Source organism: Rhincodon typus, chromosome 13 (genome assembly GCF_021869965.1).
Source record: "Rhincodon typus isolate 14 chromosome 13, sRhiTyp1.1, whole genome shotgun sequence".
In the NCBI taxonomy this organism is placed as follows: Eukaryota; Metazoa; Chordata; class Chondrichthyes; order Orectolobiformes; family Rhincodontidae; genus Rhincodon; species Rhincodon typus.
The window spans coordinates 36427666-36558328 of NC_063344.1; the positions used below are offsets into that span (position 1 = coordinate 36427666).

General features: G+C 38.8%; 1 protein-coding gene across 4 annotated transcripts; it reads right to left on the reverse strand.

Annotated features, from left to right (window-relative positions):
* Nucleotides 1–32765: 32765 nt before the first annotated feature.
* On the reverse strand, nucleotides 32766–120813 carry LOC109934363 (ephrin type-B receptor 3). 4 transcript variants are annotated; one of them, XM_020533169.2, is made up of 16 exons: nucleotides 120671–120813; nucleotides 97232–97296; nucleotides 91586–92258; nucleotides 59549–59704; nucleotides 55477–55812; nucleotides 50680–50804; nucleotides 49305–49467; nucleotides 48777–48885; nucleotides 48589–48653; nucleotides 47726–47848; nucleotides 47370–47617; nucleotides 46618–46833; nucleotides 44549–44698; nucleotides 41813–42006; nucleotides 35710–35865; nucleotides 32766–34800 (listed from the first exon to the last, which is right to left on the reverse strand). In XM_020533169.2, the coding sequence occupies exons 1-16, from the start codon at nucleotides 120723–120725 to the stop codon at nucleotides 34692–34694; spliced, it is 2943 nt and encodes a 980-aa protein (XP_020388758.1). In that variant the 5' UTR covers nucleotides 120726–120813; the 3' UTR covers nucleotides 32766–34691. The 4 variants fall into 4 exon arrangements, with proteins under 4 accessions (XP_020388758.1, XP_048460232.1, XP_020388759.1 ...); XM_048604275.1 differs by having other exon boundaries at nucleotides 47714–47848; XM_020533170.2 differs by lacking the exon at nucleotides 35710–35865.
* Nucleotides 120814–130663: the final 9850 nt, after the last annotated feature.

Sequence of the window (130663 nt, forward strand, 5' to 3'; positions counted from 1 at the left end):
TTTACTTAGCTCTCGTTATTCATTAAATTTATGAACATTTGGATATTCATGACCCACTCTTACCTGTTTTGATTGTCAGATCTTATATACTTATTTCTATTTGCATTGTTAAGAACATAAGAACTAGGAACAGGAGTAGGCCATCCAGCCCCTCGAGCCTGCCCCGCCATTTAATAAGATCATGGCTGATCTTTTTGAGACTTAGCTCCACTTACCCGCCCACTCACAATAACCCTTAATTCCTTTACTGTTCAAAAATTTATCTAGCCTTGCCTTAAAAACATTCAGCAAGATAGCTTCAATCGCTTCACTTGGCAGGGAATTCCACAGATTCACAACCCTTTGGGTGAAGAAGTTTCTCCTGACCTCAGTCCTACATCTGCTTCCCTTTATTTTGAGGCAATGCCCTCCAATCCCAGTTTCACTTGCTAGCGGAAACAACCTCCCTGCCTCCACCTTGTCTATTGCCTTCGTAATCTTATATGTTTCTATAAGACCTCCCCTCATTCTTCTGATTTCCAATGAGTATAATCCCAGTCTACTCAGTCTCTCCTCATAATCCAACCCTCTCAACTCTGGAACCAACCGAATGAATCTCCTCTGCACCCCTCCAGTGCTAGTATATCTCTTCTCAAGTAAGGAGACCAAAACTGCACACAGTACTCCAGGTGTGGCCTCACCAGGACCCTATACAGCTGCAGCATAGCCTCCCTGTTTTTCAACTCCATCCCTCTAGCAATGGTAGACAAAATTCCATTTGCCTTTTTAATTACCTGCTGCACCTGCAATCCTACTTTTAGCGATTCATGCACAAGGACACCCAAGTCTCTCTGCACAGCAGCGGGCTACAAGTTTTCACCATTTAAAACATAGTCCATTTTGCTGTTATTCCTACCAAAATGGATGACCTCACACTTATCAACATTGTACTCCATCTGCCAGACCTTTGCCCACTCACTCAGACTATCTATATCCCTCTGCAGACTTTCAGTGTCTTCTGCACACTTTGCTCTACCACTCATCTTAGTGTCATCTGCAAATTTTGACACACCACACTTGGTTCCCAACTCCAAATCATCTATGTAAATTGTAAACAATTTCGGTCCCAACACTGATCCCTGAGGCACACCACTAGCCACTGACCGCCAACCAGAAAAACACACATTTATCCCTACTCTTTGCTTTCTACTGGTCAACCAATCCTCTATCCATACCAATACATTACCTGTAATACCGTGCAACTTTATCTTATGTAGCAGCCTTTGGTGTGGCACCTTGTCAAATGCCTTCTGGAAATCCAGATACACCACATCCACAGGTTCCCCATTGTCTACCATGCAAGTAATGTCCTCAAAGAATAATTCATCTGTTTTTGTGATTCATGATGCATACATTCAAATACAGAGCCTATAGTTATGTCTTTTCACTATTTTCTTGATCCATAACTTGATCTACTATTGCATGCCTAAGTTTGGACATTCTATTTTTTCCTATCATGTTTTGTTCATCATTTTCCATTTTGCTACATTGCTCTCTTACCTAAATCTTCTCTACTTAATCTACTGAAACTGCCCAAACTTGATCGTTCTGCATCTCTATTTTGATTAAAGCCCAATCTATCACTGTAGTTATACAATAACTAGAATCCTGTTTCCAGCGTGATTCAGGTAAAGACCATTCTAACAGTACGAACTGAAAACAACCAATGCTAGAGATCACAACCACTTGTTTGCCCTCAGCATGCTGCAGTGTTCCAGCAATCACAGTGCAAACTGGAGGAACAACATCTTATCTTCAGACTAGGCACTTTACAGCCTTCTGGACTTAATATTGAGTTCAACACCTTCAGATTGTAAACTATTTCTTCTCTTTCTTTTAGCTTATTACATTCTGTTATCATGTATTCTCTTCCTTCCCCCCTCCCCAGTGGGACAGACTGTCCTTTCCAGTCTAGCAGGAGACACACCATTGTTCTGCCATTCTCACATTCCAATCACTTAATCCGAACTATCAATATCTTTTCTCCACCAGCACCCTACCCCCACACATTCCACCCCCCAAACTAAAGCATAAATGCTGTCCTTTCTGCACTTCGCTTCAGCACAGTCAAAATGTTACCTGGATTCAAAATGTTAGCTTACTCTCTCTCCATGGATGCTCTCTGATCCACTGTAATCTCCAGCATTGCTTGTTTTCAGTGTAGATTCCAGCATCTGCCGTAGCTTTCTCCTGCCAAGTGTACAAATATCACTTTGTCAGAACTGGTGCCAGTGATCCAGGAATCAAACCTATTCCTTCCCCATCCATCTTTAAGCCATGCATTTGTCGCTTTAATTTTATATACCTGATGTAAAATTGCATGTGATTCAGGTAAAAATGCAAATATTCTTACCTCTGAGGTTCGGCTTTTTTAGTTTAGCCCCTGGCTATTTATACTCCCTCTGAGGAATCTTTTTCCTAGTTCTAAGTGTGTTGTTGGTAGCTCCTTGGACTATGACCAATTGAACATCATCCTCCCACTGAACAATCCTTTTTAGACAGCACAGGCAGATGATCTGGCACAAACCAAGTAACACGGTTATCTGAACTCTTGTACTTAGATGCAGAGAACCATGTCTACCCTACTGAATATGTTGTCCTGTATTGCCTTGGCATTCCTTCTAACTCCTCTTGCCTGTTTCCTGGACCAAGTACCGTTATCAGTTCATCCATCCACTCAGTAGCCCCTCTTTCATGCATGCAGGCTGAAGAACCTCAAATCTATTGGACAATTGCAAAAGCTAAGACTCCTCCACTCCCACCTTCTCAATCATCTTGCCTGCCTCACTGGTAGTCACACAAACCTGTCCCTGATCACTGACCAAATCAAAAGACCCTGTTCTAAGGGTTATTCCTGCTTTTTGGAATAAAATGTCCAGGTAACATTACCCATCACTGATATGTTGCTGTGTCTGCAACTTGATGCCTGGATTACAAACTCATGAACTGAAGTTCCTGCAGTTGCTGCCATGCTGTAGATGTGTTTGCTCTGGATCAGCTTGCTGTCAAGAAGCTCCCATATTCACTAGACATGGCATATTACCTGCCTTGCCATCTGTACTTAGTGGTATTTCAATAATTTGCTGCCATGGCAATCTATTCACAGACATTTCCAGACCCCAGCCACCAGCCCCAGTTCCTGTCCCTGGACCACAGAGTTTGGTCCTTGGACCCTAGACCCTAGTCCCAGACCTAGCTCCAAACCTCAGGACCCTGCCCTAGCCCTCAGAGCTCAATCACCAGACTACAGGCCCCAACCACGGTTACTCTCTTGCATTCTCTATGGAAGCTGCTTCTCTTGTTCTCTCAATGATGTAAGTCCCTGTTCCTGTGAGAAGAGGACAACACAGAAGCCAAGTCTGAAATGGAAAGGTAAACATGAAAGGAGACCATGACCAAAATTAGAACTAGAAACAATTAGACGTGTTGTTTTATGCGATTATGTAACTGTGAAATACTTGACTATAAGTTGTGTTAATGAAAGTTAATTATTGCATTTAATAAAACATTTAAAGACTACTATAAAAGGTAATGAGAACAAAGCTAAGAATCTTGTGAGATCAGCTCCTCAAATGGATTTTATGCAGCCTTGGTCCAATCTTGGACACTCAATCTGCATTCTAGATATGAGTCATAAGTGGTTAATCTTGACATCAAGGCAGTGTTTGACAAAGTATGACATCTCAGGGTCCTAGGAAAATTGAACTAAATATGGAAAGACCTCCAGTGACCAAAGGCTTACCTGACACATTAAGAAGATGGTTTTTAGTATTGAAGGTCAATTATCTCTGCCCAATGACATCACTGTAGGCATTCCTTATGCAGCATCTTAGCCCCATCTTCAGCAGCACTGATCTTCAACATGCCATTTCTGCATTTCATTTAGGCACCTCTAAAATGCTGACTTCAGGCAGAATTTTTGATAAGTGAGCACCACTTCATTACTCTTCTTCTACTATGTTGCTAGAGATTAAGGCTGGGCTTATAGAAAAAGCCTAAAGAAATTGACCAGATTGGATTTGTTCTTTTTTCGTGGATAAGAATCTGAACAGTTTTGCATACTGTTAGGTAAATGCCAGTGTTGCAGCTAGGCCAGAGCAGCTTAACTGAGGCTCCACTTAGAACAGCTTCTAATTGTTTCTCGTTCTCAATTTGGTCATGGTCTTCTGTCTTCAATTTACACACTAGTGAGGGCCCTGTGAGACATAAACTAGTATTTATTTTTACCTTTCCATTTCAGACTTGGCTTCCTGTTCTCACAGGAACAGGGACTCACATCATTGAGAGAACGAGAGAGGCAGCGTCCATAAAGAATGCAAGACAGTAACTGGGGCTGGGGAATCCACTTGGAACAACCACAATGTTACCAGAATTAATAGCTTTTGCAGTATCCAGTATTTTGTGACGTCATACAGATTGAACTAAACTGGCCCAAGACTATCATCTGTGAAGGTCAAGAGAAGACAAGAAGCATCATCTATTGGCATTTTTTTGTCAAAGATGAGAGAGGGCTTTCCAACATTGTCTTGGTGTTCACATTCTGTGTTCTGTCACATTAGGAATGGAAAATTTCATGGACCCTTCTCCTCTTCTGAATATTTGCTTTTTCAGCCACCATTATTTCAGTGGTGTTGATAATCAGATTTGGGGATGACTTGATCTACCCAGGACAATGTACAATTTGAATATAATGTCTTGAACAGTGTACTACCGTTCTGGCTGCACCATTTCAAAAAGAAACTAATGCTGTAGTATTTTGTAGACAAAAGTCAATGTATTGCAAGGGTGCTAAAGAATTCTGGAAAACAAAAATGAATTAAGATTAAAGAGCTAGAAACAACCAAAATGAAAGAGCAGGCTTAAATACTGACTATATTTTTTCCCAAGATTCTTTGAAGCAGCCACGAAGCTCAAAGAATAGAGATAATAGAATATACAGGGATAAAAGCAAACTAATGAGGATGCTAGAAATCCCAAAAAAACAGCAAGAAATCTAAAGAACCTCAACAGGTCTGGTAGCATCTGTGGAGAAAAAGGCAGTTAACTTTTCATGTCATGTGTAACTCTTCGTTGGAACTGCAGAGTAAGATTTTATTTTTTGAAGTGCAATCTACATAGCAGATAAATTAAGTTCCTCAAAACCAAGCACAGTGAGTTAATTGACTTTGTTTGAATTCATGCAATGGTTTTTGTAAATTAATTTTGATGAAAGTCAATATTTAAACAAAGGGAGGCTACATTTTGTAAAATCCAGTTTACATAATGGTCCAGATTTCCCAATAATAAAATAATAGTTGCAGCAGTGTAAACTGAAATTGCTGTTAGGATTGTGTAGAAATCTTGAAGCAGCTGACTGTGGGAATTTTGTGGGAAGTTGGAATTTTCCTGGGGGCTAATATCCAGCACTTGGAAGCCTTCACAAAAGTCCCCAGCTTTGAGTTAGAGTCAGAGACTTCAGAGGGTTCCAACTGACTTAGACTGAATAGGAAACATTAGAGGACTAAACCTGTTCCAGTTCCTACCTAACCAACCACCTAACACAACTGACTCCTGTCTCCCAGCAACTATACCTCCTGACCTTTGATACCAGTGTCCCAGCAGCTTTTGTCTTGGCACCTCCCCCATCTACACCCTGCAAAACCCGAGAGATCCCTTTCAACTTCCAGCCAACTACCACAAACCCTACTCCACCAGACCTGGTACTCCTCTAACACAACACCCAGGCCCTATGCCCCTGACCCAAATACCTACACCACCAGGCCAGACTACCACCCTTTCAATCCAGCACATCTAAACCCCCGCAAACTGAATGACTGCCGATCATTTAGTAATTTGCTGATGACACCATTTGGTGGGTCAGATCTCAAACAACGATGAGACAGAGTACAGGAAGGAGACAGACAACTTAGTGGCATAGTGTAAAGACAACAATCTCTTCCTCAATTTCAGCAAAATGAAGGAGCTGGTCATCGACTTCAGGAAGAGGAGTGGAGGACATGCCCCTGTGTGTATCAATGGTGCTGAGGTGGAGGTAGTCGAGAGCTTCAAGTTCCTAAGAGTAAATATCATCAATGATCTGTCTTGTTCCAATCACATCAACAATACAGTCAACAAAGCACACCAACGCCATTACTTCCTCAGAAGGTTATGGAAATTCAGCATGTCCACAATGATTCTTGCCAATTTTTATAGATGTATAATAGAAAGCATCCTATCCAGATGCAACACAGCTTGATAAGGCAACTTCTCTGCCCAAGACCGCAATAAATTACAAAGAGTTGTGAACACAGCCCAGTCCATCACAAAAACCAACCTTCCATCCATTGACTCTGTCTACATTTCCCAATGCTTCAGGAAAGCAGCCAACGTAATCAAAGACCTGTCCCTGGTTATAATCTCTTCCACTTGTACTAACAGATTTGAGAATATCTTCTTCCCCATTATCAGACTTATGAACGGACCTCTCATACGTTAGAGTTCATCTTTCTTGTCACCTTCTCTGTCGCTATAACACTATAATCTGCATTCTGTTCTATTACCTTAACATACTTGTGTAAGGCATGATTTGTCTTGTCAGCACACAAAACAATACTTTTCACTGTATCTTGGTATATGTGACAATAATAAATCAAATCAAATCAAATTCAAATCCAACCCAAAATTACACTTCAATCCAAACAACTCCAGATCTGACCCCCACACCTGGACATGACCCACGCTGATCAGCCATGCCTCAATAGTCCTCAACTCCCCCTCTATTCCTAACCTGGTACCTTGACCTACACAAGCTCTTATTCACTTACCTGGCACGTATGCCCGTCACCCATCAGATGCCTTACCTCATCATCTATCTGGCACCTTTAGTCCTCATCCACCTGCCACCCATCCCCTCACCTATCTTCCAGTTCCTCTCATACTGAGTTCGCTATCTACTATCAGGCTCAGTTTAGCTCAATTGGCTGGGTGGTTGGCTTGTAAAGCCAATGTGATACCAACAGGATGGGTTCAATCTTGACACCAGCTAAGCTTACCATGAAGGACTCTCCTTCTCAACCTCTCCCCTCACCTGAGGTGTGGTGGCCTTCAGGTAAAATCATTACCAGTTGTTTCTCTCTATTGAGAAAGCAGCCTGTGGTCAGGTAAGACTAAGTTGACTTGACCCTACCCTCTCACCAACCTGGCACCCTATCTCCACCCTACTTAGTTACCACCTATGCCCTAAGCTTCCTTACACACTGCCTGCTTTGAATAGCTTTAAAAGTGGCTCCACAAATCTTAAATCACAGAATATGGCACTTACAGCCAATAAAGGGAGTGTGGCTTCCATTGTTGAACCTCTGCTCTCTGCCTTCATGGATTCTTGGATTTGTCTACACTGCTTCAGGTGAAAGGACTCCTGGTCAGGAAATTCATGAGGAGAACTCCTCTAAAAAGAAAGTACATAATTTTGTCTCCTATTGGATTGGAAAATCTAGGCCGTATACCTTGAACAGAAAAGAATGCTAAAAAATGCATTGTACTATTTCAATCTAGTTTTCAGTGAGATCAAAAACAAATTAAGTAAGTCAGTTAGGGGTTTATTTATAGAAGGAATAAAAAGGTAAAAAAAATAAAGGTGGGAAGAGTAATGATAAAATTCTTACAGGTGCATGTTTGCTTGGGACAAAGACTGTTATGGCTTCTACTTAAACAACAGAAATACAAAATGAAACAAATCATAAATATTTTAACCCATTTGTGTTCTAATCAGTTTTAAAAAAGAGATTATGGTTCCAACAATGTAAGAAACTGTTCTAAATATCTCCAAAAGTAACATACTTTGCACAAAGATTTTTAGGAATGAATGTTTTGTTTTGTTTGATCCCTTTGCTTTGCATTATCTTTGTTAATGTGAACATTTGGTAAAATGCATTTTTAAAAGTCTCATGGGATTGAAGTTAGCATTCATTTCTACAGCAAACAGATGCTACCATATTCAGAATTCATCCTGTTATATCCGAAATGAGAGCAACTGAATAGAATTCATCCAACAACCCAACAATGACTAGCTATGTGATATCGTGGGATTGCAATTAATTTCCTAAATAACTATGCAGTATTCAAAGCTGAGACTATTTTTAATTTTCTAGACTCATAACTACTGTATCAAGTTCATAGGCTCTATTGTGACATCTGTTTCATGGCTCAGAGATTCTTGTAGATGTTTTTGCTTAATTCTCTTTTGCAGTTTCCTTAAAGAAATGCAACAAGGAAGCTATTAAGCTCAAGGTCAATGTATGTTGGAATTTACTGAGAGCAGGTGAGGCCTTAAATTTACTTCTTGTCAAAGTCAATAGTAGAAATAAACTTGCAACTTAATTCAGACTTTAAACTTCTATCTGTGAAACAAAGACTGAGATTTTCCTAATTGAGATGAGCAAGTTGCATTATGTCATTTCTGCCCTGGCTCAGAAATGACATATTTCTCACCTCATTATTTAGGCACACAAGATGTTGGGTGCAACGCTTGGACAATGAAATGCTGAGTGCGACTGAAGTGCTCATCTCTGTCAGGACTTCCAGCTTCTAAGGCTCTGGTGCCATATTAATATGTAGCTGGACACCAGTTCAAATGCTGCAAGCTAGGAAATACCCATTTCTCAGTGGAGCTCATCTCTAAAGTCTCACACATAACTTTTTCTTCAGCATTATCTCCCTGCTTCATGCAGAAAGATCTCAAAGAACTGATGGATAGGTGACAGAGAAGAGTTCAGTCCCCTTCCTGGCAACAAGAAGCCACCCCTCCCCCCTTCCAGTGTGGGCAGAGATAGCAGCTGAAGTCAATGCTGTTTTATCAGCAAGATGGTTGGCAAGTCAACCTGCAAGAAATTTCATAACCTCCTGCATTCCACAAGGGTGTGTGGCACCATCTCTCTCTGCTACCTTACACCAAAGGCCCAGTACTCACTCTAACTTTGCCACTGCACATGCATCTCCACAAGACTGATGGACTATAAGTCTCTTCATCACATGTATAAAGTTTCCCCAAGGGCTCACAACCACCTTATCCTCTACAGTAAGGAAACTTTACTGACCTCTGTACTTCTTACTCACCGGGGACAATTCGCTACCTCCTGTGCTAATGGATGATCTCTAATTGCTTTTGCATCCACTTCCATCATACTCAATCCTTGTCTTCCTCTCATTACAGGAAAGCCTGGTCCATAACAGTGCCCAGATGTCCAAGACAGACAGGAGATTGGCAAACACTAGGCTGCTCATTCTCTATAACAGAAAGGTAGTTAAGTAGCTGCAGAAGACCAAAACCACTATGTTGACTCAACAATGAGCATCCAATCCAGTAAGCTTCATTGTGCTATGCTCCTCTCCTATTAATCCCAGTTCTAGCCTGCACACATCTTATCCTTCATCAAATAATTCCCTCTCTTCTTTTCAACAGACATGAACAGCAACAAGGGAATACCACAAGGAACAACCTGAATCTTTCAGCAACAATTCCACCTCTAGGGAGGAAGCTCTGAAAGCTCCAAGTATAGACAAGCAAGATGTTTCCTATACTCTCTATGAGGACAGTGGTTTCACCTTGGTACGTACTATATTTTGATTATACTCAGTGCATGATCTGGTGAGCACATGACTGACTTGTGTCTACAGCTGATGGAGGAAGAAACTTCCAAAGTCTTTGTCACTCTGAGAACTGCAAAAGACCAGGCATCTGCTCAGCCCCATGTAAAAGATGTCCTGTTCTCAGCCGTAAATAATGATGAAAAGAATTCTGAATCCAGCTCAGGCATCCTGAAAGCAGCTGACTGTGAGTTTGTCTCTGACCTCTCAAGCTGTCAGACATTGCTCTGTCCTCCTCTCAGGAACGGCCCTTCTGGTCTTGATCCTGAATCTCATCTTTGTTCTCAGAGAATTGATCCCACTTCCCCATTTTGTCTGCATCCAGGACATTCCCTGCTTTGATTTTGTAAATTATAAAGAGCACAGCTTACAATAATGATGTGAGACACCCTGTCTGTGCTATACTGCAAAACAGTGCCAGAGCAGTCCAGGCATTGAAAAGTCATGATCAGGAGGCCTATTGCCTGTTCCACTACTGCATGGCTCGAGGAGCCAAATGGGCTACCACTACTCAAATTTCAGATGTTTGTCGGAGATCTGCAGAGGTGGAGGAGGGGACAGTGCAGTGACCTGAGAATGAACTCCTGGCAGTGAACCAGAGGACCAGTACACAAGGCAGGTATTGAGGCTCTGCCTGCCCACCTGAGCTCTGCTTAAACTGCATTTATGGTCCGGCTATTTGGTCTGTCCATTTTCAGATGCCTCTCACTTACTTCGCTGCCATTGCATCTTGCTGCTCCTTCCACTCTGGGTGTGAATGGAGACAGGGGCTGGTTGTCCTTGGAGAAGCCCTTGAACTTCGAGAGACAAGTCACTTTGCTTAAATGGATGACAAGTCCACAATCTGGCCATTAATTGAACAACTCTGAGAGAATCAGAGGTGAGTGACTGTTCCCCACATAATGAAGACTAACAAGCCTGTGGCAGGGAAAAGGCAATAGTAAAAATCTTTCCCCAAACTTTCATTAATCTGTGTAATTGGGCAAGAAGTAATTGTTATTCAGTTTCCTTCTATTAAAACAAAAATCCTGATGTATTTAAGAGTTGTAACCTATTGCAGTTTTATTAATACATCTGAAAATGAGTTTATCACAAAATATGAACACATTATTGAGTGTCTAATCCACTACATCTGATTTTAAATAATTAAAAATGACTTAAACAGTTAAACAGAACACACTGCAGGTTGCACTGGTACACAGTAGTCTGTTTCTTCATAAATTAAACTTATTTTAATAGTTGGAAACTTTCAAAACAATGCCTATGTCTTTGCACATAATCCCATCTTACATAATATTAAAATATCAAGGAGCTGCAAATTGGCACAATTAGAAACTTGCCATTGTGATAAAATCCTCTTGTACTGAGCTAACTAGCCATCAATGACTGGTAATCTTCATGGAACAGGAAGTTCCAAAATTTGCAAGCTGGCAACCTTCGATTCTGCTCAGCAATAGCGGAGGGGCTTATGGCATGTTTTTCAATATGTCACTCAAAACAAATCAATAGTCACTGAAAGAGAGTTTAAAAGAGACAGACAGAGTGTAAAACATCAATAATATATGAAGGAGACAGAGAATACTCTCCCTGTATTACTCGTGCTGATCTGTAGCTGTATTGCAGAGAAGACTATTGACCTACTCAGCCTCTGTGTAGAGGAAACAATGAGTTAAATCCGAAGGCCAGTTGAATATCGCTGAATTGTTAGAACTCAGGCCAAGTTGCAGAAGTTATCAGGTACCTGAATCTTGCAGTCAGTGTTTCAGAAAAGTCCTGGAAGTTGTGCTGGATCATAAGCAGCCAAGTACCACTAATATATCAGGACAACTGAGAAAGCCACAAGCGGTGCCTACTTGACACAGCAAAGCAAGTTGATGGATCAGGAAATAATGCTAGGAAATAGGTATCTTGGCAAAGCTAGTAGTTAGTGAAAGAGTGGTGCTTGTAAGCCAGTGCAGTTTTTGAGAGTTTCTGAGAAGTCTGTGGGATCCGTCTTGATCACATGTGTGATTTGATGTGTGCTGTAAACTGTTCAATCAGAATATATTACCCATGTTTACCACATGTTAATTCGGGGTGTTATAAATAAATTGTACATGGATTATATATTGTACCACTATGATAACTTCTGAAGTAAAATCTTGTTTTGCTTAAAAACTTGGAAATTGGTGGCTGCATTCTCTTTGTAATTTCCTGGATCTCACATGTTGCTTACTTTAAAATAAATGGCTATTGGTCTGTAACTAGATCAAAATATGATTTGATGATCTCACCTGCAACCACAAAATAATTTGAGGACTTGTCCAGGATCTTACGTGATCAGGTGATCCATGACCTCCAGGCTTGTTACAGAAATTGACATTATTTTGTGAGCATGGATAAAAACTCGAAACATGAAAGCCAAGTTTAATCTTAGCTGGACTCTGCAATTTACAAACTGCACAGTTGAAACAAACATTATTCTTGCAGCTAGGCCTTGGACAATCAACTTCCCGTCAAAACCAAACTGCCTGGAACTGCCTGGCCAGTGTTAAGCGGCCACACTGTTTTAGAACAGTGTTTCCACCTCCAGCCTCCAACTGCTTTGTTAGAAGAATGCTACACAGACTCAGTGGCACCTAGGTCTGTAGGAGACTAGCGGCATAGTGTTAGAAGGGCAGCACTTCACAACAGAAGGTTCAAAAACCATGTTCTGTGACCATCATATATTGAAAGTAATCTCCTCATTGGATCTTCCTAGTCCTGTCCATTACTAGACTTGAACGCATGCCACAGAAACTTCCAGAAGGACATAAAGAAGAGAATAAAAGGGACAACCTGGAGACCCAGTTCACTTTGCTTTCATACCTTCCTCAACAATGTCTCCAGACAGTGCCTTCGACTGGCAACCAAGCTGCACAGCAGCTCCAGCTACTTGTACTTCATGGTGAGCATGATCAGACTGACCAGCCCCAGAGAGACCATGTCAGTGAAACGACCCAAAGACCAGAACCAGCCCTAGATGTAGGGGAAGGCCAAATCGATGACTGCAGATCCTGAAACATCAGTCAAACCTCAAAGACCAAGGAACTGTCTTGGATCGCGGAATGTATCAGATTCGCTTCAATGTAATTAAGAGAAGGCTTGGCAACAACAATTTGCTTAAAAATGAACATTTATTGAGTAATAAGAAAAGACAAAAAAGAAATAAACATTTATTAAGTAAACAAAAAAATGAAAAAGAAATCAAAAAAAAACAATGAGTCTCACACCCTTCTGCCCATCAGGGACCACTCAATCGATGGCTGGTCTGGATGCTGAGTTTGTTTCTGGCACCGTTCCTAGCCCCGGCCTGAGGTAAAGTCCAGTGACTTGGAACAAAACTGTTTCTCTTATACATTGTAACAAACAGCAAGCCGCAGAAAAAAAACAACTACCGGAAAAACATGTTGATTGTGCCATCTTTGGCATGGACAGGAATGTTCACAGGATTCATTCAAGATCATGCAGCTGTCGAATACCATCAACAAGTTCAGCCATTCAGCCCATTTTATACAGGAACAGCCTGTGCCAAACTTGCTGAACTGGTATTACCAGTTCTTTCAGACAAATAGATCAAATGCAGCGGTAGGAACCTATGGCTAGCATGTAGTGAATCTACAAATGTGCGTGTCAGAAATAGGCAGCTAGTGTAGATTTGAGACTGTTTGCTGAAAGATTTAAGACTGTATACTGATGAGTCCTGTGAAGAGATAGATTGAGTTTGATAGAGTTTAATGGAAGTACAGTAGTACAGTCTGATAAATATTGATTTTCCTTGATAAGGTGTTCAATAATGTTATGTTGGACCTTCCCCTGACTTTTATCCCCTCTGTTTATCTCACCACATAATGTGCCTGAATTAAAAGGGCTGCTGCAAACTGGTCAAGGTTAGTCGGGGTACATTTGTCCACCCTTCAATTTGCAACACAACAAAATTTGGTGGTCTGGTCTGGATCATAACACAATGCTGACTAATTTAATCTGGGGGCATGAACAGTTCTGTACACAAGGCTATCTCCCAACACTGTTTCTAAACAAAGACTTGTGCAAAGTACCATTCAGCCTAATTTCCATTGGATGTAACTTGTGCTTTAATTCTTCAATCATTTGTGCTGATTTAACTCATTTGAACAGATTGCACTGAAAAACTCAGAACAGGAGATAGTAAGAACTGCAGATGCTGGAGTCAGAGATAACACAGTGTGGAGCTGGAGGAACACAGCAGGCCAGACAGCATCAGAGGAACAGCAAAGTTGACGTTTCCAGTCGGGACACTTCTTCAGAAATGGGGAGGGGGAAGGGAGCTCAGAAATAAATAGGTTGGGGGGGGGGGTCAGGTTGGAGAAGGTAGGTGGGATGATGATAGGTGAATGCAGGTAGGGAGTGGTGGGGATTGGTCAATGAGGTTGGAGGAGCGGATAGGTGGGGGAGAAGATGGACAGGTTGTGCAGGTCAAGGAGGCGAGGATGAGAGGGAGGGTTGGTCATGGGATGAAGATTTGGGGGTTGAGAGATTTTGAAACTGGGAAAATCCATGTTTAGACCATTGGGTTGTAGGCTCCCAAGGCAGAATATGAGGTGCTGCTCCTCCAGTTTCCAGGTGGTGTCATTGTGACACTGGTGGAGGCCCAGGATGGGCATGTCACCCAGGGAGCGGGAGGGGGAGTTGAAATGGTTCGCGACCAGAAGGTGTTGTCGTTTGTCGTGAACAGAGCGCAGGTGCTGTACAAAGCGGTCTCCGAGCTTCCGTTTGGTCTCACTGATGTCAAGGAGGCCATATCGGGAGCTGTGGACGCAGTAGACCAATTTGATGGATGTGCAGGTGAACCTCTGTCTGATGTGAAAGGTTTGTTTGGTGCCTTGGATGGGGGTGAAGTGGGAGGTGTAGGGGTGGGTGTAGCACTTCCTGCAGTTGCGGGGAAAGGTGCCAGGGGTGGTGGGGCTAGTGGGGAGTGTGGAGCGGACAAGGGAGTCACGGAAAGAGCGGTTCCTATGGAAGGCAGATAGGGGTGGTGAGGGAAATATATCTTTGGTTGTGGGGTCGGATTGTAGGTGGTGGAAGTGGCAGAGAATGATACATTGGATGCAGAGGTTGGTGGGATGATGTGTGAGGACAAGGGGGATTCTGTCTTTATTTTTGTTGGGGGGAGGTAATGTGAGGGTAGAGTTGTGGGAAATGCAAGACATGCGGTTGAGGGCATTTTCGACCACCAAATGGGGGGAAGTTGCGATCCTTGAAATAGGAGGACATCTGGGATGTTCGGCAGTGGAAAGCCCCATCTTGGGAGCATACGTGGCAGAGGCGAAGGATTTGGGACTAGGGGATCACATTCTTGCAGAAAGATGGGTGAGAGAAGGTGTAGTCCAGGTAGCTGTGGAAGTCAGTGGGCTTGAAATAGATGTTGGTTTCGAGTCGGTCACCAGAGATGGAGACAGAGAGGTCCAGGAAGGAGAGGGAGGTATTGGAGATGGCCCAGGTGAATTTGAGGTTGGGGTGAAAGGTGTTAGTAAAGTTGATGAACTGTTGAAGCTTCTCATGGGAGCATGCGGCTCGCCGATACAGTCATCAATATAGCGGATGAAGAGGTGGCGGATAGTGCCAATGTAACAGCAGAACAGGGACTGTTCCATGTATCCTATGAAGAGGCATAGCTTGGGCCCATGCAGGTTCCCATGGCCACCCCCTTAGTCTGTAGGAAGTGGGAGGAGTTAAATATTTGCCCCAATGTTTAGGACCATGAAGATAGAACAATCTTTCATTGCAGCACAATAATGAGCTTTATGTATTTAAAGACAGATCCTGCAATTTGCAAACAAAAGAAAAATCAACCAAAGAAAATACTTTTGAAGAGTAAATTCAATTCAAGCTGGTCTCTCCTGCTAACTATTAAACCTTCAGAAAATTCTATCTGGTTTTTGCACATTTTAACCTATGAGTAAAAACCACTAAACAAGAGTAACCTCTATTTTATTTTAGTTAAATCCATTTTTTTTCTGCAGTATGAGTAATTTACGCTTATAAGGCACAACGAGTAACAAACTAGCATTTATGAGATGGAATAGTTGTCACGATCATCTGATGGAAGGAATTAACACAGTTTCTGACACAGAAGGATCTATAGATTTTGAATGCAGGTTTCTGGAGCTCTGAACGCTTTTTAAGCTGTTGATTTTGCCTTTCTTCCTTCAGACATCTAATAGTAGATTTGTAATTTACTGTTTGGGTTTAAAATGTCACTGCACATCAGATATCCATTATTGAAACTGTCTACTCTTTTTCATTCGAAGGCCATCTTTATCAGTATAAATATATTTCCTGCTCTCCTATTTTCAATAAATGGTGCATTCGCTCAATAAATTAGATGTATTAGCACAGGACAACACATCAAGTGCCGACTGCTATGATTACATGTTTATTGTGGCTATGATCGTGGAAGTTCATTGAGAAAAATAGGTAATGATTAGATTACTAAAATGATTATAGATAAGGTCAGTAAAGGATCAAAGTCAGACCATTGGTAGAAAAGAATATGCGTTGAGAAGAACTATGCAAACAGAGGAGCAGTACAATAGACTTTCACTCCTATTTGATAATGACGTGAACTGGATTTTAGTGGAACTCACCAAACACGGAATTCTAAAGCAAAATGATTAAAGGATGACCCAATCGTGATAAAACAGAAAATGAAATAGAAAGGATGAATTTGAAAAGCTACTTCAAACCAAATTGTAACAACAGAACCATGACTATAGACGCAAACTACTAAAACACAAACGTAGCTATGGATTTTTGGGTAAATTTATGGAGTAAAACATCCAGAATCATTTAAGAATCAGTTGAATGCCATGTTGTGAGATTGTAGAATCTTTCAGAATAACAAATTGATTCAGGCCAAATTGAAATGTGTATATCTTGTGACATCCCTTATGATATTATGTCCTGACTGACCTCAAGAGCATTTTGAATGTTCTCTGACTTTGTTGAATGTATGATCCTGAGCTTTGCATGCCTACCATTTGTCATGTTTACAGCCACCCACAGGCTTTACTTGGGCTCTTCTGCAACAATTTATTGTCATTGGAAGATGGATAGAAGGGATCTGGGAAATTAATTTGCACATTAAAAATTCACTTAAACCTAAATGATTATGTCATAAATTTATCTGGCTTGTTCAGTGAGCACCTAATGGATGCGTAGGGGAACTTCATGCTCTTCATTTTTTTCAATGCTGATTTGCTTAACAAGATTTTTCTTTTAGCAAAGCTTGAGGTGGAGCAGAGCATGCCAAGGCAGCAATTTCCCAAATTCTGTATTTCAGTGAGAGGATGCCAGAGTTTCTGTCTAATTTACATGATAGTGGTAATGATGAAGCTAATAATGCTGAACACAGTCTATTTCTACTTTAAAATTCAGGCAATTTTAACCTAAAAACTGGCAACAACTTAGAAAAGATTCTTACCCCCTCAATAATAGTCCTGTGAATAACACCTGACTGGGATTGCTTTCAACTGCTCAAGAATCAATAGCTCAATTAGCTGAATAAAAAATGTAAGTGATTAGTCATCCCTCATTTTTAAGGACCTTAATTACTGAACAATTGAAAAATCCTCCTCTGGACCTCCCCACCCAGTATTTAATCAGTGAGATAACAAATGGGGTAAGTCCGTCTCCAGGATCCCTTCTCACCACCTCTAGGGAGGGGAGAATTGCATTCTACATATGTAAGAAGCAGAGTAAAATTTAGTTTTCAGGAGTTTGGTGATATGGCAGATGAAAACCCTGCCATAGCAGCCCAGAGCTATAGGGGATGTTCTTCTAAAACTTGGATACAGCTTTATAGGCCAGCTCCAGGGAGCTATATTTGACATTTCTCTTGTGCCAGAGCATATAGTTACAATAATGAAATTAGCTGCATCAGTGAAATGAATTCCCTTTCATAACACTGATCTGCCTAACATTTGAGTTTGCAAAATTAATCAACATGACTTTATGAAATGAACGTGTAATTACCTGCCTCAAGATTTCTCTATATTGGGTATTTTCTTCACCTCCCATGGTGTTGTAACCACGATGAAACATCTGTTCCTGTTCTATTTGTCTTCACCTGCTCTTTGTTTATGTGTCACCTAAGATATTAAAAAAATCTTGGTACACATGTAAAGAAAATTACACTAGCAAAAGAAAAGCCTGGGAAAGCGTACGCAAATAATAACAAACAGATCACAAATGTTTTTGAATTGCTTCTCTGGATTTAAAATCACAATATTTCAGCAACCACTATGTGTCTGCCAGAATGTTTCCTAAATTGCACAATAATCCATGGTCATTAGTCCTCTGCAAAATGTACTGTTCTAGAAATCATCCTGGAATATGGAAGGAAAAAACAATGGAATCCATAAAAGCATTGGATAAACAGAGAGCATAACTTGATTTACCTCAAACCCAATAAGAAAATCAAGATTACAATAATAGTGAAATTGTAAATTTAATAGAAAACTAGACTCTTTACAGACAGTGATAGAAATTTCCTTTGAATGTTTCTGTCTGCAGCTATAGCTGTCTAGCAACTTTGCAAATAATGTTAGACCACACCTCCTTTCACTATTTGTCTGAAAATATATGACTTCTTGAGGCTATGTTTCAAATAGCAAAATGACCCATCATAAAAGCTCAAAGCTGCTGACATGAGGCCTGGCAGTTTTAGATGTATGCCTCATTTTTAAGTATTTATGTTCAGGTCAGACATACTATGACACACTTCCAAGGAAGATAAGACTTGAACCTAGACCTTCTGATTTAAAGGTAGGGATGGTACCACTGCACCATCAAATCCCTCTTGGAAGGCCTCATTTTCATCATGATAAAGATGAGCTGTAAGTTCTAACTGTGCTTTTATTTAGCAGCTCACCAATTGGAGGGTGGGAAGTTGGTCAGAGTTCCCATGATTGTAAGACAGCCTGCGTCTCCAAGAGGGGAGGTGACATTAGTCAATGATCAATGTCAGCTTTGCTTTGCTGACAGCCATCCCACTTTTTACAGCATGCAGCCTTCCCCCAATTCCCCTCCACCAGAAATACCATGAAAATTTAAGTGGAGGAAATGTCTAGGATGAAGGAGAAATATTTTCCTGTAAATAAAAGCCTAGTGCTCTGCCAGATAATGTTACAACAGTAAGCATATGTATCAGTACATAAGGCTCTCTGGAATCTGATACCACTGACAGAGAAATAATTTAGAAAGAGTTCAACAACTTGACTGGGTTTTTGGAGATAAAGCCCTCATTCACATCTTGCTTACAATCTGAGCAGCAATATACCAATCCATGTCGCCTCTTTACTAACAAATCTTAACCCTCTGTTGCTTTTTTTTCGGAGTACTGAAAGTCAAGCATGTTTCTCTTTCTGCTTGATTTTGTGCACTCTGTTCCAGTTGACAAGAGGAATAGACAGTGGGCTGAATGGCCTTATTCTAATCTTATGATCATAACAACACACTTTGGGTAATTTCTTTTATACCTTTTATCAAATGAATTATGTAAACAAAAGTGATTTCAACATGGATTGATGAAACATAGAAACATAGAAGATAGGAGCAGGAGGAGGCCATTCGTCCCTTCAAGCCTGCTCCGCTATTCTTCATGATCATGGCTGATCATCCAACTCAATAGCCTAGTCCTGATTTCCCTACATTAACTTTGATCCCATTCGCCCCAAGTGCCATATCTAATATAGAAACATAGAGGCATGCTACAACCTTGTTTAATTTAAAATTAAAATTAATTCTTCCTGAGTTTCTCAATCTTACAGTTATTAGTCCCTGCTCTCTACGTTTAGTAGATCAAATTCTCCCATACGTAGTCATTATTTTGTCAATGCCTTCAATTGCATAATTCTACTAAATTATATTTCAGGATCCTTTTGCCTGTGTAAACAGTATGTTCCATATTTCTATAAAAGCTTTTTTTTTAAAATGGAGATGAAGCACTTTTAGTGGCAGGTGAAACATGACAGTTGTGCCACAATGAAAATCATTTGGCATTGATTTGATATTTTAAGAGCCAGAGTAATTTTCTTTTGCTGCTTATATAAAATAATTCCAGGGCTGGTTCTCATTATAAACTTTCTTTTACATCAAATAAACATCAATTTATTAAAAAGTTCCTCATAGTGACTTTGTACCTTGGGATATAAAAAAAACTGGCCATTCTTCTTACTTTGGCATAAAATTAGATTATTTCCAAAACAGGCATTTGGATTTTTTTTAATGCAGCTCTTTGTAAAGGAAAAGCAGACTTTGTAAACCTTAATGAACAACCTTGTTTTCACACACTAAAACCTCACACAGATGGTATTCATAAACCATTTCCTCTGGGTTTACCTGTAAATGTCTGCACTGGACTGTATCCCAGTGCTCCATTGGAGACCAGCCCAGAAGAAAGCACAGTAAATTGTGAATAAACTGTCAATGTAATTTGTGATTAAACTTCAACATCACTGTCTGTGATCAAATGGAGTAGATCTCAAGAGATGGAAGCCTAGGATGAATCACAGTTTACCATGTTCAGTATTTGTCTCTTTTAAATATCATACTATAATCAAAGTATAAGGCACCTGGTGACTGTTAGTCTTTCATTTCACTCATTTTATTATGTAAAATGTTATTTCAATGATAAGTTTAAGCTTGTCAGTTGTGCACCAGACAATAAAACAAACTCTACACAGATTGAATGCTGAGAACATAACCAGAGACATTTAATTAAAGTACAAGAACTGTTTATTGCTGAGGCACTCCAGACAAACTGAAATCAGCAGCATTATGCTAGTTTTAGTAAACATGTAAGATTCTTTTTAAAATTGTATATCATGAACAGTTTGTTGTTCTTCGCAGCAGTTCAGAGATCTTTTCAAATATAAACAGAATTTGAAATGAAATACTAATGTGCATTTTTTTTATTCTTTGAAAAGCCTTCTTCTTGTTTAAGTTTAATTTCAGATGTCATTATCAACAAATATTGAGGAACCATTGGATGTGTAGGCCATGATTTTGAATTTTGAAGTATGGCTTTGAGTGAGTAGGATGGCATCACATCTACCAATACCCAGCACCTTTTACTTGATCCAATTAAGTGTTTTTCAGCTTATTATTTATACAACTGAAAAAAAAAGGATTAATCACTTGGCAGATCAAGTGGAAAGCAAATTGGAAATCAAGGTGCTCCAGATAAATCTCTGGGACACTGAGAGTAATAAAGTATGGGGGAGAAGCAACAAATGCCCTGTGTTCCTTTTGTAAGAATCATGCTGGCTTGCTGGATATCTTATACAGTCCTGCATTCTGTCTGTTGTGGTCACAATGATTTTAACATTACACATGAAAGAAATGTCACAGAGGCCCCCAGTAGCTATGTGAATTGATCCACTGGCATACATATTTTAGGTAGTTGTTGCCATTGGGGCCACTGGACTGAGATAGCGTCCCAGTCTTCGTGACTGCAGGCCCTCAACCAACCGTTGGCATCACTGTGATACAGTATGGAAGCAGGACACTCAGCCCATACTGACCCTATAAATAGTAACCCCCACCCCACACCCCACACCCCACACCATCACCCTCATTTCCCATGGCTAATCCACCTAGCTTCCACATCCCTGGACAATAGTACATATCTCCAAGCTCCTGTAAATTGGATGGCATGGAGCTGTTCTCTTAGCAAAAACATCAATACAGAAAATAATGGGACACACACTCTGCTTGGGGCCTTGACCATGTGTGACAGTGCCTGTAGTGCCCAGAGGTGTATGGCTTATAGGAGGAGGATGGGTCTGGGTGGGATGCTCCAAAGGTCAGTGAAATAGCAGCTGCGCTTTATCACACAGTATGCACATGGAACAGTGATTCTTTGAGGCTGCAGTTGACAATCTGCTTAACTGTGAATTGAAAGCTGGTGCATAACATTATGTAATCATTGGAAGTATGATTACTTTAGGAGGTCACATGTTCCAGCCCTGGTCTCTGACCCCTTTCTAAACGGTTACATACTACTCCCACTTGTATATGGCATTGTCAATATCATAATTTTATTGTACAATTGATCTTTGGATCAATATGACACGCTTCAAACATTGCTATTGCTGCAGTGACTAGCAGGGTCTGCCTATGACTTGCAACATTACCTCGTCTATTCTTCCTGTCACTTGTTGTTGCACTCCTTGTGCCCCCGATAACCCTCTTTCCCTCAGCTTGGTTAAGCCCCTTTACCTGACCATTTAATGACATTCCGAGCTCCTATTGAGGTGCCTGTGCCTTTGCTGGCCCTGCACAATTATCATATCAAGGCCAGAGTGACCATGACTTACCTTATAACCCGCAACAGTTTTGGGACCAAGTGGTATTTCCATTTCCTACCAGATCATACCCTATCATCTCCAACTGCCCCCGTACTGGGACCATTCCTAAGTCACTGAGTACAATCAGGACAATCCCAAGATTTGAGCTGACCACAGCCTTTATGATCACATGAACTGACCCTAAAATCTCCCTGAATTTATGTATGATCTACCCTGCTCTAACAGACCACAGCCCATTCCACAGACTAAATTCACAAGAAACTGAATGATCAACAAGACCCAGGCATAATCTGCTTGACAGCTGAGATTGACTTTGCCAAAATTTTCAGAAAGTTATAGCACTGATCCTTAGACTTGCACAGGACCAACAACCTGACTGACTGTGGAGCTTGTTGGTCTATGGTTATGCTTTGCACGATATTGTAGTGGTTTGCTATTGCTTCTGCAGATTGACCAGGATACTCTCCCATTCTTACTGCCTGCCACTGGCATATGTTGAAAGGATTTGTAATTTGATGCTGAACTTGCTTAGCTATATAATATATGTGCATTCCATCGTCATTGAAACCCAAAGTGGGATTTGAATCTGGAAGTTCTGGCTCAGAGGCAGAGTTGCTTCCTCCGGCACCACAAGACTGTTTCATATCGAATAACCACAATCTTTAAAATATCAGTGATCAGAAAATGTAGTCTTCCAAATCCAGAACACTGGAAACAAGTCCCTACCACTATGAAAAGATCAGTTCTGCTCAGCATTGATTCTCCTAAGGGTAGATGGGTTAGATTTTCTGATGCAGTTGTATTCTCAACAACTACAAGTTTTGAGTTGAACCTAAATTGAGGTTCATTGCTAACATTCAATTTCCTGACATCATCTCAGTAGCATAGTTCTAGGTACAGATATGGATGGGAAGCACACTTATAGCGGAATTGCCAAACTGTATGCATGTATAATTTAAAGGGATGAGTGTATTTAAACAGAAACGGCAAAATGACAAAAGTAGAGAGGCCTTTTGTAAAAACTCCAAGGCAATCCTATCCGACAATAACTGTGAAGCCTGAAAAGAAAGGACACGAAGAGCAAGCAAGGCTGCAAGCAATGAAAATCCATGTATAGGCCTTTTTCTGCAGAAAAGCAGTGTTGTATGTTCGAAACTGATCTTCTGCTGGATGCCTTGCTGAGGCAAAGATAGAGCTCCTTGAGTTAAACAGCGGGCATCATGGCAGCATTACCACCGGTTGATATTACAACATGCCTACTAAAGGTGATGAAAACCAAAGGTAACCAACAGTCTGCAGGGAAATGGGATTATCAATGGCTGCCAGAGCTATACTTGTAGTCGTCATAGATGTCCCAGCTGGAGATAGCAGATAGTCACAGCATTACAATGTTATAGAAAAAATAAAATAGAGATCACGGGTGGAATTTTCCATTCCCTGGGTGTTGAGAATAATAGCAAGCATGATGACTTATTTGGGTGAGACTTCAAAGTTCATAGACTCCCCCACAGTGTGGAAAAAGGCCATTTGGTCCAACAAGTCCACACTGACCCTCCAAAGAGCATCCCAGCCAGACCCATCCCCGTCCCCCTGCCCTATCCCTGTAACACTGCATTTCCTGTGGCTAATGCACCTAACCTACACATCCCTGAACACTCTGGGCAATTTAGCATGACCAACCCATCTAATTTGCACAAGAAGAATGTGCAAACTCCACACAGACAGTTGCCTGAATTTGGGATCAAACCAGTGTCCCTGTTGCTGTGAAGCAGTAGTGCTAACCACTGAGCCACCACGCCACCCCAGTTCAGATTCCCACTGTCAAGCTTTTGCAATTAAGTCCTCCCAATTCAGATGACAAGATCACACTCTCACCATCAGGTGGCAAGAAGCCTATATACATGTATTTGCTCCATCCAACTGGGCAACAGTATCTGCATCATCAGGTGACATTTGAACAGATACAGATAGGAACTCTTTCAGATGGCACTGCCTGCCTTGACTTTTGTGCTAGAGAGGGAAGTTTTAGCGCAAAATGCAAAGCAGTTGCATGTGGTTGTTGGAAATGATAAATCTAGGTTGTCCGAACCTCTTTCAGTTGTCCTTTTGTAATCAATTTGAATATTGCCGAACAACTCCTGTTTTTGCTGAAACAACAAGCTGTGACAATGAAGCCACAGGAGAGCAACTCAAATTAGAGTCCGTTAGACTCTATGTAAACGGTGTAAAGCCAAATTGTTGGATTGACTCCATCCTAGTGAGACTGGAATCATTCACTGTGTCTGAAGAATTAAGCAGCCAAATTTAGCAACAAAAAGCTGTATAAACAGCATGTAATTGATTATTAAAATGATCTTGAAAGTAAACAGGAGATTGACTTTCATAATTTAGAAGTTTTTATTAGCACTACTAAATAAACTGTGAGTAATACAAAGTTGAAAAAATGTTGAGTGGGTGTAGTGCACCAAAAATAAACTTGTTTTGCAATTACATTTTTGAATAATTTTTGAGAAACAGACCAAGTTCTATGAACAGAAATGAGATGACAGTTTACATTCTGTATAAGAAATTTCCTTGTATGACTGTAGTTATAATGGAACTAACCATTTATGGAGAATCAAAGGCACACAAGAACATCCAGTAGACAATACTGGATTTCATCAAGGGATGATTATATTTTAATACTAAAAGAAATCCCCACCTACTGTTGCGTTTGACAACATTCTATACATGCTCCAGACAGAATGTGCCTTCACAATAACATGATTGTGCCTTTCAGCTGTCAGCATTTTGTTATAAATCTGATGCGAAGGCTGGTGTTTCTGTTGAGATTTTCTATTCATCTGATTTAAGAATCTTCACTGATACCAAACAAGTCATCAAGAACAAAAAGCACATTACAGAAAATATAATTGCAGGAAAACCAGAAATTGAGTATTGTCTGCTCTATCCCTTGCATAAGGACAATATCTTCTTTAATTTCTCTGCAGTAGCACAAATGGCCTATTCTAACTGAGAAATTTCAAACATTAGTTCAGTATCTCTTGCTGGAATTTATACTGGAACAAAGCTTAATGTGCAAACCAGATTAAATGTCATTCTATTTGATCTAGGTTCCAAATATGCTGCAAATCTGGAAGAATTGCTTTATACAATACAAAAGCAAAATTCTGTGGTTCTATAAAACTGGGAGAATGCTGGAAATACTCAATAGGTCATGCAGCATCCATGGAGAGATTGTTAATAGATGGGATTTAATGAATTCAACAAGAACAGTTTGAAGGCAACTCATTTAATTTGGTTGGTGAGTGGCAGATGGTGAACTCTGCTGTCTTCCCATTCCTGTGCTGATCATATTCAAGGTGGAAAGTTGTATGGTTGGTGCCCATCTCAACCCAACTGATGCCCTTGACAATTAATGCCTGCTTAAGGGCCACATCCCACCAGCAGCTGTATTCATCCAGCAGTAGAAGTAGAATTTGTCATGTGGGAAGCTGGAAAATTAAACCTACTGGAGCTGATTGCAGGCTTGTTGTGAGGGTGCGGAAGGTGGGGGGAAGGTGGTGCAGGAAATGGTGATTCTTGTTCACAGGCACACAGATTGATTGTGGGTCCCCACATTGGGAGAGAGTCTCTGTAGTGCTGACAGCCCTCCTCCTTCCATTTTACACAGCTCCCCACAATCCCAAGCCTTCATTCTCTATCTGATATCACTCATCTCCCTTGACAGACCTAAATGTCTGGTGCCTGTACTACCCCCAGCAACTACCACTGATCCCTCAGTGGGTTGCTCAGCAATACACGACTGCCAGCCTCTCATTAGTCAGCAAGGCTTGGGTGGGATCTTCTCCCTCCAGGGTCTTTTTAAATTAGTTTCTAATCAACCTGTTCTGGGATGTTATGGTGCACACTTGAAGCAGGTGCTTAAACATAGGTCTCCTAGTCCAGAAGTCGGGACACTACCACTGTGCCATAAAAACCCTTTCCAGGGTCTGTGTGTCCTGGAGACACCCATTGTGCAGTTAAGTATCTGATTAACGTTTAATTTGGGAGGCCTTCCCAAAGTGGCAACACAGATCATCTCTATTAAATACCAGTACATTTCAGAACAGTTGAATCTGAATAAGTCCTTTATATATAAAATCTTTAGCTTTCTCACTAAATGCTGCCTGACTTAATGAGTATTTCCAGAATTTCTTGTCATTCTTGTTTACTTGGAACAGAAATGGAAGGGTGACAGATGGTCCTCCACTTCCCACCAACACCAAGCCTTTCCCCCACCCAACTAGCCTGATTTAATGATCCAACATCAAAATTCACCTTTTTCCAACAATTCTTATTTTACCATAAATGCTGTCCAAACTGTTGAGTATTTCCTATATCTTCTGGGCTTTTTTCACAGCTGGACGGTAAAGTAATAGAAATGGAAAACCAACAGTCCTGGGACTGAGTAATTGGACTGTGACATGCAACAAAGTGGTGAACTTGGAGTGTAAGCATTCAATTCATTAGGACCAAGCAAAAGCAAGAAGGAAAAATTGGTTAGAGCTGGTAGTTGGTTGGGAACCGAGGAGGTTTGGCCAATCCTATGTTACATGACCCATACTGGCACTCGTTTCTCATTTTATTATTGATCTGTTGCCATTCTTTTCACTGTATTCAACGGCAGCTTGTCTAATGGTAACATTTAAAGGGAGCCTGCACCTTTCAAAGGGGAAATGGACTTTGGCTGCATTCAATTGCTTTGCAATTGGGCTAGAAGCATTGGTGAAGGATGAAGATGCTGTATCCACTCAGGAGCAGTAGCGCCTTCAAACAAACTTCCAGGCACTAACTGTGAGAAGTATGAGAGGAGACCTAATCTATAAATGTGATACTCAGAACTGTCCGCAAAAGTGAATACAATTAATAATCTGACAAAGGTTCTGAAGCTGAGAGTGCATAAAACAACTTTCTCGCTGCTGTCTCCTTTGACTTGCACCACCTCTATCCCCAGCATTTACAACCCTGCTTCAGAGGGTTCACCACGTCAAACACCCACGTAGATTATCAGAAGCCATCCACCTCACTTGCCATTATCACGGGGGAACCGCATCGTAGAAACAGTGTAAGATCAGCACAGGCAATAGATGTTTTCACAAATGTGATTTTTACTTCTCATTTTTCAATACCGTATATCTGTTAAACGATGTTGTGATAACTTGGTATTAGCATTCTATGACTTACTGTTGCTTTGGAATTCCTGACAAAGTGCACAGGATAAAATCAGTAAATGCCCTAATGGTGTGACTCAAATTTTGTCTCTTTTTAAAGGAAAACAGCCTTTTACATTAATCTAGTGTTTCTGCCGAAAGTGGCTTCTTCGTGCAATAAATCACCAAGTTAAATTGCAGGGAGCCTGCACACATACGCGAATGAAACAGTGCTTCAAGATAGTTGAGGAAGCTTTTATGTGGCCCAATTTGCCTATAAACATGTTATAGAGTCATAGAGTCATACAGCTTGGAAACAGGCCTTTCAGCCCAAACCCGTCCATGCTGACCACGGTGACCACATAGCTAGTTCCAATTGCCCGCATTTGGTCCCTATCCCTCTAAACCCTTCCCATCCATGTACCTATCCAAATGTTTTTAAAATGTTGCTAGTGTACCTGCCTCAATCACTTTCTTTGGCAGCCCATTCCATTTACGCACCACTCTCTGCGTTAAGAAGTTGCCCCTCAGGTCTTTCTTAAATCTATCCCCTCTCACCTTAAACCTATGCCCTCTAGTTTTCAATTCCCCATCCCTGGGAAAAAGACAATATGCATTCATCCTATCTATGCCCCTCATGGTTTTATACACTTCAATGAGGTCATCCCTCATTCTCCTATGTTCCAAGGAATAAAATCCTATCCTGGCCAACCTCTCCCTATAACTCAAGCTGACTGGTCCTGGCAACATCCTTGTAAATTTTCTTTGCATACTTTCCAGTTTAACTATGTCTTTCCTATAATGCAGTGGCTAAAACTGTACACAATACTCCAAGTACGGCCTCACCAATGACTTATGCAACTGTAACATAACATCCCAACTCCTGTACTAAATGCCTCGACTGATAAAGGCCAGCATGCCAAATGCCTTCTTCACTACCCTAGCTACCTGTGACGCCACTTTCAATAAAATTTGTACTTGTACTCCTAGGTCCCTCTGTTCCATTCATCAGGACATTACACTTTACTGTGGTTAGACTTTCCAAAATGCAACACCTCACACTTATCTGCATTGAATTGCATTTGCTGATCCTCAGCCCACTCCCCCATCTGATCAAGATCCCTCTGTAATTTTTGATAACCTTCTTCACTATCAACGATACGTCCTAAATCAGTATCATCTGCAAACTTACTAATTATGCCTTGTACATTCACATCCAGATCATTATGTAAATAACAAAGGTCCCAGCACTGACCCCTGTGGCACACCACTAGTCACAGGCCTCCAATACGAGAAACAACCTTCAACCATCACCCTCTGCTTCCGACCATCAAGCCAATTTTGAATCTAATTAGCTACATCTCCCTAGATCCCTTGCGACCTAACTTTCATGACCAGCTTGCCACATGGGACCATGTCAAAGTCCTTACTAAAGATCATATAGACAACATCCACTGCCCTACCCTCATCCATCCTCTTTTTGCTCTTCTGATTTCCTTCTTGAGTGTGCTCCTACACTTTTTATTATCATCTGGGGATTCACTTGAGCCTAATGTCTTAAACTCAAAGTATGCCTTTTTCTTTCTCCTGACCAGGGCCTCAAAGATCCCTAAACTTGCCAGCTTTTCGCTTCATCCTAATGTTCTGTCAAAAAAGTGAACATGATGACACAGTAAATGTGAACAAAGCTTTTTTTTCTATTTGTTTACATTTGTAAAGGCCTGACCTTGTATAGAAAAAAGCAAAAGTGTTGAGAGTTAGCTCTGGAAAAAAGCCTCAGCAATCTTTTTTTCTGCTTAGCACACCATGTCATTAATGCAGTCAAACATCTTTTCGGGCTGAAGGGCAAAATCCCAGCATCTCTCTTCGATATTTTGTAGTTTCAACCATGGAAACAGGCGAGTGAGCGGTCAGGAATTTATCAGACTCTTCAGGTCCATCAGAGTGATTATTTTCCTTTTCTTCCATTGATACATTTTGTCCACTTTTCTGATCCACTGTTCAAATGCTGGAGATCACCCTGGGGGTTTTGTTAGCCTCATAGTGTAGGGGCACCGTGTTGACATTAGCAAAGTAACATGGCTTCTCAGACCTTACTATCATAAGCAACAGCAATTCTTCGGTGCCATCCATGTTACATTAGATTACATCAATGACACGTTCTTCACTTCACTTTTCACCATGACACATTTCATCATTAAATAGAGTGATCTCCTAAAAGACAATAAAACAATCTAGTTTCATCCACATTATAATGTCTCCTGGTGCATACGCATTCTGAAAAACTTATTCAAGACCATTTTTGCCACAGGCTTTCACATTATTTCATACTTTGGCACGTCTAACCCTGCTGCAGTTGGCACAGTCATATGATAAACATGCATAAATCCAGCCGATCAGAGTTACCAGTCCAAACTTTCAACCTAACGTGGGCATCCTTTATTGGATTTCCTATTCTGTCAATGTCAATGGAGTTTAAAAGCAAGGTCTGTCTATTTTGAAGTTATGAAATATGTAAATACTAATTCATCAACACTTCATCAACAATTCAACATTGGCTCTCCTGTAGTGTAGGAGGTATTTAAGCAACATTAACACTTTTTTCAAGACAACAAGTCTGCAGTGTCGTGTATTTTTGTGGGTCTTTATAAGTTTGTCCAATTTTCAAGTGGTGCTCACTTTAAAGAAGTTGAGTCAGAAACAGGTCTTCAATGGTTTCTAGGTAAGCACACTGCTTGGTGTATGAATTTAAGTATTTCCAAATTTGTGGAGTTGGATATCTTTATATTGTATGATGTTGTATAAAGGTATGAGCATAATCAGTTGCTTTTTACATGCTGAAAAAAGCAGTAATTTGAATTGACAATTTTGGGTAAATTGCACCATCTTCTTCCCATGTTCAAAGTAGGTAGCTTTGACCATTCCTAGACAGTATGACCACGTATTTATTGGTCCAAGTCCAATATCTTATGTGGGTCTTTACAAGGATCCAGATGTATAAATGCTCAGTCCAATTGTTGTTGGCTTAGCTGATCACACATTTGCCTCTGAATCAGGCTTACTTTGGATGAATAGCACATAACCTAGGCTGGTCCCTGAAGAACAGGTCAGGGACGAAGTTATTTGTCAGAAGCCTGTTTCCTTCAGATGCAATGTTAAATGAAAACTCTGCTTCCCTAACCCTAAAAAGCGCTCCAGTCAAAAATGTTACACCAAGACTTCTATGCCCAATCTTGTTAATGAAATTGAGCAATGTTAACTAACCGTTTACTGATTCATTTAGAATTCAGCTCTGTAACAAGGACTTAGGATCAATACTAAAGTGTAAAAGAAACCAGCTTCCATAAAAGTACAGAAGTAATGAAGATGAAATACATACTATGGTATTAAGTCATAAAAATTTATGGACTACAGCTGCCTCTAAATTTCCTTGAGCATAAGAATATTAACTGTCTTCACCTCACTCAACATATTTGCAGGGTCAGAACTCTAAATGCAACATCGAACATTCCAGAGTATTAAATTCAGTTTCTTGTCAGCAAGGTTGAAAAGAAACGAATGAAATCCATTTTCACTTTAAGACAAAGACCAGAACTTGCCTAAATATTTGAGTACTTTGGGGTAACTTCAGCCAAAACATAACTACAAGCAGCTTAAATCAGTGTCTATTTGTTAGATGTAAGTAGAGGATTCTGTGTGAAATGAGCAGACCTGCATGCCCCTTACTAGTACATATCACCCTTTGAAATATTATTTCAAGTGTACTGGTAGTCACTTTCGTTGGATCTGAGTTTGAAAACTACAGCATTAAATTAGTACCAGAGTCTGTCGCATTGAAAAATAGGCCAAATGAATAAAGTCACTTCACACTGAATACAGAAATAAACCCCTTGGAAAAAAAACATCAAACCAATACAGACTGAAATTTAATCTTGCTATTCTGTCCCATTGTGAGAATATTTGGAGTCAACTAATCTCCAAATATGCAGGTATAATCCAAATTGCTTTCATCAAGTGAAAAGAAATAATAAATAGAGGATGACATGAAGGCCAATGTACAAATAAGAGTAATTCCACCAAAATAAGAACCAGAGACTCAACAAGGTACTCATAAGAAAGGAGTTTCACAATATTAAGGTCACACATTGAATCCACGGATTGCAGGATACTTGAACCAGTCAACTTCAATTGTGGTGAATTTTACCAGTTACAGGCTGAACCTGCAAGAGTTCCTTATAATATTGGAGCATTTGCTTTCTTTGGAGGTGGTTGATACTTCCTATTGGCTAACAGCAACGGCAACTCATAGACCAGTTATTGGACCATGTGTTAGTAATGAAATATCCAACTGGACTAAACTATCTTAAACAATAGAGGAAGCTTCAAGGAAGAAAGCAGCTATTTGAGGTTAATCATGTTTTACTTGAAGAGTTCAGAGATTTAGATATTCTGTAGAAATACTGCAAGATTTGTTGAATTGGATTTTCCAGGCCCAGGAGAGGCATTAAAAATGAAGCAGGTTGTCATGCCGATATGATACCCAATGCTTTCCCTTCTCCATGTAACCGAGTGCTGTGTTCATGGTACCTTCCGACCCCACTTCCATTTAATTGACTACTTAAGGGTTTTAACAAAAACAATCACTTAAGGTTCTCATCCTGACAGCTGCAATTTTCCCACCTCCGGCTAGGCATGGTGTGGGGTATGATGGCTATTCGGAGCTAACCTCTCGCACTTGCTTCTGGAACCCTGGTACTTCCCCGCCCCCCCCAACTCCTGCAACAACACCCAAAGTTTATCCTGTGTTAGTCCTTGATCTTGGGATTTCAGCGGATGTTGTAACAGCTGAAACCATAGTCCTCTCCATGGTGCTGCTGAATGCTGCTGCTGGTACTGCTGTGGGCAGGTGGAACGTCTTATCCTCTTGTTTCAAGTTGAGAAGAAGGCATGCCACTGTCCTCTTAAGATCTTATTGGGCAGAAGATCCTGCAGACCTTCTTTCTAAGAAAGAGAGTGCATATGTACGTGTGCGTGTGTGTGTATGTATGTACGTGTGTGTGGCTGTGTCTCTTGGCTCTCTCAGGCTACGCACAAGACCCCTGCCAAAACAGAGAGATTCAGCCATTGTTAGTGTTCATGGTATTAAAACTTTGTGAAAAATGTCCCCAAATTCAGTGACATCCTTGAATCCACAACTGATCGACAAATGACAATATTAAAGTAGTACATACAGATTCTTTGTTGATTTTGTAGCCAATAGAAGAATTTGAGATTTTAATTTTAATAATAAACTTTATTTTTTTTTTCATTAGACTTTGTCATTTTACTCTATTACAGTATTGCTTCAGGCCACTGATTCATTTTTATATACTTACTTAAAATCACCTGCATTGTAAAACAAATTCTACTCTCAACTCGAGATGTCTCCAACAGAATGACACTACCCTAAAACATTATACGTACTAATTGCCAAATTTGAATACTAGGAATGGCACTGAATTTGATGCACAAAACAAAAGAAACAAGCTCAAGAAATACCATAAACTTCTTAAATAATTTAATTGCAAAAGGTTTTTTAAAAATATTTCTACAAATGCAAGAATGCATCTTTTTCACCATTAAATACATCTCAATATTTTAAAAAGTTTGCAAAATACTATACAGGTATGTTTTCCAAAGTGACTGGAAGACAGCCATTAGGTTTTTCTACAAAAGATTAGCCACTGTATGGCTCTTACAGAAGTACTATGTAGAAAGATTACTTGGAAGGAAATGGTGGGCCACATTATTAAAGCTTGCACCAAATTCACAGCAACATAACCAAATGTATTTTGTTAGTCACAGATGTCAAGCAGGCGCTGTGAACTACTACTGAATAACCTACCACAACAAATAGTTTAAAATTATTTTTTACAACATTGTTATTTTACAGAACAACTTAGAATTAAGGGTCTATTTTTGTGAATGAGGATTGCAGAACATCAAAATGTAACTGTTGCATTTCTCACATTTTGCCTTGTTTATATACAATATAGGCACATGCCATTTACAGTGGCAAAATATACATGGTCTGTATTTATTGGTTAAAGCCCATACATTAACAAAGGAAAATATCTAAAAGTATGTACAAATGTACAGTCTCCTCTGCCAATGTCTTCTTGGAATATTGAGTAAGGGGAAGTTTGAAGATGAGCTAAAAATGATTTACTGTAATACAACCTAAATTAAAAACACTTATTGCCTTTTCCATATTTTGTGTAACAATTACTCTTTGCACTCTATTGTTTACAATGGTTTTATATGTTCTTTAGAAAAAATAAAATTTCCTGTCTTTTGGCAATGACAACAAAATTTAACAGCACTTGATTAAACAGATGGCCAAGAAGTTTCTTCAGTCACATAAAGTTATTCTTTTCCTTGACAGCTCTCACAGTTAAAGGTTTTATATCATTTTGGTGTTTAGTCTCTGCTTTTGCAATTCAGAAAGTTCCACACAACTGTGCTCCCACGGGTGACAACTTCACAAATTTTAGCTGGAAACTAAAGGAATTCCAATAATAAAGTCCAGAATAAAGACTCTATCTTGCATTACAGCAGTTTTGAATCAGAATCAATTCATTGATGAAACTCTTGTCATCCATCTTTTTCCAGGTGTTATTTGGCTGAAGACTATAAGAACTGTTACCATTCTTGCGCAGCATTTCCTTCTCTTGCCAGTGTGCAGGGATAGCCAATACATCCAGCAATCCATTTACTAGAGTAACCATAAAATTACAAGAACACCTGGGAACTTCAAATGAAATCTTATATTCACTTCCATCGCACGATATAATTATGCTGATGCCTGTATTCAATGCTCAAGTGCCAAGTTGTGAAAAAAAGTCATTCTGGACCAAAAGGTGCAAGCACACCTTAACGGCATTCCTGTTTGGCTATTCCAATCTGGTTTTATTGCAAGAAATAGAACTAACTCAGAGACTAGGTTATCACTCTATATACAGAACTGTTCAACTTCTTTGTTTCTTTTCATTGATGGTGCTCTGAAGGAATGCAACAGGAGTAGAATATCAAATCTATGATCCAATATCTCATGTGGTATCTCGACACATAGATTTTAAATAATACGTCTTCAATATGAAGACTTAATAATATGCTGGCTTCTGGGCAGAACCTGCCTCCTGTGGCAGCTTTTGAAAGTCTTTGATATCGTCACAGGTTTGGTGCAAAAGAAGTAAAAATCCCATGACAGAAACCAATTGCCCAAAAGCCATGATAACTATTTTCAGATTGCATTCCTTTTTGGAGCCCTTTCAGACATTTTTCAATTCATGCTACAATTATCCTTGAACTGAGAGTTGACTTGAAACAATAGTTCTAGGTGCTCCACACAGGAAAAACTGGAAGCCAGGCACTGCACGCAATTATCCTACTTGACTTCAATCTTAATTAAATCCAGAGTGTCTCACTGTCAGACCTGCACTGGAAGCGTTTGGTTCATCTGTAACCTCATGTCCTGAATGCTGCCGAGAATCTTCTTCTGGTGCCCAGCCAATGTGACTCCTATCCTCAGCAAGTCTCTGCAAAGGAATGTACATTTGTTACATTTTCTTTGGCAATTTATTTTGACTTGGTTCCAATTTTAAAAAAAAGTGTTTAATAATTCAATACTGATGTCTTCAGCATTTTTCCTTTTTTTTGCCACCAAAGCCATGAAAAGTGCACTTTCTCGAATTTAAAAGCAACATTTCACAAACTTCTTAGTTGCTGACTTTGGTTAATAATATTGTTTACCATCTACGATTCCTCCATTTAAACATTAAATTTTGTAATATTTATTATTTAATAAGTAAATTATAAAGATTACAGAATGAAGCCTTTAAATGCATCCCATTCATTTGATTGGTACATGTCTAAAGACACTGGCGACTAAAAAACTTTTTGGAAGGAGGAAAGTTCAACTTGATAGTTCACAAATTTAACTTCCCACTCATTAATCTTTTATGTAGTATTGCTGTCCGTTAACTAATTCTGTGGTCCCAATGATGAAAAAAATATATGTAATTATTTGGTCCCAGTGAGTTAAGATTACTTATTACACTAAAACCCAAGCATGAAGCCAGTTCCCTTTCAAGTCATACACTATCGTTACTTGGAACTTTATCCACTGTCACTGGGCCAAAAACCTGGAGTCCTCTTCTTAACAGCACTGTGGGTGTAACTATACCACATGATCTGCAGCATTCAAGAAGGCAGCTCACCACCACCTTCTTAAGGGCAATTAAGGATGAGCAATAACTGATAGTCTTGCTTGCAATGCCAACATCCCATGAGAAAAATGATTTCCAATTCATATTCTAAGGACACTTTAGCTGTTAGACAAATCATGACTGAAATGTTTGATCCAATTGTACATGTTTTTGTCTCAGCCTTAGTTCATAACAAATTTCATGAACAGGCTAGAGAAAGTGATAAGGTTCAATACTTACTCTGCTGTCATCTGTGCAACCAAGTCGAAAGAGGTGAACCCAGCATTAATAAAATTCTCCTTGTATCGACCCATTTTAATTGCATCTAGCCAGTCTCCCACTGTGGTGAATGTGGTGTAGTCAGGAACAGTACGATCCAAAAGAGGCTGGGAAGGGCTGTGGAGAAGATAAGACAAAATCAGTCCACACCTTAAGCCCTGCTTACATCAGTATCCAGAGTGAGCCTGAAACAAGTCACTTCAGGTACTGAGGACGTTAAGGATCACAGCTGCCCTGTGTGCACTACTCATAGTGGCTCAATTCTAATCATTAATAATTGACTAAGCATGTCCACACTATTTTAAGCTGTAATGTGGCACACAAGAGGTTACACTATATGCCAATGTTTCCTGCTAATATCTGCATTGTTTTGTAACCTGTTAAGTCGTACATGAAGTACAATTACAAGTTATTTGCCCCTTGACTAAAATGTCTTATCCATATGTATGTGTTCTGTTCATCTTGAACTGTGTGTTGAACCTCATGGTTAAAATACCTAGAGGGAACTTCAGCATCAATCATAGGGAAATAGAAACCTGAAACAGAAAGTGAATGTGCTGGAGATATATCAATGGAAGGAGAAAGATAGCATTTTGTATTTTTTTTCTTTCATTTAGTGATGCGATTATTCAAGTCCTGATGAGATGGTAAAATGGAATTTTCCAGCTTCATGTTTATGTTCTAACCCTGCAACTGAGGAGTTTTGCTTTTGTGTTGTCTGACTTTATATGCTCTGGCACAATTTATTCTGGAGCTGTGTCTGTAATATGTTGACAATGCAATGTAATACAGAAAAGAACTGGTTGCTACTTACAGATGTGTTTTGCATAAATATCTGAGAGAGTTCTAGGTACCGAATTTTACCTCAAGACAATTTAGAATTATTCTTTCTTATGACGTGGATAATGCAGTGACAATGATGATGGCAGAACTGTCAGCATTCACTGTCTTTACTCCTCTGAAACTGAGGAACCTTTGGAGTTTCAAAATGCACTGTTAAATGCAGAAATTCATTGGTGCCAGGGATTCCATCTTTGTCTACAAGGCTGCATTGTTAAAAATCCTCCAGGATGCAACTGATTATAAATCATTGAACTAATGTGATCCTCCATTATGAAGCTATTAGTCTTCCTGTGAAAACTCTGGAAAAATCTGTTGAATGAGGCAGAACTGTTCTTTAATAGCATACAAGTTTATAACTACTCCTAAACAAACTCACTGACCCTTAAACAGCACTTCCACATTTGTGGAATGTCAAATTTCTTCATTATGATAGAAAAATCCTGTATTTTTTTTTTCAAATTGTTTCTTTCAAGTTTGATTAAGATATTTTAGTCTCTACTTTAATCCTACATGTATACTCCAATATTTTATTTGTTTATCCATAAAGTTTAAAGTAACAATGAGGGGAGTCAGTGGTTTTTGCTTCCTAATTTGCTGTTGATGAGAATACTTCACTTTTTTTTACTCATTCATGGGATGTGGTGATGCTCGCAAGGCCAGCATTTATTACACATCTCTAATTGCCCTTGATAAGGTGGCAGTGAGGCGCCTTCTTGAACTACTGTAGTCCCTGTGATGTAGTTGATTGGCTGTTTGCCCTGCTGGATGACATCACTGCTGCTAGACACCTACAGATCACCATGACTTGGTGTCTGATTGAAACTGACATCAGGAAAGATGAAATCCAGGCTACAGAGATCACAAAACTTTTGTGGAAAGCTTTCTTCAAGGTCAGTCGTCAATACTGTTGCTTCACTGCTAACTGTGAAATCCAGCTCCACGTTTCTGATTCTTTACATACGGAACCAAAATCATTGTATTAGGTTTCATTTGTAACAAAATAATGATACATTACTTGGCTTATTAGTATTAAAAGCAGTAAATTACATAAATTCAGCAATTATAAATAAAATGTAGTAAAAATGCATCAGTATTATTTACAGCTTTAGCACAAACAAGACAACATTGCTGAACATATAAAAGAAGCAGATAGTTCAATAAAAGAACTACAGTTAAATAGAGTGTAATCAATTAGCAATGAGGACATCAGGAAAGAATTTGAGGCACAATTTAGTTGAATACTGTACAAAGGTTAGCTTTCTTTGGACATATAAAGTGTTTTATGAGTGGTTTGTGCCAAAATGTTCCTACCAAGGCATTTGTAGAAAGATTTAAAGATAATGTAAAGCAGACCTTACAGGAAATAGATGAGAAATTTTAAGGAAACAGATCAAGCAGGCATGATTAGCAGCCCTAGTTAATGATCCATCCTGTTACATGGGCCAAAATTGGAATTAGTCTGCTAACTAACGACGACATTGATGACACATACATGATTAAAAGTACAAAATGAATGAGCCCCTTTGGGTATTTGGAACTGTGGACCACATTATTGACAGCTGAGCACTTAGAGCCATAATAGAGGTAAGGAATGAGTCAGGGTTGTTGTAGATATACTGTTATTAAAATAAGGGAATCGAAGATCTGCTTCTCTGCACTTCTATGCAGGGGCATGTAGTACTTTCACAAAGACCGATCTTATTTGCTGTTACTTAAAGGAACAAAGAAAAAGGTCCCAGTCTCTTTCGGGCACAAACACTTTTGACTTACTTTTTCAATTTTATCCTATAATTTTTTAAAATGAGGGAAATAATGTCTGATGAATTCTCCACATATCATTCTTCACATATGCTAAAGCTATACTGGCCATTTGGGTCATGTGTTTCATTTATTTTCACCTCCAGCAGAGTATAGATCAAAATTAGACTCATATGAATCTAATTTGGTACATCTTTTTCACTTATAGACAAAGAGGGTGGAGGAAAAAGAACAGATGTCTTCAATATTTCATTCTTCAATAAGCAAACAAGTAATAAGCAGGATACAAGTTTCATCTTTTCCATCAGCCCACATTGTTGTGTGGAACATGACGACAATTAAACCAATCCCTTCTGCCTGCCCTTGGTCCATATCCCTCCAGTCCTTGCATATTCTTAATAACTGTTAATAAGATTCCATTGACACTTCCAAGTCTCTAGTACAACATTGAGGTAGTTACACCTCAGTATGATCTTACAGAATTCCAGCGAACAGCTCATCACAACACAGCTAAATCTTCCACAGTTCTCACTGACTGAGCTGGAGCATGAAATGGAACTGCAGAAAGGGCAGTATGAGGTGGTGCTGATGGAGAGTGAGGTTGAGAGTATGCATATAGCAAAGCATGGCACTGAGTGTAGATCTGAGAATGCACCGAGAACAGTGGTCTCAGGAACACTGAACATCACAGAGGTACCTGTGGTCCTGGGTGGATTCAAAATGTGAAGAATGAAACTTCAGTTGGAATCATGTAGAGTGAGTCTGAGCCAAAGACAGTCACTAAGGAATGAGATGTGACTGTGAAAGTGAGTTTTGGCAAAGACTTTGTCATATACTAGGAGGGAAAACAAAAGTAATGATGGTGAACAAGATAGAAAGTTAGGAGAGAAATCCTGTCAGAGAGAGGAACAGTATTTCTTCAAGGTGGGCATACCTAGAATAGATGTGGCGGTGAGTTAAACACGAAAAACAAAGAACTGTGAATGTTAGAGATCTAAAACAAAAACAGAAATTGCTGAAAATCTCAGCAGATCTGTCAGCATCTGTGGTAAGAAAGCAGAGTTAACATTTCAATTCTGGTGACCCTTCATCAGAACTGTTAGCAGCTCAGAAAAAAATGGTAATTATGTTGAAGACAAGGTTGAGAGATGTTGGGGGAGAGGTGAAAGGTTATTGGAAATGGAGCCCACAGAAACAGAGAAATATGAAAGGGGTGGCAGAGAAGGGATTATTGATAGCAGGCCAGGACAGAGGAGAAGCTGAATAAGTGATGATGACAGCTGAGAGTAGGAGAGATTGCGTATGGTGTACTGAAAGCAATCCATGTCATGATAAGATGTCACAAATACACAGGTGTGGGTTAAGATTAAATTTTATCTTTACCCACTCAGGTTAGTACTGCAGTACAGAATGGAAATCTGCACACATTCCCTGCCCACCATATAGAACTTTATTCTGGGTAACACCAAACAAAAAAAATACTGCACAGACCACTTCCTAGGCTAAGGTCACTAATGTCAGCTTGTAGTGGTTCACTTACACAGTGAGTAAGCTCAGTACATTCTGTTAATATGTAATCAAAGTGACTTATGTAAGTACTGTGCTGATAATTTTTCTTTAAAATGCTGCACTCATGAATGGATGAACAGAAAAATACAAATTAAGTTGTATTTTGTGCACGGGTGGGTAGACAGGTAGCTGATGAAATATACTGCAGATAAATCAAAAATGATCTATTTTAGTTGAAAGAATGAAGATGGGTAATACAAAATTTTGAGAAAGAAAGTTCAGGGATCTACATACATAAATCTTTCGAGATGGAAGTCATGTCGAGGAGGCTGTTGAAAAGGTATTTGGGAACAGTGGCTTTGTAGTTTGAGACAGAGTATACAAACTGCAAAAGAACTGTACTAAATCTTCATAAAACACTGGTTGGACACCAGCTGAAGCATTGTTGTACTACTTAGATCATAGAAGGTGAAAAGGAGGTTTAATGGTACTGTTCAAAATAGAGAATTTTTCTGAAAACATGAATAAAGGGAGACTTTTGAGTAGTATAAAATTCAATATAGATTTAAGGTGATTCACAAAAATATCAGAGATGACACAAGGAGAAAAATGTTTCTGCACAGGATTATGATCTGGAATGCACCTTCAGAGAAGGAAGAGTTGTAGATTCAACTGCAAATTGTGAAGGGGAACTGGATAAATACTAGAGGGAAAATATTTATTGAGCTGTGAGGAAACGGCAGCAGAATACAAATAATTTAAATAGTTCTTTCAAAGAGCCAGCATAGAGCGCTGAATGGTCTCCCTCTTGTCGTATCATTTTATGATTAAAAGAAATGATCATGGCTATGTGGTCATATAAATAATTCTTTTGTTGCAGGTTGCAAAAATACTGAAACCACTGAGCTGCATGTCAGTTGGTCTGTCTGATCAAATTTTACAGCAGTATCACCCAGCCTTGCTTCTTGTAGCAAATCCAAGGTAGTCACTCTTGAAGCCTGACTCATTAACTTTATCTATAGGCTGACATCAGTCTTGTCATAAATGTTACTCTTATATCGTTCATTACCCTCCTCATTCACTTTAATGCATGCACATTTAAGAGGTTTTTAAATTTAAAAAAAGCCTTAGTGCCTCATGACAGTGTAATTAATTACTTCATACTCGTCAAAACTCCTTAATCATTCTTCCATGAAAGTTTAATTTCATGTTTGACAAGTGATCCAGGTGGAAATGGAGATTTTCTTTTGAGTTGAAACATCTCCATGACTCGAAGAACACTTCATCTCATAAACCCCCTAGATTTTTTTTTTATTAATTAACTTGTCTAAAGCTACTATAAACTTTCCAGGGCTATTGTTTATTCCATCATGCTGATGCACATTTCTTCAAAATTTTGTGCACTCACTCATGTAACTAACATATCTTTGTTTGTATTCTTCAGGTAGATTTCTTATCAGTCTCATCAATTCAGAGTTAACCGACCTTGTGACCTTACGTTCAAAACAAAAGGTCACTTCATTATTGTTTCCTGTCTATCACTCATCAGTAAGAATCTAGATGCACAGATTGAAGAAAGGGTCCAAACTATTTTGAAAATCCTTAGTGGCTCTCCATTTGCTGAAGAGTCCATGTTGTCATTTGTGGTCCCACACGTCATCTTATATGACAGGCATTTATACAAAAGATTATTAAGACAACCAGGGTCATGACCAATACTGACTTCATGCTCCAGTCTCCAAGATAATGATTTTAAAGTCAATTACTTAAAATGTTAGAACTTGCATTTGGAAATTAAATGTTCTTTCATCAAACTAAGGTCCTTTTTTACAGCATCTTCAGAATATGATACGATATTATATAATAACTTAAAAGGTAAGAACTTAGTCAAAATCAAAAGCTATATTTCTATGTGGTCCTGAAAATGGAACTTCAACTTTGTCATGAAACATACCCTGGATTCGCAACAGAGACGACTTTCAAGCTAGCCGCATTCCGAATAAGTTTGTCCAGAGTGTTTACAATCTGGGCAAATTTAGGTCGGTTGTTACGGTCTTTTACCCAGCAGTCCAACATCAACTGATGCAGAGCAGTTGGGCAGTCCATTGGAGGTGGCAAACGATAGTCCTGTTCCACAGCATTAATAACCTGTAAGAAAATCCAAAGTATTATGAAAGACTGCAAGTGCTCTGTTTGCATAACTCTCCAGATTCTCCAATAGTCATGGAATGAAAAACTGCACATATCACATCACTATTTAAGAAGAGAAGCAGACCAAAACTGGGAAACTACAATGCTATTGATTTACCTTCAATTGTTGAAAACTTACTTAAATAATTCATCACAGAGCAAGTAAGTACTTTGACAGACAGACATATATATATATACTTTCTATACGGAATTCCAGAAATCATTTGCTAAGGTCTTTCATTAGAGGTTATTAACAAAAATGAAAGCGCATGAATATCACTACAGGGGTTTATCAGTATGGTGTCAAAGGCCCAACCATCTGCAACCGATTCATCCTTCCCTCCACCATCAGATGAGAAATCGGGACATTCACTGATTATTGCATTCTTTGGATACTTTCTGATATAATTGCCACAAGCAGCAGGCTCTGGTCAGCTTTCAGGCTAACAATAGGCAAGTACCAAATGTGCCACACACTGGCCAGGCAATGATTATCTGCAACTAAATAGAATCTAAACATCTCCCCCTTGATGTTCAATAGCCTTAACATCATTGAATCCCGCCACAACAATCAATATCATTGAGGTTGTCACTGTCCAGAAACTGATCTGGACGAGTCGTATTTATATGGCTAAAACAGAAGGTCAACAGCTGGCAATTTTATGATGAGTGATACACCTCTTGACTCCCCAATGTCTCTCCACTATTTAGAAGGCACAAATCAGGAGTGTGGTGGAATACTCTCCACATGCCTGGATGACTGCAGGTCAACCAACACTCAAGAAGTTCATCACCATCTTCTTAAAGGAAGTGAGGAATGGGCAATAAGTGTTAGTCTTTTCAACAATTCTCATCTCCCATGCATGAATAAATACATTTCAAGTTAACCTATTGGCATGGAAGGTAATTGGTTAGGAAGTAGAAAACGTAAAGTAGGGATCAAGGACAAGAATGATGGTTGACAGGATATGAGAATTGGTGCTTTCTAGGAATGTTTACTCAGCTCTTCACCATATGCAGTAAAGCCAAATATAGAAATAGACAGTTTTATGTCTAAGTTTGCATATGATACCAAGCTGGGAAGCACTGTAAATTATGTAAATAGGAGGAATATTGTAAAATGAGATAGTGAAACTAAGGGACAGAGCTTAATGTGAAGTATGAGGACATCTTCTTTGGATCTGAGAAAGACAAAGTCTAAATTATAAATCTATAAATCTAAGATACCGTCTAAATTATGCATGGCTGGAAGCTATGGATAAGTGAAGCAATGCAAGAATCTAGATACCGTACACAAATCACTAAAGTTATTGTACATGTAGAAGAGGAATAAAGAAGGCTAGTGGAATGCTATCCTTTATCTCAGTAGGTTGAACTACATATGTGTACAAGTTGTAGCTCCATTGTACAGACTTGGTCAGATCTCATCTGCAGAACAGCATTAAGTTTTGAGCACTGAATCTCAGGAAAGATACATTGACTTCTTTTGAGAGAGACAGACTTGATGAGTTGCCAAACTAATCATAAACCGATGTTTAAATTGAAATCCACAGCTTGACAAAATCCACAATTTGGCACATGTTCCAACAGTCCAGTTCCACCATGAAGGCTGTGTGTTGTGTAAAATCAAAACCCTCGCACAAGTTGATAAAGGCAACTAAATGGAAATTCCCCTCAGCCGTTTGACAGTCTGAAATTTGTATAAAGCCTTGACTGGCTAATATCATTCTTCATAAAAGTAAAATACACCCAGTCCCTGTCTGTTATTCTGTGAGATCAAAAGTATTTGATGTCTATGTCCTGATTTCAAACCAAAGAAACCATCTTAAGAACTGTTCTCTCTGGGAGATATTAGGCAGTTTTTAGCCTTAGGTCACCCCTTGTTGTGGGTAGAAAGCATAACTAGATGCTAGAGTATAGGAGGTATATATTTGACTACTATCAGCCTCAGAAGAAGCAATACCAAGACACTGTATTTCCAAAATTCAAATGGACAGCATTTACCCTATTATAAATAATGTTTTGAACTGTAACTTCAATTGTTTTAATATGGAGCAAGGACTTCCCCACAATAAGCCATCACATGTCCCACAATTACCCAGAAACATTTATTCTAATTCTCTTTGGTACCATCAATACATAGGTATCCATCTGAACCCTGTTAATGTCAAAAACAGGACTCATAGTTCTGGCGTCCATTTTCAGATCTGCATGAAAGTCCTGCTGTTAATTTCATGCCAAATCCTACCACATTTACTTTGACCTGACTTTGGAGGAGAAATCTTAAGAGTTTTGATATCAAAGTCTTGACCCAAGTGAAACAAAATCCTGCATCAAGTCAGTACAATCTGAGAATTATCCAAACAAGCCAATATCCAAAATAATCGAGAGGATACTTCATTAGAAGTGAGCAAAGTGATAGCATTTTGCTTAAGTGTTTAACACTTCAAATGAAGCCCTCATTCAATATGCTTGCCTGCTTATCAGCTCAAACACTTACATCTTGATTTGACATGTCCCAGTAGGGTCTCTCACCATATGACATCACTTCCCACATGACAATTCCATAACTCCATACATCACTGGCTGAGGTGAACTTGCGATAAGCAATTGCTTCAGGAGCTGTCCACCTGATTGGAATTTTGCCACCCTGGTAATGAAACAGAAAGTCCTTTTCAGTTCCCCTTCAGTTTCAACACTTTGATACGAAGTTACACGCCATATAAAACAAAAAAGTGTCCACCTCTTGTCAAGAGCAAATCATTTTGGGAGAAAAGTATAAATCACCTGGCTCTCTGTCAGTTTTCATCTCTTACTGGAGAGGTCAGAAGATCTCAGTGTATGAGTTTAAATTAGTTTCTCGTGAACTGCAGAAAGGATAAGGACAATTTGCAATTGCTGCTGCTTCCCTTTTTCTCAATTGAAAAGTGGAGATGGGTATCCCTTTGAAGGTAAAGCTGACCTGATTCAATTTCCAGAAATACCCTTGAATAGCAGAAAGCTGTTAATCATCATGAACATTTATTTTAAAGGCCATATTATTTAAGTATTTTTACAATTTAGCATTTTATAGAGGCAAATTGGGTTTAGACTGTGATTACCATTTTGACATACAAATGCATGAAGCATGTGCTGTTTATAATAGATTCAGATGTAGCACATGTTGAGTGGTCTAACCAGTTATCATTTAAAGGGACTGATGTTAACTGCTGTAAAAGCAGCATATGAGAATTCTGAGGTGAATCTTTACAGTACTGGAGCAGCAAAGTGCTTAAATCGGACTCTGCAACATAAAGCAACCTCTTCTTTACACTCTACACACATGAGCATCCGCTCCCCAAACATGGGTCCAACACCATCAGGCGAAACAAGTCTATGTGCAGCCTAAACAGCAGCCTCACCTCAACTTCTGAGCATTCCCCGAATGTTGATCAGCTGGCTCCTTGAATCACTAAACCAATTGTAATTTTTTAAAAAATCTGATACATTTAGATCCAACAGAAATATAACACTGAGGCACAATAGGGAAAATAGCCCTAGAACAATGTGAGCAATGGCTAGAAATTTGGGACAATTGTGTCGGACTGGCAGTTAGAAGATACCGGATGTCGAAAGCACGAAGTCCCAATTTGTAAGTCCCACTGTCGAACAGACATTTCTTCAGTGTTGCTGGATCAAAATCTTGGAACTCCCTCCCTAAAGGCTTTGTGGGTTTACCTACACCAAATTGGCTGCAGTCATTCAAGAAGGTGACTCACTACCACTTTCTCAAGGAAAGCTAGAAGTAAGCAACAAATAAAGGCCCAGCCAGCAATGCCCACATCCCATTAATGAATAATAAAAAAGATTCCGCTTGTCACTTGCTCAGTCCTCCAGTCCTGCATGTTGGACAGCAGTCATTGACAAGTCATGGCAGCAACCATACGCACACACTCCCATTTATCCACCAGGACCCCCAGATCCCTGATGGAAAGGAAAGGTAATAAGTTCCTCTGCGCAACATGTATGGGAGAAATGACAGGAACCATGTCAGGTGGATGAAGACTGCCAGCACTTGGCCACATAGATGGTCGGCCTTTCAAAATGGTGCTGGTGCCAGCAATTCCAGGTGATCCTGGAATACTCCTGCATGTGGTGAGTAGGAGGTTACACTAAGAGGGGTGGAATGCACAGGTAATGAGACTGGTTATACTGAACGATGGTGAAGAAGACGGGAATGGTAATGTAAGGAAACCCATTAAGGCTCGTGGAGAGAAACCCTCCATAAAAATTGCCAAAATGTCACTTTGTTAAACTCTAGTAAAATTCAGCCCAATGACACAAAGGAAACTGGAGTGATTTCAAACTACATTGGTAATTAAAAACATTTATAAAACAGCACATGAGGTGAATATTACAACACAAAACAGTTTTATCATTTGTATTTTCAGATTTTCCCATGAGTCTTTTGCAGCCAGTATAACATTTACAGTTTTATGCATAGTCTAACTATCCCATTTCATTGTTAGAACTCGTGTTTAAACAACTTGAGAAAGAAGTACACAGAACTTAATGAACTGTTGCCCTCACCAGTGAACTTGTGTAGGTTGGATCAGTTGGATCATCTTCCAGGAACCTCGACAAACCAAAATCTGACACTTTGCACACAAGATTACTGTTGACCAGAATGTTCCTGGCTGCCAGATCTCTGTGCACATAGTTCATTTCTGACAAATATTTCATCCCAGCTGCAATTCCTCTTAACATGCCGACCAGCTGGATGACTGTGAACTGTCCATCATTCATCTGCAAAAAAACAAGAAACAAGGTCAGAAATTCAATGAACAAAATGCACTAAGTATTTTGTTTCTATAAAGGCTGTGGAAGCAGAGCTCAGGTTTCTTTGAGATTCCTGAGGTAGCCCTGATGAAATAAATTGACATCCCTTCAATCATGTGACTATAAAGAACACACCTGCGCTATATCACATAAAGAGATCTGCCAAGTATGCTTATATTTATTTTCAGGCTCACAGTGAGCATATTAACCCCTGTCGTCAAAGCATTTCACTTCAGTTTAGGAAAATTATGAAATTCCATTATAATTAACTGTTGCTATGTCACATTTAATCTAAGTTGAGAGGGAAGCAATGTACTGAAAAATCATTTATGTATAATAAAAGAGGTGAGGTTCAACTTTGAGGGGGTAGAAAGTGCTGGTAGTAAATTGACCACCAGTTATACATTCCTCATGATTTTACTTTCCATGGATTTCAACAACCGCAAAGGACCATGTGATAGAGAAAAAGACTAGATGTAAGAAGCATTAAACCTTGTACTTACCCTGAGGAAGGAATCCAAGGCACCATTCTCCATAAACTCGGTAACAATCATGACTGGGCGGCTTTTAGTGACCACTCCCTCCAAATGGATAATATTTGGATGATCAAACTGTCCCATAATACTAGCTTCACTTAGGAAATCCCTTCGCTGTCTTTCAGTATAACCAGCCTTAAGTGTTTTGATTGCTACAAAGATCTCCCTTCGTCCTGGAAGTTTAAGGCGTCCTCTACATACTTCCCCAAATTCACCTGCACAAAAATAACATTACAAGTTAAATTTCCGATTATGCGTCACATAAAACATGGCAAATTTAGATATGTTTTAGTATAAGAGATTGTCAATGCCTTTTGGTCTACCTGCTCCAATCACTTCTTCAATTTTAACACAGGATACATCAATTTCTTTGGCAAATTCTCTGACAGCCTCATTGGGATCTTCATAGGTAAAAGGATCAATATAAACCTTCATTCCTGGTGTGACTATTAGCAATAAAGAGAAGGGATTAACAGCATTAATAGAGCACATGGATTACACTTCCTGAATAAATAACTAGCTATGGAAAATAGAACAGAGAGATAGCAAGAACTGCAGATGCTGGCGTCAGAGATAACAAAGTGTGGAGCTGGAGGAACACAGCAGGCCAGGCAGCGTCAGAGGAGCAGGAAAGCTGATGTTTCGAATTGGGACCCTTCTTCAGAAAAAAAGGCCCTGACTTTCATTTTGAGTGCCGTGGAGAAAGTTGCTCTTAGACAAGCAGGACAGAAACTGAGCCCAATCCAATTAGGATTCTTCAATTCTAATGTGGCCATCAAAAAATATAATTGGCAATTTTAAAACAGAACTTTGAAAAAATTGTTCTGTGGTGATAGGAGGTGTAGGAATGCTTGTCATGGATCCAAAGTATCATGACATCTTCTGCTCAATCCACCTCAAACAGGTCTATCCTACTCTGTGCTCATCTGCATCACAAGAGGCTGCTACCATCGAACAGCATGAATTTCAAAATGCTGAAATATTTGAGATGCCTAAGGGCACAACATTCGCTCAATTTCACCAAACCAATTGAAATGAGACCTGATGCCCAATTCTGGGTCGGTTGTGGGTGTCCTGGTTGAGTTACATATGCCTTGCTCAGCCCTGATTCTGGGTCTGCAAACAGCTCGAGACAAATTTCTACCCCAATATATTTCTTATGGAAAACTTTCATGAAGGAACTTACTGTGGCCGGTGCTGTATTGCTGGAGTTTCTCAGTGTATTCTGACTCTGAACCACTTCCACGTTTCCTTCATACAAAATAGAAAAGAAATATTTTATGGAAACCTTTATTGTGACAGTAAAAGCATTAAATATAGACAATTAAAATTCTTACAAAAGCCTTTTTTGAGCATATGAAAAGATTTAATTACCTGATGCACACAAATGCAATCACAAGCACAGCTACAATAAATACCAGGCCTGCAGTGGCTGAACCTACAATCAGGGGCAATTGTTCTTGGATGCTTTTCCCACTCTCATCTGAATAGAAAAGGACAGGTATTACTTAAGAGTTCAACCAGTAGAAAAGGGTAGTTTCATAAAAAGGAATGAAAACAAAGAAATGTGAAGCCCTTAACAATCTGTGAATGTGTTTATATGTGTATTCCACTTTCACAAAGATTAATCCTGGTCTTAAATCATCATCTGTTTCCTACAGCTCTACATACTATCTGATCTCTCAAGGATTTATTAATTACTTTCTGTAAATCATTTGACAAATGTCACTATTAGATTACAAAAATTCCCAAAAGTGAAGAGATTTAGATAACTCATATTTTTGCAATATTGATAATATATCTAACATAGTGTTAGCAAATTATCAGCAAAATATTTAACTTTATATCTCTAGGAAACCTTGTTGAATACTGCCAACCAAAGTCAAAATTAAATAGACATACTTTCCATCAGGGTCTGGAAATCTACAGTTTCGCTGTACTTTCCATATCCAGCCACTGTCCTGGCTCGCACCTGAACTCCATAAGAAGCAGATGGTTTTAACCCTTCAATGCGAATTGTGTTTTTCTGACTTGTAATGGTTGATGCTGTTGATTCATCTTGGTCCTGGATTAAAATACATGTAAAAATATTGATGAATAAGTTTTAGGACAGGGTCAATAGTTATTGTCCAATCCATAACTTAGCTGCCAAGTGATACTAAAAGAGTTTTTTTTTTAAACTTGTGTAAAAAAAATACAAATTGAAGAGTGTGTTACAAATCACATTTGAAAAACGATTCGTATTCAAATTCTTTGCAACAGCATGGCTAAAATTGGTTGAGTGGGCGGTTAAGTGGCTGGTGAAATGCAATGTGGAGAAGTATGAGGTAGTACATTTTGTTAGGAAGAACATAGAGTAAAAGTATAAATTAAAGGGACAACTCTGAAGGGGGTGCAGGTGCAGAGGAACCTGGTGTATTTGTGCATTTGTCATTAAAGGTGGAAGTGGTTGCGAGAGGACTAATAAAATATACTTGGATATAATGTCTTTATTAAAAATGGCATGCAATACAAGAGTAAAGAGGTTGTGTTGAACTCGTATAACAGACTAGGTTGGTCTCAGCTGGAGTGTTTTCCCCAGTTCTGCGTGCCACTCCTTAGGAAGAAACTGAAGGCATTGGCAAGGGTACAGAACGTTTGTGAAAACAGGTCCAGGGATAATGAATTTCAACTGTGATAATAAACCAGAGACGTTGGAACTGAATTCCTCACAGAAAAGAAGGCTGAGAAGAAATCTGATAGAAACATACAAAACTGAGAGATCTGGACAGAATAAACAGGGAGAAAATATTCCCATTCATGAAAAGATCAACAGCGAGACAACACAGATTTAAAGTAATTTGTAAGAGAAGCAAAATGACAAGGAAAAATCTTTCACACAATGAGTGCATAGGCTCTGGAATACAGTGCCAGACAGTGTGGTGGAGGAAGGTTCAATTGAGGTATTCAGAAGGGAATTAGATAATTATTTGAACAAGGACAATACGCAAGGTTCTGGAAGGATGTGAGGCAAACGGCAAGAGATGAGATGGTCTTTAAGACAGCTGGTGCAGGCACAATGGGCCCAATGGCCTCTTTCTGGGCTATAAAATGTCTGTGATTCCTTCTTGAACAATTTAAAAAATTGTACAATGTTTTATTTTCCAGTAATCTACTAGACCTGCATAAACAACTGAAAATAACTACTGGGAACAGAATACTTCAATGGTCTGGGATTAGTGTTACTAAAGTGCAAGCATGCCTGATCTTTTCAGCAGTATGAATAGCATTACTGTACCTTTTCACGATATTTCAGCTCATAATCCAGGATTATGCCATTGGGTTTTTCAGGTGCAAGCCATGATAGAGTCATGCTATTTGATGTGGCACTCAGTAAGTGCACCATAAGGACAGGTGAAGGAGCTGCAAACAACACACAAACACTAAACGTTGCAAACATTTCTTTTTTGTTCCATGCACCAACAACAAAACCAAAGGTGTTTACGGTACAGGTCTTTTGACACATTGTATCTCTAATAGCTCTTTATTACAGCAATCCAAAACAATTCCTATTTACCTACTCAGTCACCACAGTACCATGTTTTCTTGTTTCAAATGTATAGCCAATTTTCTATTATAAATATGAAGTGATCACTTCCTCAATAACTCTCTCAGCAGTATATTCTCAAATCCAACACTTCATGGAAAAAAATTTACTGTTGCTGAGTAATAATTTTAAATTGGTGTCTAATTGAACATTCAACCAGAAATTAATTGTTCACAAAGAACTCCATCAAAATTGTACAGAATTTTAAAAACATCTGATAATAAACACCTACAACTGAAATAAGCTGATACCTAAACAGTATAGGGATTTCCCTTAGCTAAAACTCACTTTTTTATAAAACTGTGTCATTTGTTCAACCAAAAGAACTCTCATTTAAAAACATGTTCTTAGCCGCTGTATACTTTCATGAGTGAATGATGAATATCACTAAGTCTGCGGTAGAATATGTCCCATCTTGTGAGTGCAGTTATTCATCATTTCTCATTGCACTCACAGCGTATTCTATTTATAACACCCATATTTTACCAACAACTAAAGGAAAGAAGTTCTTTTGTTTTATACCCATAACATCTACAAATTATTAAATTTGTTACATGTTAAACTCTTACTAAATTAGTAAAGATTAAACAAACAAACTTTCCTTAATTTACAATGATTCAATAGAAAATATTTTGAAACATTATGACTTTTCATAAAATAAAATCTGGAAATGTCAGAAACTCAGCAGGCCTGGCAGCATCTGCAGAGAAAGAAGCAGAGTTAGCATTTGAAGTCTGATATGACATTTCTTCATCTCAGGTTCTTACTTTTATATTACTTACATTTAAGATAACTTTTTGCCATCTACTTTATCACCAAGACCACCTATTTTCACTTTGTAGAAGTGTCTAGCTCAGCCCCTGTTTCAGCTCAGTTGCTTCTGATGTCCTCATCCATATTTTTGTTACCTCCAGAATTGACATTTCCTGTTTAGCTTCCCACATTCTACTCTAAATAAACTTTAGATTATCCAAACTTCTGCTGCTCATGTTCTAAGTTGCATAGATTTCTGTTCATTCATTGCCTCTGTGCTCACTGACCTGCACTGACATCTGCTTTAAGCAATGGCTCCATTTTAACATTCTCATCTTTGCTTTTAGATCCTTCCATAATCTCGACCTTCATTAACAGCTGCACAGCTTCTCCTAAGTTACCTGTGATTCTCCATTTCTGATTGCTTCAGCTACCCACAATTTTGGTAATGATGTGCTCAGCCTAACTTGGTCATGAACTCTGTAATTTCCTCCCTAAATGTTTTCTCAAAGATACTCCTTAAGATTCTTTGATTAAGCATTTGGCTATTAGCCTAATGTTTAAGATGCTATTCAACCTTAATTTTTGTTTTATAATGTCCCTGTGAAGTGCCTTGTTATGTTTGAGCATGCTAAACTAAGATCCATAAAAATATATCTTTTATTGTTAAAAACAAATATGTTCACTTGCTGTCTAGGTTATTGCTTTTGTACAGCAATCCACTTCAAGAGGGCTATCTTTTTCTGCTATAATAGAATTTCAAGTGGAACTGTGAGTGCACAGAACAAGTTCCATCATCTTACTGCAATGTTTAAACCCAAGCTATTTTAAAAATTTTACCTATAAAGAGAAAGACTTCAGATTTCCTCCACTTACAGCTCTGCTGCCCAACTCCTCTAATCCAGTCATGCAACAATGGAAGCTAATACCATCCATTAAACACCAATCAATGGACAAATTACATACATACTGCCTGGAGGTAAGATTCTCTTAACAGCAGAATCCAGAACACAGTCATCTGTCTCTCAAGGCCTAATTACAGCTACACCATCCAGCACCTGGACTGCCAGTGTGAATTCCTGTCTGACAAAGCCTGATGGCATCCCACCAGCTGCTTCGGGCTGTGATTTAGCAGGTCCCCTAACACCATTTCATTGTGTCAGACTTATAACATAGAAAGTGCCAAGTGAATGAATATTCAGGCCTTAATCACTGGAAGATAAGCTACAATACAAAAGGGGAGCTTAATGTGAAAGTCAGACAAGTCTTAACCTCAAGGATGGCCACCCTCAAATAAATCCTCTCTGCTCAAGGGTTGAGAGCTTTCAATAATTGGAATCAAGAGTTTTAGAAACCTACAAGACTGTTGCTATTGCAACATATCCTTTTGTGGTGACGTACTCAATAAGCAGAACATAACCTTCAGAATATAGAAAATGTGTGTGTTTCTGTAAAATGCATATATCAAAGCACACCTCACCTCTTGCAAATTTGTTGTAAATATAATTTTTGTATATTGGTGCAACAAATGTGTGTCAAAATGACAGTTTTTAAATTTGTATGTTTTCTGTGCAACCTGGCACTGAAATACTTAAGATAATAAGGTGTAGAGCTGGATGAACACAGCAGGCCAAGCAGCATCAGAGAAGCAGGAAAGCTGACGTTTCGGGTCGAGACCCTTCTTTAGACCCTCTGATGCTGCTTGGCCTGCTGCGTTCATCCAGCTCTACACCTCGTTATCTCAGATTCTCCAGCATCGGCAGTTCCTACTATCGCTGAAATACTTAAATTGCATTTTTGTTTGTAAAAGAAATGCATTTGTTCTTCAGTACATGAGATGTGCCAACAATAACACCAGTTATCCTGCAACAACAAATAATTGACACTTGCACTGGTATAAAGTACAGGCATTGTGACTGCAAAGCTGTATTTATTCTGCCTACACCAGTTTCAGGGAATGTACAACAGTGCTTTTAATCTGGCCTGATAGGCTGAGGTGAAACAGGACAGAGATCAGAGGAATCCACTTACATATTTGTTTGCACACACCCTTAACGTTAACCAAGATAAATTAAAGGAGGCAAAATCACAAATAGTCAACTGTTACATTCTGACTAGAACTATGCTGGAAATTGTTAACATCTTAAAAATTGATCATTATTCCGAAAGAATAAAATAGCCTGAGGACAGGGTGATGCCAAAGAAGCAGCATCCTGGCAGGTGGTGTGAAATCTGCACTTACCTGGTTCTTTGCATACTTCTATTGGGGCCTAAAATTTCAGCTGGTGCTTTTTGAAGCTAGTGTCAATTGCGTTTACTTTAATTGAGACTGAAAAGACCAGGTTGTGGTTGGTATGTTGGAGAAACTGAGGTGTTAAGGTTATAAGATATAGGAGTGGAATTACGTCATTAGGCCTGTTGAATTTGCTCCGCCATTTGATTATGGCTGATATGTTTTTCAATCCATTCTCTTGTAACCTTTGATCCATTTACTAACCAAGAACTTACCTATCTCCGTCTTAAATACACGCAATGTCTTGGCCTCCATAAATTTCTGTGGCAATATATTTTTTTCTTTATTCATTTATGGGATGAGGGCATCGCTGGCTAGGCTTGGCTGAAGAAATTCCCCCTCATCTTAATCCCTTCACTCTGGGCTGTGCGCTTGAATCCTTCTCTCCTACCAATGGAAAGATGTTTTCTATGTCCACTCTATACAAGTTTCTCAGTATTCTGTAAGTTTCAATGAGATCCCCCTTATTCTTCTGAATTCCATCGAGTACAGAGCCAGAGTCCTCAACCGCTTCTCATATGACAAGTCTTTCAGCCTTGGGATCATTCTAGTAAACTTCCTCTGGAACCTCTCCAAAGCCAGCACATCCTTCCTTAGATACGGGGCCCAAAACTACTCACAATTTTCCAAATGCAATCCAACCAGAGCCTTACACACCCTCAGCAGTACATCCCTGATCTTGTATTCTAGTCCTCTTGATAGGAATGCAAACATTGCATTTACCTTCCTAACTGCCAACTGAACCTGCACATTAACCTTAACAGAAACCTTAACTAGGGCTCCCAAGTCCCTTTGTGCTTCAGGTTTTCAAAGACTTTTCCCATTTAGAAAATAGTTTAAGCCTCTATTCTTCCTGTCAAAGTGCATAAACTCACTTTCCTACATTATATTCCATCTTCCACTTTGTTGCCCATTCTCCTAGCCTATCCAAATGCTTCTGCAGCCTTCCTGCTTCCTCAACACTACTTGTCCCTTCAACTATCTTTGTGTCATCTCCAAACTAAACAACAATGCCCACAGTTACTTCATGCAGATTGTCAAGGTATGATGTGAATAGTTGTTGTCCCAACACTGACCCCTGTGGAACTCCGCTAGTCACTGGCTGTCATTCTGAAAAAGACCCCCTTCATCCCTACTCTCTGCTTTCTGCTACTCAGCAGTACCTTGCCCCTAACACCATGGGCTCTTGTGTTATATTACTGAATTATAAAGCAGATTGCAACTTCTGATGTCCCCAACTTGCTGTCAGTGATACCTTGCTCCTCCACAGGGGGCAATGTCACAGTCTGCACAGATGCAATCTACACAGATATCAGTGATTATTTTACATTACACTGGGGAATATAAAGCACAGATTCACTGAACTATTTATTGGGGAGCTGGAATGATTAGGTTATATGCAGACATTACAAACTTAAATGTTGAAACAATGTTGTACTTACCAGCTTGATTTGTGGTGATGTTAACTGCTGCAAACTGAGGAGGAAGTGTACTCTTGCTGGAGACTCCATTTACTGCCTGGATTTCAAATGTATATCTGGTGTGAGCCAAAAGATTGCTGATAAACACGTGCCTTTCCGTCAGGCCCAGCTGTCGTGGGACAAACTCAACATTGTCATCGCATCTGGAGCAGATTTTGCCTTCTACGCTGCACTTCTTGCAGATGATATTATAGAGCAGGTCGTCACGGCCACCAGTATCCTGTGGCTCACTCCACTCCAAACTCAGAGAAGTCTCATTCACATTTGAAATAACATTACGTGCAGCAGAAGGCACACCTTAGTAAAATTAAAATTCCAAGTTAGAATGTGTGTTGAACATACATAAATTTAACATGTATAAATATAGAAACATGCATTTATCATTTATGTAATACATATTTTGTGTTATATTACTGAAATATATATGTTGCTTCCCTGTAACATAGGGTGGCAACACTGAATTCAGGCATACAAATCAGTTTGCATCTTATTTCACAGAAATTGATCTTCTCACTGAATTAATCTATAATAAATCAAATAAAACAGCAGACTAGAAGTAGACTGCAATACTTACTTGTCTTTATTATAAATTAAGTGCTGATCAGAACTACTTTTTTAAGATGAAAATATATTCGCATTTTGAGACAATGGGAGATTATATACAGCCAGACAAAAGGATACAACATCAGCTTTGAAAACACTTTGAAGGTCACTGGAGAGGCAAATTACTGTTTAAAAAGGAAAAGTTATAAAATGCGATTAAAGCCTGTTCTCAAAGAAGGCATCTGGGGTTGGGTACAGCTTTTGCAGATAAGCAGGCAATGGGGAAGCATCTGAGACACTAAGTTTATAGAAGGCAGAATGCAACTTCAGATGTAGTTTTAACAACCTGTCCATTGCCTGCATTGTGCTAATAAAAGAAATGGAAAGCGTCTGAGACTGACAAATCTTTAAATGCACAGTAAAAGCTATTAAGTTCTTTTTTAAACCAAATGTGTTAAGGCAAACTCTTTGGAGATAATCATTTTAGGAAAAAATAATATATCATTTGAAAGAGGATAAATACAACATTTTTTCTTCACATTTATTCAGCACTAAGGTCACTACCCGTAGACGTCTGGCATTCCTCATGGTATTATTTGCATTTGCACAGTATCTAAATGAAATTTTCTAGTTTCCTTGTGATGCAATATTTAACTGTGTGTGTGTGTGTGTGTGTGTGTGTGTGTGTGTGTGTTGCGGGGGGGGTGGGGGGTGTTTGTGTGTGTGAGTGTTCCTCTGATTTATATTCCATTTCTTGACTTCCAAGAGTTGGTCGTGTTTAGTGTCACTTAGTGTTCAATTAACTAAGACTCCATTTTATATCTCTTTCAACTTCACCTTTAGCCGCTTTAAAATTATTTAATTATACAAAGGATCTCTTTTTCACCCTGATTGCATTACTTTTAATTTCTATTGACAGATACATTGCCTATCTTTTATCATTTATACATTGTCCATATCATTTCACATTTCCTCTTTTTTTAATAACATTTGTTCTTCTTACAATTCTGTCTTGTTTCTGGATCCAATTTATTTATATTAAATTATAAGCAGTGGTGGCCCCAATAATGTGTACACCACCTGAACACTGCTCCTGCATCACATTATGCGGTAAACTGATTCCTTGAAATAATTCATTTTTAAAGAATGAGAGGTGATTTAATTGAAAATTAGAAAATTCCTTAAGGGATAGATAGGATAGATGCAGGTGGCTGGGGAGTCAAGAACCAGAGCCCACAATTTAAAAATTAAGAGGAATGCCACTTAGGTTTAAGACAAAGAGACTTTTCTTTCACTCAGCAGGTTGTGAACCTTTGGAATTTTCTACCACAGAGGGCTACGGAAGCTTAGTCTTTGTGAATGTTTAAGATAGAGATTGATAGATTTCTGATTACCGATGGCATACAGCATTGTGGAGATGGTCTTGGAAAAATGGGTATGAAGTGCTTGATCAGCAATTATTTCGAATGGCGGGGCAGACTCAAAGGGCTAAAAGCCTACCCCTGTTTGTAAGTTCCTATTTCACCACCCCTCAGTACTCTTACTTCTTTTTATTTGTTGGCAGAACATGGAACTTGCTGGTTAAACCAGTACTAATTGCCCACTTTTAATTGTTGTTGAGAAGATGGTTGTGAGCTGCTTTCGTGAACAACGACATTGCAAGGGCTAAGAGAAGGATGTGTATAGGTGCAACCATGGTACTGTTGGGAACAGAGTTCCAGAATTTTGACTTAGCAACAGCGAAGGAATAGTAATATATTGCTGAAATATATATAAATAAAATGTTGGATAACACTCCCTTCCCAGATATAATTCAATGTAATAGATACCATTTTTGTGATTTGAACTAAACACAACATTGGAAGTATTGTATAACAGAAAATGAAGAATAATTCAATATGGAATAACAATTACCTTGGTAAGATTTTGGCAATCATTGCAATGAAATATAACAGGTTTTAATTTTTTTAAACCATTTGTCTTGTCTTGATGAAATTTGAGAGTATTCATTATTGAAAATTTTTTTTGGAAGTGGAGTTACATATATTCAAAAGAATATTCAGTTACGCTCATAAAATCACCTTTCAGTACTTGTATCTAAAAAAGCCCCATGGCATGCTGTACCGAAACTGTGATATTTACTTACGAATAGTTTTTTTTTGATAAAATAAATACATACTGTGAAAAGAATTTCATAGGCGTATCTTAGCATGTTTCAACAAAGGTCAAAAATGTTTAAGCCTAAACACCACTCGCTGCTTAAAAAGTGTAAACCATCTCCGTTATAAGACGAAATATTTCATGTGTGCACTAAGGCTGCCAACATGGACAAAATACGCATGTAACTACTCTGAATAGTGCTCAGCTTTAAAATTAATGTGCAGTAACTACACACAGACACAGTTGCTTAAGATTTACAGACGAGCAGCATGGTCATTAATGTGTCAGAGGTGCATTTACTATTTGAGATAATTAAACTGCAAATAACCCAATGGCACTATAAAAATATATCTGTCTCAGACTTGTTCCCCCTAGTGCCATAAAAAGAAGAAACTAATGGCTTTGGGATCACACAGAAAACAGAAAGAAGATTATAAAAGCCTTGGAAGTGGTTTAAAAACTGCTGTCTTTGTTCTTGTAAGTCATTGTCTGCTTTAAAGTCCTTCACAACACAAACTATTATTTAGGCCTGTAAAATAATCTATGTCAGTAAGATTATATCTTAGCTTAGGCAGCTTAGGTTCTGCAATTATTGCACCATTGCTGAGAAGACTGGACTTGATTAGTGTTTAAAATATTTGGAGCTTGATTGGATGCAATGCCATTCTTTCAAATGTGTCTGAATTTGCCCACTACTATACTGGTCGTATTCATTTGGTTGTGTTTCTAATTACATCTTTAATGTTAAATAGTATTAAAATCCCATGTCAAATTTTCAATTAACATGACTTAATGGCAGAGTAAGGTAGCTTCTGCTCATTATGTCTTGAGTGTTTTGAACCTTCAGCTTTGGTGGACAATGAAGACAGTAAGGACGCATCTGTCGCTTTATCATAATCGGATCCTTGCTTCATTATTTTAGTATTTTTAATTTAAAACACGAAAAAAAAATCACTCATTACTACAGTGTTGAAAAATAAAGAAGCTTCACTTAAGTACAGGTTTAAGTATGAGAATATAACATGAAGTAAGTTACGTCAAAGCACCATAGTATTTAGCAAAGATTTGGTCATTTGCTGTATGGCTAAGGTTGTGTTTTAAAGACAGTATTTGGTGTTCCAATAGCAGAAAAGTTGAGACAAAACTGATCTATGACCACCTAAGAGATTAGGATACATATATGAATATCAGAACAGCGTACCAGAATTGTAATCAATTCTGTGAGAATCAATGTTTGTCACAAATTAACAAAGCTTAATATGAATGGCATGATATAACAAAATCTGTTATATTTCTGGTTAATATAAACAAATGAGAACCAATGACTAACTTGTGCATCCCATCTCAGGTTGGTCACTGTCAGCTCGATAGAATCCATTTTTGCACTGACAGACAGTGGCTGCTTCAGTGTTGATCCTGCTGTTTGATGGGCAAAGTGCGCAGGGTTCATGCCCTTGTTTGGATTTGAATGTTCCTGGGCTACAAGCTGAAAGCCAAGAACAAACAGTAATTAGGAACATAGTATTTTACCGGCAAACACATTTAGATGTTTAATGCTAGCTAGTCTATAGAACAAAGAATAAATGCTTCTCAAAAGCTTTCCTTGCAGGGACAAAGCCACATTTGGAAAGAACATCAGTACATTTTCCTTAGGAAGGAAGCAATCCCATTACAGATAACCTGAAAAAGCTCTAAGATTCAAAAGCAAAAATTGCAGATATATGATATGCAGTCAAAGACAAACACAAAACAAAATCAGACTGTTCAGGTTGACAGCTTATTAATATTCTAAGACAATAATGTTCTTACAGTGAACTGCTATTCTGCTGCTAGACATCACGAACATATTTAAGTTGGCTGCTTTCTTTTTTCCATGTTACATGGGGCATTACAATGCTAGTTGTTCAGTTTCATATCAGCTATAATTTTTTTTGGATTGGATACGTGGTATTGTTTGCCTTTCCAAGCATCAACCCTTTCCATTTCTCTGTGCTGGAGACAGGTACCGATTTATCCTGACCCTGAGTGGATCAGGACTTGAAACCAAACACAGTAGAGTTACCCACTAAGTCATCCCAGCTCCTATATTTTGCCTATTCCACTATATGTTTGAAGCATGTAGAACACTGAATTGTACAGTACAGGAACAGGCCCTTTGACCCACCACATCTGTGCTGACCATGATGACATTCTTAACTAATCGCACCTGCCTGTAAATGGCCTGTATTCCTCTATTCTCTGCCTGTTCATGAGTCTGTCTAAATGCCTCTTAAACACTGCCAACGTATCTGCCTCTACCACTTCCTCTGACAGTGTATTCCAGGCACCCACAACCCTCTGTGTAAAAAACTTTCCTTGCACATCTCTCCTCTTTTTTCTTAAACCTATACCCCCAATATTTATTAACATTTCCATCCCAGGAGAAAGACTCCGGGTATCTAGCCTAAGTGAACACAAATTCTAAAGAGAGAATATTTTGAATCTTTGAATTCAACACCAAAAATGCTCAAAAGAATATTGAGAGACTTCACAATTCTGAATAGGGTCTGGATTATTTTAAAATAGCAGCTAGCAGTATCTTTTTCTGAATAGATTTCTTGTATTATTAGACAATGATCATCTGTCATATTTTAATTAATCAGATTTTCCTGTAGCAGGACATCTAATAATGCCTGTAATTCTTACGACTTGCTCCTGCACTGTTCAGCCTAAAACAATTTTTATTAAAGTGCAGATTGGTAGAAGACCTGTAAAAGAAACAGAGTATTCAGAACCAGAGTGAAAACAGGGCAACTAACAGGTTATGTCCTTAACCAATGAGGCTTAGAAGTTGGGAACAACCACAGAGAAGGGGGATTAAAGGGAATGAATTCGGCATCAAATCAGGTAAAAAAAGTGATTTTTAGGCTGAAAGAAATACTGGAGTAAGGGTGGAACAAAAAAGGAACAGGAAGAAAAAGTAAGGAAAACAAATCTATAACAAACTATAACTTACAATTGTTAATTCTTTGTGTCAGAAAGGCAGTAAATAACTTTTATCATGCCAGTTAAAGGTACTTACCCTACCAATTACGAGCCCTGAGTATCTATGGTGTTTTCAGTTTGAGTCTACGGCACAAATGCAGCAACTTTATAATATTCATTGCATGTCAATGGTAAGGCAGTCAGCAAAATACTGCTTTCTGCAGCTGGCAGTAGAGTGGTGTAATTTGAACAGTACTTACAGATATTTACATTTAACCACACATTTGATTCTTGCTTGAAGTTGCTGCATCATTCACATTTAAACAACAGCAAGTACCACTAGCAACTCAAGTTATTTTGACAGCAAATCCTGGCTTATTATAATTCAGTCTTTACTGTGATATTTCTTCAGCATTGAACATTGACAATGAAATTGGTGAACATGTACTCCAATTTTACAATTTTGACACTTGTGCTTTCTACCAAAATAAAAATGAACTTTGGAAAAAACTATATTCTTTTTGTTATTACTGTGATCATTTACAATCACCTAATATAACAGCATAACTCCCACTGTATGAATAATGGGAATTGGGAAGTGGTTAAAAACCTATTGCGCACAATGCAGTCGGCTGCCTATCAAGTTGAAACAAACAACGTGGAGCAATTTTTCAAGGATAGCTTGGTAGCAAGAATGAGCTGCTGCACAAATTGAAAAAATCACAGGAGCCTTGTCTCAATATTCTAACACACACTTAAATAGGCGATGTTTCCTGACTGACAATGTATCCTGAGAATATTACTTAATGTGATAGTATTTTACAAAATTAAAGTTTAGACACAGGACAGAAGATGAATTAATAGGTCCAAGAGATCAAATGACATTTTTGCATCAGAAACAGTTTATTAACCTTGCAAAGCCTATGTCAGTGAAATTGTGTGGGAAGGCAGTTAAAAGTCTGGCTCCTGATGACACCAGACGGTCCTCCCTCTCTGACTGCTACTCCTCCCCTGACTTTAGCCAACTACCAATGTTCTCCTTCACAGTTCTAAATTCCACTATGCTCCTCAACGACTTTGACACTGATAAAAATTTTCACAGATCTAAGATTTTCCAGAGTAATTAAAAATTACTAAAAGAAAATTTCACTTTACATCAAAATGTAATTCAAAATCATAAATTTTTTTTCACCTAAACTGAAAGTCTTTGGAGATTACAGGCAACTTGTCATGGCTCCATTCTCAATGTTGAGTCAATCTGATAATAGACAGGAAATCGTAAAATTGTGCCCTTGTGCCCAGAGCATAGCAGCTACAATTTGTTGTGTAGAAATCTGGAAACAACTGTGAAAAAAACAGGCTAAGTTGCAGGCTGTGATCATTACTAATACAGACCTTTTTTCTCCATTTCATGACAGTTTTAAAGAAGTTGCTAGCCTACTGTGCCCTTAGCACTAAGCTCACCTTATAAAATGAGCACACAACTAATCCTTTGCTCTGGCCCACTGAAGCTGGATTACCACAACAAAAATAAATGGAAAGTCGAAAAAAAAACTCTGATACCTTCTTCCTGTGATTAGACTTTGATGCTGTGAAGTGTTTTATTTTGAAAAATCATTTTCATGGCAGTTTTGTTTTGCAGCTACAGTGCATTTAATGCCAGACAATATGTTGAAGATAGTCATTTCTTCAGTGATAGCACTGTGTTGTTTAAATGAGGAAGCCAAATTCAACAACTGCATTTGCTGGCCAAAAAACTAATTTTCACGGTTGTCAAAGGACACAAGTCCCACCATCATCACTTCTTAGGGGTGCGAGTGGCTACTAAATAACTATGTCATCTCTTGGAGGCTGGCCTGCAGGTAATACTGCATGGGGATAACTCATCTCATAAGTTATGTGTTGCATTTTTTTGTAACCATTTCCTTTCAAGTTATCATCAATACCACAGGATAAATCATTTAGTCTTTGACAAGGTACCGTATGGTGGGTTGTTGAGTAACATTAAATTTCATGGAATCTAGGGAGAGCTTGCCGATTTGATACAAAATTGGCTTGAAGGTAGAAAACAGAGTGATGGTAGAAGGTTTTTTTTTAAACTGGAAGTCTGTGACCAGTGGTGTGCCACAGGGATTGGTGCTGGGTTCCCCATTATTCATCATTTATATAAATGATTTGGATGAGAATTCAGGACGTATGGTTAGTACGTTTGTGGATGACACCAAGATTGATGGTATAGTGGACAGTGAGAAAGTTTATCTGGGAACACAGAAAGATCTTGATCAACTGGGCCAGGAGGCTGAGGAATGGCAGATGGAATTTAATTTAGTAGGTCAAACCAGGACCGAACTTACACAATCAATGGTAGGGCCCTGGGGAATGTTAAAGAACAAGGAGATCTAGGGGTACAGGTTCATAGCTCCTTGGAAGTGGAGTCACAGGTAGACAGAGTGGTTAAGAAGGCTTTCGGCATGCTTACTTTCATTGGTCAGAACACCGATTATATGAGTTAGGACATCTTGTTGCAGCTGTACAAGACAATGAAAAGGCCACATTTGGAATACTGCGTACAGTTCTGGTCACACTGTAATAGAAAGGATATTATTAAACTAGAAAGAGTGTAGAAAAGATTTACTAGGATGCTCTCTGGAGGGCTTGAGTTATAAGGACAGGCTGAATAGGCTGGGACTTCTTTCCCTGGAGCATAGGAGACTGAGGGATAACCTTACAGAGGTCAATAAACTCAGCAAAGGCATAGATAAGGTAGATAGCCAATTGCTTTGTCCCAGGGTAGGGGAGTCTTAAACTAGAGGGCATAGGTTTAGGGTGAGAGGGAGAAATACAAAAAGATCCAGAGGGGCAATTTTTTTTACACAGAGAGTGCTGAGCAGGCTGCAAGACGTAGTGTTGCAGTGAGTACAATTTCATCATTTAAGAAACATTTGCACAAGTACATGGATGGGACAGGTATGGAGGGATATGGGCCAAATGCAGGCAAATGGGACTAGTTTAATTGTGAAAATTGGGTGGCATGGGCAAGTTAGGCCAAAGGCCCTGTTTCCAGGCTGTAAACCTCTATGACTCTATTCTGCAACCTGTTCTGTGAAGCAACTGGCAAAGGTTTTGCTTTCAAGGACCACATCCACCACATTCCCTGTGGAATGGAGCCAACCCTTAATATGGCACAGAATGCTTCTCAGGACGAATACTACTGGTTGCAGTGGATAATTCCTATGTTTCACACAAACTGGGTCTTTCCCAATAGGTCCTGACAAGTGATTTACATTGTTGCCTGCTGGAAAGGATAGTCTCGAGGGCCATGCTTCTGCTCACACTCATGAAATAACATGGTCACTTTGCTAGTCATCAAACAAAGGTTTCGATTCTGCATCACCCACTCAAAGACACAAATCGAGATACTGATCTGTTTTTGCAGCATCGACACAACGTTAAGGGTCTGAAACTTGCTGGAACATAGGTTTGGGACTCATCAGAAAAGCAGAAACCAACTGCAAACTCTGATGTTATTTTCCAGTTTGGGCATCTGGCAGTTTCCATGCCTCTTGGCAAATCCAAGAAGTCATGTTTCTCCAGGTACCACACTAAGGATAGGAAGACAAAAACTAGCCTACTATTTTGCAGGCTGAATAAGTTCCAGTACATTCCATTGGTGAAGCCATTATAGATCTAGCAACATTTACTGGAGCATATCCAATTTCTACCCAAGATGGCGGTAGAGTCCTAAAATATACATCAGGTCCCTGATTAGCATATTCACAGGGCCTATAACCTTATTTAGGCAAGTGCCTGAACAGTCAAGAACTTCCCCGACAGTGTGGAAACAGGCCAATCAACCCAACAAGTCCATACCAAGCCTCTGAAGAGTATCCTACCTTGATCCAGCCCCTCACCCTATCCCTGCATTTCCCATGGCTAATGTACCTAACCTACACATCCCTAAACACTATGGGCAATTCAGCATTGCCAATCCACCTAATTTGCACATCTTTGGAATGTGAGAGGAAACCAGAGCACTCAGTAGAAGCCCACACAAACATAGAGAGAACGTGCAAACTCTGCACAAGGGTAGAATCGAACCCTGATCCCTGGTACTGTGAGGCAGCAGTACTAATCACTGAGCCACCATGCTACCCTTCAGGAGGTGTTGGATATGGGAGTACTGCATTGGAAACTTGGTGGTTTCAGCCATTTTCCAGTCAGAAATTGGACCAAATAGAGACCAGTTGCCCCTCCCTCCACGAGGTTTGCTTTCACTTCATTTCTATTTGGCTTTTTACTTTAGCGCTCACATTGCCCTATCGAAGACTAAAATATTAGTATCATTTGGAGATTTATGAAGGCTGAGAAAGTAACTTTGAATGGCTACATACATTTAAGTCGATACAACCCTTTAAATCTGAGAACATTTGGCCATTAGTTTACCTGCTGACACAAAATGCTGTGAATTATACAAATGATCTAACATTGTAAAATGAAGCACAGCAATGCATTACAGTTACAGCCATCCAGCCAACTCTGACTGAGCTTCCCGAATTTGGTGATAATATGCAGTGATCTTTCATGTTTTAGTTAGACAGTGAAAATTTAATGAGTGCTGTTCTGTGATATGAGACTTACTCCAACTATTATTGCAGCACTGCAAATAGCATTTATCTACAAAGAGCCTCTTGGCAAGTAGTATCTGGAAGGAAACTCATTCCTTTCTAATCTGACCAATGTCAACACAGATCTCTTACAGCAAACTACTTCCAGAACACTCCAAGACAGTGGAAGAATTTAATGTTGAAGTGTTTAACTGACAACTTTACAGATGTGACAAAAAAATCTTACATTATTCTACCTCATGAGCTCCCAATATCTGATTGGCAAACATTATTTCTCAGTAACTATTTCTATGATTTAAAAAATAAACCTACATTCAGAAAAGGGAGTGAAACAACTTGATCACATTCTCCACTGAAATCTGGGTGAAGTTTAATTATACATAGATTCCATAAAATCTTGAGTGTAATAAAATAAGTATTGATAATATGAGCTGAGATCTCCAGGCAGTGATGGAAAAGAACTGGTTTAAAACAAGATGAAGGATAAGTTTCACAGAGGACATGTTTGGGGCATTTTCAAAAAATTGATTAGATCATGTGAAGCTTTAGGAATTGTATGTTGCATGGATGGTGAACACTTTTTAATTTAATCTGTTATTGGGGATGACAGAATTACCTTTGTGCAGCAAGTATAATTATTAATGATTTCCTTGCACAAAGCACAGGCAAAATCTCTCCACAGGGACAGAAACTCGAGTTTTGAGAAACATACTTAAAACATTAGGACTATTTTCACTGACCCACGGAAGAATGAGAGAAGAATAAAATCATGGAAGGTTTTGAATAGTGACAGTTTATTTTCCTCAGTTTTCAGTCAGTGGCAGGGGATACTTAGTAAAGTTGTCAGTGAGAGCAGGGAGATGGAACAGGATAAATTTCTTTATACGGAATGTCATGAGGAATGGAATGCTTAGTAAATGAAGTAATTGAGGTTTGAAAGGGATGGGGTACAAGTAGCTCACAGTAGGAACATGCACAACCATGAAACAAGTAAGGAAGCAGCATATTCATGGTATGGCTGATGCACTTCCCAGTGTTTTACTGTCGTATGCAGGCTAATTATGAAAACTCAACTATTCAGTATCTGGAATAGTACACCTGCTCTGACTCATTGATGTTACCCCATAATGCCAGGAACACTCAACAGCATTTTCTTATGTTGTTCTCAACACATTGTCCAAAACACATTCTGTAAGTGACTATAGTTTTGGACATCAGTAGCTGGTAAAAATCTTGTTAGTTGTCCTTCAAACAGAAGTTGCATTTTAAGGGTGGGGGAGCACAGAGTCAGGGCAGAGGTTGAGATTTTCATGCTGTTAGCTCTTCTGCAATTGCTAAATGCTATGTACAGCAGTCTTCTGATCCAAGGCAATCATTTCCATTATGGAATTACGGAGCTGACTATTGAAGCAGAACTGTGTGCTTCAGTTGCTTTAGGAAACCAAGGAGAACTCTTCGTTTGTATACCAGAATGAACTGCTCTTAATGTAAACCTTCTGTCAATCCAGATTTGACCTATTACTCAACTGGTAGCCCTCAAGTCCCCTAAGCCACAAGGTTTTAGTTCAGGTTACGGTCTGGAGAACCAACAGCCAGATTGACTCTACTGAGAGAGATTGTCGCGTATGTCAGAGATGTTGCTTCGCAGCATAAATTTTAAACTGAGTTACCCATCTGTTTCACCAGGTGTGGTCAAACATCCAATGGCCACTTTGAAGCACTGGAAATTTATCCCTGGCATCCCAGTCAAAATTAATCCCTCAGGTAAAGTTATTAAAATAGATGATCTAGTCATTTTACAACACAATGCTATTTGTGGGAGCTGGTTGGACACAAAGTAGTTGAACTGTTTCAGTGACTATACTTAAAAGTACTTTGGGCTGTCCTGAGATTGTGAAAGATTTTATTTAAATGCATCTTTCTTTATTTTACTCATAATTTCTATTTTACTTAAGAATTCAAATTTTACATCGTTTTTTAAGAAATCGAATATTTAGAAATATTTTCAAATCTTAAAAGCCATTTCCTTTAAATTTTAAATCTGAGGCAAATCGCTGTTTAAGTCGGAGCTCACAATTAATAATAAATGAGGACCCTAACTTAGGTTCTGAGGTAGGGCAACTGGCCCAAAACATTTATTCCGATTTCTCTTCACAGATGCTGCCAGACCTGCTGAGCTTTTCCAGCAACTTCTGTTTTCTTTCTCTAATTTACAGCATCTGCAGTTCTTTCAGTTTTTATTTAGACCTTAACTTAGGTGTTCAACCGGAAGCAGAAATTCACAATGTACTGGGTATATTGAGTGAATGTCTCATCCTGGGGTCATTCAAATCAGAACATCCACCTTTAAAAGCAGAAGATGAATTGAAGCATCTGGGTAAATTATTCTGCTTATGGAAGATATAAGCAGACTGTGGCAATGACAAATGTGAGCAAACCAAAGTCAAAACAACTTCTGTTCAGAGAATTGTGACAAGAACAATAAAATACTTCAGATATGTTCAACAAGTAGGCACAGATAAATTGCCAAAGAGAACAGAAAAAAGCTCCCAGTTAGATAGCTGGCATGTACATCCTTTGTGGAATAGCTCTAGAAGTCACACAAGTAATACAATCAAAACAATGAATGACAGACACGGGAGTTATGCGACCTCCTGTAAAGTATTTTTAGACCGATGTGGAAGAGAAATAAAAATGCTGAAGGACAATTTTTGTGCTTTATCTCAGAAGGCTCAAATAATGTTTACATTTTATGAGTCATTCTTTATGCTGAGATACTTTGACTAAGTTTAGGAGTTTAGGACTTAGTATCTGCACTGCTTCAGAGGTGGTGGTAACAGATTCAATGACATTCAAATGAGAACTGGATAATTATTTGAAAGGAAAAGGTTACAGAATAATGGAGAAAGAATAGGGGCATGGCACTGATGAGATCAATCCACCAGATTGCTGCCATAGGCAAGGTGGACTGAATGACCTCCTTCTGTACTGTATCAATCAGTGATGCAATCGCCTTTGCCTGTGCAGATGCTGTTGAAGATATTTCAATGACGGACCGATGGCTAAAAGTACAGCCCATTGTATCACAAAACCATACAGACCAGAATACGTCTTGTACATTTAAGATAGTCATAGAATCCCTACAGTGTGGAAACAGGCCCTTCGGCCCAACAAGTCCACATCGAACCTCAGAGCATCCCACCCAGACCTGTCCCCCTATAACCCACCTAATCTACACCTCCCTGAACACTATGGGCAATTTAGCATGGCCAATCCACCTAACCTGCACATCTTTGGACTGTGGGAGGAAACTGGAGCACCCAGAGGAAACCTACGCAGACACAGGGAGAACGTGCAAACTCCACACAGACAGTCGCCCGAGGCTAGAATTGAACCCAGGTCCCTGGCGCCACGAGGCAGCAGTGCTAACCACTGTGCCGCCCATGTTATTTCAGGTCCAAACCTAAGTAACTAAAATTAACATGCAAAGCACTAGTGCTACACTTGTTCTCTGTTTTTCCTGGTTTGGCAAGAGTTTCCAATGCTGACTGCTACCCAATGTCTCCTCAAGCAAGGTGGAAGCTCATGGCTACTGGCTAAGAAATGGATTAATATTAGGTATCATGCCTCCCAAGGTTAAATAGCTTGGTGGTTCTCATTGTCTGGACTGTTTGCACAAAGTATAACCTATGAGATAACACCCATTGTACTCTGCAGGGAAGGAGAGGAGAAAAGAATGGGAAAAGAGTTTTGAAAAGTATTTTCACCCATGTAACCACATTTGTGATTTTACAATCATGTATCTATATTGCTGTAGAAAGTTTTCTAAGGCTGCAGAATAACTTTATGTAACTTTGCTCGCCTGTTACAGTTAGGGTTTCTCTGAAGCGTTATTTGTGTCCTTTTATATGATCACCTTCAGGCCTACCACTGCCACTGTATAATGTGGTTCACTGAACATTGTTCAAAGCCCTTTTGTATTACATTCCTCCAAATCTCAGCAATTGAAAGAGCACAGCAGAAGTGTTTTATATTTAAAATAATGAAACCAGCATTTTGAGACGTTGTTTGGGTCTCACAGCCTGAGTAAGTTTTCATTATTGTTTTTGCAATGGGACAGTTAAAATTTTGAAAAACAAATAGATGTTCCTGGAGCAAACCTGTCCTGTGCTGCGGTTTAATAAGGACACATAGATGCTTTAATGAATAGCAGATGTCTTTAAAATATGCCCATAAGCATAACCTTTGAATACTGTAATTAAAATATCTCAACCATTCCCTTGGTTATTTTAATACAATAAAGGTAATAAAATGGTTTAATGAATATATGTGTACCATGTTGAGGAGAAAATGCCTCAAGCAGTGCATCTTGTTAAAGTGAATTTGTGGCCTCCATCTATATGTTGCATTAACAAAAAACAGAGGGGCTGCACACAGTATCAGCTCTTTTAAATCAGCAGGAAATTAATTCATCAGCAAACCTTAGGTAAAACTCTAAAACCAGCAATGTGCTGTCAAACCTTTGAATTAAACCACAAGTTTATATGGGTTCATTTTCAAACTGGTAAAGTTCCATTATGTATATGATTTCTTGCTCCGACAGACCCTGTTCCCCATTTTACGCTCACGCTGACTATATTTACTAATCTTTTATTGTCAAATGTGTGAGAAATTTAAATTAGTAATTCCTTTAGTAATTGTTTAGAGAGTAAAACTACTTGATCCCCTGTTTTAAGTTTAACTATTCACCAAATTGCAAATAACCAAAACAAAATATGCAGTATTGCAAGCAAATTACAAATATTTGAATTTCTTTTGTTAGTCTGATCTTTTACAGCTTTTCAGACATCATTTACTTAACTGGTTTATAAATCTGGACATGGATCTCTACGAAAAGGACCTTTCAAGTTTATCAAATTTCTGCATTCCTTTTCATTTGCCTTACGAACATCATGGTCCAATAGGATAGTTCTCTAGCACTGTCCTTAGACACGTCCACTCAGCGCATGTGTTCATCTAGCTCCCTCAGCAGTGTCCACCTCTCTCCTTTGGGCTGAACACCATTCTGTGCTGTGACGTCTTTCATTGTGTCTCCCACTGTCCATGCTAAAGTTGTAGGTCACTCCTCATAAATTTGTTCCTGCAGATGCAGTGAGACCATCTGAGGCTCGGTTGAAACTTATAGTCCTGACACTGGGATCCTAAGGCCCATGGGAAAATTCATTCCATTAAGTTTATTTCTCTCACTCCATAGATACTGTCAGATCTTCAAAGTTTTTGCAACAGTCTTTGTTTTTATATGTTATGTGCTGCTTGTTCTAGCTATGAAAGATAAAAGTAATGAAATGCTTACTTAGAATGATGTTTCTATTTAAGAAAAATTATGAATAAATATGCTTGGAATAACTTAAACCTAATATATCTTGCTGAAGACTGACTGGAATGGATTGGTCCTTGGTTTTATTCCCTACTCAGTTTTGCTTTTCATTGATTTCAACGGTGAGGGAAATGGGCAGAATGGAAAATTGGGGCAGGATGGGAGATTCATCAGTTTTCTATTTGGCGATCTAAACCAAAATTATTTCCAGTTGTATCTGTAGCTGACTTCTGAGAAGCAGGAACTCTAAAGCCTAATAAAGGCTAGTTTAATTTAAGACCTGGCATAGGTTGGGTTGAACTTTACAACTCCGAGGCCTATGGGATTAATAAAGTGTACTCAGAATAAAACAAGAGAAAAAATAACGGGAAGGGATCACAGTAACTTTCCATATTCTGTTTTAGCCCCTGGTTCTTTCTTGGATTGACTCCCAGTTTGAATTAGGCTTTATTTGAAAAGTAGCACAGTATATTTCAGTTCTTTTATACCAGCGTTTTTTTTTGGAATTCAGAATGAAGGAACACTTTATCCAAGTGATTTACCAGTTCTGCCTGTTCTATCCAGCAAGTTCAAGAAAGCAACACAACAGCACCTTCTCTAAGGCAATTAGGTACAGGCAACGAATGCTAGTATAGCCTGTGACACCCATGTCACATGAACAAATAAAAAAATGTGCAGCTTTTGCTTAAGGCAGTGGCTGTACTACTGAGACATTAGACCTTCTTTATTGGTTAGTAAGTACGCAATTATGTAATCTACTCTTTCCAACAATAATGTACTGGCATAGAGAGAGTTAAGATGTAAAAAGCATCTTTTAAATATAAAACAGCAAATGCTGGATGTCATCTCAAATTTTCAAACAATATGTCATCTCATTCTTTGCTTAAATTCATAGGATAAAGAAGCTGACACATGACCTGGAATATAATATAAATATGTTTAAAACAATGCCCATAATTCTAAAGAATGGCTTTTTCACTTTTTGTTCTGAGGACTAGTCTGTTTAACTTTCCTTAATTATCATGCTTCAGAGAAAAAGAAAAGTTGATGATCTCATTGATTTTTCCATGTTTTTAAATCCATTGTTCCAATAGCTCTGCTTCACAATTAATTAACTGCCTGTGAAATCTTTTAAGATATCAAAAAGATAAACTCAACAAATTTTATTTTAATTGGCACCTTATGAACCAGCACTCTCGATAAACCGGCATAAATTACGTACTTCAAATACCGCGAAATATACCGCATTTGCTCTATAATTATTATATTTTTTGAATTTATTCACCTCAATGTAAATATACTTGTTGTTCAATTGAATGACCACATGAAATATTAACAGTTGATTCAATTTCAAATCAAATTCTACTAAAATACCGCAATCTGCGTGATGTCCAAGTAGTCAGTCGAGGGTGCGAGTGAGAAGGCTCTCTGCTGGCAACTTTTATTGATGGCAAAATTGCATTATTATTTGAGTGATTTATGCTGTAAGTAAAGTATAACAGTGATGTGTATACCCCTGCATTATCTTTCTCTTACTTAGTGTGTGTTTTTACATTGACTTTGTGGACGTCTTGATTATCTGGAATATTTGATCAAATGGCACACTCCTGGTCTCATAGACGCTGGATAATAAACAAGCTTGCTGCTTTTATGTTGGAATTTGAAGCAGGATTTGGGGTCAGGACTCCACAGTATGGCAGAAGCAGGAACCCAATATCAGGCCTAGTTCCGAAGAAGATGTATTGGACTTGAAACATTAACTGTGTATCTCTGTACACACCTGTTGAGTTTCTCTAGCACTTTCTGTTTTTATTTTGGGTTTTGATCAATTGGCTAGGAAATGACCAAGGAGCATGTTCTCTGTCTAAATGAGGACAGTGAGCAGGCTTTAGAAGCTGTCAGGCAAAAAAGAGGCCATCTAGCACAGAAGGAGCTGCAGCATGCCATTACAGGTAAGGGAGAGAGAGTGATCACTTCCATCCTGAAGTGTCCTTTTAGCATTTTTAACATGTTTGAAATTACATATGGCCACAGTCCCACAAACACCATTGTGGAGTTTTGTTAGTGTGCGTGTGTGTGTGTGCGTGTGCCTGCGCGTGTCTCAACACCCTGGAGTGTTGGCCCCATCTCCTGTCTGCCACTCGGAGATTACCTCCAGGTAGCTGCTGTGTTCCCTACAACATAGGCCATAGACAGATTGGAAAACTCTCATCTTCTCTGATCAATATTCTTTTAGATGATTCAACAGTCTACCCAACACTAGTAGGTAGATAGCCATTTTCTACTTAATCCGGCTTCTAGAAAACTGGTCAGGAATTCCATGCTTGCCTGCATTCATTGCCATCCGATTTTAGGGCCAACATCCTGTCTTTGAACCCAGTTTAAGTAAGAGAGTCAAATGTTGTGGGGGCAAGCAGAAAAGTGGATTGAAAGCTGATTTAATAGCAGGGCATGCTCAAAGTGCAAAATGGCTTCTGGCTGTTACTTCTTCATGTTTTTATGTCTTCCAGTTCAGCTCCAATTTGTTGAGAAATACGATAACTTTTTTTGCTAAGAGTGATAATTAATTAATCACTTTTTGAATAACAGAGTGAAATAGTCTAATTTTCAGAAGCCCACATTATTAGCAAGATTAAATGCAAATAGGTAAAACCCCTTTGTAACCCGCTTTTGAAGATATAACCAGCATTTGTGTGAGCTGGCAAAACCTCTCAAATCTTTAAAAGCTGCTCTGCTATTTTAAATTATGGATTTTGTTTTGCTCATCACCTTGGCACATGTAAGGGTATGAGGCAGTTTTAGGCGAAAAAAAATTGGCAGATCAAATTTCAGGTCAAACATTTTTCCTTGGTCCTTTATCTTTGAATTTGTGTCATGGTTACAATTAGAAAACATGTCTAACCAGCTCAATTTCCACACAAAAGTGTTTTGAACAAAGGAAATATTTATGATTAATCTTGATTGTATGAATTCTCTTGGTTTCAGCACACTGCAGGTTTCAATGAAATTGTTGTTGGATCACAAAATATTTTGTTGTTCTTTGGAAATTTCACATTTACTATTTTAAAGAACAAAGAACTGTATAGCACAGAACAGGCCCTTCCGCTCACATAGCCTGCACCAACACATGATGCCTTTCTAAACTAAAAGCCTTTTTGATGTATTCCTCTATTCCCTACCTATTCATGTGACTGTCAAGTCACCTCTTAAAATGTTACTATTGCATCCACCTCCAACATCTCCTCTGGCAGCACATTCCAAGCACTTACATCCTCTGTGGAAAAAAACTTGACTGTCTCATCTGTTTTAAACTTTCCCCCTTTTACCATAAACCTACATCCCTTAGTAATTGATACTTCTACCTTGGAAAAAGCACTCAGAATATCCATTCCATCCATGTCTCTCATAGTACTGGAATTTTCTATTAGGTTGCCCCTCAGCCTCCAACATTCAAGGGAAAACAAATCAAGTTGTCCAGTATCTCGAGATGGTTAAAAAATGCGTTTGGCACGCTTGCCTTCATTGCTCAGTCCTTTGAGCATAGGAGTTGGGAAGTCATGTTGAGGTTATACAGGGCACTGGTGAAGCCTCTTTTGGAATACAGTGTCCATTTCTGGTCGCCCAGTTATAGGAATGATATTATCAATCCGGAGAGGGTTCAGAAGAGATTTACCAGGATGTGGCTGGGTGTGGAAGGTTTAAGTTATAAAGAAAGGCTGGATAGGCTGGGACTTTTCCCACTGGAGAGTAGGAAGTTGAGAGGCAATCTGTTAGAAGTTTATAAAATAATCAGAGATATAGATAGTCAACAGTAGTTATCTTTTCCCTAGAATGGGGGATTTCAAGATATGGGGACACATTTTTAAGGTGAGAGGAGAGAAATTTAAAAAAGACATAACGGGCAAATTTTTTTACACAGAGGGTGATTCGGGTGTGGAGTGAACTTCCTCACGAAGTGGTGCTTGCAGGTACAATTGCAACGATTAAAAGACATTTGAATAAGTACATGAACAGGAAAGGTTTGGAGGGACATGGGCCAAGAGCAGGCAGGTGGGACTAGTTTAGTTTGGAATTATATTTGGCATGGACTGGTAGGACTAAAGGGTCGGTTTCTGTGCTGTATGACTCCTCATAGCTAATGCCCTCCAAGACAGTCAACATTCTGGTAAATCTTTTCTGTACCCTCTCCAAAGTCTCTACATCCTTCTGGTAATGTGATGACTAGAACTGTACATGATATTCACAATATAGCCTAACTAAAGTTCTATATAACTGCAACATGACTTACCAATTTTCATACTTTTAACCCTGACCAATGAAGGCAAACATGCCAAATGCCTTCTTGACCACCTTATCGACTTGTGTTGCCACTTTCATGGAAATGTGGACATGTACACCGAGATTGTTCTGTATGTTAACGCTTGTAAGGGTTCTGCCATTTACTGTGTACTTCCCTCCTGCATTAGATCTTCTAAAATGCATCACGTCCCATTTATCTGAATTAAATTCCTTCTACAATTTCTCTGCCCAAGTCTCTAGCCAACTATACCCTGCTATATCTCTGGCAACCCTCTTAACTATCCACAATCTTTGTGTCATCAGCAACTTAGTAGTCAGGCTACTTATATTCTCCTCCAAATCATTTATATATATATTACAAACAACAGGCATCCCCGCACTGATCCCTGCAGAACACCACTGGTCACAGATCCCCAATCAGAAAACCCTCTTTCCACACTACTGTCTGTTTTCTATATTAGGTCAATTCTGTATCCATCTTACCGGCTCACTGTGGATCCCATGTGACTTCACCTTCTGTATTAGTCTGCTATAACGGACCTTGTCAAAGGCCTTACTAAAATTCATATCGGCATCTATCTTCCTGCCCTTATCAATCATCTTTGTTACTTCCTCAAAAAATTCAATCAAGTTGGGGAGACCCGACCTCCCCTGTATAAAGCCGTGTTGCTTGTCACTAAAAAGTCCATATCTTTTCCAAATATAACTCAGTCCTGTCCTTAAGTATCTTCTACAATAATTTCCCTACCACTGACCTTTTGTTGTAAATGTACTTAATTTGGGTAGACAGGTGAGCAATAACAGGGAAGCATTCACTGTTTATACTCAGTTTATTTTGGAGGAATGTAGGATTTCCAAATGTACCTAGCAGCAATATTTTATTTCCGAAAAGCAAGTACCGCAAATATTTCAGAAAACCTTTGCAAACTTTAAAATCATCCCTTAAAAGGCATCCAACATATTGACAATGGATCAAACAGAAAAGGTGCCACAATGGAGCTTCAAGTTACTCTTTTTCCGACAGGAATCCTTTTTGTCAACAATCAACAACAGATGTTAATGGAAAAATGATTGCAAAGCAGTGTGATTAAAGAAATGTGTTGATCTCACTTCATCTGCCTCATGATTCATTCAGCCTCAAGATGCATTACATTATTATCCATCTTTACAGAAACTCTTGACTACCCTCAAGAAGCTTCAATTTCTTCAAAGGCTCTCAGCTTCTGTCTAACAAGTTTCCACTGCTTCACAGTTGCAAGATTTTTCCCCCAAAACAGAGTCATACAGCATAGAAACAGTCCCTTCAGCCCAACCAATCCATGTCGACCATAATCACAAACTAAACTAGTTCTACCTGCCTGGACTTCGCCGATATTCTTACAAACGTTTCTTATTCATGTACGTAGCTAAATGTCTTTTAAACATTACAACTGTTCCCGTATCTGCCACTTCTTCTGATGTTCATTCCACACACAAACCACGCTGCGTGTAAAAAAACCTTATTGTAATTTACTTTGCTATACAGTTATACTGAAAAACCATAAAATGAAGTTATAACAGGAACAGAATATAATTAGTAGAGTCAGTGATTTTTTTTTAAATCAAGGAGAAATTAATCTCTAAAGATATTCCTCAAGTATGTTAAAATGTATATGGCTAGGAGTTGCAGTAATTCAGGATTTCCAAATTAAGTTACATAGAAACATAGAAACAAAGAAGATTACAGCAGGAGGAGGCCATTCAGGCCCTTCAAGCCTGCTCCACATTTCCTCGTTGATCGTCCAGCTCAATAGCTTATTCCTGTTTTCTCCTCATAACCTTTGAGCCCATTCACCCCAAGTGCTATATCTCGTCACCTCTTGAATACACTCAATGTTTTGGCATCAACTACTTCCTGTGGTAATGAATTCAACAGGATCACCACTCTTTGGGTGAAGAAATGTCTCTTCATCTCCGTCCTAAATCGTCTACCCTAAATCCTCATACTGTGACCCCTGGTTCTGGGCACACCCACCATTGGGAAAATCCTCCCTGCACCCTGTCTAGACCTGTTAGAATTTTATAAGTCTCTGTGAGATCCCCCATCATTTGTCTGAACTCCAGCGAAAACAATTCCAACCTAGTCAATCTCTCCTCATACGCCAGTCCCCCCCATCCCCAGAATCAGCCTGGTAAACCTTTGCTGCACTCCTTCAAGAGCAAGAGCGTCCTTCCTCAGAAAATGAGATGAAAACTGCACACAATATTCCAGGTGTGGTCTCACCAAAGCCCTGTACAACTGCACAACACATCCCTGCTCCTGTACTCAAAACCTCTCGAAATGAAGGCCAACATACCATTTGCCTTCTTTATCGCCTGCTGTACCTGCATACTTACCTTCAGTGAGTGGTGCACAAGGACACCCAGGTCCCACTACACACTCAACCCCCCACCCTCCACACCAATTTACAGTCTTTCAGGTAGTAATCTGCCTTCTTGTTTTTGCTTCTGAAGTGAATAATCTCTCATTTATCCAAACTATGTTGCATCTGCCATTGACTTGCCCACTCACCCAACCTGCTGATATCATGCTGAAGGATCTCTGCATCCTCGTCACAGTTCACCCTCCCACCCAACTGGGTACTATCTGCAAACTTGGAGACGTTACATTTTGATCCCCCATCCAAATCATTAATATATTGTGAATAGCTGGAGTCCTAGTACTGAACCCTACGGCTTCCCACTAATTACTGCCTACCAATTTGAAAAGGACCCATTAATTCCTACTCTTTGTTTCTTCTCTGCCACCGAGTTTTCTATCCATCCCAATACATTTCCCCCAATACCATGCGCTTTAATCTTGCAGATTAATCTCTCATGTGGGACTTCGTCAAATGCTTTCTAAAAGTCCAAATTTACCACATCAACTTGCTCCCTTCTACTGGTTACATCTTCGTAGAATTCCAACAGATTTGTCAAGCGTGATTTCCCATCCTAAATCCATGCTGACTCTGTCTGATCCTGTCACTGCTTTCTAAATGCTCCGTGATAAAGTCCTTGAGAATGGATTCGAGAATTTTCCCCACTACCAATGTTAGGCTTACTGGTCTATAATTCCCTGTTTTCTGTCTACCTCCCTTTTTGAATATTGGAGTGACATAAGCCACGCTCCAATCTGCAGGGACTGTTCCAGAGTCTACAGAATCCTGGAAGATGACCACCAAGGCATCCACTATTTCTACAGCCACTTCCTTAATCACTCTGGGATGTAGACTACCAGGCCCTCGGGATTTATCCACCTTCAATCCCATCAATTTTCCCAGCACCATTTCTCTACTAATATTGATCTCCCTCAATTCTTCCCTCTCACTAAATCTTGCATTCTCCAACATTTCTGATATCTGATTTCTGTCCTGTTTTGTGAAGACAGAACCAAAGTACATATTCAGTTGCTCAGCCATTTCTTTGTCCCCTGTTGTACATTCCCCTGTTTCTATCTGTGGGGACCTACATTTGTTTTCACTAATCTCTTTTTCTTCACGTACCTATAGGAACTCTTAATGTCAGTCTTTACGTTCCCTGCAAGCTTACTTTTGTGTTATGTTTTTCCCTTCTTAATCAATCCCTTAATCCTTCTTTGCCGAATTCTAAACTACTCCCAATCCTCAGATATATGATTTTTCTTGGCCAATCTTGTATGCTTCTTCCTTGGATCAGATACTGTCTTTAATTTCCTTTGTAAGCCATGGATTGGTCCTCTTTCCCATTTTGCTTTTGTGCCAGGTAAGAATAAGCAGTTGTTGCAGTTCCCCCATGCATCCCTTGTATGTTTGCCATTGCCTAGCCACTGTCATCCCTTTAAGTAACTCTCCCCAGTCTGTCAAGGCCAACCCATGCCTCATATCTTCATAGTTTTCTTTATTAAGATTCAGTATCCTAGTCTCCAAATCAACTACCTCACTCTCCATCTTGATCAAAAATTCTATCATGTTATGGTTGCTCAGCCCCAAGAGGTCTCGCACAGCTAGATTGGCAATGATTCCCTTCTGATTACACAGCGCCCAGTTTATGATGGCCTGCTCTCTAACTGTTCATTGTTCACTGGCCACAACTTGAATTTGGACAATCAAAGCCAACTGCGGACTGTTCAAGAAAGAAAACTTTTCTCCATGATTTTCATCACCAAGGCAAAAATCCCCATCAGCCTCCAATACTCACTTTTATTATGTACGGAGATGTTTTCTTACCTGATTAGTGTTGGAATAATGTAAATAGTTTAATCGTGACACTTAGTAAAATATTAAAAGGACTGCACATCCGATTTCCCCAATTAAAACTAAATGAATGAGATACTATTTGATCTTTCTGTCAAAACTTCCTGCAATTAATAGACCAGAATTTCTTTACTTCTCTCATTCTTACACTTTGCTATTCATCTCCCTCGTTGGAGTTAATGTTGTATCTTTTGTTGGCTTTAGCATGGTTCCTAATTTGTCAGGAATGAATTCCTCTGTTATCCCTTACAACCCTGACACCTGCATGAGTTCTCTCGTAACAGATGACTGCAATTAGTCACAAGTTACTGTTGATGTTGAAAGGATTCTTCTGCATGAAGTAATTTGTGTGAGAAATAGCCATCTGTGCCATGTCCTCACCACAGGGTGCTATAGTCACAGAATAACTGTCTTTTCCAAAGTTCGAAGACATTCAACTGTGTGTTACCTTGTTGGTACTTCTGAAAAGCTGATTTCCATGCTTAAAAGAGCAGAGCTTTCATGTAGTTATTTTTAGCGTTATAATTATTTGGGGCTGATGATGCATGCAGCCTCAGTGTGAGTCCTGCTGTGAGTAGGCTGTTGTCATTAGCACTGGACTCTCTAGATCTCTCGATATGTAGAGTTCAGTTCATGCATTAATTTAAACACACCTTTCTAAACTATAAAGCCCTGCATAGAATTATTGTGTTAAGCAAAGAAGGTACTCATAGCTCATATCCATTAAATTTCACAGCTTCAAATTAAAGGGAACAAACCTAAAAAAAGGAAAGTGACCTCTGAGCCTGTGATCTGTGAATTTTATTAAGGCTGCATTGAGGAAAATACATAATACATAATGACAAAATAAATAAAAACAAGGCATTTTAGGGCTGTGCTAGATATCTAGCGTACTAGATGTGTTGAAGCAGGTGGTGCATGAATGGAATGCTGTTGTATAGAGGGCAAGGGCAAAGAGGACTGCTGAATGGATAGCTGGAGTAAGGAAGGGTGATGTGAGAAGGGATAAAGAAGAACATGTATGGAGGGCTGGCATATCGAGGGCTAGGACAAAGAAGACTGATTGCTGTGTGCAGGACATGGAGCGCTGGGGCGAAGAGGGCTCAGGCATGGACAGTGGGATCATGGAGTACAGGTCATGGAGGGGTCATAAAAGAAAGACCTCATAAAAATTTTAAAACTTGGAGCTTACACTCAGATCAATGGCCAACTTTTATAGCATGCATAGCCGACATGACAACCTGACTCAACAGTGACAGCAAAACCCACAGGAGCGGGAACATTTGTTGCAGAAGACTGCATACTGATAAGGTAATACACCGGAACTATACCATGTCCTGAAGAAGGAATGCAACAACGTTTCCAAGGCACAATGTATATCAAGCTTTCATTGCTTGTCCTTGCAAAACCTTGAGGAACAGTCTTATGGCTCATTCATTGCATCTCAATATCTACACCACAGGTCACACAGTCAAATGTAAATTACAATTAAATTCTCCCTCACCAATATAGCACCAGAAGAATATTTTTCTATTTGAAGCACAAGTTTCATGCAGAAAACTGCTGTGAGTGAAATTGAAAAGGGTGCAAACAATCCAAGGGTATGACAACTTGTTGTCAGAAAACTGAAACAAAATCCTCACAGCCTTAGGAAGACTTCAATATAAATCCCAAACTGCTGTCAGATTTTCCTTTGGCTGAAGGGCAAGAAGGTTATTAAGAGACAGGCACAAATAAAATACAAGGAAATGGTGAAGCAAGCATACATTTATGGAGAGATGACAGCAGCCCATCCCCTTTGCTGTTTGATGGCTGTTAATGTGGAATAGTGCTGCCTCAGGTAATTGTAACAACAGTGAACTTTTTTGCAATTCTACGCCCACAGATGTATAAGTCTGAGTGTGTCTGGGGAGACAAGGAAGGTATAAGTCCACAGCATCTCTATTCTATGCTACATGTTGATTATAAATGTACTTACAGCAGAGAACTCTCTGCTAATCCAACTCCATATGATCCTTATCAGGTTGGCATACCAAGGCCTCTATATAGGTGGCACCTTGGTGGAAGTAGATAACCAGGCTCTGCTTGCTATTGTTTACTCTTGCATGTCCTTCATGCAACGTCACTTAATGCTTGACATCCCATCTTGTACAACCATCCTACCCACATAAGTAGGCAGGTACTGGGTTTGGTACAACAGCATTCCTTGGGAATTGTAAGCTCTGCATGAACTGAGCCTTTGTAAGCACAGGATAATAGTTGGTGAACACACAACATCTGAGGTGCTCCCTGAACTTGGAAGCTTAACATCGTTTCTCATCTTCTTCAGAGTCAGAGATATATGGAGATAACAAGGAGGACAGTAATACAGTTGCACTACACAGTATATCACAGCTGAAAGATTAGATGACTGCCCCACACTTAATGCCACAAACTGAGCTGAATGCTGAGTGGCAAAAGTAGAATTAAGCTGACTAAAAGGCTTTAGAAAATACCTCACAACTTAAGAAACAGTTTTCCTGTAAGGCTTCTTAAATGTGACCTTATATTCGGCTCACCTAGACAGATGGGAACATGAGGGAGCATTCATCACATATAAGCATCGGAAACTAATGGACACAATGCTCTCTATAATGCAAATATTTGAATGTGGCTATGTTTCCAGCAACTGCTGCTTACTTTCCTAAATGTATGCAAAGCACAAAGTGAACAGATACTTAGCACAACACGTTTCCACCAATTTACTTATTAGGCATTCCCAATCTACTAAGTGATCAGAAAATCTCAGCCTACATATAATGTTGAGCTTTTACATCTCACAGAACTTGTTAAGAATGAGCCTGGAATCATTTCCCTAGATTTCTCCAACAACAACACACACACACACACACACACACACACATTCAGGATGCAGTTTTGGGTGCAGGGCATATTGTACGTGATGATGCATATCCAATTGCAAGTTTCTCTCAGAGGTATTGTATGTCTGGAAGGGAAGGGGGTCAAAGCCAACCAGAGCAGACAGCTGTAAAGGTTTTCAGTCTAAAAATAGCTACAGAACAGTGCAGCAAACAAGACCATTTATCAGTTTTTGGCTTCCGCCTGCAAGTTAAACGTTGCTTCTCAGACCTGAATGAGGCTGGGTACAAAATGTAAGCCATTGCCACCACACCTCTAAGTGGACATTATCTGGTATGGATTCAAGATTGTGAGGATGTGAGACTGTGATGTCATTTCCATGCTCACTGTTGTGTTGGAGTCACCAGGATTTGCACAGTTAACACACAGATAACATGAGAAAGACGAAGAGCAAATTCACTTTGGAAGAGATCCCCACTGCATTCTGCCTTTAGAGTCAATAGTAAAAACAGATTAAACACACAATAAATAAGTTATAAATCTTTGCTTCCAAGTTTGAGTTCTGTTGTCTGAGATTAAAGACTATGAAATTATTGTGTTCAATGGAATCACTACAGTGAGAATGCTGTCTTTTGAGAAACAGTATGCACGTATTATTGACAAACAACTCTGTACTCTCTTCTCAACATCTCAAACCTCCAGCTTTCCTTTAATAACCAACTTCATTCTTCCATTCCACTATGAAGAAATTCAGGATACTGTTCTTTATTTGTGCACCCCCATTGCTCTCTGAGAACAAATGTAAATCTCTTTACAATGCCTAAAACTAATGCTGGCCTCTCCCCACCATCCACTCCCCCTGCAATGCCCTACTCCCCAAGAGGAGAAAGCCTCTCACAGCCTCAGCCAATGACTTCTGCCGTCCCCGTGCACTAGGGCAAACAAACTTCCTTTCATTTCTCCCACCAGATTAAGGTAAAAACCTGCCTTCTTCATCTATCCCAAGCCCACACTACTGAAAATAAAACCACTGCTTTTTCCTCTCCCCCAGGAAAATTAATACAGGCCCTGAATAAGCAGGTAGCAAGCAATGACCATCTCCAAAACAACAGAATTCAACCATCAACCCTTGATAATGGCAGTACTGTCACTGATTCTCCCACTATGAACATCCTAGGGGTTACCATTAACAAGATGATGAATGGGACCAGCCATATAAATACTTTGGCTACAAAAATAAACTAGTCTGAGGCTGGGAATTCTGCTGCAAGTAAATCCCTCCTTATATGCCAAAGCCTGCCTACCACTTGCAAGATACAAGTCTGGTATTGAAAGAGTACTCTTCACTTGCTCAGATGAACACAGCTCAGGATACACTCAAGAAGCCTGACACCTCCAGGAAAATGCAGGCTCCTTGACTTGCATTCCATTAAACACCTTCACAATTCAGTCCCTTCACCACCAATGCACCGTAGTCTATACCATCTACAAGATTTTCCGCAGCAACTTACTAAGGCTCCTGAGACAGGACCTTTCAAGCTCACAACCTCTATCTAGAAGAACAAAAGCAGCAGATACCTGGGAACACTACCACCTGGGAACATCCACACACAATCTTGACTTGGAACAATATTGCCATTCCATCATTGTCACTGCGGAAAAGTCTTGGAGCCCCTTTTCTAAGAGCAATGTGTGTCTACGTCGGTCATATGAACTGCAGTGGTTAAAGAAAGCAGCATATCATCACATTCCCAAAGCAAATTAGGGATGGATGTTAAATGCTGGCATAATACCCATATTCCATGAAAGAAGTTAATTAAAGAGGTAGTTTAACTCCACTACTCCTTTATGACTAAAATCAACTCAGATCCACAGCAACCTCCCTCAGTGTAAGGAAAGTCAGCTATTTGCCTTTGGCCACCCATTCCCTCCCTTTGCCTTTGTGTGAGCTCTGCTCTACAGCTTGTTCCAGCATTCTGTCCCTTTTCTCTCACATGCTCTTCTAAAAATCCCAGTCCTCACCCTCTGTGAAAGATGAACCATTGCATCCATTTTTAATCAGGGAAAAGAATTGCTCAGAGCCAGCCACCTTCAACAGCCCCAAATCATTTTCCCATATTGCCTTTGTCTTCTCTGTATCCTCTTTCCCAGTTCCCTCTGATCCACCTGCCTCTTCTCATCCTCCATCTACATCCAATTCAATCCATCTTCTCTCATCTTCTGTACAGCTCCCATACTTAAGTGTTGTCATTCACCCCATATTTTAGCCCTGCTTGACCCCGATACTAAAATGAATCTCATCTACATGTGTGCAATCAATATGACATAATCCAATGTTACTTCTCTGACAAAGCAGCTGGTTTAATCTGTATCTGAGTTATATTTAAGCATCATGTTTGGATTCTGTAATTATATGACTGCAGCATTCTGTTTGTAATGCACATGTTTTAAGTATCTGCAGAGTGCGAGCAGCAGGCATTAATTTCTTTTGCAGCTGGTAAACAAATTCATCAGCCTCTGTGGGTGATCAATGTTACATTCAGTCAAGTAATAGCTCAGTCAATATTTTATCAATGAGGATCAGGCAGAAAGTTATCTATCAAGATGACAATTGGTACAAATCTGCCTTATAAAGAGAGTGCTACTTATACGTAATCAGGGTAGTGGGTGGTTCAACGCACCCCCAGGACAATAAAATCAATCTTCAACTACAAGGGGGCATATGGGACATCTCTTTTGATGAAATGAAGTGTATTCCAGCAGTGAGAAAGGATAATATTTGACTAATGCCAGATGTTGACACCATAACGGTCTACAGTAGCTACCTATAATAATTTTCAAACGACATTTATCAAGGCAGTTCTTGCAAAATAAAAAGGTCAAATTTACATAAAACAAAAATTCATATTTTAAATAAAAGACAAGGACAGTGAGTGGAGCAGCCTTACATGGAGAAATCATTTATTGTGCAGGCATGGTGCTGCATATAAACTGACTGCTTCCAATTATATACATCATCTGGCCTTTTTGTCACACGTTATTGAAAGGGAAGGAAGAATGAACATTAAGAACATTAATGAAAGATCTAGTTTGTGCTAAGGTGAAAAAAGACTACATCTGTTAGCTTTAATTAAAACATAATATTTACAAATTGCAAAATGAGCTTTCAATCATTGAATTACCATCAACAACCAGTAATTTCCATTATTCATTAAGCTTTTGTAATATGTTGGTTAGAAAGCAAACATGGCCTCAAGATACTGCTATTTAGAAAGAAGATATTTTAAATGACTTGCAATAGGCATGTTTTTGTAGTGGTAATAATGGTGGAAAAACTGCCAGCATTAACCATCATTATTCCTGTCATAAAAGGGTCTGAAAGGTAGGGAAACAAAGCCAACCAGCTTAGAACTCGCTTCTACAAATGGTAGTTGATGCTAGATAGATAGGTAGATAGATTTTAGTTCAGCAAAGACATTAAGGGATGTGTCCTAATGACAGTTGTATGAAGTTAGACCACAGATCAGCCATGATCCCATTGAATTGTTGAACAGGCGCAAGGGGCCGAACAGCCTACTCCTGTTCCTATATTCCTACGTTCATGTATCTGCAGCAGCCATAATGCCTGTATCATTCCAAGTACAGCCACCAGAACAGTGCATTACCTAAAAAAAAAGGCCATTTACCAATTTATGGCTTCCACCTACAGTTAAATATTGTTTCTCAAACCTGAATGCAGCTGGATGCAAAGTGTAAGGCTCACTTCCTGTCACCATACCTCTAAAGAGTACTGTCTGGCATGTATTCAAGATAATGAGTGGGACTGTATTTAATTAATTTCCATGCTCGCAACTCCTTTGGGGGAACTTCCACAGTCAGCACATACAATTAAGCAGGGAAATCCAGAAGTTATTATTATTTCTAAAATTCTCAAAAGGATGAGCTGTTGCAATTTCTCCAGAAGGTAAAGTAATATTATTGAACTTATGAGAACCTACCCTTCTACATGAATGCGCTGCGCTAAGAATCTATCAAAACATTCCTTGTTGAATGTGACACAAGTTGTTTTTTTACCGGTTCATGATCATTTCCCTAAAACTTCTCTGGTACCAAAAACACCACTTCCACATCTGCGGAATGTCAAACTTCTACATTTATGAAAAGGAATATTTGTTTAAAGTGTAATGATGATATTTTAGCTTCTACTTTAATCCCATATGTTTATCTCAATCATTTACTTCACTTTCTCTAAACTTATAAGTGAAGGATATCAGTGCAGTTTGCTTCTTGATTCACCATCTGTCAGAATATTTTGAATTGATTGGCTGCTTATCGTGCTCAGTAACTTCAGGGATTGGATTTTACGTTGCCCATGTGAAGCACATTTTCAGGAGGAGAAAGGGGCATATAAAGTAATTGTGTGGTTAGCTCCCAAGCTCTGACCCACCCTCAAGCTAATCCCTATAATAGGTTCGGGGGTTGGGCGTAAACTGGCAACTGGCCTGCTCTAAGTAAATAAATAATTAAAGGTGAATTAGACTGGCCAGCTCAAATAATAAGCGGTTTATGTCCAACTAAAGTTGCCATGGTTAGGCAGGAGTTGGTAGGTCATTCGTACAGGCTGCATAAATCCTAACAACCCCTTTCCCAAGGTCTGGAGTCCCGGCCAGCATTAAAAAAACCCAGGATGTAATTTGCTGGAGCTGCCATGATCCAATTTAGCCTGCTTGCAATGTGCATAGCTGTAGACCAGATTTAATTGGGATATGTGGGCTTCCAGCTGATTTTCATTGCTAGGGGATCAGTCCCTTTATATGCTCATAAATTGCTGCCAAAATGCCTTGAAATTCCCTTTCCTTAGCCTATGACTGAAACTTACGTAAACAAAATTTAGGCTTATATAATTGAAACCTCAGTGCTTTTTTAAGCAGTGGATGTACCTTAGGATCTTACGATGTATGCATCAAACAAAATGCTGATTTATGTCTTTACTTCTTTAAAGGCCAGTTAATGTGATGGAAACATGTTGTGTGCTGCTTTTTAAATGCAATTTATGTCATGTAGTGGTACAAAGCTGCATCAGGGAAGTGTGTGATTTAGATTTGGTTGCCACACCTGCATGAACAGGCATTTACTTTAGCAAAATATTGTACATTCAAATGAAGACACTGAGTGTTAGTGCCCTTTGTCTGGAAAAAAAAGCACAAAATCTAGTGGCATTGTAAAATTAGTACATTTCTATGCATTGTATAATTCTAAACGGAAAGAAGTAGCGTGACAGGTGAAGCCTGAGAAGGAGGATTTCCAGTTGTCTCTTATTTGTTAGAACTGTCCCACCCTAATATTCTCAAAGATTTTCTCAAAGCACAACAAAAGCTTTATAGAACGACACTGGAAACTCAGGCTACTTTGCAGAAGTTTTACATACTGTACATTGTCATGTCATTTTTTAAATAGAATAATTGTCTCTTTCTGTTAATCTGAATGCACAATACCCAGTACCAGAGGGCTTCTATTTATATCTACAAGATGCACATGTTTGGACTAGTGTCACTCTACCACAAAAGAATCCAACCCTATCTGTAACAAAATGCCTCAACCCCACCCTGGTCTACTCATAACAACTAAAGCTATGTTCTTCTAAGTTTCTGCGGTATAGTGGGCAGATTTTTATCCTTACTGAGGTGGTGACATGAGCATAATCAATTACAGTTTTTAGGTGCTGCCTGGTTTTCATTTGATTGAAATCAATTAATGAAATTAAATGCATTATATGAACACACCAGGGCAGTCAATAGTTTACACTCCTGAGATGATGATTTGGTGGGCTCCCAGCTAGGTGATGAATGCCAGACTTTATCACAGTACATTTCAAAGTCAACGCACTATTTCACAATCTATGTACATAGAAATCCGCGTCAAAAGATGTTTTAAAAAGTTTGATTCACCGACCATTATTTGTTACTGCCTGCATATCCTGCAAATTGCAAGCATGGCTGCTTGGATTCCTTACTTAACAAGTCATTCTTACAAAGATAATGTATGAAGTTAGATGTGGGTTGTGTGAATTATATCAAGCAAACAGTTTGTCTTATAGTTTGGATTTGATGTGTTTGCTAAAATCACCAAGTTAATACATTTTTTAAATATTCACTCAAGGAAGTCAACCTATGGTTTTGCGGTATTAGAGATATGTCATAAATAATCCTTCAAAAGTTTGCTTTATAAAACAAGATGTTTTTGGTCACCCTATCTAAATAGCCTGAAAGTGTTGTTGAGCTAAAGTTGTAAACCCCGACTTTTAATGTGGAAAAGAATGTAATATGTAATGTAAGAATTTATTCTTAAATTGATGAGATGACCCTGTCGTGCTCACCAGATGCAGGGAGAAATTCCACTTTTCCTTCTTTGCTAGATATAATGACATTCTAGATGCTTAATAAGTAAATAGATAAGTACTAGTATTGAGAACAGAATTAGGTCCAGAATTTTTGATGGAGTCAAAATGTTCACCCAATAACTTTGTTAGGACTGCAATGGAAGCTTCCATACATGGATGGGGTTTCCATTGTACTTCTAGAGAAACTAATGCTGGCAGAACAGGAAACACCTCCCAGAAAATTCTAAAGGTTATTTTTCAAATTTCACATGAAAGCTTTGATGGAATTGTGTTCTGTTTGATACTTTTGCTATAGGAGTGGCTTTACCAAATTTGTTGATGACAGCAAACTACATCAACCATGACTAAGTTAACTAAGTTTGAAAGTACTCTAAAAGTATGATCAATGGGATCAGAGTAATTCATATTTTTTGATGTAGGAATCAATGTAAAGTGACACAAATTACAAGAACTGAAGGTACACAATGAATAATTTCCATGCATCACAATTTACCAGCAGTGTCAAGCTAACATGAAGTTGAAAATGGCTGCTCAGATGACGGCGGTCCATCTTAAGTACCTCTAATTTCAATTAAAATACATTATTTAAGCTTGGTCAGCTTGTTTGTATGGGTACACTTGGAACCAGTGAGTACAATTTAAGACATTTACTTTAAAATATCAATGATTCATTGCAGATGACTCAAAAATTAAATCTGATCTAATTTTTCGTGTTTTATTCAATCGAGTTTTGGTCATTAAGAAAACGTTAACACAGATTTATCTTCTTGGGAATATACTTGTGTTGTATCAGGAGATTGAATGTACTTAAATTTAGAATGAATTTTACTGAGTCTTTAGAGGAAATAGACCTGATGGGTTCAATGACTTTTTTTAAATTTATATATCTTAAATGGATCAAAACTATTTAGAAAACCTAATTTCCCTCTAGAAAACTACAACATGTCTGCTTCCTAGCAATTATCCATTTATTTGTAGTGGCAGGTGTTCTGATTGCAGAGCTTGATAGAAACTTCTTAGGCTGGAGAATCCGTATACATCAAGTACGTGCATATAACAAATCTCATTCACCACTCACAGACTGCTTTTCGAAACAACAGTATTCTCAAGTACCAGCATCATTTTGATTCCAACCAGGACATAACATTCCCCCTACGGTCCAAACGGATTTTCTGACTGATTTCCCTTTCTACTTTATTAATAGATTCTATTGAAACAATTTGTAAAAAAAACTTTGATAAAGGTACACAGGATAACCTGAAATAGGAAAAGGCACTCCTGCCCATTCATTTGATTAGACCATGAATATGCTACTTTATCATGGCCTGTCCTAATTCAAACATTTCACCATCTTGCTCAAAACTAAACCAATCATAACTTCAAAATAATGAGTTAATCACATCCATTACAGAATTCTTTCAGAAATAGTTCTGTTCCTGTTTATTACATTGTTGTACTGTCAGCTGTTCAGGTGCCACCAAGCTTTATGAGCCAGCATTTATTGTCTTTCGTTTTCCACTGTACATATGGACTTAAACAAAGCCTTACCAATTGTTCAGAAAAGGAAATTAAAAAAAAAGATGACCAATAATTAATGAAAAGAGAGGTACATCTAGCTGAGAAAAGAGAAAATAAAATTAATTGAAACATTCATTGCACATGATGCATAATGTTGACAAAGACCATTATTTGCAGATAATGCTCTGCTTCAGTGAGTTTGATATGTAGAGCCAACCATTATCATCAGATTAGAATCAATATACATGGCATAAAAATATCCCTGTGCAACTTTACAGCTGGACGACAAGTTTTGGTCAATTCAGTCAGAAAAACAATGAACAGGGTCTTGTGGAGGCCACAAGGTTCTGTGGCCTCTCTCCTGGGGCCTCTTTTTAGAGAGGCCTTCAGACCAGTGTGGGCCTTTCCCCAGCACCACATTGAAGGAGGATCCAGGGACAAGTGAGTGATGGCAGGAAGGGGGTCACAAGTCGAGAGGGTCGGAATCTTTCAGTGGATACTTCTTGCCAATGCTGGGCCCTCAATCAGCCACCAAGTATTTCTGAATGAGAAACAGTCCTGTTCAGGAGCTCACAAACAAGCAAGCAATTTTTTTTTGTTGTGTTCCCTTCATGGTGAGTACCTGAGCCACTCCCACTGCCCTAGCAGGAGCAGTGGGATCAGACCCTCAAATGTATATTGATTACCCATTGATGGACCTCAATTGGCTGGCCACACATCTTCTTGCCCTGGATTTAATAAGGGTGGAGGCAGGAAGGTGGATGTGACCTCCAACCTAATAAATTCTCAAATGTCTCCCTTCCCCTATCCCCCTCACCCATCCTTCCACACCTACAATCCCACTCAGGATAAGGGAGGGCACAAAGTCTGTCCAAACTTTGTATCTCCAGAGCTTTATCTAGTTTTCATAAGATTAAGTTACATGATTTTCCCATTTCTTTGTTGACAAAGAAACACAATGAAAACTGTCCCAACTATTACACCTAGGTGCCTTAGGTTCTCATGACTAATCTCTAAAATATGTGGATAGAAAGAGAAAAAAAGTACCTAAACCAATTGATAATTTTCCTACCTTGGCAAGCTGTCTCCTGGTTAGCAGGTTGATATCCAGCAGCACAAGTACAAGCTCCAACAGGTACCATCCACTCCCCATCCCCGTTACAGTACAGTTTCAGGGGGACAGACAGTTCAATAGCATTACTGAGACAGATGCCAGGAGCAATCACAAGTGATGTAGGTTCTGCTCCAGTAACAGTTTCTGGAAAAACTGCAAAATTTGCGATCACAGATGGGCATTTCTTGTAGAACACACGCAGGGAAATGAGTGACATGCATGAGCCCAGGTCCTGAAATGCTAGGTAGAATCCATTCTTAGATAATGGGCCAAAGCTTCTGATCTTTGTGTTGACCCTACCAGTCTCCAGTTTGGAAAAACTCTCATCTGGTGCAATGGTGTCCACTTTTATGTATGGGTTCTCCATCCAGAAAGGAGTTGATGCTGTTGCTGAGTCTGTGTCAGACTCATAGTAAAATAAATTAAAAGTTTCCTTACAGGAACCTGGGATATTTGGTATGCTGTTGCAGTCCCGCACAGTGAATTTCATCTCCACATATACTCGCTGAACGTTTTTATGTTCAATGTAAGTAGTTCGAAGCCAGTTGTTCTGGTTCGCTTCCATCACATTACAGACCTGGTATGTGCGAATAGGATTTACTGCATCATCATATCCACTTACTTCTTCCCACTGAACAAAGAAAACAAAGAATAATTATTTTAAAAATCACTGTTATTTTACAAATAATACATTTAAATATTACTAAATGTATTAACTCTACAATTGTTGTACTGCGAGTAAATCTTCAAATTGTTTAGACATACTGATGGCATTATAGTCAGCAGTGTTATCAATTATATAAAAATAATACATTAATTACTGCTGCAATCCTTTCAGCATTGTTATTTTCATAACACCATTCAGATGCATGGGATCATAACTTGTCATACATATTTTAGTGCTATTTTGTTTAAATAAAATATGACCAAACATCCGACTTGATTTTCAGCCCACTGCACTGTTCCAGTGAAGCTTAACATAAGCCTGAGGAACAGCACTCTTTCTTTCATTTCCTCAGGTAACTATCTGTGTGAAGTTTGCACATTCTCCTCCACATTTGTGTGGGTTTCCTTTGGGTGCTCCGGTTTCCCCCCACAGTCCAAAGGTGTGCAGGTTAAGTGAATTGGCCATGCTAAATTGCCTCATAGTGTCCAGGGATGTGTAGGGTAGGTGGGTTAGCAATGGTAAGAAAAAATGCAGGGTTACGGGGACAGCGGGTTGGGTCTGGGTGGGGTGCCCTTTGAAGGATTAGTGTGGACCTGATGGGCCAAATGGCGTGCTTCCACATTGAAGGGATTCTATGATTCTGTGATTTAGACCTCCACAGCCTTCCAGACTTAACACTGCGTTCAACAATTCTAGAGTCTAATCTCTAAACCAGTTTGTCTACTTTGCATTTTTAAATATCGTTTTTGTTTGCAGTCAGCAGCAAACTTGCTCTGGTTACATCTTTCACTCCTTTGGGGAGAATGTTACAGGATGGGGACTGGGAGGAGATGGCTTGTTTCTCCAGAAAGAAAGGCAGTGGCCAGCTGGCAGACTGTTATGAAGCCCGCCCCTTAGCCATAAGCCCTGTGAGGAAGTGTGGAATCCCCACCCTTCAATGAGTGAATGTTCAACCTCTCGAGCTGTCAACCAATCAGATCAGCAGTTAGCCCCCATGGCAACACTACTCAGTAGTGGATGGTGCCTGGATCACAGCAGGTCAGGATGATGGTCCCAATGGATCCCAAGATTTGGGCAAGTTGACAGCATTGAGATGAAGGGTTTAAGCATCATAGAAAGTTGGGGAAAGGGGTAGGTTTTAAAATGCAGGTGCAGAGAAAGGAAGTGGAGGGGGTCATTACTATCTTCTATGGGGTGCCCTGATGGGAAAAGGGTGCCCTTTGAAGATAGTACTCTCTTCTTTCTTGGCCTTTCTAAGAAAAATTGAGTGAGATGCACATTCTTGCTCATTTGCTTAATCCAATTGTTATTAGGCATGGGCATGATAATATTGGGGTCATTTGGCCCTTATTTATTTACTTGTGGCAAACAGTCTGCTGATTGTGGCACGTGCCCAGTCATCCACACTATGCTGTTACCCCTTTCCCCTGTACTATGGGGGTCAGGTCAAGAGTGGGGAGATGGTAGACTGGTTATCCACTCTAAGCACTAGGTATTCCCCTCCAACTGAAAATGCACTCGGCAGGGACACATTAAATCAAGCCTTTTAATATTTTTCTTGCACCATCACCTATCTCATTGGCCCTGAGAGACTAAAGCTTCTGTTACTCTTTGTTTCCTATCTTTCACTTTATCACATACCTGTTGAATTCATCGTAACACTCTTTACGCAAAACCTCATTCACCTTTAACTTTCCCGTTCCAACCAAAAATCATAAACAATAACTAATTTTCTCCCTCCACAAATGCTCCCAAACCTGTTGAGTACTGTATTACCAGCATTTTCTGCTTTTGTTTCTGATTTCCACCAATTGCAATATTCTGCTTCTTCACTGGTATCCAACACAATATTTAACCCACCTGCAACATTTTAAATAAACACCTTTCTATTAACAGAACTGCCACATGTACAAGAAATTCCAGTGCAAATTGATGTAATCTTTACTGATTGACTTCCAAGAACACAGGTTGACATTTGAAGCTACTGGTTTAGGTAAACTGAAATCAACTGTGAAGATTTGTTTTCTAAAATGTGATTATAGATGTCTAGGCTGCTAGATTTACTAAGTAGTTAATAGCTGCTAAAGGTCATAGGTCCTATCAAGTCTAGTCATGTCAATATAATGCCCAAGGCTGCTTTCTCTTTTAAAATAGCCAGACTATACTCTGGAGCCTCGACTGAAACTTAGTGAGCAGAAATGTTTCAAAGGTGTCACGAATATTATTGGTTGGCATATTGAATGTCACTGTAGTTTACAACATGCATAAGCAATATTTAAGCATTAATTACTCACTAATTTAGCTCTTCTAATCATCAAAACAGCTTCAAAGAATCTAATTCTGTTTGAACTTTTCTCTGATTTGTGAAGTAATTTAAATTAAGTAATCATCATTGTGCGGTCCCACCATGCAGTTGATTGTGCTTTTCTCAAAGTAAAATAACATCAGAGTGGAGAAACATTGTAAAAATGATTCTAATCATTAGGTTCAGTTAAGGCAATTGGAAGAGGAAGATGGCATGGCATATAATTCCATCACAACATTTGCAACTGGATCAGGTATGATCAATAAGCAAAACTGCCTCTTCTTGTTTCACTTCATACCAACTAATGTTTATATTTAAAAACTATTGCAAACAAATCTTAAGCAACTTTTGTGGTTGCTGTAATTACTTAATGCTGTAAGCTTCCAAAAGATTGGTAACCACAATCTGTTCAAAACAATTCATAGTTATGTTTGTACATATATTTAAATTGAAGAAGTGCCTTAATAATTTATGAACATTGATTCAGCAAAGATAATTACATCTGAGAAAGGTGTCTTGGTGCACTTATCCAAACATTGTCTGTCTGGGACTTCTACATAAAAGCGTGTCCCTTGAGAATTGTTCAAGATGAGTTACTGAAAGTAAAATGAACTTAAACTCAAGACTTAGTTTCTGATGAAAATGTTCAGTTTTATTACATGGAAATATTGTCCATGCATGGTGTGATATAAAAAGACCATATGATTGAACAGTGGGAAATATACGCTTCGCACATGTAAGATTACACTCAGTTTGAATACAGAAGTTTTTTTCCCCTTAATCGTTGTTGTATTAGAAGCTGCAAGGATTTTTAAAAGATTAGGTGATATTTTCATGCAACGCCCAATCTTTTTTCTTCTATTCAGAAGCTGCACACCTGTTCAAACATTCCTCCTCATATTACCACTGACAGAGATAAAACATTCTGAACCCTATTTCATTAAGGCTGAGGAGCAAGAGCACGGGGTATGTCTTCGTAGGTCCCTGGTACAGATTTCTTGATCAGACAGTTGATCAGACTTTTGAAAAAAAGAACGAAAGGATTCCCTTCCACCCTCCACCAGGCACCACCACTTCTGTGGGAGCCACAAGGCAATCCTGCACAGGTTTCCTGTTGTGCTCCTTGCACTGGGGGGCGGGGATGCATGGACATTCCCACAACAAACATCATCAGGACGGATGCAGGAACGTAGCCAGAGTCTCATCTGCCTGACTAAATGTCCAACCATCATCACATTTACAGTGAAGGAGGGCATTAAATTCTGCTCCCAGAATGCATTCTGAGTGAACCAATCTATTCTCAACTTGGATTAGATTTTGCAGCCTGCTACAGTAATCAAACACCATTTGTACTTGGCATACTTTGGTCAGGTTTTTGATTGTTTTGATGATGTGAAACAATTTTTAAATGTTGTGTGACACAAATATCCACCATGCAATTTTGTGGAGCCTTAACTCAAATAAAACTCTGATTTAGGAGAATTTTGATCTTGACAACTTAGTTGTTTATGTATCAGGATTTAACCGTATTTAACAATCCTTCCAATTAATTTCCACATTTGCAAACAAACCGTTCATTTATTTACGATTGCCCTGTTCTTTACCATTTTTACTGACATGTACTGTCATTTTGATTAACTACTTGGCACGGAATAGCTAATTCCATGTTGCCTGATATGATTTAATGACAGGTTGTAATTGTCCACTGTTTGCAAATGTTAGGCATCTTGACTGAATTTTTGACTCTGAAGCTATGCAAACAATACCACTTCCAGAATTTGGTGCATAATTCAAAGACTAGAAAAAAGGACTGGCTTGTCATATTAAATTCATCATTAATTATCTATAAAGGGGATCTGTACCCAAACATACTGCATGGACAGACTAGGGGGTTGAACCACAAGCCTGAAAAGTAAATTACTCCATTTTTCTTTTATTTATTTATTCTTTTATTTATTTAAATAGTGGAAATTTGAGCAGGTTTAATTACAGCGGTATACTCTGACTTGTGCACACACCTGGGCTCAGGTCAGTGAAAAACTTTCCTCCCAACATTTGCTGTGCTACTGACTCAAAATGCTACTTTAATTAGTGAGCAAAGTTTTGAAAGTAACCAACACTCCTTCTTTATTTAGCACTGTATCATATTGAAATATCCAATGTTTTTCTACTAATGAAGTGGTGTGAGAAGTTAATCTAGCCAGATGTAGAAGTAATTATTCATCTGCAGGATCCTACAACCATTAATGGGCTGAACATACAGATACTTTGTTTTTAACATTTTTGGTTATCCAGGATATGATTACTGTTCTTTGCACAGAGTTAAAATATGTTTTAGCAATTTCAATGGATGGAGCCTCAGTTTAACATCTTGTCTAAAGGGCAGCAGGTCCATTAATACCCTGTTGCCTTAGCACCGTAACAATAAGTCCTGACCTCAAAGGTCAACTCCGTTTGCTGTCCACAAACATTGTCTGATCTGCTGAGTATTTTCAGTATTTTCTGCTATGATTCCCTCCTTACCTCATTGGAATATCAGCCTGAGAGATCACCTCTGTGGACTACAGGTTTTTTAAAATTATTATTATTTTAATTTTGTTTGTCAATAATGTGCTGTGTAAACTTTCCTTACCCCAGAATCTGGGTATGCAGTCCATCCCAATTCAGCTGTTGCCAATCTTGAATCCATAAGAGTCTCTGTGGACCAAAATTGAGGTAAAAATCAATGTATAATCTAAAACTAAAAATCTTGCGATAAAATAGAAAACAGCATTACATATTCACAGATCAGAAGAATAAAACAGAACAAACTTCCATTGCTGCTTCTTCGTGCCTATACTCAGAAATATAGCTGCTGTATACAATGTGACATGTCTGTGGTCTTCAGCTTTTATAACCTGAATATTTGATTCACCCATGAAGAAGCAACTAGGCAAAAGGTGTATTTCCTTTCTTTGGAACCAATGGTTTGTGTTTTATCCACAGAATTTTTTGATTTATGCAGAATACAACCTGGGGGTCTCAGCATATAAATCTGCACTTTACAAGACAAAGGTTAAGGAAACCAGGGGCACAAATTGCTTAGGAGGGAGGATAGGGTCAAAAGCGCAGAGGGTTTTAAAATGGATCAGGGTAATTCACATTAAAGAGGCCCTGCAGCAGAAGAAGACTGTTACAAATCAGTGAAATAGGGGATGATTTCTATAGCCACATATGATGAAGAACAGCTGCTCAGCAGCTTGACTATTATAAAGGGCTACTGCAAACTTAAATCTATACAGGTAAATAGATTCCTCAAAATATACTTCAAGCTTAAATTGCAGTGTTGTCCATACAGAGGACATAAAATGACAAGTGGACACAAGATTATAAGTGAAGGTAGTTCATTGGACTGTAAAGACACTGTAGGAGTCTGGTTTTAGTTTATTATTTATTCGACATACGCAAAATTGAACTTGCTTCAAAAATTAAGGAGACCAAAAATTATCAAAATTTGCTTATAGTATCAGTTTGGAATTATGGGAAAATATCAACAGGAAGCCCAAAGAAGCAGAAATGAACTAGCTGGATGGATAGATATAGATGACAAATGGAATCTAATTTAGAGAAATGTTTGGTAATACAGTTTGGAAGTAAGAATAGGCAATGGAAATGGCCTCTTAATTGTAAGGTTTTGAAGTATGAAGAAATCTTGATCCATCGACACACTGGTCATGATAGGTGATGCAAGTAAATACGGCCATAAAAAGTCAGTTTAAATTATTGGCATTGCATCAGCAGGCACATAAAATAAGAAATAACAAGTAAAAGAGAGTAATATAACTCATGTTCAAAATCATACTAACATTTGCCATGGAAAATTTTGGGCATACTATTGGAAAAAGGACTTAAAAGCAATGGAATGTAAAATGCTAATATGCATTCATCATTTGTGTTTAAGTGGGACTAATATCTTTTACAGTATTCAAAATATTAAAAGAATTGGGGCCAAATTTTGCAACAATATCTGAGTTCCATTGAGTTTTTGGAAGGTTTTTCACTGTGAGGCCAAGCAGGTTTACCAACCATATCTTACCAAACTCATCCCATTATCCATCTCCGCTGCCCCACAGCATCAATCACTTCCAATTCCAACCCTGTTTTAACAAATGCCGTTCTCAGAATATCTCACCACTCAGTGGAAATCTGCCAGAAAGACCAGAATCTGTGCCATCTTTAAAAGTTCACTGTGCACCCACAAAAGCTGTGGCATTCCTAAGCTGACCTGCTTGGTCCAGGACGTTTCCAGAATATTTCAGAGAAGGCAACTCTCCAACATAGACTTGGAGGTGCTGGTCAAGAGGGTGGTGCAAAGGAGAGGAGCCCTCTTCCCACAGGACCAGCAAAGGAATCCATGGTACCAGCTCCTGACAGCCTGGTCCAGGGTCACCACCCAGTTCAGCACTGTTTCCATGGTGCACAGCCAGCTGTGCCTAAAGAAGGACAGCTGCTCTACCAGGGTTAAGTGCCAGATGCTTCATTCTGCTATGTCATCTTCAATCTATTTCTGATACTGTAGCCTCCCCCACGAAGGCTCATGCTCTGCCACTCTCACTGGTGTCTGCTACATGTTCATTCATCAGTGCTCCCTCCAGGCCTCCCAATCTCCCCTACCACTAATCCTACAAGGCCTCTGCACCTTTCCACCAACTGCACCAGCAGGCACTTCACCCAATTTGTCCCTTTCTCTCTTTGCAGGAGAGGTGGACATGCCTGCACTCCATCGCCCCAGCCACTGGTCCACATGACTAATGGCTCACACATAGACCCTTCAGAATTCTCCACTCAGGACACTCCTGAGGTGGCCATGCCTTCTACCTCCAGCCTGCCTTCCCACCTTCAAACCCTGGAAATTCACACTAAGGAAGGTCAATTTGCAAGTGGCAAGAACACCCTCAGCACGTTCGGCCCACCTAGACACGCTGGTCTGTGTCTGTGAAGTTCATTGGTCTGTTTGCTTGTAATGGTGTTCCTTTTAAAGGACCTCACATTATTGGACTTTGTATCCACAAGGACTATCCAGTAGTCACTTATGATACTGTCAAAACAGGGATGCATCTGCAACCAGCAGATTGGTATTGATGAGGTAAACTATGTTTTTCCCATTTATTCACTCCCTCGCCATCTGCTGCAGATTCAGCCTAGCAGCTAAATCATTTAGGACTCGGCCTTCAAAGATCAAGACACTTACCTTGTCTACTCTAAGAGAGCCATTTACTTCCTCATTGTGTACTTTTGACTTCCAACACAATGGAACGTGACAGTGACAGCTCCTCTGCAATTGGCTTGCAGCCTTCGCCACAGAATGTCATTGAGCTTCTTGCCCCTTTGTCTCTTTGGATGAACCCAAAGGACTGACCTTCACCCATCCCCTTGAGCTGACAACCCCAGACCAAAAATGCCTATAGCCCTGACTGGTGGCTGTACATCTCCCTGACCATGTTCACCCTACCTTCCTAACTGACTATTATGGAGCTCAGGACTGCTCATGACCTACCTCCCAGACTGCAGAGGCATGGAATCCATACAGTGCAGAGAAAGTCTTTACCAACCCTACAAAGAGAATGCCATCTAGCCCCAGCTCCCCACCCTTTCTGTGTAACCCTACACTTACAATGGCTAACCCACTGAGCCTGCACACCCCTGGACACTATGGGGCAATTTAGCATGGCCAATCCACTAAACCTGCACATCTTTGGCCTGTGGGAGGAAACTGGAGCACCCGAAAGAAACCCACACAGGCATGGGGAAAACGTGTAGACTCCATGCAGACAGTCACCCAAGGCCAGAATCGAACCCAGGTCCCTGGCAGTGCGATAACCACTGAGCCACCATGCCACCACAGACTGTGCTGGCCAGATGCCTAACCATGGCCAATCCCTTGAACTTGTATCAGAGGCTGCCCTTGACTTACTTCACTGGGAGTCCCTGAATGACAGGTGCCTCCCTGGACTTCCCTGAGAACCAAGACTTTGAGACACAGCTGCTTGCTTGAGCACATGTAGCGTGTTTGCAGCAAAAATACTGGCATATGGTGTAGCACCATTCCAAAGAGCAAGGTGTCTGCTCCCTTGACTGAGGACTGCTGCCAGCAAGGCAAGCTGCCTGGTTGTGTGAGTGTATTAATTGGCACAGCAAGGTAGAGCAGGGCATGGATACTGTGAGCATGCAGGCAGGTGCTCAGTCAGGGTTAAGTAACAAGCAAGCAGCCCTGAGATGCAATCTAACCCAATTCTTCAGCTGGGTCCCTGTCCCTATGCATTAGTATGTAAGAGAGGTGTCATGATGACTGTGAAGGTTTGGCAAATGCTGGTTACCAACATTTGTGGATGAGGGGCGGGGGTGGCTGTGTCCATGGGTTGTGTGCTGAGAAGCTGTTTGATTCTACATGACATGGAGGTTATTTACAGCAAGCAATGAGCTGAAGTCACCAAGTACATGCTCTATTTTCCATGTCAAGTTTTCTTGACATCTAACTTGTTTGGCCCATTTGTTAAGATAAGAAGCTGAATATTAATGAGGTGAGTTGGGCTGTTAACAAGGTGTTTAACAAGTAATAATCCCCCTTCAATGGAACTCACTATTACCTCACTAGCTTGTCAAAAGCATAACAGATGGAGTGAGATTCCTCTGATGTTGAGATCAACCTCACTGGATTTCTCATCCAATTCTGTCACAAATCTCACAATAACTGAGATCACTGAGACCTCTACAAGATTCCAGCAAAGTTTTCTATTGATCAGTGAGACTGTGATAAGAGATAATTTTTAAAACAAAAAAAGAGGCATTTTAAAGCAAAATAAAGTTAGAAAACATAGATAATGGTTAGAATGTGGTATTCTTCTACATAAAGTTTTATTGAAATTATAGCTCAGAAGGGAGCTATTTTGTGGGTAGATGAAACCTTGCTTTTTCCTTTCTTCAATTGACAATTGCTCCAACAATGAAATGTTTATCTAAAATTATATGCTCATATCTGTATGACCTTTTGATTAAGAGGCAACAGTACTACCAGTTGAGCCAGATGGAAAGGAGAATATTAAAGAGTATGGTGAGTGAGTAGGTTACTGGATTATGTTACGCAACAATGCGGAAAAATATCAAGCACACATGAAAACTCAAATCGCCTTTTCTGTATGATTCTATGATTATACAATGCCCTATGGATGACTGTATGACCAGATGGATGTCAAAATATTGTTTCGAAATCTGCCTTATACTTACCAATGAAAATGTGCCATAAAATATGCAATCAAAAGTACAATTGTTCAGAAAATTTTGCTGTTTTTTTATTTTGCTCTCACTGTGTCTGTTTGCTTCTGCATCTATGGTGAAACGTGTCCAGATGCTTTTATACGTCAATGAAGAACAGGAGTTACTCAAAAATTATGCAGAAAAATAGTGCGTGCATTGAAAAGGAACATGAAAAAATTCACCACAAAGTATTGATCATATCAATGTGAACTGAAACAAAAAGCACACTTAATTCGAAAGCAAAACTGAATAATATGTTGTCTTGCAGAATAGAGACACCTTAGTTTATTTGATAATTAAACATTTTTTTCCAATCTTGTTTGTCTAAATCCAAAAAAGAACACATCTTTACTGGTCACCTTCTGAGCTTGATAATCAATTGTGCTAACAGTCGACTGATAGCTGAAATCAAGGAATTGGGGTGATAAAGTTCAAATATTAACAAACGTATGTCCAATTAATTATGGATGGAAACTCATGAAAAGTTGTGGCCACATTTGTTTGTTGCCTAAACAAATCAATTAGTGCCATAATGAGATGTAAATCGACAGGAGCTCTCGGTCAGTGGGATCAAGTGACATGCTAATGTTAGCAAATTTGAGAACCGGCTGCTGATGATTGTTTGCTCAGCATTTGCTCAAACAATACAGATAGTAAAAAAAAGGATGACAGAAGATAAATGATTCTGGTTTGTTCTGGTGAATTTAAAATAGGAAAATAATATTGCCATTAAACTTAGCTTAAACATGCACAGCATCTGCATTTTTCAAAGCCATAAACATCGTGTTGCCTTTGTGGGTGATTAATACTACATTGTTACGAAGGCATAATGTTACTAGAAAAAGAAATCCCTGCAGGGTTTTTGATGCCTTGAAACTGGCTCATGATATCGGTCTCTCCTAGCTTAGTTTAAATCTGAACAAAGTGAACAAGAATAAAGCAAACTAATTAACAGCAGTGTAACAATTAACTGTGAGAGATTGAAAGTTTGTCTATTTGCACCATCTCCTTTCAAATACTTGCAACAAAAATATCTTTAAATTTGTAATGATGAAAACTAAAAGGCAGAATTGGAGAAAGAAGCTCCAGTAGTGAACATGTTTTAATGTACAGTATTATTGAAATAAAATGGAAACATTCATCATGTTAAGGCATTCAAGCACTGAAATATCATAAAATGCAGGATCAATGCTTTCACCTTTCTTTGGTTGTCCCATGACAATGACTTATGCTAATGTTAACGTGATTTCTGATTTAAGATGAATTATGAAGAAGATCCATTCCATAATTTCTTTTACTAATTACAAGGTCTAAGTATTAATACAAATTGCAGAATAATTAAGTTACCGTCCACTTTCTATGACTTATACAAATTGATTGAAAGACTTTAAAGCTGCCCAACTGACAATGTCTTTGGTTTGAATCAATAGCCCACACCCTCAAGTAGCTGCCATACAAATCACAACTCAAAATCATTTACTTCTTGAAATTTTGAACTGGAAAATTGGCTGAACAGAATTTAAAGTTCTTAAAAAAAATTTTTTGCAACTATGATCCAACTTATCAATCACAAAGTAATTTGAATTTATTATAAGAGATGAGAATAAATAACAATGATATTAAAAATTGAATACAGGTCACAGGTGCCAAGTTTAGTGCAGGTTTGCCTTGTCTAGGTGGGAACGAGGCTTAAAAGACAAATATGGATCATGATTTCAGGCAGAAAAAGAAAATTACGTTCAATTAATCTCAGAATGTGAAAAATTACTGATTAATCTTACATAAGAACATAAGAAAATTTAACAAAAGCCAGCACTAATTAAAAGCATCTGTGTATTTGGATTTTAGTTCATCTTATTTAAACATAAACCAGAACGTTGCTGACTGTGCTCGCTGCTGAACACATATATATTGTGAACAAGGACTGGCAGATAGAGAAAACAAAATTGAAGAAGTGCTTGCAGATTCTCACTGATATCAGAATGCTGAAATTGTACATCACAAAATTATATTCTGCTGTTAATTGTTGTTTTACAATTCAACTCGTCAGATCTGTACAATGCATTTGTGAAGTGTTATGGCTGTGCCTCTGACTGTCTGCTTATTGTTAATTTCTTTCTTGCTCCTGAGATGTAGATTAAATTCTTTCATCATTTTTTTTTACCTGTACCTTTTTTTCTAGTAATCTTTCAATTTACCTTAATTCAGGAATGTTTGTGCTCTCCAGAGCTTCTCTACAATATCTTTTCTCTGAATCTGCTCTGCATAATTTTCAAATTTATCTTTGACTTTATCTTGCTGCTCTGCATACCGCACATAATACAGAGGCATGTGCAGAGCATATTTTGATATAAAGTGCACAGTGATCAATTCAGGATGTAAACCAGGCGGAGCATTTTTGTTAACATGGTAAGACCATAGTCATGACCAATTTAGTATATGCTATGGGCAAAACTTGATGCAGACATTCCAATATTGCTGCAGTGACACAACAGGACTTTGCGTAATGTACCAAAAACTGTGAAAGTTTTTTTTTGAAATGAGCTCCACAAATCTGCAAAGAGCTGTCTTGTGGTTTTCATCTTATTCCCCACGGATTTATGTAAAACCCAAGTGTGACATTTTGTGCAAATGGTTTGTGACAAGGTTCAGTTCCTGTACTGGAAGTCATTTATCTTCATCAGAGGTGATGAAATGATCCCTGACTCTTGATTATACTTACCATGTGTCTGCAAAGACATCAGAAGGTTGAAAATGCAAGCAAAAATATAATGAGACTTGTGTAAAAGGTAACTAACAACTGTGTGCTCTACTCTATGAAAGACCACAAATATTCTCTTTCAAGTAGTTGCTGATAGAATTAAAGCAGACTTTGACTCATATGCCTTGAATAGATGTGAAATTTTACACCTCATATTTAATAGGGTTATAATTTGAAGCCTTGTAAACCATGCTCAGTTCTTTATAATATGGATAAACAGTATTCATTATATTGTTTAGAATCACTCTATAGGAACAGTTGGAATTAAATTAAAGACATAGACCAGACTTTGTGTAAATCCCTGCATCATCTTCCATATATTGAATCAGGATGATAACTTTAGACATGTAACAAATTATCATGGGTTTACTTTACAACTAAAGTTACGTAAATTCTTTTATCATATAATAGTTGAGTAGCCTTTGTTGATCAAATCTTGCAACACATGCAGGGAAAGAATGACCCCGATATTGCTGAGGAAATGAGGTTCTGTGGATTATAATTCAGTACTGCAATGTACACACCAGCTAAATGGCCATTACATTGACACAAGCTTGAAGCGAAGATTGCATCACTAAGGTACAAAAAGTGCAGGAACTGAATGGTCAAAACTGAGTAAGATACCTACCAGACAATGTATAAAAGAAGTGCGTCTGTATTTGAACAGCAGACTTATATATATTGAACAGGCAAAGTTATCAATTTCCATATGATAGAGGAATGCCTGCAAACTCACAGCAAGGTGAGTCAGCATCTCTGGAAAAAGCAGTTGACATTTCAGATCTTATCCTTCATCAACAACCAGAAATGCAAATAATCTTGTTTTCTTCATGGATGCACCTTTTTTTTGGGGTGGTGGGGGGAGATTTCGGATTTCCAGTATATGATTTTTTTATTTATGCACTACCTCAGTTTTTATTTTCTGGTCAGGTGGTATGAAGGGTGGTGCTTCAGTCTCAATTTTTTCTCCAGATGTTCCAGAAAGACAGGAAATCTACCACGTTGGAAATTGAAGTTGTGTCCAAACCCTCTGCCTTTCTGTAACCAACAAGCTATGACAACAAGCTAATTCAAATACATTGAGGTAAGTTATCATCTGCAGTATGCTGGCAGCCTGTCATCTGGTGAGGGTATATATACTTTAAGAATTGTGGTATACATTTATCCCTTTACGGTGTAAGCTCTTTAGTCTTGGAAATGCCAATATGACTGCACTACACTTCACAAACCCATAAGACATTCTTCAAACTGCTACTTTAACAGATGCATTGACCTATTTAAAATTTAGCAGATTAATGCCTACAGCTGAATGCCTACATCAAATTAACAAAGGCAGCCTGTGCATTTGCCTAATAATAACGCCAATTATTAATTTCAGACTTAGTGCTCCTAATTGCCATAATAAGAGGTTTAAAATTAGACTTTGTAATGCATGATGATAGGAAGAATCATTTTAACAGCAGACAAACAGGAAACAACTCCTGCTTCTCTCAGGTAAGAATACTGTGCCCAAACATTGATGGGTCAACAGTGTGCATTCTGGTGTAAATGCTAAATATGCCCGTCTGAACCTCTGCCACCAATCCTACCAAATTGCTCAGTATCTGGAATGGCATTAATTTGCATGTGAATTGGAGGTTCCCAAGTCACCTCATCAAGGATGTCAATGTATCCAGGAACAACAAATTCCAGTATAACTTACAGTTTCTAAGGTTTGTCCAAAGAAAGGAACTTATGGTGTTAAAGGGCAAAATCGTACAAAAAAAATCTCCTTTTTCATTTTTATGCACCAGCGTGTTTGTAGAAATGTGTGTATGGTGGTGGGTTTAGCAGGGTAGGGGCCATGATCTGGCTTGAATCCCAAAAATGGGACTCACTACTGCCATCTAGTGGGCTGTCATGCCATATTGCAACATACCCACGTTTTCCTCTAGGTTTCATTTTTGCTAGAAAGAGGATCTTTTCTCAAATAGAAAATCTCAGCAAGGTCCTGATATAATTTCAGCTATCTTGCCAAATTCTAGCCCCAATTATAAAGCTGTGCATGGAAGTGTTGTCTTATATTGAGTAATATCAATGAAACATTGTTGTGTTAAGGTTCAATGGGCTAGAGTTGGTCCATTTTCAACCTTGCTCCACGCATATAGAACAGTATGATCTAATTTTGGTTTTATTATTTTGAAAGCACAAGTTTCCCTGAGATGTTTCCTCTTTTCATTTTATTTAATTAAGATTTATTACAGCAATTTTATAAATAGGTTTTAAATTTAAAATATAGGTTACTATAACAGTAAATGTTGCATTAGCCAGTTATCATAGAACTGCAAAATAATATTCTTCTCTATTTACAATTACGTCAAAATATCTTACAAGGCAGTTTTAACTTCAATATACCATATAATTGTAATATTATTGTACTCATGGTTTTTGATACATACACACAAAATATAAATATATTATATATACGCAAATACACTATATGTGTATGTACTCAGCTAGGAGGTGTATTTTGAATTACTGGAAGTAAAATAATATTTCACTATAAAATATTTCAGATAGAGCCTGACTACAAAGTCAGACATAAAATCTAGAGCGGTACTTAGGGAACTCTGCACTGTCTGAGGTGCACTCATTCATTTGAGAGATTAACCTGAATGCCCATCTAACTGCTTGGGGGTGGATAAAAGAGATCCCTCAGCACTATTCCAAAGACCGCAGGGGGGTTTTCTTCAGGGTTCTGGCCAACATTTATCCCTGAATAAACACTACAAAAAAAAATCATTACATAGCTGATCATGGAGGTTTGCTGAGCTCACATAGGCTGTTGGGTTTCATATACTACAAAAGTGATTATACTTTAAAAATTACTTCATTGGCTGTAAAACACTGAACTGTCCAGGAGACATGAATAATGCTTTATAAATGCAGGTTTTTCTTTCAACAAATAATGGCAGGTTAGTGATTTTAATTATAAGCAGACCAGATTTACAGTTAATTGGGATATTTAGAAAACCTCATAACATGTAGTATCCAAGGTATTACAAATGTACTGATTTGCTTACTTTTATCCATGTTCAACAAGCTCTACAAATACGTTGTGGTTATTATTTTGCTGAAGGCTGTACTATCAGTACTTCTAAATGTTGATTCTTTATATGAAACCATTAAGTTGGTTAGTTTAATTGTTTTAAGTATTTTTCATAACTGTTGGTTTATAAAAATGATTGAAACCAGTTCCAATGTCAAATATAGCTGAACTGATGACTGCGCCCTCAGATTCACACTTTTAACATGTTCTCCTGGTATGTTAAAATAGTCTAAAAGCAACTTAGAACTGTTCAGTTTAAAAGTATCGAGTGTGGGTCCAGAGAGTATGTACACAGCATTCTGTGTGTGGCCTCTGCTACTCTAACATTTTGCTTGTATCGTAACAGAATACAATAAAGCATGAACTTCTATGAAGGCAAGAGAGAACTATGGACCGGGGGGACAAAATGCGCATTGACTTCTGAGAATGGATTCAGGCATGCACTGGTCTGGAACAAAAGCATCTGACAGGGGTTAACAATGGTGGCATCATCCACCTCCTAAAGAAAGTTGATAGTTAATTGCACAAGACAGGATTTTTTTTTACACACACAGCAGCCCCTTGCTTCAGTTGCTGCATGCAGAGTGCAGTCATTTATACAAACCTATTCTTGAGGAACAATTACACCAAGGGGAAAAAAAACTGTGAAAATGGTAATTTCACCAGCTAATGAGCTACAGGCTGCCCTGCTTGTCTCTCGCCTGCCAATCTGCACTGAGCCTTGACTCAAATGAAAGAAAATGCCGCAGAGTTCAGGAGAACTTGAGCAACATCTCAGCAGGCAGTAATTCATCTGAGAAGAAAGAAAATCACAGCACAGTCAAGCCATGCAGTAGGTCTTAGCATGTTTAAGGTAGCAGACTTCTAGATCATACTGAATATTTCCTTGAGTATGACCAGAAACTAAATATTTCTTCAAGTTTTAAAATAAAGATATGCTTTTCTCTAACATAAACAGCTATTTATTATAACCCATACCATAATAATTTACGTATATCCATACCTATAAAATGCATGAAATCACCATGCTGGACAATGGCTTTTGTTAAGCTGTAGTGATACATGGCTGCATATCTGCATTCAAAACAAACTGGCTCTGTTTACGCACACAAGAAGTTTAATTATCTGGCACTAATTTATTCAAACTAGTTTTACATGCTTTAAAATATTTGTGCTTTCAGTACCATAAATTTTAAAATAATGCAGTATATGGGTGGTCCAATGCAGTAGTTCACCAAAGTCATCCCTGGGACGTAGATCTAAATCCAGCTCTAACTGATGATACAAGCATCTTTCTGAAGGCAATTAAGGTGAGAAATCTGGATTACCTTAATCAAGTTCATCATTCTTTTGCTGTATCATTTAGAAAAGCTCTAGGGAAAACTGGTATTGAAACTGAAAAATTTACACTTGTGCGAAAGGAAATCCCCATTTGAGATTGGTGCTAAGGTACATTGTTGTGGAAAGCACTCAAGAAACACTGCTATACAAATATTCTTTACTATGTTTCAGTGTAATTAATGTTGATATCAGTTGCTAACGTAGAAGGAGTAAACTTGTTACACATTACTCCTACTCCCCTACCTTCATGTGTTTCATTATCAAGAAAAGAGTTTGAAATTAAAAAGGACAGGCTATCTTAAATAAGTTTTAACTTCTGATAACTTCATATGTTCTTTAAATATGGTATGTATGACATCTATATAGGGTTAAGCATTATTCAATACCTCTTCCATAAAATGTACAATTAGATGTCTCCTCTACCCATGATTGATTAATAATCTAAACAATAGCTTTACATTTTCCAAATAAGATCCAATTTTCTAGGCTACATCCTGTCAGTCACACACCCTATTCATTCATAAATCTTAAGCACTCCACTCAGTCCACATAGGGACAAGCTGTTCTATCATCATTGCATAAGTGTGAATAAGCAAACAGATAATGTACAACTTCCATTCCAAAGCTTTCTTTCTTCTGAAATTATTCATATTGGAGTGAAGAAAATCTATTGTAGATTTGTTACCATCTGTCTGGAATTTATTTCACATAGACATTACAATGCCAACGGTAAAACAAGAATTCTTGATAAATAGCACAACTGTGACTTATTAACAGCTAAAAAAGAATATGAGTCCAAGAAGGTTCTTTTCTGAAACTGTTTACCAGATGATAGTGTAATATTAAGGAAATTGTGAGATAGTCAAAGGCCTAAATATCAGGAGTCTCTTTCAGGTTCTTGTTGATGTAAAATGGTTATAATGTAACTAAGCATTTTAATACTGTTAACAAATCAAAATATTTGCATTTAAGATAATCAGACTGAAGTGGATTTACAGTAAAACAGTGACATTAACATACACATATTCCGTAATGTCGCAAAAAAATGACTGCAGTGATTGAATACACCCTAAAACTGAGTCAGAAAGTTAAAGAATGTTGTATGGGGATGTGTCAAACTTAATTTGGTTAGGTATGGATGATGGTGTAAATGTAGTAACAAAGAAACTACTGTCTAAGTTTGGCTTTTCTGAAATGCACAATCATTAACCAGTTCCTGATCACAAAGGCAGCCCTAGGCAAAAAACAAACGCCCTTTGAAACCTTTTTTCAAACTTTGCATTACTTTATTAATACAAATATTACCTTGTACATAGCATGGCTTCCTTTAATATAGCCAAGTTACAAAGCGACGAATAGATATTCACCATGGTATGTAAAACAATAACTGAATCTGTTATTAAAAGTAATAAGAATGATATTGAGTCTTGAATATATTTTTCCTTTGTCTATGAAACAGTTGTTTAGACTATTTTCTAGTTTTTAGCCCAAGGGCCAGAGGCCAGCTGCGTTTGCTGTTACTGAGCCATTTTACAAGAGTTTTGTAATTTTCTTCCATTATCTTTAGTGACTGTTCTTATCTTCTGTCTCATCCATAAAAAAATTATAGTGCTGTGGTTTAACAGGCATCATACAATTGGTTTTGCTCTCAGTACACTGATGTTTAACTCCTCAGTGAAGCTCAGATGGTATCCCTTTAGAGGGATTTGCTATTCAGTGAACTGTCTTGTGAAACAATTTAGCCAGCATACAATCATCACTGTTGGTAACTTGTTTTGCTGAACACACACAAAAAAAGATAGTAACGTCAAAATGGCATTGCAAACTTCTGCTGTTGAATAAAGCATTTGAGATAGTTTCCAATCAGCAAAATGATATTACAACAGTTTTCACAACTCAATATTCCTGCACTTTCCCAGATTCTTTCCAAAGAACTCAAAATACTAGAATCCTTAAGACAACTCAAAAATACATAAGTTGTATATACTGCAGCAACATCAGATTACCATATATAATTACTCTGGCTGCTAATGTGCTAAGATAACCCTAACCCTAACCCTAACCCTTTCGCAGCATCTGCGGAGGGAAGAATAAAATTAACATTTTGTGTTCAATATGACTCTTCCTCAAAATATGTTTGGAATTTAAACATTAACTCTGTTCCTCTCCCCATAAATGCTGCCAGACCCACTGCATTTCACCAGTATTTTCTGCTTTGATTTCTGACCTCCAGTATCCACAGTACTTTGCTTTTATCCTAATAAATATGTTATTTTTAAATCCCACAACTGATGGCACACCTGTTATTAATATTATACTGAATCTACCACACTTTAGCTTCAGTATTTTTTTTTAACTGAATAAAGGAAACATCTGAAATTAACTGATAATCCACTAACCTCATGAGCACAAGATAAACTGTAGTCTATATAATACGGGTATTCATCTTATACTGTGACTAGTAATCATTTCACAATGAATGAAAATCAGATGAGTACAAATGTTTCAAGAAGATTCTTGAGGCATCCTACTTATAATACATCATGAATGTTATTTTGCAATAGAACCATCTCAATTCCACACAAAGGTCTTTGTTCAGGATGTCAACATCACTGGCTTGGCTCGCATTTATTACCCATCCCCAGTTGCTGTTAAGAAGGTGGTGGAGAGCTGCCTGCTTGAATGGCTGCAGACCCACAATGCTGTTCAGAAAGAAGCTCCAGGACATTTTTATCCAGTGACACTGAAGGAATGATGATATCTTCCATCACACTATTGACTTGTGCCTTGTGGAGTCAGGTGGTGTGTCATTTGCTGGAGGATTCCTAGCATCTGACCTGTTCTTATAGCCACAGTTTATATGGCAATATTAGTAAATTTTAGTTTTCCTTCAGAACATAAGAGACTAAACAGAAATGTTATAATAATGCTCTAATTATAACAAAATACCTATATTTAACTCAAATGTAATAATTCTAAAACTATGTGACCTTCATCTGCACTTGGAATTTCGGGGATCAAATTTAATTTCTGATTTATTACTTTTCTTTCAAAAAAATAAAATCTTAAAGATTTGATTAAGAAAATCAGAAATAGATATAGAATCTACATCAAGATGGGAATATTGTACAAACACCTCATCTTAATATAGACTCAGTAGTTGCCAGGGGTGTGGGGGAATGACCTCTCAGAATCAGCTCAAAATGAAGCTTTTTTCTCCTTGTCCCATGTAAATCAGTGGTGTAATGCACATGAATCATAATCTTCTGACACAGTCAAGAAAACGTCACCCCTTTGAATGTGCTGAAATGGGATTTCACATGCATTGGTTAGAATGGACTTTTTTTTAAATGGCTTCTTTTAGTGGCAGTGGTTTTCTGAATACTATTAGTCACTGAACAATGCTACATTAAACTTTGAATATTTACATTTGTAGAAGCAGAAACTGTCAGCACATAGCATCAGTGATCAGGATCCCCGATGCATGTTACTTCTCGGAGACTGTGAGAAGCTCAAAATGTTACTCTATGCTTTGGAAATGCCAACATACTATACAAGAGTTAAAAATCAACTGCAGAGTATTATTTAAATAGTTTGTGAGAACAGTTTTCAAACCTCCCAGATGTAAACAAGGGTAATGCCACTGTAACCATGAACAGTACTGGTTCATGAATTCTGGAATAAATGTTAACTAATTAGATGGATAAGGTTGTTGACTTGCTAGCCGAGCTGGCTTGTTTTTGTTCAGATGTTTCATCACCATGCGAGGTGACGTCATCAGTGGAGCCTCCGATGAAGCGATGTTATTCTATTCCACTTGGAATTTATACTGTCCGGTCCGTTATGGTGAGTACTGTCATTTCTGGTTTTGATCTGTATGGGTTTATATGTGGGGTCCAATTCTATATGTTTGTTGATTGAAGTATGGGTGGAGAACCATGCCTCTAGGAATTCCCGTGCATGTCTATGTTTGGTTTGGGCTACTATGGTTACTTTAGATATTTTTTATGAATACTTAAAGAAAAGAGGATTCAAACTTAGAAGTTAAGAGGCACTGGTTGGTAAACTTAAAACAGACTTTTTGAACAGGTGCAGTATCTGTGATGGGTCAGTTTGGCTGTGCCACCATTTTGTTTATTGGACTAAGTTCACATTCAATTAAAGTGTATACAACTGTGCAAACTTGTAAGATATTTTAATGAATGTAGCTTTCTTCCCAGTTAATGATCTGAAAAATGTAGCTATCATTTGCTTATTAACTGTTGCTACTGGGAAAATGGTTGCCGATAAACTTAACATTTCAATTTCTGCTGTTACTTTCAAAATGATGAATATAATCCTCCTGGACATTAGATGTGGCATTTCTTGAGAAATGTTGCCACTTTCACATTGCTCAGACTAAAATCAAATATCTAATAGCAAAAATATTTTCTTGGAGACCTTATTTGTACTATAAACAAAATGTTGGGCACTAACACTTTGTAGAACTTGGTCTATCCATGGTTTACAGAACCTACCGATTTATCAAACTCATTTGTGCAAGTAATACTTATGAATTATTTGCTCTCTTCTATCTGAAGTCAGATTCTGCAATCAATGGCATGCAACTGAGCATCTTCTCTTGCCCACATGTAATTTCTTAGAATATAGATTTATATAAATACACATTAAATGCAATTAGACATACTCAGAAGAAAGATTAAAATACATGGATATTGAGGCCCCAAATGAGGTTCTTGGATGAAGCAGCCCCTGTGATGCTTATTGTCTAAGCACAGCATAATGCCGCCTGAACCAACTCACACTCCCCATGGAAAAAAGAACAAACAGAAGCTCCTTGGAAGTTTCCAGAAAATTCACATATCATTTCACAGCACAGAGGCAAACACACTTAGTTGAACATCATATTCGAGGTTTCATTGTAGTTTCATGAGTTGAGCAATTTTTGTCTCCAGAAAACTTTCACGTGTGCAGAAGTAAATGCAAATAGATACATAGGTACACAAATACACAAACTTACACTCACACATATACATAAACACACACATGAATATGTAAACACACATGGACACAAATAAAGATTAGGGCATGCAATTCTTTACAAGGAAGAAATGTTTCATAAAAACTTGCCTTCAACTCTAAACTTAAGGGCAATAAAGACGTTTAAAAAAGAATAACTTAAAGCTAAACGATTCTGTGATGATGTTGTGTGGTTTGTTTCCAAATGCAATAATTTGTAATTTTTGTGAATTATTGGTGGGGGGGGGAAACAATGGTTTATACCAATGGTAATTATTCATTAACGTTTTACATTTATCTTTCCTATGTTTGAAGCTGGAGGATGGTGAAGATTTTACTGAATTTGGCTGTCTGCACTATCACTGCAACAAGTCTCAACAAACAGCCAGTATAGCAGCACCAAATGATTTGCTGGAGTACAGACAGGTAGACACAAGGTTGAAAAGATACATTGTGCAATAAAGGGATTCTGAAGATGCAAAAACATTTAATCCCATTTAGAGAGTGTATTTAACACACAGAATTTATTTGCAATAAAACAAGGCTCATGCGTAACTTCTGGATATGACAAACTGAACCCAATTATACTACAGTACAAAGTATATTTGAGCTATAAATATTACAAATTTCCCTTTAATTCTCGCTTTGATAATTAAAACACAAAAATATTAAAGCAACTATAACTAAACTGCCTTGTTAAATAGGTCTACTGATTTATAGTGACATTGATTACCAGATCCCTCCGTTTTTTGTCCCTCCTGACATTCTTCTTTCAATTTATTTATTTGATGGTCTTTGTGCATTTTCTATACAGTTGCTTAAAACTGTTCATGATGCTGATTTAGTTTAGTGCCCATAGTTACATCACCAACTATTATGTTCCAGACCAAAAATAACCTTCTCTTTTCAGATCGCTTTGCATGTATCCCTTTTATTTCATTAATTCCCTTCCTGCATCCTTACTATTTGAACTAAACTATTGCTAATGTTGTATTCATTCTTCTCACATTAACTTCAAATTCTCACTGACGAAAGGTGTTCATCAAAAAGCAGCAGATTAACATTAAAACATCTGGCTAGCTGCACACACCATTGATCATTAATTGCTGCCCTGCAAAGGGAGGAATCAAAAGCCCCATTAGTGTTGTGGAGTGCCTCCCCTTCCTCAGTAAAGCACACTCATGTTCATTGTTGTCTGGGAGGGCCCTTGACAGAGGGAGTCATTGACTTTTTTCACAGGCTTGCCTGCAAAGTGGGTTCTGTGAAGTGCTATCAAGGCATTGGTTGTGCATGTGTATAGTTGATGTTTAAACGTGATCTGTTTGCCTATCAAAAAAATACGTTTCACAGCCTGCCTTAGGAAATTGTGATTACTTTGACAATTTTTTTCATCTTACAACACAGTATTATGCTACATATTCCATGTGACACTGATATTATATGACCGATTATGTTCTCCGTACATACAAAAAACAACATTGCATTTCTTTTAAACATTGATCTGAACAAATGCTATTTGAAAAGGAAATAAGTTAGTCATATTGAAAATGGACTCTGTTGGTTTTTTAATTGTTCTTTTCATTTAATCCATTGGCTTGCAGTAACAAACAAGCAACAACATATACTTATTTTCAACCGTCATGTTACTGAGAAAGAAACTTGCAAGGAGCAGGATACAGAACAAGTTTGCATTTTTTTTCTCACAGCTAGTCAAAGATGGATCCAACATTCAAATGAGTACTTCTTCCCTTAGCATGGTGTTTCCTTCCTATCAAATTGTAAGTCGTGATTTTTCATCTTTGATTTACGTAACCATAAACGATTCTTAATCCAGTTCCAGTTAGAATATCTGTCTTTGAACTGGCTACAGGAAAAGACACAAACCCTGGTATTATAGAATCAAGGGAACACCCAACACATTTCACGACTTTATGCTCTACTTTAAAAACAGCATTTTCATTTTGATCACACTTCAGGATCAAAGTTTACATACTAAACTTTTTTTTCGACTTTATGTAACTCTGACTAGCAATGTAATACTTTTTAAAAGTGTCATGTTACTATTCAGCGTTACATAAAGTGTTAGTTAATGTTTGTACTTTTAATGAGACTAAAACTGTCTAATTTACAGCTCCCCCTCTCACCCAAAGTATGATACATAGTCTGGTATCCATCTCACTCTCTACCTACCTTTTGATTTAGTATTCACATCAGGTAAAACATTAGGATATAAGCTATATTTCCGAATCTACTATCTTACTCAACCAAGTGATTGTTTTAATCTTCAAGGTCTGGCCTACAAACCCGTGAAATGATGTACTAAATTGATGTGAATCATTCCACACTTAAATTTGACGGTCCAACATGGCAGGAACTGGTTAAGGAAACAGGGCACTAAAAATGGGAAGATACAAACAATGAATAAACCATGAGCAATAAGATTTATTTAAAAAAAGTGAAAGTATTAATATGACTCTTCCAACGGTGCCCAGTACTCATCATGCATTTTGAAAATGTGATGCTTATTTGTCTGCCATTTTGCCAGTGAGGTTCTGTCGCTTTTGCGCCAATGCTTTCAGCTTTTCCATCAGCAAGTTCACGACCTTTTCCTGCCCTCTTGATGACAGTTCATGCCTCAGGATTAAAAACTGCAAGCTCTCAGTGCATTACTTGTGCAATTCATCATTCCAGTGCAAAAGGACAGTGTATGTGCAGTGACTTTCCAATACTTCAGAACCCGTTCCCAACAAGAGTCTCCTTGCGCAAATAAAAAAGTTACCTTTGCTCCAGAGCAAACAAGACAGATTATAATCGAAGAAACACGGAGATGCGTGATCATTCAAACTTTATTTATTTCATTGTTGGTTAACGCTGATTCCTGTTCTAGCCACAGTCTAGAAGTCATAGATGCAATATCAATTACGTGGTGCCGCAAGTTTGGACAAGCAACGTAAAGACGGGGCATTCCCTCTTTTTATCTCTGGTGAACCTTTGTTTGCAGCACCCAGGTTCTCATTATCTGTCCACATATGCCACCAGGCTAACCACCAACCCTGAAATGTTTGTTCCAATTCACTTGTGTGGTAATCTCCAGTGCAGATATTACAGACAACTCGTATTAATTGGTCGAATTGCTCCGAACATTTTATTTTGGTTACACGAGTCTAGTTACAAGCGAGGTACCGCTCTCGTTGTGGTGTCCATAATAATTTTAAAAATTATCAAATGTCTGGTTTAGAGAAGCGCTGCTTATGAATAACCGGAAGCTTTGCTTTGTAAACCCAATCACAACCCGGTGGTTCTAATGAGGCAAAAAAAAACACAACCATAAAGAACACGCGAGAAATGCCAATTCTTCCTGTAGTTGTTTACTTAATGTGCTGTCATGGTATCTGGGAGATTTGTTTTCTTAAAAATAAATCCACTGAATGCAATTGAATCCGCCAGCTCTCGTGCTGGAAACGCCACAACAAGCAAGCACGCAACTCTGAAACCAGAATCTACAGCGGACTGCCACATGAGCAGCTTTGTAACCAGCCTGCCTTCCTTAGATCGGTTTCTTTTATGGAAATGTAGAAGGAAGGAAGGGGGGGGGAAGCTAGCAGTAATGTGCGAAATTCACTTCAGACAAAAGGATCCCAGGAGCATACTGAAATTCACACCGTCCAGCCTCCTTCCATGTCTGCTTTGAATGAAGGAATCGTGCTGCCGGCACAGAGGGGACACACAGGGTCCCCACAGCACGGTCAACACGTGGAGAAACCCCGTCTCCAAATAGTTACTTTATCCAAATTGCCAGCCCGGCTCCCTTCAGTAAAACTTCAACGAGCACTTCATACCTACTGAGAGGTACCGGCCATCACTGCTCAATGGATAATTCTCAAATTTTACGTGGGAAACCTAACTATAAGGCAGAAATATGAAACTATCTCTTCTCGCTTTGTGTGTTTATCGTTTTCCTCACGGTGTGTTACACTGAAATGTACCTTCCTGAATTATGTAAGAGCTACAATCTACAGAAATATAAGCCAAACTCCAGCATTTTAGGAGTCTTCCCCAATAGAACCTATTTCAGTAATTTGTAGTGATTTAAAAAAATCTCATCTTAAAAAATGAAATTCTGAACAATCCTGTTACTTTCTAGTTTTGTTACAGGATGTAATGTAAATTATCAAAGTTTTTCGTGATTAAATATTGTGTTGCCCGTTTAAGTATGTATAGGACATCTTTTAACGTACGCAAACATGACTTATTTCATGGATATGATTAGGTCCAACTTTCTCACATATTTGAATTCTTACTATTTTGTTCATTGGGCATAGATGAGGTTTACAGAATTCAGTGGGGAACTTTTGGTGTGACGATTATTTGACCACATAAGCACTTTGGGCCATAATATCCATAAGCGAAGCTCCAAAGCAAAATTCGGCAATACTGATTATGTTTGACTCAACTTTCTGTGAACAAACATTTAAATGATATTCTGGGATTAAAAACACTCAAGTCTGGGTACTTTTTGTGAATCTAGCACTGATGGTGTCTTAATTACAGGATTCCACTCAGAAAGCCCGCTGTTGGTTTTATGGAGTCTCAGGGAAGATTAAACAGTGACAATAAGCAACTAATTCCATAGGTTTGCCTAGGAAGAAACAGCAGGAATGACGTGGAATTTTGGTGCAGGGCTGATAATGGGAATATTCAGTCTGAACTGTGAATTGAAGTAAAGCAATTTTCTCCAAGTGACACAAGAGTCGCCTTATTACCACCGCTTGGGAACAAACAGCCCGTGTCCGATCGTAGCTCTCATGGCCTCTGGTATCCGTAACCGATTCGGAAGATGGCAGCGGCCAATTTAGCGCAGGAAACCTTGTTCTAACTACAACGATTGGTGTTCGTGGACAGAATCATAATTGTGCGGCCCACTGCGCTGTGACTATCTGACAGTTTAACAGATTATGAAATATCGCACCGAAGAGCTCACTGCAGTGAGAATTTGCAAGAATATGACCCGCTGTAAGATCTGACCGTATATTGCACGGTTTTACGCTATCACAGTCAGCTCCCGAACATAGCTGCTGTTTAATGTGGTGGATGTGTAGAAGTTAATTAGAATCAATGTTGCAGCTCGCAACCATTGTTTCGTACGGAAATCTGGCGTTTCTCAGCAACTGTAAAATGCCATGATTGCGTCTTTGTCAAGTTCCTTGTTAATCGGCTGACTGATTAACTTTTAAATGTTGTCTTTTTGAAAGCAACTGAAGGGTTTATCGAAGGCATCATGGACGCCAACAGTCCAATTGGATGAGACTGAATGGGGGAAATAAATAGTTAAAAGGCATTCTGGCCAGGTCTCTCTCCGCGTACACAGGCAGCATGTAAAGTCGTCCAAGATTGGACGCAAGTTCCAATGAATACAACTGCCTGTAAATATCCCCGTGATTTTCCTCCTATCTTCGGATAAGAATTGGGCAGCTGCTTCCAATCCGTACAAATTTCACTCAGCTAAGGCCAGACGAGACGAAACTTGCTATTAGTGAATCTGTATTTCTACGGCCACCGAAACTCTGATATTCATGGGTGGCCAATAGCACAATCTGTTAAAATCCACTGAAACCTTGACACTTTGATTCAGTCTGACTCGGGTTCCTAAATCTGAATGCCTGCAGATAAAAGTCCCCCCCAGAAAACGCCATCCAACACCCTCCCCCCATTTTAAGAAGTTCCTTGCTACTCCCAAACTCAACAATTACAGCACACACATAAAAAGAGAAAATCCCCACACTTCCGTACGACAACGTCTTCCTAAAGATCCGGGCGTCCATGCCTTATCAGGATCTTGTTTAAATTTGCGGCGCCTGAACAACGATGCAGTGTAGGGCACAACACTGCGGCGTGTGGAAATGTGCTGCTCCCTGTTACTGATTACTCGCCTCGATATGGAAGGGAAAACTCCGGGAGGTTGGGTTCTTCACTGCCAGGTACCAGTCAGGTTTGGCCGATCGTCAGAACCAACAAACTTCCTCCATAACATTTTCTCAGCTTTCACTACCTCCCTCCCCCTTTCCAATTACCACCCAACAAAAAGAGGGGGGAGGCCACAGAATCAAACTGCAATCCTCAGGATTGTAGTCCCAGCAAGGCTGCAGCCCGATATGCAGCTACTGTCGCCAAACTAAAGCTCATCTATGGACTGGAAATTTCAACCTGACCGCTTCAGGATGTATACGGTGTAACAACTGTTAACTATCGGCGTCCTTTCTTGTATTGCACAGAAGAAGATACCAGACAGCAGCAAATGTGAAGTAATGAACTCTTAAGGCATAAGTTTATGCAGCAACTGCTTCTATATAATGCTATAGGTCAGTAACAGGTACGAATAGACTGGATTACACGTAATATATAAGAAAACCGAAGTGGATCGCTCAGTTTTCCGATCAGGTGGACTCAGAGACTTGCATGTAGTTGCCGCGATCTTGTTGCCTTCTCCGTCCCCCCGAATGAATCCAGTTGAAACTGCTGCGCTACATCAAAATGTTAAGAGTAATGGGACCACTGAAAAGCTGCCCTACCTTCAACAGCCACGGTGAGCGGGAAGAAGCAGCACAAAAACACCGAGATATCCATATTGTTAACGTTGACCACTTCCCCTCTTCTCGCCTCGTCTTATTCCAGTGTTGAGCTCACACTGCTCTCTCGATCACTCTGGCACTTGGTCAGGAATCAGTGGTGAATGAGTGCGGCTTGCTGGGAAAGCCAGTCGCGCTGTCAATCAGAGAGGCCAGTCCGCCCACAGGCACAGCGATTCATTGCTGCACCCGAGAGGCGATGTGCTCACTGGGCTATGTGCTCTGAGCGCCTCCTACCGGCCTCCACCAGCCTCAGCACTTCCAAGTCCCCCAGCAAAGTGAACCAGACCCGGACAAATGGACACCAGGCTCTTTTAACAAAAAAACCCTGCAGGGCTTCGCAAGGGAATTATCGATTTATTACTCAAATCAGTGAAGGTCACACAGATATTACCGAGCTCTCAACTACAGCGCAGTGTATAAATGGTATTGACAAATAGGTCATTACACAGACATACAGGTAATTTGTTTACCGATCCGTCCGTCTATTCGTCATATTGGCATCTCACCAAGTTCGGAATCTTCAAACCCAGTCGCTGCTTCCCCAGACTGTTACACTGCCTCGCTACGTTTTAAGTAGCTTTAACGCAAATAAAAATTACATAGTCCGCAATTTTAAAAAAAACCAGTATTTTTTCTAAAATGTACGTACTGTATACATCGTTGACAATAATCAGACCTCAAGTCTGAAGGTTGTGATTACTGTAAAATACTAAAAGTGCTGTTTTAACAAGGAACGCACATCTGTTCAGGTGTAAAACAGACTTCTCGGTCCTTGACGCTCAATTTAATTATAGTCTTTAATAGATAAAAAAAACAGCACAGCAGAAAATAGTGCAGGAACGGAAAATGAACTTAAAAAACTGTTCAATACATACTACAATGCATCCTTGCTACAGTATTTTGAGCGTTTTAGTAAGAAGTACAGAATATTGTTTCGAACTGGTTTTGCTAGTCTTCAGTTTTTTTTCTTATCAGGCAAGTTTGACAGTGCTCACAACTTAATGGTTCCTCTTTTTCAGACACTTTTTTTTGTTGAATCATTAATTCGAAACCAGGGTTGAGTATGATATTCCTGAGGGCTAATTGTTAAAATCCTACTCATTATAAGGAACCACAGAAATGCTGCAAATCTCTTATAATAACGATCCATTTGAAACAGTTAAACCAAACTCTTTGGGATAATTAATTTAACGTTTTGTGCCTAAGAGTGCGCCGTGATTTGTTGGAGGCAACGGCTCTACAAAAAGTAGGGAACATGTTGATTCTCCCTGTAGTTCCCGCCCTAGCAGTAAGAATTCCACTATACTTGACCTGGCCTCTTTTACGACTTCTGACCTTGTTCGGCTAATTCTCGAGGTGTTGCTTGTGTATATATGTGTGCGCTGTGCTCTGTATTGTGCAGTGAGGTATGCAAACGTTTCTGACATTTGGTGACAATTTGAGCACATTCGATATTTCCTGATGTACCATTTTCCCTGTCAAATGCAAGTCTCGTGCCCATGAACAAACACTGTGGTTGCAATCGAAGCACATTTACCTGCTATTACTGAATCCAGTGGATATCCACGCAATCCAAATGGGCACGTATTTGTGAACATCCAAACAGTGAATTCGCCAGAGTAAATAGTCTGATGAGGGACTTAGATCCCCGTTGCTTCATGCTAACAATGGGGACAATTTAGAATGGCAGGGAGAAAATATAATTCAAAACAAATGTTCGAGCTTGTCAACAAAAATTATACTTCATTAGAAAAACACATTTTATTGTGCAATTAAGAGATGTGGAGTTTATAGAAATAATAGTTAAGTTTGGGTTTTAAACTACATTGCTTAATGGGAATATACTTAAGTGCAGTCGGCTGAATAAACAATTTACAGTAACTTTCAATTTGTTTTCAATGTATTAAGTGAAGGCATTTCCCAAGCATAGTCACGTCTATCCTCATTATACAGCAGCAAATTTACCCCCCAACCTGACCCACCTAAACGTCCCATTCATTTTATGTTCCACGCTGCATTACAATAATATTGTTGTCTCCTTCCTGCTTTAATTCATCGCGGATGTCATTTCATGTAATCAGGTTGATGTTGTAAATCATGTATTTAATGAGTAAATTAAATAAAGCAGTCCTGAATGTCAAATACATCTCGATATATTTGCAAATCCTCGGTCTTCTAAAGTATCATTGCATGGTTACGTTTGCAGAACCAGTATGTCTAAAAAAAGACTGAAGTCCATCCCCCAAATGTTACCACGGATTCTTATACAGTCGATCAAAACGGGCCCAATTCTAAATTCGAGTTAAAAACATATTCTATTTAATTTGCAAAGCAGCCATTCTAAAGCTACGCGACGTTCTCTATAACGGTCTTTATAAAAAAAAACTCAGTCCTTACAAGCATGTTTCTCGTCACTTTGCTCATATTTGAGATGGAGAAGTGTGAGAAGGTCTCTGTGTAGTGCTCTTGTTCATTGTTGCTCATCCATTAACCCACAACTACTGTTTGATTAGAATTTACACAGCCAAGGGAATGTCCCCTGGTGTAAACAGGAGCTTAATCATGTCATAGCATCTCTGGAAAACATTTTTTTTTATGTGCAAGGCTTGCATTTTAACATTTCGACTTGAACTGTGAAATGTCATGTTAAAGTCTTGTGGCTAGTTTCTGTCACTAATTACAATAGAAAATGGAAACAGAACTTTCATTCATTCATCCAGCGAAAGTCTTCAAAGTTAAAATAAAACTCAGAATGATTCCCTTAAATGGAAGTGAAGGTGGGGTGGGGTGAGAAGTGTTCGAATATGATTTTCACTTACGTACAAACCATGTCATGTTATTACCAATACTGTGCCTTATACATTGCTATAAGTTATATTCATGTCACTGGGTTTTATTCGCACAAATACACAACGTACCAGATTATAGTTTTAGATTATGCCAAATGATATTGATAGTTGACATTATTTTATAATTTATTAGTGAATAAGTGCACACAAACTACAGTGTTAATGTATGTGTATTTAAAAGGTGCAATATTATCATTTACACACGGTTAATTAAAGGCACGTTACTTTCACACATGTTTCCAAAAAGAAAAGTCAGACCATGCAACCAAAGTGAATGACTAAAAGAAACAAATCGCGACTTCCGATGCTTTAATGACTCAGTCGCCGCGGTTTCCACTCGGATTCTGGGAATGTATCAGACAGGTGAGCAACAACCTGGAAACGACTCATCATCAGAAACTCCATGAGTCACTGAAAGCTGGCTTCTTTCACCTGCGGAGCTTGTCAAGTAGCCCTGAAGTAAATGAGTAATTCGCCTGCACAGTCTTTGTCAGGATTTCAAACCATATTGCTACAACTCATAATCTGACATTTTGCTCTTGGAATAATACAGCGGCACATAGTCTTTAAGCATGAGCGCTTAAGTACAATTTCAATTCTGTCGGTCATACCGAGGCATAGTGTGTTTTCCCTTGTCTGCAATACAGCCGTCTTTATAAAACGCAGGTAATAGGGAAGTCCCTGGCTGTTTCTGTCCCCCACTTTGGTTTACTTTCTCTCCGCTCTTTGCGAGCGCCTCTCACCAGAACCTGACATCAAACGCAGAGCCCAGCATTCCTCCCAAAAAATCGGAGTTTACAGGCATGTTTAATCATTTACATGACAGGAAAATGAAGCACAGCAAAACTAATTACGACAAAGGAGACTTTATAAACAACCAACTTCAACTCTCTGCCATGCAGTGTTTGGTGTAAATTTGTGTGTGTGCACAAGGCTTGGTTGGATGATATTCTGATATTCAGTGAAGAAACATCATTGCATTCTTTCTATAAAAGAGACCCGTGTTCTGTGCAACAAATAAGCAGGTCTTTTATGCAGCCACCTTGCCGAGCTCAAGTCAGATGTAAGTGAACTGAAAGTTGATGAATCGAGCAGTCTGAGACGGTGCAGCGACGTGTGAATTTCACCGGGTCATTTGCTTCTGGGAGGGGAAGCATTTCACACGGAAGCTCACGGAAACAACCTGTCAGCAGCAAACTTGACACCTTTCGAATTGTCTAACCTCTCGAACGGTGTTGGGGGGGGGGGGGGGGGGGGGCGGAGATGGAGAGAGGCTGAAATGAATGAGTTAAGTGTAAAATTGAGTTATGGCTCTGGGAGATTTCTCCACTGTCAATCTGACTTTCACCTCATCCAGTCCAGTGTCCTACAGCGATCTGGGTCGGAAGGTTCGAGAAAATGAAATTCATTCCCATACACACTACCGTTTGCTGAACTTTCTATCCGGATAGTTCGGTAGCTGTGAATTTTCTGATCGAGTGATGTGCAGTCAGGTTACAGTGCCTGGCTATTGATCAAATGTCTCCTGGGATATTTGAAATATGTGGTTTTCAGCGAAATCAAAGTAACTGCTTTCAGCTAATTACTGAAACATAATTCAGCCGCTTGCTCCTAGCAAGTTTTTACCAAGAAATTTTAAACATAAAGTACATAGATAGGACGTAACCAAAGTGGAAAGGATCCGGTTATTCGGCATCAGAACTTTTTTTTTTACAAAAGGTCCATTTTGTGTTTATGTTCCTTTCCTTGCTGCAGTCAGTAATTCTCCAGACTGGGTAGGGATTAAGGAGAAGCATTAAACCAAGCACTAGCAATTAATAACACGACAGTTTACAGTTTCCAGTAACTTCTGATCACTTTCCTGAACATCCGGAGTGTCTGGAAACAGATCGCTGAGCCGAAGTGAAATTGCTTCTAAAGTATTGGGATTTGAATTCTTTGTTCGAGGTGACATGTATACTGCCTTATTTTAAGATAAAACACATGGTTGTGAGATATGTGGTACTGCGATCACTTGCGAATATTTTCAGCAAAACAGATCTTCAAGTGCATTTCTATTTTCGGAAGCGTACTAGACCCTTGCTCCAGTAGTTTATTCACGGCTAGTTAGAAATGTGCGATCACTGCATAATCTTCTCACTTGTTTGTGTCCAGCAATCTGTATGGTAATCCTAAACGGTAATAGGTGATACATGAGTCATCGTCAGTAACTCGTCCACAGGCTATAAGGCAGGGCCTGCAGCATAAAGGGTTCTGGAACACGAGAGAAGGTTACATCCGGAGCATATTGCCAGTATGTTGCCAAATGTATTATTTATTTCTTGTCTGTATCCTGAAGTGAGTTCATGAAAAGGAAACACTGGTTCAAGGCCAAGCCTCTTGCGCCACCTACGGGTTAGCAAACATGCTTAACTACAAACTACAGCAGCAAGACACCATCTCAGAATTAAAAAATGAAATAACCTCTAAGTAAGATTTTAAAAAAAACACGATATGCGACTACCAGAAAGCGAAAACAGCTGAATTATTCGATATTAATTAAATGAACAAGTTCTACCGCTTCAGAATGCTCCAATCTGATCTCAGATTCGTAGCCATGTTTTGGTCCCAGTTTTGCACAAATAAAAGACAATTCAAGTTTGCTGACTCTGGATGCCATCTGAAGATAGTCATCGCCCATCTTTTTGTCTTGACACTGCCTAGTATCTGACTTCAGTGTGGTCTCAAACTGGTTTAAAAAGTACAACCGTCTGGAGGGGGGAGGAAGCGCACCCATGGGTGTTTCCAATGCAGGAAAGCCAACGATCTTACAGTCAATTTATACACAGCAAGTTCTGACAAACAGCAATGTTATCCATAAAATCTGTAGAGTGTGGAAGCAGGCCATTCAGTCCATTGAGAACCTTCAAAGAGGATCCCATCCAAACCCACTCCCCTACCCTGCATTTCCCATGTGTAATCCTCCTAACCTACACATCCCTGGACACTATGAGCAATTTAGCATCGTCAATCCACTTAACCCGCACATCTTTGGATTGTTGGAGGAAACTAGCGCACTCAAAGGAAACCCATGCATACAGGGGGAGAATGTACAAACTCCACACTAGCAGTCGCCTGAGGGTGGAATCAAACCCAAGTTGCTGTGAGGCAGCAGTGTTAACTACTGAGCCATTGTGCCACCCCAGATTTATATGTTATATTGACCAGATCTTTTTGTAGTATTGATTGAGGAATAAATATTGGCCAGGACACAAGAAATAACTTCATTGCTCATCCTTTAAATAGTATCACAGGTTCATTAATGTCAATCTGGAAAAGAACACAGAACCTTTGTTTTATATCTTATCCAAAAGATGGCAACTCTGATATGCAATACACCCTCAGTATTGCACTGGAGTGTCAGCCTAGATATTTGTGTTTAAGTATCTACAGTGGATCCTAAATACATTTTCTTATCACCCAGAGGCAAGAATGTTACAAACCATATCTCTTGTCAACTGAAGGCATGGCCACTGGTGCTGGTGTTGTTAAAACTGAGGATGCCCAAGAAGTCAGAATTGGAGGAATGCAGGTACTTCACATCATATTAGGGCAGGAGAAGAATACAATGATAAAGTGGGGTGAGCCTGTGGAAGAACTTGAAGACAAGCATAAGAACATTAGAATCAAAGTGTTGTTTAACTGCTAGATAATATCATTAAATGAGGACAGAGGTGATACTTCTTATATGAATTAATGGTTCTGGAAGGGCTAATGTTGGAGATTGCATTGAGCTACATCCAATTTGATGACATCATGCAGGCCAAGGTGGGGTTAAGATAAAGTATGGTAAGATCTCGTGATGCAGACATATTCATAGGTTGCCTCATAGTTTTAGTAACAATTTAGAAGGAACTAATGTAATTTGTACCTGATTATTTCTGCTAAGACTCAGTAGTGATTGCTCCTCAAACAATGCAAACTAAATGTACTCTTATGCTCAATCAAAGAAAAGAGAAATACTGGGCAGCACTGTTCTTCCCATAGACACCACAAAGTTCAGATACAAGGTAATGCTATTTCCACTGAGGATCAAATGATAAATTCCCTAAACAAATCTGTAATGGGAAGTCAATGTGTCAAATGCACTTCTCATATGTATGGACTGCTTGTAGCAAGTTGTAGAACATAAGATATTTATTGGGGCACAGAATCTCAATAGGGAGCTAATTGATAAATAAGGAAGATGTGGAATTCAACTCTTCCTCAATGTGATCTAAATTTGAAACCCCACCATTCCCAATAATACCTGTCTTAATTATGTTAATATTAAAAATTAAATAGATTTTATACATGCCTTCTTAAGATCAATATAAGATTATTTACTACAAACCAACTTTCATCTCATTGCAGAATCAATGACCTTTATTATAAAAATTCTCTTACTAGACCAGGAATAAATAATTGCACCTCTTTTGTGCATAATGCTGTATTGATTATTTGGTTCTTTTGATTTTGTTGCAAACACCCCAGTTACAATGTAGGGTCATTTCATTAACAATATGGAAGGTAAATATGGCCAGTAGCAGTACATTTATCTGTCAGTGCCTTGCTTCTTCCCTAATATGATTTCAAATAACTTTAATTCAACTTACCCAATATGGTAAAATAAATTAAAAACATTGTGGATGATAGAAATCTGAAATAAATATAGTAGATTCAGGAAACACTCATCATACACAGAGAAACATGTTTACGGTTTCAGGTTTATTTGTTTTGTATCTTCCTGCACATTTTGATTTCCCTTTGGGGAACAGCAGGAACATGTTGAAGGGATTGGGAAGCTGATTAACACCCTGTTGAACCACATTATGAACACTCCTTCATGACCAACAAGTTCTAGAGCAGGATTAAACCCAATGCTTCAGATTCAGAGACAGGGCACTACTAACTAAGCCACAAAACCTCTCCATATTTCATGTTATTCAATAAGTTGTAATTTACTCTGATTAAAAATGGAACTTTAAAATATGGTTGTGCTTACTTCATCATTGTTTCTTGATAGATTTCAAACAGTCAGTGATGAAATTCCTTATGGTTGAAACCTATGACTTGTTCTGATGTTGTTGAAATTAACCACACTCCAACACATCAGTAGATTGTCAATTTGCCTTATCTTTTTGAGAATAAGCCTCACTTTAGACATTTTCTTTACATTGCCAAGACCAAAGCACTCTTTATTATCTTCCTCCTCCTTCAAGTTGCTTTTTGAACATTAAATAATAGTATGGTATGCACTTTTTTTGTAACTAGATGAGCAATTCAGACAACTGATTTAAAGCAATGTGAATACCGTTCCCAACAAACTAAATAAAAAATTGAACAAAAAGTTACGATTTACAATGGTGGCTATGAACATGACCTCATTGCAGTGAAAATCAGAAAGAAACCAACCATCGCTTCCCAATTTAGTCAATATATCACTCCAGAGCCACAGCAATGTGGTTGGCTCTTTAACTGACCTCCAAAACGACCGAGCAGGTCTTTCAGGTTTCAAGCTGACAGCTCACCAACACTTGCTCAATGGCAATTAGTGATGGGCAATAAACTTTGGCCTTTCCAATACTCTGTACATCCTGCAAATGAATTTTAATAATGTCAAGACCCATTGAAACCATTTGCACTACATTTTGTTTAAAAATAGGAAATTGATAGAAATTTCTGGCTGCTAATCTTTTACAGTGGGAACATTTCTAAATGTATATAGAAATTTTGGATTAATTTACATCAGCTAAAGTAATTGGTTTTAGCCTTCTGAATTTTTCAATAGGCTACATATTTGTAACAATTTACATAGCTTCAATTTGAAACTCATGTTGAGTTAATAGAAATCTTGCAGTGCAACTTTGGCAACTTTGGATACTGTCAAACAGAAGCAGTCAATATGTTAACCTCATACCAGAATGGCTTTGCACCAGTTGTAGTGTAACAGAAACTGAATGTTAAAGTGTTTACAAATAATCTACTTGGAACACTTTAGCCACCATTTGCTAAAATCAGTATTGGACACCAGTTCTCCACAGGAATGCGCGCATGCACACACACATCATTTTGAGAATGGTGCCGTCAACAGTAATGTTATTTAAAAAACTGGTCTTAAGTTATGCAGTACTCAATAACTGTGAACATTCATTGTCCACTTTTGATCTAAGTGACTGTAGGTTTTTTTTTAAATTCATTCCTGCTAAGGTAATTTTAAAGCATTAGGCTGAAATTTGGTGATTACAAAATAGAGGGAAGAAAGGGGTATTGTAGTCACAAAACAAAGTTTTAATACTTTAGATAATATTTCCTATCTCCCATTGATAGGATGACTGCTTGATACCCTAATTGAGCAATTGGCCAGGGAGTTCTTCACCACTGTCAAGCACAAACCTATCCTCACTCATCAAATATGCGTTGGAATTCCTATATTTCCAGCACCATAAGAATAGCCTAATCGACAGCCTCATAAATTGAGCCCAAGCCATTTTTCTAACACGCAAGTTTGATACTGAAATAGAGCACATCAAAGTCATGCTGTGGTTACCCTGATTAGATCAGTTCTTGCTGTGTATCCTGTAAAATCATGAATGGGCCTAAGTCCATCAATTTTAGTCCTTAAAATTGACCAATCTACCACTCACCATCAACAGGACACTACCTTCAAGACAAAAATATACCCTATCACAAAAATGAGGAATCTGGTGTATGAATTTTGGAACTGATGTGATGCTAGTTAATTAGGCTTTAAACCACATAGACTGCTGAATCATTTCAAACACCATGTCCCTTTGGCTGTTCACAACAAGCAAGGTACTGACTGCTGACACTTGTGAAACCAATTACGCAGCATCAAATATGAGACATGATTCCACATTTCCAACATTTGCTATGTAAGCCCACCCTATTCATCCCTCTCATAATTTTATGTACTTCTATCAGGTTGTCCCTCAGCATCCAAAGTTCTAGCAAAAACAATCTAAGTTTATCCAACAAGGTGCAGGGCTGGATGAACGCAGCAGGCCAAGCAGCATCATAGGAGCAGAGAGGCTGACGTTTCGGG

What these genes read in the sequence shown, in the direction of transcription:
- LOC109934363 (XM_048604275.1), bottom strand. Translation starts at nt 120,725, where the DNA reads ATGGATATCTCGGTGTTTTTGTGCTGCTTCTTCCCGCTCACCGTGGCT. An exon ending in GCTCACCGTGGCTGTTGAAG is followed by an intron (nt 97,297 to 120,670) that starts GTAGGGCAGCTT and finishes TTTGGTCCACAG; the next exon opens with AGACTCTTATGGATTCAAGA. An exon ending in CATCACCACAAATCAAGCTG is followed by an intron (nt 50,805 to 55,476) that starts GTAAGTACAACA and finishes TGTTGTTTGCAG; the next exon opens with CTCCTTCACCTGTCCTTATG.